Genomic DNA, 143,330 nt, shown 5'->3' on the forward strand with positions numbered 1-143,330 from the left:
TATAAAAAAATGTCAGTATACATTGGCGCATTATGTTCACTAGTTCCAAAAACATCCGGTGATATTGCAGAGAGCCACATCATTTTACAGAAATACTCATTATAAATGTCGATGAAAATACAATTATTAGACATGGAAATATATATACACTTCTCCTTAATGCAACCGCTGTGTCAGAAAAGCTTTACGGAAAAAGCAAACCATGCAATAATCCGAGAACGGCGCTCAGAAAACAAATAGAGATATCCGCCAAGTTCGAGTCAACATTAGTCATAAATAGCATTATAAATATTCACATACCTTTGATCTTCATCAGAATGCACTCCCAGGAATCCCTGTTCCACATTCAATTTGTTCGATAATGTCCATTTTTGTCCGAAGAGCTACTTTTGTTAGCACGTTTGGTAAACAAATCCAAAGTCATGAAGAGCGTTCCCTAGTTGCAGACGAAATGTCAAAAAGTTCCGTTACTGTCCGTAGAAACATGTCAAACGATGTATGGAATCAATCTTTAGGATGTTTTTAACATGAAACTTCAATAATATTCCAACTGGAGAATTCCTTTGTCTTCAGAAAAGCAAAGGAATGCAGCTACCTCTCATGTGAAATGCGTGTGACCAGCGCGTGACTGCTGGCAGACCTCTCACTCATTCCTCTCTCATTCGGTCCCACTTCACAGTAGAATTCTCAAACAAGTTTCTAAAGACGGTTGACATCTAGTGGAGGCCTTAGGAAGTGCAACACAACCAATATCCCACTGTGTATTCAATAGGGGCTGGGTTTAAAATCGACCAACCTCAGATTTCCCACTTCCTGTTTGGATTTCTTCTCAGGTTTTTGCCTGCCATATGAGTTCTGTTATACTCACAGACATCATTCAAACAGTTTTAGAAACTTCTGAGTGTTTTCTATCCAATACTTTTCTATCTAATAATAATAATATGCATATATTAGCAACTGTGACTGAGGAGCAGGTAGTTTACTCTGGGCACCTTTCATCCAAGCTACTCAATACTGCCCCTGCAGCCATAAGAAGTTAATCGATTTTTGCACTCTCTTCTGTTATTCTCTAAGTTGTGTCTGTCTGTGTTCAGGTCTGCTCTTATTGTGAAATGGTTGGCTCAACCCTCGGCTGTTACAGCAAAGGCTGCACACTGAGATATCACTACCCGTGTGCCATGGATGCAGGTAAGAGATGCAAAGCATTTCCTTTAACACCGAATGTTATCTCATTACTCATATGCTGTGTCCTAAACCTTACCTCCCTCTGCCTACTGTAACTATAACAATAGTACCCAATTATATTGAGTGTTATGATTTTCTGAGTTGATGGTTATGTCATTTGTATAACTTTTCCTTCACCTCTCCTCAGACTGCTCTCTGAATGAAGATAACTTTTCACTACGATGTCCAAAGCATAAGGTAAAAAGGGAGAGGTTGGTTATTATATAATTCCTAGGGAAACCAAATATTTGTGACTCTTCATTGTGTTAATATATTTCAAATTCCTTTATCTCATGTGCCACTATAGTTATTAAGAAACTAAATTATGCCACTATAGTTATTAAGAAACTAAATTATGCCACTATAGTTATTAAGTAACTAAATTATGCCACTATAGTTATTAAGTAACTAAATTATGCCACTATAGTTATTAAGTAACTAAATTATGCCACTATAGTTATTAAGTAACTAAATTATGCCACTATAGTTAAGTAACTAAATTCTGCCACTATAGTTAAGTAACTAAATTATGCCACTATAGTTATTAAGAAACTAAATTATACCACTATAGTTATTAAGTAACTAAATTATGCCACTATAGTTAAGAAACGAATTACCACTTGAATGACCTTCTCTCCTTTGCGCCTCCCCCACCCCCTCTTATATTCTGCAGTTTCCCCAGAGCAGCCAGCCAGCTAAATCTGTGTACCTTGAGCAGTCTGAGAGAGGCTGAGAGAGACACTGAGGAGGAGGAGACGCAGGAGTATAGGATCGGTACGTTTTTAAAAGGCAATGGTGCGAGAGGGCACCAAAATGAATGTTACAACTCTGAAGGATTTGAAAAGACTAATTTGTTTGGTATGAGACTGAGCACCCTGTTCTATTTGTTTGTGTTCCCCCAAACTGTCCTCAAATGAGCAAATTGTTAAACCAAAAAAAGTGTCTGTCAGAGATGAAGCCCAGTATTTATTAGCCCAGTGCTGCTTATTATTTTTGTTTATACCATAAGCTTCAAGGTAACATAAAGTAAAACATATTTTTAAAAGTGTTCTGCTCATCATAGATTTGGAAATGCCAACTGTTTCCACCACACACAGGGTTGTGTAATCCCTGGTGTCAAAACACAAATGCTTTTTGTATCCTTTCCTAGGTATGCTTGGACGATGAGGATTGTCAGTGAAGCAAACAGCCCTAAACAGGATGGGACGGGTGCACTATGATAACGGAGAAAAAAAGAGGATTGTAAAATTTCTGAACAGGAATTAACTTTAAAACATTTAAGAAAAAGTCCTTACTTTAAAAAGAAAAACAGATCAAAGCAACGCTGAGGTAGACTTAAAAAGGAAGACCAAGGTGGGACAGAACGAGACATTGCGAGTGACGGAACAGAAAGGAACTTCCTCTTAAAAGAAACAAACAGCCTCTCTAGGCAAACTTTGCATTTCTGGAAATACCCTCAAACTCTTCTTTCCATCATGGCTCTAGTCATTTTATCTATCATGTTTTTTTTGTCCAAATGTTATGAATCAGAGTATTGAGAACAACCCACCTAGAGGACTATAAGAGAGCGTTGGGTTGAAAAGTTGACATTATAGTTGGAAGGGAAGGAGAGGCAATGTATCTACTTCATGTAGTATTTTATCATAATCTTCATAATCATTATTTTAGTTATCATTGTTATTTTGTATCTGCATCAGTATTTACTGAAATGGATTTATCTCCATTTATAATTTGTCAACATTTATCAAACGTGGGATATTTTATCATTCCTGGAGAGGGAGGTGCCAGAATGACATCATTTGGAATGTCAAGGCTGAGTTGCCACAAAGACATTATTGCCTTGGAGAATGGACATTGGTTGCCTTTCAAAGTGCGTATGTATAAGAGTGAATGTGTGTGAAAATGTGGATTTGAGTGTCCATTTTTGGTCCTTTGAAAAGTGTTCTTATTTTTCATCCTTGGGGTTTTTACGGTACAGATAGTAGTCATGAAAATCGAATGGACATGATCTTATTTTTCAAACAAAATATTCATAATGTGCTGAGAGAACAATTGAACCATGACAGAAGGAGACTAATGCATGCCTGCCATCTTTGACCATGTTGATTGGGAGAAGACGTCACTTGACAGGTAAACCAAGTGTTGACGTTGTGGTGGACCTTGTTCAGTATATGGGTGGGGTTTTATGTGAAAAGAAATCCCATTTGGCTGACAAAATTCTAACGAGCATTACCAAAACCTTTTGGAATCTAGAGGGTTTTTGGAATGACTGGGACTGGGAGTCCCCACCTTTACTGTGGAACGAAGAGTCCGTATATCCTGAGTAATAGGTTAATTTCTCAATGACACTTAAGATATGGATCAAGAGATGCTAAATGCATTCAAAAGAAGCGTTGCCATAAACTTAACAAGTGAGTCGTACGTGGTGTTGTCTATCATTTTTTATTATTGTACTTGTAAAAAAAAATTGTTGAACTGAAAGAAAACAAGTATGATATTGAAAACATGCTGTATTAGAAACCTGTCAATATGTATATGAACTACTTACTAAATGCTTCAAAGAATGCTATCCTTTTGAATATTGTACTGTTGTCCTTTTAAGCCATTAATTTTTTAATTCAAAGTTAATTAGTTTTTATTGGAGAGGAAGATCCTTTCTGGGTTCTCTCAGCCCAATAGACTCCTTTCATTCTGTCATATCTTTTCTCCTCAGTCCCTTTCTCTCTCACACGCACACACTCTTCTCACTCCTGCTGTGATTTAAATTGTGTACCGCTGACAGTGAGCCTCAAGTTCACTGTATATTCCAAGTGAGGATTAAATCTGGCCCCACATATCAGACCCAAGTGTGAGTGATGCGTTCAGTCACAAATGTCATTCAGTCACAAATGTCATTCACAAACCAAATGTCATTCACAAACCAAATGTCAGAAATGTGCTGAGAACTGTACACTGCAGCTACATTTTGGTTGAAGCATGGTCGCCATATTGTCTTAGCACTAACACCTTTTTGAGTTATGAGTGTCTGTCCTTCTGAATGTCTCCTTGAAGTTCAGTAGGGATGCTAGTCTGTGTTTTGACATCATCATGGTGTTTTGAGTACTGTATGTTTCATCATGGATGTGTGTTGTGTAAATCTGTTTTTTCCTTAATGTCAATGAAGAGCTCCTTGTGGTTGGAGCCAGCTCACCACTTTTCTGAAAACCCCAAGGGCTCGATTCAATCCGTAGCGCTGAAGATCCGCACTACAGCATGATTGAAATTTAAAGGCAATGTTCCTGTGTTCACGGAGACTGCATTCACGGTGAACACTGCATATGTCAGCTCGGAAATTACCTTTTTTTAAAGGCCCAATGCAGCCAGAAATTGTACATAAGCACAAGAAGCTTATTTCTCTGAAATGTTTGGCACAACATGTTTACGGGGCTCCCGAGTGGTGCAGCAGTCTAAGGCACTGCATCTCAGTGCTAGAGGTGTCACTACAGACTCTGGTTCGATTTCAGGCTGTATCACAAACGGCCTTGATTGGGAGTCCCATAGGGCGGCACGCAATTGGCCCAGCGTGGTCTTGGATAGGATTTGGCCGGGGTAGGCCGTCATTGTAAAAAAGATTTGTTCTTAACTGAATTGCCTAGTTAAATAAAGATAAATATATATAATTTAAATGTATCCCTGTTAGCATTTTCCCCTTTGCCAAGATATTTAACAGCATGATCATTACACAGGTGCACCATGTGCTGGGGACAAAAAAAAACAACTAAAAACTGCACATTTTAATCATACAACACATAGCCAGAGATGTCTTAAGGGAGCGTGCAATTATAATGCAGACTGCAGGAATGTCAACCAGAGCTGTTGCCATGCAATTTTGTGTTCATTTCTCTACCATAAGACGCCTCCAATGTCGTTTTAGAGCATTTGGCAGTACGTCCAACCAACCTCACAACCACAGACCACGTGTAACCACGCCAACCGAGGACCTCCACACCTGGCTTCACCTGTGGGATCGCCTGAGACCAGCCACCAATACAGCTGATGAAAATAATTTCTAACCAAATTGTCAGAAACCGTCTCAGGGAAGCTCATCTGCGTACTCGTCGTTCTTACCAGGGTCTTGACTAGTTCTGCATCGAAACTGACTTCAGTGGGCAAATGCTCACCTTTGGCACGCTAAAGAAGAGTGCTCTTCAAGAATGAATCCTGGTTTAAACTCTATCGGGCAGATGGTGTGTATGGTGTTGTGTGGGTGAGCGGTTTGCTGATGTCAACGTTTTGAACATTGATCCATGGTGGGGTTATGGTATGGGAAGGCATAAGCTATGGACAATGAACACAATTGCATTTTATCAATGGCAATTTGAATGCACAGAGATACCGTGATGAGATCCTGAGGTCCATTGTCATGCCATTCATACACCGCCATCACCTCAAATGCAATAAAATGCAAATTAATTACTTAATCATTAAATGTGATTTTCTTGATTTTTGTTTTAGATTCCGTCTCTCACAGTTGAAGTGTACCCATGTTAAAATTACAGACCTCTGCATGCTTTGTAGAAAAACCTGCAAAATCGGCAGTGTATCAAATACTTGTTCTCCCCACTGTACATCATACGGTGCAATTAATGTTCAAGTGATGTGAAGTCATACATTTGACATTGAAAGTGACTAGATTGGAGTTCAGGCAGTGGTGCTAGTAAACAATATCTGGTACACTATATTCAAACTGGTGCTATTAGGAGAGTGTGGCCAGTTCGAGAGAAAGCGGGAAGACAGGAGGGGTAAAAGAGTAGATGAAATGGATGAAAATGAGAACAGATTGAATGGAGTGTGGATTTAAGAGTTGTATCAATAGATTAAAGAAGAGGGGAGTTTAAGGCTTGGTTGAGCACCCTGACTTACTGACCAAGCGGTATCATGCAGAGTGACAGCCACACACTCCACAGAGGTTACTGTGAGGGTCAACACCCTGAATCACTAACATGCTATCTGATGGAGAGGAAGAGAAGAGAGAGAGGCGATTGGTAAAGGAATAGGAGTCCATTAAATACTACCACAATCCACACTCACTACAGATAAAGAGGAAATAAGGTAAAGAGAAAAACAGGTTGAAGAAGGTGGATCCTTTTTCTCTTTCAAATGATCCTTACTGTCTGACGTCAATGCTTCTGAACATTTTAGCCATTATTTGTTCTATAGGATTCACAGATAAGCTATTTTCTACTGTAATTGCTGACATTTTCTACTGCTGGTCTTCCTACCATTTCGGTTTGTATTCTCCCATTCTTTGTCATCCAGTTATATAATTAGGGATGTAATCCATCTCAAACTGTACCTGCCCTCTTGCACAGACCCTTTACTCAGTACTTTGTTGAAGCACCTTTGCCAGCGATTACAGCCTTGAATCTTCTTGGGTGTGACGCTACAAGTTTGGCACACCTGTATTTGGGGAGTTTCTCCCATTATTCTCTGCAGATCCTCTCAAGCTGTCAGGTTGGATGGGGAGCGTTGCTGCACAGCTATATTCAAGTCTCTCCAGAGATATTAGATCGGGTTCAAGTACGGGCTCTGGCTGGGCCACTCAAGGATATGCCAACCACCATACTTTACCGAAGGGATGGTGCCAGGTTTCCTCCAGACATGACGCTTGGCATTCAGGCCAAAGAGTTCATTTTTGGTTTCATCAGACCAGAGAATCTTGCTTCTCAGGGTCTGAGAGTCCTTTAGGTACCTTTTGGCAAACTCCAAGTATGCTGTCATGTGCCTTTTTACTGAGGAGTGGCTTCCATCTGGCCATTACCATAAAGGCCTGATTGGTGGAGGGCTGCAGAGATGGTTGTCCTTCTGGAAGGTTCTCCCATCTCCACAGAGGAACTCTGGAGCTCTCTGAGTGACCATCGGGTTCTTGGTCACCTCCCTGACCAAGGCCCTTCTCCTCCAATTGCTCAGTTTGGCCGGGCGGCCAGCTCTAGTAAGAGTCTTAGTGGTTCCAAACTTCTTCCGTTTAAGAATGTTGGAGGCCACTTTGTTCTTGGGGACCTTCAATACTGCAGACATTTTTTGGTACCCTTCCCCAGATCTGTGCCTCGAACCAATCCTGTCTCGGCTCACTACGGACAATTCCTTCGACCTCATGGCTTGGTTTCTGCTCATACACTGTCAACTGTGGGACCTTATATACTATATACTGTGTGCCTTTCCAAATCATGTCCAATCAATTGAATTTCCCACAGGTGGACTCCAATCAAGTTGTAGAAACATCTTAAGGATGATAAATTGAAACAGGATGTACCTGAGCTCAATTTCCAGTCTCATAGCAAAGGTTCTGTTTACTTATGTAAATAAGGTATTTATGTTTTTTATGTTTTATAAATTTGCAAACCTGTTGTCGCTTTGTCATTATGGGGTATTTTTTATTTTATTTTTGTCTTTATTTAACTAGGCAAGTCAGTTAAAAACAAATTCTCATTTACAATGATGGCCTGCCGGAAAACAGTGGATTAACTGCCTTGTTCACGGCCAGAACGACAGATTTTTACCTTGTCAGCTTAGGAATTCGATCCAGCAACCTTTCGGTTACTGACCCAACGCTCTAACCATTAGGCTACCTGCATTTTAGAATAAGGCTGTAATGTAACAAAATGTGGGAAAAGTCAAGGGGTTTGAATATTTTCTGAATGCACTGTAAACAGAGTTTATACTGTATTTGGTATTACACTTACTGGAGTCTCTCACAGGCTTTGAAAAAGCACCTACGAATAAGCTACCAGTACGGAAAGTGTTGCTGGCTGCTGGTAAGCTTTCTTGACTTGGACATAAATGTTTGCCAACACATGGCTAACCTTTATTTAACCAGCTGAACAGCTGCTCTTATTGAAAATGTGTTTGGAGTTACCTTTGTAGCTAATAGGCTATGTTAGAGTTTATACTTCCTCTTCCAATTATGTGTGGAGGTCAAAGTAAAGTGGGGTGGGGGGTATCCAGGCAAGGAAAGACATAGGGGGATTAGATTGTTTTCTTTCAGTTGGGTTGGCAATTACTCTGAATACTTTCTTTTCCTTTTCCATATGCTCTCTCTCAACTATCTTAATACTGTTTAAAAGAGAGCTGGAGTCTAGCCTCTCAGTGCAGTCTTTGTCAACGTTCATATCTGATTCCTGTCACATGTTAAGCGCTCTGACAGAATCTCTGTGTCTGAAGTGGCCCCGTCTCCCTTTGTCATTATATAGTATAGACTGAGGGAGTGTTTGACCAGCTGTTAAAAATACAACTTTCTTCTCGCCCTCTCAAACACCTCCCACCCCAGGTTCTCTCTCTCTCCCTTCACCGTGTCGTTTCTGTACAGGGTGCGGTCCTGGGGGCCATGGCCCTTTTGTCTTCCTACTGGTGTGAGGGCAGTCAGAAGGTCCCCAAGCCCCTCTGCTCGGCCAACAAACTGACCAAATGCATACCTGGGCCGGGGTCTCACATAACTCCACCTCTATCCAGTTCTCCTGGGAGATGGGGGACGACCGCTTCGTCTTCCCTGCCTTCCATGCAGGCATGTGGATGAGCTGTGAGGAGAACATCTACACTGACGCCAGGGGTGAGACTTTGGGGGGTGAAAATGGATGGTTGGAACATTAATACCGCTAGGATTGTTCGCAAGAGTTGCATATAGTGGGTTCAAAGTGGGGGAGTTGCATATAGTGGGTTCAAAGTGGTGGAGTTGCATATAGTGGGTTCGAAGTGAGGGAGTTGCATATAGTGGGTTCAAAGTGGGGAGTTGCATATAGTGGGTTCAAAGTGGGGGAGTTGCAGTCACACAGTAATGTAACAATGGGAAGCGAGGGTCAAAATGAAAATCACTGGTGAGATTAAACGCAATGATAGTCTGGGTACGGTGTGTGTGTGTGTGTGTGTGTGTGTGTGTGCGTGCGTGCGTGCGTGCGTGCGTGCGTGTGTGAGTGAGTGAGTGAGTGTGTGTGTGAGAGAGAGAGAGAGCTCTTGCACTCTATAAAGAGGATTATTATCGGTGCTCTGTTCAGGGGGATTTAGATTCTAACAGCATGACTTAATTATGGATTATGACCAGGTAGAGAGAAAGGTTTATATTATACAACCCCCCCACCTTGACTGAACTCAACACCCTAAAGCTGGGCCTGGACAAGACTTGATAGAGCCAATTTGTCTCCAAATTAATAATTTATATGTCTCCAACTAAACCAAAAATCTAAATGAAAGAATAGGACTAAATCTAATTTAATCAAACTTTAAATGCATTTATTTAGTCATGTTCTTTAACTTAGATTTTTGGTTTAGATGGAGATGTGAATCCATGTTAATGATTAACTTACATTACATTTCAAATCAACCAAAGCTTGAAACCCTAAGCCTCTGCTGTATGTGTTGTCTATCTTTTGGTTGAATTGCAGATGCTATACAGGCCTAAATAGTATTAGTGATGATATATGACTTATAAAGTATGGTTACATTTCATTTTCTCTGTTAATAATATGAAATAATAAATATGTATTTTCTTTTTTAGAGGAAAAGTGTCGCAGTTTTCTTTCTTTAACTCCAGGAGGTGAAAAAGGTCAATGATTCTGCAGTGTCAAGATTGTTGTTGATGTTGGTACACATTACACAGTCATGATATAGTTGTACTGTATCATCCTCTCTGTTGTGGTTGTCGGTGTCAATGGAGCTCATGTATGTTGGGCTGCTGTGTATCAGCTGTGTGCTGCTGTCTCTTCAGTTGTGTCTGGATGCCTTTTGGCCCTCACAGATCTGGGGACAGCTCCTCAATGCCTACTCTGCAGTCTTCACTATATTAGGAGGTTCACATTTTAATTTAGAATCTATCTTTTTTATCAATCAGCACAGGGTTTCCCAAACTCGGTTCTGAGTCGTCGTCACTACAGCTGATTCAAGTAACCAACTGGTCATCAAGCTTTGATGATTTGAGTCATCAGTGTAGTGCTAGGGCAAAAACCCAAATGTGTACCCGGGGGATGGCCCCAGAACCGAGTTTGGGAAACCATGATATAGCAGAAGCTCTTATGAAGAGCAACTTACAACCAGTGCGTTCCAACTTAGGTAAGACACCCACACATCACAGTCATTGCAAGTAAAACTTTCCTCAATAAAGCTATTAGCGAAATAAATATGTCTCTCTGATGGAATCCACATATAAGCTTTCAATGTCTGTTTTATTCTCTTAGGGTTACTGGGAATGGTGGCTCACAAGATGTTCATGCAGGTGTTTCAGACTACTGCCTCTATGGGTCCAGAGGACTTCAAACCACACAGCTATGGCTACTCCTGGGGCTTTTAGTAAGTCTGTACACACACACTGTTTACTACTGTACCACTACGTATTCTCTGATCTTTAGTGTGCTCTCCTGGTTATTTGGTCTCCAAGAGCAAGTGTGCTTAAGTTGTTACATGTTCCCCTTTAAATAAGAGAGACACCCAATAATATATCTCAAGGACTCTCATGAGGCCTGGGCTCCTGTTAAAGACCTCTGTCCATCTCAAATAGATTATTGCAGTATTGCATATGCCTTGTCGCAATTGTGTTTTAGTAAGATAAGAGTATGAAATATGTTTGCAACAGTAGGCTTCCACACATGGGTTCAGATTAACACGATCCTCCTTGCTGCTCCTGTCTCTCTACTCTGTTTCTGTCTTAGTGTGGCATGGCTGGTCTTTACCTGCTGCATGTTGTCAGGAGTCTCCACCCTCAACAACTACACCAAGAGGACTGTAACGGAGCAGAGGTGCAAAGCCCGCCTCTACCCCCCTCGAATTCCCTGACATAGAGCCCCTGCTTCCCCCGGCCCCCTACTACTGCCCTCCGCCCCCACATGTCCCCACCATCTCCAGAACTTTCACCCTACTATGACTCCCCTTCGCCACCCCCAACCTCATCACCCCGTCCACTCACCCTCTCACTCCCCCACCCTGAATACTTCCCACCTCCCCAGTCCCACCCGTCCCCATATCACCGCCACTCCCTCCCCGGTACACACTCCCCCACCCCCCTGTTCCCGTCCCCATATCACCGCCACTCCCTCCCGGTACACACTCCCCCACCCCCTCTGTTCCCGTCCCCATATCACCGCCACTCCCTCCCGGTACACACTCCCCCACCCCCCTGTTCCCGCCCCCATATCACCGCCACTCCCTCCCCGGTACACACTCCCCCACCCCCCTGTTCCCGTCCCCATATCACCGCCACTCCCTCCCCGGTACACCCCCCTGTTCCCGTCCCCATATCACCGCCACTCCCTCCCCCACTGGTACACACTCCCCCACCCCCTGTTCCCGTCCCCCTATCACCGCCACTCCCGGTACACCCCCCTTTTCCCGTCCCCATATCACCGCCACTCCCTCCCCGGTACACACTCCCCCTGTTCCCGTCCCCATATCACCGCCACTCCCCGGTACACCCCCTGTTCCCGTCCCCCTATCACCGCCATTCCCGGTACACCCCCTGTTCCCGTCCCCATATCACCGCCACTCCCTCCCTGGTATACACTCCCCCACCCCTGTTCCCGTCCCCCTATCACCCCTGTTCCCGTCCCCATATCACCGCCACTGGTACACACTCCCCCTGTTCCCGTCCCCATATCACCGCCACTCCCTCCCCCACTGGTACACACTCCCTCCCCCCTGTTCCCGTCCCCATATCACCGCCACTCCCTCCCCCACTGGTACACACTCCCTCACCCCCTGTTCCCGTCCCCATATCACCGCCACTCCCTCCCCCACTGGTACACACTCCCTCACCCCCTGTTCCCGTCCCCATATCACCGCCACTCCCTCCCCCACTGGTACACACTCCCTCACCCCCTGTTCCCGTCCCCATATCACCGCCTCCTCCCTCCCCCACTGGTACACACTCCCTCACCCCCCCTGTTCCCGTCCCCATATCACCACCACTCCTTCCCCACATCTCTCTACCCCAGTACTACTAGAGATGGAGGAAGAGGGAGTACAGCCCATTTTGACTGTATGTGTGTGATACTTACCTATGAGCCAACATGCATTTGGATTTTGACAGAGCAAATCAGTGTGAAGTAGTCGGAAGCTCTCTGTGTAAACTTGTATCCATGTTGTCAATAAAACTTGGTGGAAATGTGCTAAATTATTTCATTCACAGACTAGTATGCCTTCTGTCAGTTTCACTGTGGTGCCCCTCTACCAGTGACTAGGTATCATTCATCTTCCTGCAATCTGTCCTCCTTCACCCGATTATGATTCATATAAAATTGTTTAGCATTGACAGGAGAAATGTGATTTAAATCAGGTTTTAATACAAATGATCATTATCAAACTGATAAGAAATAGTAACAAAAATAAAATTGCATTAGACATACAAAGCATAATGTGAAACCAAACATGTTCATATTTACACATCTCAATGTGCAGCGAGCAAATATGCTCTGTCAGATTTCAAGGCACTCAAGATCAATCCGTCTGTCTGTCTGGGGGAAAGGTTGATTCAGACAAACGGAAGTTAACCTACACAATAAGACTAATGGTACAAAGCATAAAATAATGACATAACTAAAAAGAGTGGTGGTCCAGTGAGGTTAGTACGAATGTTCCATTCCATGTATGGACATTGGCAAATACATTATATTCTTTGTCTTATTCAGCACACTATAGTAGGGCTGTAAGTCAAACGGGGTAATGATCGTTGACAGTTTCCGAAATTGGATTCTGTTTGCGACACTAGTCAATTCATCCTTCTATTTGGTTTTGAGTGTTTTGGCCTTGTTTTATTCTGAGCCTAATTGAGAAATAAATCAAATGTAAGCAAGAATAGTTCAGGACTATGATTCTGAAATAATGAGATACTGTCCGTCTATACTCTATACCTTCAACGAATATATGAGGGCTGTAAAAGTTTCATTCACTTTGAAAATGTTGTCCCACTTTATATTAAGAGCCCATGAAAACTAAACATGGACTTGGTAATATGTGGGCAGGACAGGTAGGTTATTACTATGTGGGCAGGACAGGTAGGTTATTACTATGTGGGCAGGACAGGCAGGTTATTACTATGTGGGCAGGACAGGCAAGTTATTACTATGTGGGCAGGACAGGTAGGTTATTACTATGTGGGTAGGACAGGTAAGTTATTACTATGTGGGCAGGACAGGTAGGTTATAACGATGTAAATCCATATGTTTAGACACACTTCAGTGGGAACCAAAGATACATGGATGAAAATCTGTGGATAACAACTCTCCCCTTTTGTATCCCACACTCATATCCATACCTAATTGTACAAAAAACGATCAGATCGTAAGATATTGAGCCTGTCCTTTGGGCTATAGTCTTCTGCTTCTAGTTTGCTGTCTTCTTTCGCAGGACAAAGTAGATTATACTGGAGATGAAGGTGAACGCAAAGGAGATCCAGGCCAGAATGAAGGAGTGGCCATACCAACCATCCGATTCATTCTTGTGAAAGATGTCTGTGTAGATGGAGGCAGCGATCATGATGCACAGGCCTGGAGGGAGGGAGGGAGGGAGGGAGGGACAAACGTCAAGCAAAGACAGAACTAGTTGTTTAACAGGTTGAAGATTGAAAGTGTTTAGGGCAATACGTACAGGCTAGGAGCTGGAAGATGCCAGAGAAGGTGAATCTCTGTCCCTTTGACAGAGTGAAGAGCTGTCCCACAAACACAAACAGGCCAAGGGAAGAGAATATGCAGGCCAGAATGGAGCTAGCCTGCACTGCCTGGAGGTATTCTGTAGAGGGAGACAGAGACAGACACTGAGTAAGGACTATTTACAGAACAGACACACCCAAAAAAAAACACCATATTAACGAAACAGTTTTGTGTCACGCTCTGGAATGCAGAGGTGAAAGGGGCAGTTCTGTTTCTTTAGAAACACAATGAAAGTATTTTAATGTGGAAAATTGTGTGCTAAGGAATATTTATGAGAGGATTTAAGACGAGTTCATTTCGTAGGTTGTAAAAGGGTTTCTCAGCAATCAAATAAAACACTTTGAGAGATACAACATTGCTACATACATACTTTTGACCACACATTCACTAAAGGTCTACACACAAACTCACTGTATTTGTAATGCACTTTCAGTGTACATACTCAAGCAAATCTGAACCTCCCCACCAGCCCCAACCCTGTCTCTGATCCTGCCATACCCTCTGTTCAGTTTCCTCTATGAGAAAATTGCATTGTTCCCCCTCGTTGGGCAATAGAGTTTACTGATCAATCATGCTTCAGTGACAGACACAGGTTAGATGGCAGGCTTAGTCTGACAGTTGTTATGGAGCTCTACCCTGAATTCAACCAAACCTCCAGCGCAGTAAACCCATATCCTGGAGAAACTACACTGTTCCTATTTCTGTGCTGAAAAAAATGTATATCTTGGGGTGACTTGAGACAGAAAAAAAACATTTAATTCACATGTAGGATGATATTTACATATACTGTATATCCAGGAGCAATGCTAATTTCCTGCAGTGCTGTTTTTTTTCCCACAGAGAATGTTTCATGACATTTTAGCTCAGCGGTTCAGTATGGCCCAGGCTTACCTTGAGGGTACTGGCCGGGGAGATCGTTGGAGCTCCAGGTTCCATTGGTCAGTATCCACCTGGCCCACACATCAGTGGACACAGTCTTTGTCATCCACCAGGCCTGGACAGGACAGAGAGGAGAGATAGTCAATGGACATCCACAGGTTCATGTGTTGTGTCGTCACATGCATTTGGAAGTCCAGGCACAGGGATAACAGTCAATGGGTGGAATGTACATCTGTAGAACGCAGCAGCATACCACAGCAGCCAGGTATGCTCCTCTCACTACAACAGGCCTTTTATCACTCACTGGGATCCCACACGCCAACAAGAGCATGTTTATGCAGCCACATTTTTGACGATTACGCACAGGCAAACACACGCCACACAAACACACACTTAGGGTGATGAAACACTGGCCAACCTGTTTGTCACCTATCTTCTTTCAGGGGTGAGAGTGAGCTCAGAAATGTAGTCCAGAATACCAAAGTGGAACACTGACAGAACAGCACCAAAGGCCTGAGCCGATGAGGGCTAACATGGCATGCTTTCATCTTTTGATTCAACACTCCACAGACAGAGTGAAAGAGACACTCATGTGTAGCTCCACAGGGCTATGTCAACATGAAGAGAACTAAGTGGAGGAGCAGTGGGGGATTACTTACATTGTCGATAGTTGCCACTAGGAGGAGGATGATGCTGGTGAGGTGAAGGAGGAAGATTCCAGCTAGAAGAACCAACATGATGACTGAGAGAAAGACAGAACAAGGGAGAAGGAGAAAGTATATATATTTTGTTAAAAGTTGGTCAAACACTTCCTCGTTCTATACCCTATCAAATAAAGCGATACTGGGGGACACAGACACTGTCACGGGGCTTAACATGAGTGACAGGAATAAGATACTCTATTGTTTTTTACTCTTGCTGTACAGTGTCCTTGGGTTTCTTGAAAGTTGCTTTAAATCTCATGTATTTTTTATTCTTAAATACTATTAGATAGATGATGTTGACAAAGGTTGCACTGTGAGGCTTGGCTTCAGCACTTTGAAACAGGCAGTCATTAATGATGGAAGGTCTGAGTCTGCACCCCCCCAGGGCGCGGCTTCAGCACTTTGAAACAGGCAGTCAATGATGGAAGGTCTGAGTCTGCACCCCCCCAGGGCGCAGCTTCAGCACTTTGAAACAGGCAGTCATTAATGATGGAAGGTCTGAGTCCGCACCCCCCCAGGGCGCAGCTTCAGCACTTTGAAACAGGCAGTCATTAATGATGGAAGGTCTGAGTCTGCACCCCCCCAGGGCGCGGCTTCAGCACTTTGAAACAGGCAGTCATTAATGATGGAAGGTCTGAGTCTGCACCCCCCCAGGGCGCAGCTTCAGCACTTTGAAACAGGCAGTCATTAATGATGGAAGGTCTGAGTCTGCACCCCCCCAGGGCGCAGCTTCAGCACTTTGAAACAGGCAGTCATTAATGATGGAAGGTCTGAGTCTGCACCCCCCCAGGGCGCAGCTTCAGCACTTTGAAACAGGCAGTCATTAATGATGGAAGGTCTGAGTCTGCACCCCCCCAGGGCGCAGCTTCAGCACTTTGAAACAGGCAGTCATTAATGATGGAAGGTCTGAGTCTGCACCCCCCCAGGGCGCGGCTTCAGCACTTTGAAACAGGCAGTCATTAATGATGGAAGGTCTGAGTCTGCACCCCCCCAGGGCGCGGCTTCAGCACTTTGAAACAGGCAGTCATTAATGATGGAAGGTCTGAGTCTGCACCCCCCCAGGGCGCAGCTTCAGCACTTTGAAACAGGCAGTCATTAATGATGGAAGGTCTGAGTCTGCACCCCCCCAGGGCGCGGCTTCAGCACTTTGAAACAGGCAGTCATTAATGATGGAAGGTCTGAGTCTGCACCCCCCCAGGGCGCGGCTTCAGCACTCTTGATGGGTTATAGCCACACTAACAGAAATGGAGGGAGGCGTGATAAAAAATGAATCTAAAGGATTCAGAGGAAGAGATTTGAGATAGGACATAGGACATAGCGATTGGTCAAGCCAGGTAGTGAAGCCCTGGGAAACAGAGAGTGAGAAAATCAGAGAGATAAATGGGGAGGCGTTGGCAGGAGATGAGTTGCAGCTTGCAACAAACCGCCACTCCTTAAAATAACTGCACAAAATACCTACTCCCCTGCCTGCCCCACCTCCCCCAAATAAACACACACACACCTTAACCCAGGGGTTCTCAAACATTATGGGGCCGGGGACCCCTTTTGTGATAGTAAATTCATCATGGACCCCCCCCCCATAATCAGAACACAACTCAAGTTGGATAATAATAGCGTACAAAGAGTATTGCCATGACTTCGGCAGTGTGTGGACAGACAAACCAAGTTGAGCCCTAGGTTGGAACATTTTAAAGGCTCACCTAATATCCTGCAAATCTACAGATGTTGTCATGTGGCAGAGATGTTTTGTTGTTGCAGCTTTTAAGCTGATATCCTAATATCCTACAATTCTACATATTTTTCTATGAGGCAGAGAGAAAAACTTTGCCGTTTTAAAGATGAAATTACACTGCATTTATGTCAAATTGTTGTGGATGTGTAATTTTTTTAATATATATTTTGAGGTCTGGCTGTGAACCCACTGCAAGTCATTGTTAGTGGGTTTGTATGACCCCACATTGAGAATGCCTGCCTTAACTAATTCAGATTAACGAGGCAGCTCAACTCAAAATATTGATAAAAGATCTCAATTCACCAATTACAATGGCCATTATTTGATTTATCCATTCTGTAAAGATCATAAATAATAATAAAAAAAGCTGAATGACTGTTTGAATGGGCATTGTCAGTAGAGAGAAGGCGAGATTGTATTTAGGAAGAACAAGCATCAAATCAAATTTTATTTGTCACACACATGGTTAGCAGATGTTAATGCGAGTGTAACGAAATGCTTGTGCTTCTAGTTCCGACAATGCAGTAATAACCAACAAGTAATCTAACTAACAATTCCAAAACTACTGTCTTATACACAGTGTAAGGGGATAAAGAATATGTACATAAAGATATATGAATGAGTGATGGTACAGAGCAGCATAAGCAAGATACAGTAGATGGTATCGCGGACTGTATATACATATGAGATGAGTATGTAAACAAAGTGGCATAGTTAAAGTGGCTAGTGATACATGTATTACATAAGGATGCAGTAGATGATAGAGTACAGTATATACATATGCATATGAGATGAATAATGTAGGGTATGTAACATTATATTAGGTAGCATTGTTTAAAGTGGCTAGTGATATATTTTACATCATTTCCCATTATTAAAGTGGCTGGAGTTGAGTCAGTGTCAGTGTCAGTGTCAGTGTGTTGGCAGCAGCCACTCAATCAATGTTAGTGGTGGCTGTTTAACAGTCTGATGGCCTTGAGATAGAAGCTGTTTTTCAGTCTCTCGGTCCCAGCTTTGATGCACCTGTACTGACCTCGCCTTCTGGATGATAGCGGGGTGAACAGGCAGTGGCTCGGGTGGTTGTTGTCCTTGATGATCTTTATGGCCTTCCTGTAACGTCGGGTGGTGTAGGTGTCCTGGAGGGCAGGTAGTTTGCCCCGGTGATGCATTGTGCAGACCTCACTACCCTCTGGAGAGCCTTACGGTTGTGGGCGGAGCAGTTGCCGTACCAGGCGGTGATACAGCCCGCCAGGATGCTCTCGATTGTGCATCTGTAGAAGTTTGTGAGTGCTTTTGGTGACAAGCCGAATTTCTTCAGCCTCCTGAGGTTGAAGAGGCGCTGCTGCGCCTTCTTCACGATGCGGTCTGTGTGAGTGGACCAATTCAGTTAGTCTGTGATGTGTATGCCGAGGAACTGAAAACTTGCTACCCTCTCCACTACTGTTCCATCGATGTGGATAGGGGGGTGTTCCCTCTGCTGTTTCCTGAAGTCCACAATCATCTCCTTAGTTTTGTTGACGTTGAGTGTGAGGTTTTTTTCCTGACACCACACTCCGAGGGCCCTCACCTCCTCCCTGTAGGCCGTCTCGTCGTTGTTGGTAATCAAGCCTACCAGTGTTGTGTCATCCGCAAACTTGATGATTGAGTTGGAGGCGTGCGTGGCCATGCAGTCGTGGGTGAACAGGGAGTACAGGAGAGGGCTCAGGACGCACCCTTGTGGGGCCCCAGTGTTGAGGATCAGCGGGGTGGAGATGTTGTTGCCTACCCTCACCACCTGGGGGCGGCCCGTCAGGAAGTCCAGTACCCAGTTGCACAGGGCGGGGTCGAGACCCAGGGTCTCGAGCTTGATGACGAGCTTGGAGGGTACTATGGTGTTGAATGCCGAGCTGTAGTCGATGAACAGCATTCTCACATAGGTATTCCTCTTGTCCAGATGGGTTAGGGCAGTGTGGTTGAGATTGCATCGTCTGTGGACCTATTTGGGCGGTAAGCAAATTGGAGTGGGTCTAGGGTGTCAGGTAGGGTGGAGGTGATATGGTCCTTGACTAGTCTCTCAAAGCACTTCATGATGACGTAAGTGAGTGCTATGGGGCGGTATTCATTTAGCTCAGTTACCTTAGCTTTCTTGGGAACAGGAACAATGGTGGCCCTCTTGAAGCATGTGGGAACAGCAGACTGGTATAGGGATTGATTGAATATGTCCGTAAACACACTGGCCAGCTGGTCTGCGCATGCTCTGAGGGCGCGGCTGGGGATGCCGACTGGGCCTGCAGCCTTGCGAGGGTTAACACGTTTAAATGTCTTACTCACCTCGGCTGCAGTGAAGGAGAGTCCACATGTTTTCGTTGCAGGCCGTGTCAGTGGCACTGTATTGTCCTCAAAGCGGGCAAAAAAGTTATTTAGTCTGCCTGGGAGCAAGACATCCTGGTCCGTGACTGGGCTGGTTTTCTTCTTGTAGTCCGTGATTGACTGTAGACCCTGCCACATGCCTCTTGTGTCTGAGCCGTTGAATTGAGATTCTACTTTGTCTCTGTACTGACGCTTAGCTTGTTTGATAGCCTTGCGGAGGGAATAGCTGCACTGTTTGTATTCGGTCATGTTACCAGTCACTTTGCCCTGATTAAAAGCAGCGGTTCGCGCTTTCAGTTTCACGCGAATGCTGCCATCAATCCACGGTTTCTGGTTAGGGAATGTTTTATCGTTGCTATTAGAACGACATCTTCAACGCACGTTCTAATGAACTCGCACACCGAATCAGCGTATTCGTCAATGTTGTTATCTGACGCAATACGAAACATATCCCAGTCCACGTGATGGAAGCAGTCTTGGAGTGTGGAGTCAGATTGGTCGGACCAGCGTTGGACAGACCTCAGCGTGGGAGCTTCTTTTTTTAGTTTCTGTCTGTAGGCAGGGATAAACAAAATGGAGTCGTTGTCAGCTTTTCCGAAAGGAGGGCGGGGCAGGGCCTTATATGCGTCGCGGAAGTTAGAGTAACAATGATCCAAGGTTTTTCCACCCCTGGTTGCGCAATCGATATGCTGATAAAATTTAGGGAGTCTTGTTTTCAGATTAGCCTTGTTAAAATCCCCAGCTACAATGAATGCAGCCTCCGGATAAATGGATTCCAGTTTGCAAAGAGTCAAATAAAGTTTGTTCAGAGCCATCGATGTGTCTGCTTGGGGGGAGGATATATACGGCTGTGATTATTGAAATCATATTCCTTCCCACCCCTACTACTGGCAATAGAGCGGCCTGGGATCTGGTGGGTGTGGACAGAGTGAGGCGAGAGCCCATCTGGAATGCAGGGAACCTCTCTGGGATAAAGGGCTGGTCTGGGTTGGGTCCAGACATGTGATCTACATCAACACTGACCCACCCCAAGTTGTTTCCCTCCCACGTACACTTCAAAATTACTGTAATTGGGAACAAGTACTTCTTAGTTAGCGCAACTATGTGTAAATATTTGAGTACACAAAAGATGGTCTGTGTAATTTCTCATATGAGAGCTTCCCATCTAAGTGCTGAAGGGACAAATGAAGAGGGAACTCGAGCTAGTCTTAGACAATTAAACCTCTGACTGTCTGAGCTGACAGTTGCTGAGGGAAGTTTAGCCCTGTTCTGTTATGTGAAGGAAATACAAAGTACACCCTATCTAACCTCAGCAGTTTGCCAGAGTCACATAGAGTAAACACTGAATTCATGACAAATCGCCCTGCCTTCTAGGATGGAGCATAGTTCCATCATGCACTCAGCTATCGACCAGAAATTACAGGACAGGTTTCATGGGTTAAAGCGTGTGCATTATGAACTTTAATTAAATGTATACTTAAAGTTTCAGAATTGCAGTGCATTTGGATTTCCACCTTGTAATGTTTGTTTTAGAACCAGCTACCTGAACACACCCACACTGAACTTACCTGGCAAAGGAATAAACTACCAGTATCACTTGCACTACAAAAGACATGCTAGCTACAATTCTAATTAATTCACACCCCTACTGACTGTGTGCAATTTTATTAGTCTTGAGAGTGATACAACAGAAGGTATGCATATAGGCTATTATCATTTAAAAAACACATGAAGAGCATGTCAAAGAGTTGAGAGTTCTGAAGGAGAACACAAATGGCCAACTTACTTTTTGATGGTAGCCTTTCTGTTGAAGCCCAATTCCTTCTGCTCCCTATGTTCCAAATGTCAGACTCAGCCCTCTCCGCCAGGGAACAAGCAAACACTTACAACCACACCTCCACCCACTTCCCTCCCTCTTTTCCTCAAGTCCACACCCCCACTCAAATCTCTCGCTCCTTTTTTCTATCTCTCTCCCTCCGTTGCTCTCTCTCTCTGTCTCACATGCATGCAATTACCCAAAAGCCACTATTTCAACAACTTTGTGGTGGAGTATTTGTTTTTCACGTTCTAGCTATGTCTTTGTCACTCTGTCTATTTAGGCCATTATATCCATGAGTAATCAGAGGAAGCTCACTGACTCACCTACAGATGTTTGGGGAACACCCAAAATATTGTCATGAATTCAAATCCCTGCTGCCATGGAGACTCAGTAGTAGCCAGAGCGACCACATTGTTGCTGTTGTATCCCCACACACTGACGTGGTGGGTGTAGTGTTTCTGCCTGATCGCCACCCCCTCTCTCCATTCCCCCTCCGAAGTTCTCTCTCCGGGAGGATAGTCAGGATGAAGGAATGTAGTTGGTTGGGAGGGAGGGAGAGGAGGAGGTAACAAGTGCAAGTCATAGCCTGAGAGAGAGAAAGAGAGAGATTGTGTGTTTGCATGAGAATGACTGAGAGAAACCTGTTTCCCACTAGTTCAATTCATATTCACACTTGATTGATAGATATGGTGCACTATCTAGGACAATAGCCTGACAATATAAGTAGAGGGAAAGAAACCTACTTCTATTGACCTCTACTGAGGTAATGTGCTACATACAGAGTGCTTCAGCAGTCTCAGGTGATGTCACAGGGTAATGATGGTGTTTCAGACATGTTTGGCCAAGTGACTTATCCAATGGGCAAGTCACATACTGGGTTATTGGTGGATACGGTTCCACAAACAGCATACCTCACTTGGGTCAAAGTCAAGGAATGTGGAGTAAACTCTAAAGATGTACTGTGGACTCCCCACACCCAACACTAAGGCTGTGACTGTCACAAATCCAATAGGATACACCCTAGCCCCTAGGGAGACAGGCAACTCAAATACTGGGCCTCAAATATAGAAAAAGGCAGAGAGGGAATTTAGAAATGTTGTCTAGCCTGCCTCTTCCCACGGTGTATCGACAACACCTACCTGACAGGTGAGGTAAGCTAGCTTGGGTACAGTGTGGTCTGCTGTCTCTGCCTGCCTATGGAAGCTGGTCCCGAGCTGGGCGGGGCCCCAGTGAAATTAACAAATAACATGCCTGTGTAGCTTCATCAACAATCAGCCCTTTGTTCATCAAAACTGGAAAAACCAGAGCCCACAAAGCAGGGGTGTCAAACTCATTCCACGGAGGGCTGAATGTCTGCAGGTTTGTTTTTTTTTCTTTTCAATTAAGACCTAGACAACCAGGTGAGGGGAGTTCCTTACAAATCAGTGACCTTAATTAATCAATCAAGTACAAGGGTGGTGGAGTGGAAACCTGCAGCCACTCGGCCCTCTGTGGAATCAGTTTGACACGTGCCCTAAAGGCAGACTGGACTGTTTGTTGTTGTGGAATCAGTTTGACACGTGCCCTAAAGGCAGACTGGACTGTTTGTTGTTGTGGAATCAGTTTGACACGTGCCCTAAAGGCAGACTGGACTGTTTGTTGTTGTGGAATCAGTTTGACACGTGCCCTAAAGGCAGACTGGACTGTTTGTTGTTGTGGAATCAGTTTGACACGTGCCCTAAAGGCAGACTGGACTGTTTGTTGTTGTGGAATCAGTTTGACACGTGCCCTAAAGGCAGACTGGACTGTTTGTTGTTGTGGAATCAGTTTGACACGTGCCCTAAAGGCAGACTGGACTGTTTGTTGTTGTGGAATCAGTTTGACACGTGCCCTAAAGGCAGAATGGACTGTTTGTTGTTGTGGAATCAGTTTGACACGTGCCCTAAAGGCAGACTGGACTGTTTGTTGTTGTGGAATCAGTTTGACACGTGCCCTAAAGGCAGACTGGACTGTTTGTTGTTGTGGAATCAGTTTGACACGTGCCCTAAAGGCAGACTGGACTGTTTGTTGTTGTGGAATCAGTTTGACACGTGCCCTAAAGGCAGACTGGACTGTTTGTTGTTGTGGAATCAGTTTGACACGTGCCCTAAAGGCAGACTGGACTGTTTGTTGTTGTGGAATCAGTTTGACACGTGCCCTAAAGGCAGAATGGACTGTTTGTTGTTGTGGAATCAGTTTGACACGTGCCCTAAAGGCAGACTGGACTGTTTGTTGTTGTGGAATCAGTTTGACACGTGCCCTAAAGGCAGAATGGACTGTTTGTTGTTGTGGAATCAGTTTGACACGTGCCCTAAAGGCAGACTGGACTGTTTGTTGTTGTGGAATCAGTTTGACACGTGCCCTAAAGGCAGACTGGACTGTTTGTTGTTGTGGAATCAGTTTGACACGTGCCCTAAAGGCAGACTGGACTGTTTGTTGTTGTGGAATCAGTTTGACACGTGCCCTAAAGGCAGACTGGACTGTTTGTTGTTGTGGAATCAGTTTGACACGTGCCCTAAAGGCAGACTGGACTGTTTGTTGTTGTGGAATCAGTTTGACACGTGCCCTAAAGGCAGACTGGACTGTTTGTTGTTGTGGAATCAGTTTGACACGTGCCCTAAAGGCAGACTGGACTGTTTGTTGTTGTAGAATCAGTTTGACACGTGCCCTAAAGGCAGACTGGACTGTTTGTTGTTGTGGAATCAGTTTGACACGTGCCCTAAAGGCAGACTGGACTGTTTGTTGTTGTGGAATCAGTTTGACACGTGCCCTAAAGGCAGACTGGACTGTTTGTTGTTGTGGAATCAGTTTGACACGTGCCCTAAAGGCAGACTGGACTGTTTGTTGTTGTGGAACCAGTTTGACACGTGCCCTAAAGGCAGACTGGACTGTTTGTTGTTGTGGAATCAGTTTGACACGTGCCCTAAAGGCAGACTGGACTGTTTGTTGTTGTGGAATCAGTTTGACACGTGCCTAAAGGCAGACTGGACTGTTTGTTGTTGTGGAACCAGTTTGACACGTGCCCTAAAGGCAGACTGGACTGTTTGTTGTTGTGGAATCAGTTTGACACGTGCCCTAAAGGCAGCATGGACTGTTTGTTGTTGTGGAACCAGTTTGACACGTGCCCTAAAGGCAGACTGGACTGTTTGTTGTTGTGGAATCAGTTTGACACGTGCCCTAAAGGCAGACTGGACTGTTTGTTGTTGTGGAATCAGTTTGACACGTGCCCTAAAGGCAGACTGGACTGTTTGTTGTTGTGGAATCAGTTTGACACGTGCCCTAAAGGCAGACTGGACTGTTTGTTGTTGTGGAATCAGTTTGACACGTGCCCTAAAGGCAGACTGGACTGTTTGTTGTTGTGGAATCAGTTTGACACGTGCCCTAAAGGCAGAATGGACTGTTTGTTGTTGTGGAATCAGTTTGACACGTGCCCTAAAGGCAGACTGGACTGTTTGTTGTTGTGGAATCAGTTTGACACGTGCCCTAAAGGCAGACTGGACTGTTTGTTGTTGTGGAATCAGTTTGACACGTGCCCTAAAGGCAGACTGGACTGTTTGTTGTTGTGGAATCAGTTTGACACGTGCCCTAAAGGCAGACTGGACTGTTTGTTGTTGTGGAATCAGTTTGACACGTGCCCTAAAGGCAGACTGGACTGTTTGTTGTTGTGGAATCAGTTTGACACGTGCCCTAAAGGCAGACTGGACTGTTTGTTGTTGTGGAATCAGTTTGACACGTGCCCTAAAGGCAGACTGGACTGTTTGTTGTTGTGGAATCAGTTTGACACGTGCCCTAAAGGCAGACTGGACTGTTTGTTGTTGTGGAATCAGTTTGACACGTGCCCTAAAGGCAGAATGGACTGTTTGTTGTTGTGGAATCAGTTTGACACGTGCCCTAAAGGCAGACTGGACTGTTTGTTGTTGTGGAATCAGTTTGACACGTGCCCTAAAGGCAGACTGGACTGTTTGTTGTTGTGGAATCAGTTTGACACGTGCCCTAAAGGCAGACTGGACTGTTTGTTGTTGTGGAATCAGTTTGACACGTGCCCTAAAGGCAGACTGGACTGTTTGTTGTTGTGGAATCAGTTTGACACGTGCCCTAAAGGCAGACTGGACTGTTTGTTGTTGTGGAATCAGTTTGACACGTGCCCTAAAGGCAGACTGGACTGTTTGTTGTTGTGGAATCAGTTTGACACGTGCCCTAAAGGCAGACTGGACTGTTTGTTGTTGTGGAATCAGTTTGACACGTGCCCTAAAGGCAGACTGGACTGTTTGTTGTTGTGGAATCAGTTTGACACGTGCCCTAAAGGCAGACTGGACTGTTTGTTGTTGTGGAATCAGTTTGACACGTGCCCTAAAGGCAGACTGGACTGTTTGTTGTTGTGGAATCAGTTTGACACGTGCCCTAAAGGCAGACTGGACTGTTTGTTGTTGTGGAATCAGTTTGACACGTGCCCTAAAGGCAGACTGGACTGTTTGTTGTTGTGGAATCAGTTTGACACGTGCCCTAAAGGCAGACTGGACCGTTTGTTGTTGTGGAATCAGTTTGACACGTGCCCTAAAGGCAGACTGGACCGTTTGTTGTTGTGGAATCAGTTTGACACGTGCCCTAAAGGCAGACTGGACCGTTTGTTGTTGTGGAATCAGTTTGACACGTGCCCTAAAGGCAGACTGGACCGTTTGTTGTTGTGGAATCAGTTTGACACGTGCCCTAAAGGCAGACTGGACCGTTTGTTGTTGTGGAACCAGTTTGACACGTGCCCTAAAGGCAGACTGGACCGTTTGTCGTTGTGGAATCAGTTTGACACGTGCCCTAAAGGCAGAATGGACCGTTTGTTGTTGTGGAATCAGTTTGACACGTGCCCTAAAGGCAGACTGGACTGTTTGTTGTTGTGGAATCAGTTTGACACGTGCCCTAAAGGCAGACTGGACTGTTTGTTGTTGTGGAATCAGTTTGACACGTGCCCTAAAGGCAGACTGGACTGTTTGTTGTTGTGGAATCAGTTTGACACGTGCCTAAAGGCAGACTGGACTGTTTGTTGTTGTGGAATCAGTTTGACACGTGCCCTAAAGGCAGACTGGACTGTTTGTTGTTGTGGAATCAGTTTGACACGTGCCCTAAAGGCAGACTGGACTGTTTGTTGTTGTGGAATCAGTTTGACACGTGCCCTAAAGGCAGACTGGACTGTTTGTTGTTGTGGAATCAGTTTGACACGTGCCCTAAAGGCAGACTGGACTGTTTGTTGTTGTGGAATCAGTTTGACACGTGCCCTAAAGGCAGACTGGACTGTTTGTTGTTGTGGAATCAGTTTGACACGTGCCCTAAAGGCAGACTGGACTGTTTGTTGTTGTGGAATCAGTTTGACACGTGCCCTAAAGGCAGACTGGACTGTTTGTTGTTGTGGAATCAGTTTGACACGTGCCCTAAAGGCAGCATGGACTGTTTGTTGTTGTGGAACCAGTTTGACACGTGCCCTAAAGGCAGACTGGACTGTTTGTTGTTGTGGAATCAGTTTGACACGTGCCCTAAAGGCAGACTGGACTGTTTGTTGTTGTGGAATCAGTTTGACACGTGCCCTAAAGGCAGACTGGACTGTTTGTTGTTGTGGAATCAGTTTGACACGTGCCCTAAAGGCAGACTGGACTGTTTGTTGTTGTGGAATCAGTTTGACACGTGCCCTAAAGGCAGACTGGACTGTTTGTTGTTGTGGAATCAGTTTGACACGTGCCCTAAAGGCAGACTGGACTGTTTGTTGTTGTGGAATCAGTTTGACACGTGCCCTAAAGGCAGACTGGACTGTTTGTTGTTGTGGAATCAGTTTGACACGTGCCCTAAAGGCAGACTGGACTGTTTGTTGTTGTGGAATCAGTTTGACACGTGCCCTAAAGGCAGACTGGACTGTTTGTTGTTGTGGAATCAGTTTGACACGTGCCCTAAAGGCAGACTGGACTGTTTGTTGTTGTGGAATCAGTTTGACACGTGCCCTAAAGGCAGACTGGACTGTTTGTTGTTGTGGAATCAGTTTGACACGTGCCCTAAAGGCAGACTGGACTGTTTGTTGTTGTGGAACCAGTTTGACACGTGCCCTAAAGGCAGACTGGACTGTTTGTTGTTGTGGAATCAGTTTGACACGTGCCCTAAAGGCAGCATGGACTGTTTGTTGTTGTGGAACCAGTTTGACACGTGCCCTAAAGGCAGACTGGACTGTTTGTTGTTGTGGAATCAGTTTGACACGTGCCCTAAAGGCAGACTGGACTGTTTGTTGTTGTGGAATCAGTTTGACACGTGCCCTAAAGGCAGAATGGACTGTTTGTTGTTGTGGAATCAGTTTGACACGTGCCCTAAAGGCAGACTGGACTGTTTGTTGTTGTGGAATCAGTTTGACACGTGCCCTAAAGGCAGAATGGACTGTTTGTTGTTGTGGAATCAGTTTGACACGTGCCCTAAAGGCAGACTGGACTGTTTGTTGTTGTGGAATCAGTTTGACACGTGCCCTAAAGGCAGCATGGACTGTTTGTTGTTGTGGAATCAGTTTGACACGTGCCCTAAAGGCAGACTGGACTGTTTGTTGTTGTGGAATCAGTTTGACACGTGCCCTAAAGGCAGACTGGACTGTTTGTTGTTGTGGAATCAGTTTGACACGTGCCCTAAAGGCAGAATGGACTGTTTGTTGTTGTGGAATCAGTTTGACACGTGCCCTAAAGGCAGACTGGACTGTTTGTTGTTGTGGAATCAGTTTGACACGTGCCCTAAAGGCAGACTGGACTGTTTGTTGTTGTGGAATCAGTTTGACACGTGCCCTAAAGGCAGACTGGACTGTTTGTTGTTGTGGAATCAGTTTGACACGTGCCCTAAAGGCAGACTGGACTGTTTGTTGTTGTGGAATCAGTTTGACACGTGCCCTAAAGGCAGACTGGACTGTTTGTTGTTGTGGAATCAGTTTGACACGTGCCCTAAAGGCAGACTGGACCGTTTGTTGTTGTGGAATCAGTTTGACACGTGCCCTAAAGGCAGACTGGACCGTTTGTTGTTGTGGAATCAGTTTGACACGTGCCCTAAAGGCAGACTGGACCGTTTGTTGTTGTGGAATCAGTTTGACACGTGCCCTAAAGGCAGACTGGACCGTTTGTTGTTGTGGAATCAGTTTGACACGTGCCCTAAAGGCAGACTGGACCGTTTGTTGTTGTGGAATCAGTTTGACACGTGCCCTAAAGGCAGACTGGACCGTTTGTTGTTGTGGAACCAGTTTGACACGTGCCCTAAAGGCAGACTGGACCGTTTGTCGTTGTGGAATCAGTTTGACACGTGCCCTAAAGGCAGAATGGACCGTTTGTCGTTGTGGAATCAGTTTGACACGTGCCCTAAAGGCAGACTGGACCGTTTGTCGTTGTGGAATCAGTTTGACACGTGCCCTAAAGGCAGACTGGACAGTTTGTTGTTGTGGAATCAGTTTGACACGTGCCCTAAAGGCAGACTGGACTGTTTGTTGTTGTGGAATCAGTTTGACACGTGCCCTAAAGGCAGACTGGACTGTTTGTTGTTGTGGAATCAGTTTGACACGTGCCCTAAAGGCAGACTGGACTGTTTGTTGTTGTGGAATCAGTTTGACACGTGCCCTAAAGGCAGACTGGACTGTTTGTTGTTGTGGAATCAGTTTGACACGTGCCCTAAAGGCAGACTGGACTGTTTGTTGTTGTGGAATCAGTTTGACACGTGCCCTAAAGGCAGACTGGACTGTTTGTTGTTGTGGAATCAGTTTGACACGTGCCCTAAAGGCAGACTGGACTGTTTGTTGTTGTGGAATCAGTTTGACACGTGCCCTAAAGGCAGACTGGACTGTTTGTTGTTGTGGAATCAGTTTGACACGTGCCCTAAAGGCAGACTGGACTGTTTGTTGTTGTGGAATCAGTTTGACACGTGCCCTAAAGGCAGACTGGACTGTTTGTTGTTGTGGAATCAGTTTGACACGTGCCCTAAAGGCAGACTGGACCGTTTGTTGTTGTGGAATCAGTTTGACACGTGCCCTAAAGGCAGACTGGACCGTTTGTTGTTGTGGAACCAGTTTGACACGTGCCCTAAAGGCAGACTGGACCGTTTGTTGTTGTGGAACCAGTTTGACACGTGCCCTAAAGGCAGACTGGACCGTTTGTTGTTGTTGGAATCAGTTTGACACGTGCCCTAAAGGCAGACTGGACCGTTTGTTGTTGTGGAACCAGTTTGACACGTGCCCTAAAGGCAGACTGGACCGTTTGTTGTTGTGGAATCAGTTTGACACGTGCCCTAAAGGCAGACTGGACCGTTTGTTGTTGTGGAATCAGTTTGACACGTGCCCTAAAGGCAGACTGGACCGTTTGTTGTTGTGGAATCAGTTTGACACGTGCCCTAAAGGCAGACTGGACCGTTTGTTGTTGTGGAATCAGTTTGACACGTGCCCTAAAGGCAGACTGGACTGTTTGTTGTTGTGGAATCAGTTTGACACGTGCCCTAAAGGCAGACTGGACTGTTTGTTGTTGTGGAATCAGTTTGACACGTGCCCTAAAGGCAGACTGGACTGTTTGTTGTTGTGGAATCAGTTTGACACGTGCCCTAAAGGCAGACTGGACTGTTTGTTGTTGTGGAATCAGTTTGACACGTGCCCTAAAGGCAGACTGGACTGTTTGTTGTTGTGGAATCAGTTTGACACGTGCCCTAAAGGCAGACTGGACTGTTTGTTGTTGTGGAATCAGTTTGACACGTGCCCTAAAGGCAGACTGGACTGTTTGTTGTTGTGGAATCAGTTTGACACGTGCCCTAAAGGCAGACTGGACTGTTTGTTGTTGTGGAATCAGTTTGACACGTGCCCTAAAGGCAGACTGGACTGTTTGTTGTTGTGGAATCAGTTTGACACGTGCCCTAAAGGCAGACTGGACTGTTTGTTGTTGTGGAATCAGTTTGACACGTGCCCTAAAGGCAGACTGGACTGTTTGTTGTTGTGGAATCAGTTTGACACGTGCCCTAAAGGCAGACTGGACTGTTTGTTGTTGTGGAATCAGTTTGACACGTGCCCTAAAGGCAGACTGTACTGTTTGTTGTTGTGGAATCAGTTTGACACGTGCCCTAAAGGCAGACTGGACTGTTTGTTGTTGTGGAATCAGTTTGACACGTGCCCTAAAGGCAGACTGGACTGTTTGTTGTTGTGGAATCAGTTTGACACGTGCCCTAAAGGCAGACTGGACTGTTTGTTGTTGTGGAATCAGTTTGACACGTGCCCTAAAGGCAGACTGGACTGTTTGTTGTTGTGGAATCAGTTTGACACGTGCCCTAAAGGCAGACTGGACTGTTTGTTGTTGTGGAATCAGTTTGACACGTGCCCTAAAGGCAGACTGGACTGTTTGTTGTTGTGGAATCAGTTTGACACGTGCCCTAAAGGCAGACTGGACTGTTTGTTGTTGTGGAATCAGTTTGACACGTGCCCTAAAGGCAGACTGGACTGTTTGTTGTTGTGGAATCAGTTTGACACGTGCCCTAAAGGCAGACTGGACTGTTTGTTGTTGTGGAATCAGTTTGACACGTGCCCTAAAGGCAGACTGGACTGTTTGTTGTTGTGGAATCAGTTTGACACGTGCCTAAAGGCAGACTGGACTGTTTGTTGTTGTGGAATCAGTTTGACACGTGCCCTAAAGGCAGACTGGACTGTTTGTTGTTGTGGAATCAGTTTGACACGTGCCCTAAAGGCAGAATGGACTGTTTGTTGTTGTGGAATCAGTTTGACACGTGCCCTAAAGGCAGACTGGACTGTTTGTTGTTGTGGAATCAGTTTGACACGTGCCCTAAAGGCAGACTGGACTGTTTGTTGTTGTGGAATCAGTTTGACACGTGCCCTAAAGGCAGACTGGACTGTTTGTTGTTTGAATTGAAGTGTTGTATGTACAGTATTAATAACGTGTTCACTCCTTCATATTCAAGGTGGGTCTACAGCGTGGCTCGCCTTGCCTTGTGTGGGATGAGAAGTTAGAATGTGTGGGTTACTTCTGTGAGCGTTGAGAAAGACCACGCCGCTTGTGACTCAACGCTGAGGAGCTCCCAGGGCCGCTCACTGACAGAGTATTTCCACACGGCCGTGTGAAACAGTTCCAGTGTCCACGTGCCAAAGGGAGGAAGCGTGACCATAAGCACGTCACTTTACAATGGTCAAATGATCTGCTGTGGTTAACTGTGTCATTCTCCCCGGTCTCTGCCTGTCAGTGTCTGTCTACAGCAACATGACTGTCCTGGAGGTCTGATTGCTAGGTTTACATTTAGAAAGACAGCAAGAGTATGTAGGGTAATTTGAAAGAAAACTGTGTACTGTTTAATGAGTCAGAACAGATAATAGCCTGTATCAAAAACAGTGTGTTGAAACTCTCACCCTACCCAGTGTTGACTAATTGGGATGAGGCTATTGGAATCTCACTTATCCCTTCACTCCCACTTGTCGCTTGACTGGTTTCCTATACAGGTAAGGTACACACTGACGTCATGGTGCCGTTGTAACACACACGATCACACCCTTCTGGCCCTCAAATTAATGTCATAGCCACACACACACGATCATACCCTTCTGGCTCTCAAATTAATGTCATAGCCACACACACACGATCACACCCTTCTGGCCCTCAGATTAATGTCATAGCCACACACACACGATCATACCCTTCTGGCCCTCAGATTAATGTCATAGCCACACACACACACGATCACACCCTTCTGGCCCTCAGATTAATGTCATAGCCACACACACACGATCACACCCTTCTGGCCCTCAGATTAATGTCATAGCCACACACACACGATCACACCCTTCTGGCCCTCAGATTAATGTCATAGCCACACACACACGATCATACCCTTCTGGCCCTCAGATTAATGTCATAGCCACACACACACGATCACACCCTTCTGGCCCTCAGATTAATGTCATAGCCACACACACACGATCACACCCTTCTGGCCCTCAGATTAATGTCATAGCCACACACACACACAGTGGAAGGTGAAAGGAGATCCCTATCCTACAGGGAATACTACATGGAGCAAATGGACTGTCTAATTCTATGACTGCCAGTCAATGTTCCCTCATTTTTTTTAAATCGCTTAACAAGTTTCAGGTCTGCTGAAAGCAAAACTTGAAAATGCTGTGCAACTTCTGGTGTGCGTTTACTGTGAACACCGAGGATGTACCTGCTTTAAGTTAGTTCTAACAGTGGTCAAGTAGGCTACTGTGGCTATTTGATCATAACGTAGGCCTAGCATCAAAAGCAATGGAGAAAATGCATCACATAACATTTTAACAGCTGTTCTATCGTTCAGCCTACAGTAGCAGCCAATGTGTGGTGTTCAATATAGGCCTACATTCCATGAGACTTTTGACAAAAATATACAGGGCTTGACATTAGTCTGTTTATACACTTGTCCTTGTGTTTTTTGATGCAAGAAACCACTTTACAAAATAAAATTCAGTATTATTCTCATCCCATTATTACAGAGAATCAGACAAATTGTTTTACCCTCTGCCTATTGGCTACTTAGCTTATTCAAGCCTGTCTCAAAATACATCACTGCCCATTGAAGACCAAAAAAGCACTTAAACTGACTTGCTTTTCAAAGATGTCTAGAAATGCACACGTTTTGTGCTCTTGTAGGAAGCAATCACTCCCCTATTGCTGACTACAACTGGGGCTATAACAGGGCTAATAACTCCCTAACTAGCAAAGGATATGAACAAATGTACACGTCGCTACATGCAGTTCTCGCTTTGATCTCAAAACAAGGGCATCTGCACACGACCACTCATGCTGTAAATACAGTCTAGTTCAAAGTGAACGGCACAGATCCATATATGGCAATGGTCTATTTGCATATAGGACTACTGCAGCTCTGATTGGTTATGGCACACTGGTCTGTGTCGAGTAGGGGCCTGAGTTATGCATGTCAATGCAATCAAATCCGACTCCGATGCTTTCTGCTCACACCAAAAATCTCTTGCATAGTTTGTTTTGCATAAGTCTTGTATAGTTGATTTTGTTTCGGTATGTTGCATTGGAAGTGGCTAATATTGCGTTGATTTGATCACAATTGCCACAGTAAAGGGAAACAGTGATCGTGTTAACTAAGGGGGAAACTCTAGAAAGTTGAGTGAAAATGTATCTCGTGCTTCTCTGCTCGCTGATATTTCTTCTGCATGGCAGTCCCGGGGAACTGCACGCCCGCACAAGCGCTCACTGCTTAGATGGAACATTGCTGCCAGTTGAAGGATACTACTCCCATGATCTCCATGTTGTGGCATGCTCCTTCCACATACATTATTCTCTGTAATGCACAAGTAATTCACACGCAAGATCAAGCCCCTTGAAACTGCCCAGGTGCAGCTACCACCCATATTAGTGTAGTGAGGGCTGCTAAATCTGGTCACTCCCTCCATTAGAGATCCCAGGGACACAATTTGGGCAGAGAGATTCAAGAGGAAAGTGTAAAGGAGTAGGGGTCTGTGATTATGTGGTAAAACACTGGAAAGCCAGCCAAAGTAAGAGACGTATGAGCCTAATTAAGGTGGAGCAACATTCAGGTCAGCCAGGTGCCATCATAGGTCAGCCAGAAACAGGTAGAGTTGGACTAGGTCCTAGGACATAAACATCAATGTGATTTTATGTAAGCCTCGAAACTAAATGATATCATTATGCAGAGTACATGGACATCCTATGATTTGTGTTACCCTTTACGTGACCAGAATTAGAATGTCATTTTAATTGCTATGTCATTATCATTTTGGTTTCACGAGATTATATCTACTTTTGCATAACACTGATTTCCCTGGGGATGATGGGGACAGGGAGATCAGTTGAGGCCTGTAACGGCAAAACGGTGGCAGTCTGTGGTTCCTTTAGATTCGTCTGGGGTTTCTCAATGCTCCCCATGTTTAAAATATACAACAGTTTCCTATACAATACTACAGTAGTTACTATAGAATGATAAACTGTATTATACTGTAGAATACTATACTGTAACTGTAGTATCCCTCAATAATGTGTAGTACTTACTATAATGTTGAAGTATACTGTAGAATACTATCGTAAATACTCAATATTATCCCCCCCAAAAAACACTGTAGTAAATATTACATTAATGCCCGCAAAATAATAAGTGAGAAACCTACATGCCAAGTACAGACCAACCTGTTCCCTGCAGGTTATAGAAAAGAGTAGAAGCTCTGAGCTATCTGTTCAGACCCCAGTCCTACTATCTAAAGGTTGTGGAAAATGTGATATTTTAGTATTTCTCCAGTATGTTTCCTGAAGGAGAAAGCCTCCACGTCTAAGATAATAAAATAAAAACACTATAGTAAGCTAAATACTACAGTAATGTCTACAAAAACACTACAGTACATACTACAGGCCACAAAAACACTACAGTAAATACTACAGGCCACAAAAACACTACAGTACATACTACAGGCCACAAAAACACTACAGTAAATACTACAGGCCACAAAAACACTACAGTAAATACTACTGTATACTACAATCCGCAAAAGCACTACATAAATAACTATAGTCTATACTACCATTTATTTATACGATAGAATACTATAGTATTCTTTCATGTGGGTCCCTGCAAGGGGAATTCCAACAGGTCTTAAAGCAGTCTGTTGTTTTTCTAAGAAGAAAAAGTAAACTGTCAGGGATAGCTTTAAGGGACATGAAGCCCAATGTACTAACAAAAAACTGATAAGAAATGTAGCCACTAGTTGTTTTGGTTGTTCCAGCAACTGTTTTACATTCAATAAAAAAAAAATCCTGATATTTAGTGGAGTTGCCCGTTTCCATGGTGACTGGTCAGGGTTTTATTCTTGATCCACTCCCTCCCTGTCACTTCCACCCTGTGGCTCTTTTTTTAGATCTCACATTATTGCTACATTTCACTTAGTTTGCACATGATCTACCCTCCTCCTCCTTCTCTGACTGTTTTGTCCCTCCTTTTCCTGCTCAGCCCTTGTTTTACCACCCCTCTCCCTCTTTTCTCTCAATGAAATCCAGACATACATATTTTTTGCTTTGAAAAGTTGAAAAGAAAACAACTCCTGACTGTTGGTAGCTAGGCAACTCACAATGAGTCATCACTCTGCAGCGCCCATCAACCCCCTCTCCTCCCCTGTACACTCTCTTCATGTAGCATATTGAATAGTGTGGTTCAGTTAGACAGTGTACATTACGCTCAGTTTCAATGAATTCCCTGTTACTTACGGGTCCTTGAATATTAGAGTAGTTAGTGTTTTTGTTTTTCAGTCACTCTTAGGCCTACTGCTGTCTGTACAATTCATGCCACTGTACTGTTCGGTTGATAATGATCAACATTGATGTTGTCATGTGGTGACACAGTGTCTCTATGACAATAATAGCAACGGTTATAGTGATGATATTACAAAGGAAACACTCAATAAAATCCCTATGACGCACAAATTTGCTAGATTATTCCAAATTGATTTCAGGGAAATTTCCACACAAAAAATATCCCAATTTGTGCCAGCCATCAGTGAGAAACCTTACATGCCAAGTATAGATCATATGTTGTGTTCCCCACAGGTTACAGAAGAGAGCAGAAGAGCTGAACTATCGGTTCAGGCTCCAGTCCTACCTACATACAGACTATGGACCCCACTTCTATGTCAAAGATACAAAAACAATACAGTGAAGTAAATAATACACTACACTGCTAAACACTATGGTGAATACTATAGTATATAAATATAGCAATACGGTAGTATTTATACCATAGTATACTATAGTATTATGTCATGTGAGTTGGTACAAAAGCAGGTTCCCTAACCCATACCTTCAAAGGTGAAACTTGATTAGGGTCAGGTTCACCTCTTAGCAATTGCTGACGTTCTTATGCTACAGCATATGATGGTTTATTTTCCTACCATATTAACAAAGCAAAGTTCTAGGAACTGCGTAAAGTTACTTGGCCATACCAGGGTAAGGGTGGGGGGAGTGGAGAATTCAATGTGTGCTTTGACTTGTATGACAATACCACCCTCTTGTGGAGAGACGAGAGCCTGTCATCTAACGTATTGTGGTTAAGTTTCAACGAGACTTTTATTATGGTAAATTATATAGCAAACCTGTAATTATATACCCCTGTAGAAATGACAAGCATAATTGGAATCAGCATGCCATTGTTGAGACTAATTACCAATTAAGACTACTTGAGGTTGAATCAGTGAACACATGTGGTGCTTGCGGAAGCATTCAAAATATATCTTTCCCCTCGTCCCAGTGAGTTAAAGCACGTTGAGAAACAATCATATTGGCAATGTATTTTACACATACATGTTACGGTATCCTCCTACTTTACATTCTAACAATCACTCGGTATTTGCGAGGTCAGGCTCACGATTCGACGGGTAAAATAATAATCCACACACCTGTTGAGTTCACAGAATCCACACGAAATCCTCTTTCAAGCGACAGTGTCTCCCGTAATGATAAACTGGCTCATTACACCCGGACGACAAAGACCAACGTCCGTCAAACAAACCAGCCAAGAAAGCGCGTAGAAATGCCAGCGCGAAGACAGATCAACGAGACCAAGCCACGCGAAATTGGTGAATCATACGAAAATGTATATTTTCGCACGTTATCTCAGGACTTTGAAGAATTGAACAGATCACGAGTTTCAGGTAGAAAACGAATGGTGGTATTCAATGATAAGAACGACAATTACCATGCCAAACAACACGAGGAGAAGCATTCGGAAGGTTTACCATTTAAATCCTATAGTAACATCGATTGCAATCAAGGACAATTTCAGAATTTCCATCGTGGAAAGTTTTCCATCACGGGAAACGATGAGAACCACTCACAAATAGCATACCACTCAGATTCAGTAACTCCAGGTAAACTATAGGTGGGCTCTGTCTGTCATGTAGCCTATTCTACCATTTAACTTGTTTAGTTTGACTAAGCCACGTATTTATTTGCTCAATATGCACAATGGGCTAATGTTACGTCTATTTTAGGAGTGCGTGCAGGAAAGATCCGAGTTCGAGGTGAGATGGCGAAAGCAGAGAGCTGGATGAGAATGGAGCCAGACGTAGAATGTGGAGATGAGACTATGACCCTCACTGTCAGAGGGAGACGAGCCCTACATCTGTTAGTAGACAGAGGTAAATCGGACAGTGACCTATCACGACTCAGATCCGTTACACATTAGTCATTGGATGAAGGTGTCTTCTGTACAGGGGAGTGTTTATTTTATTATATATATATTTTTTAAGAGCCCCGATGCTCGGTCTGAACATTAACTCACATCGCTTGGGGTAGGGTTTTGGAAGCATAAAGACCTCATATTTTATATGAGCAAGACATAATTTTATAAAAACAAACATTTACATTGATACACGCCTTTAGAGTTAGGCCCAAACTAGACATAACATAGTATGTGTAAATCTGGGACACTCAAATTAGTTTGCTATGGTTACATAAAACAGAAGGTTCCTTAACCCTTTAACCTTAATCCATAACCTAGTTAACGTTAGCCATTTTTTTTTCTACAAATGAATACATACCATACGAAACGTAGCATATCATACTAAATGGAGTGTCACGGATTTACGTACAGAATAATACGGAAGACAGTGGACTACTGTGCTAATTAGCTATCTGCGTCTCTGAACACCTTAGTGTAAATGGAAGACGGACGCCACAAACTTGACACGTCACCAAAAAATACTATCGGCTGCAACTGTGTTAAAAACAATGTACAGTATTTTCATATATGAAATGATTTTGACGTGATATGAAAGTAGAGGGATTTATGTTTCTAGAGACATACTGCAATTGAAAATGGATTCCTGTTTAAGATGGAGTATTTGACTATTTTGACTTCCAGAGCCAATTCGCCTTTAAACAGAACATGTAAAGTCCTTGGACTATAAGGAGTAAAGTTAGCCCAATAATGGACTAAAAGGAGCCTAAAGTCTGACCACAAGGAGTGTGGGTGTGAATGATGCATAGCTGTAGGCTATTCTATTCATTTGTCCTCTTGCCTTTAGCGAATGCCTCTGCTGTCCCCCTGGCCCAACTACCCTCTCAATGTGGCTACTCCGTCGAGTCGACCTGGCGAGACTTGACGTTTGTGGTACCTTATAATGCCTGTCACGTCAACCAGGAAGTGGTAAAGTAGCACTCACCCCCCTCTGCCCTGCTTAAAAGTAACTTTGATGTCCATAGTCACAATCCATTCTCTGAACTTGTCTGACTGGCAGGTGAAAACTGTTCTGTGACTGTCATTCTGTCAACATAAAAGCTTTTTCTATTGTTCTTAACACACCGTTATTCACTCCTTTCCTTTGGCCTGCTGACAGGATGGTAGTTATGTGTTGCCTCTGATCTGGAGAGGGACCCCTGTGAAGATGTCCTGCCCAATGTCCCAGGCCCTGGCCCCCTCCTCCCTCTGCTGCTCATCTCAGGGAATGACTGTCAGACTGCAAGTTCAAGGAGCCAAAGAGGAGCTCAGAGTCAAGGGTAAGTGTGGAGTTTAATTTATCACAATTGTACTCGGCCTGCACGCTATCGCTGCTGAACAGACCGATTTAGAGACATCATTTGGACTGAATCCAATGTTTCTGTAACTATTTCTACAGCGATGATGAGTTTGTGGGGCTACTGTCAGGTCTGTATGTGAGCTGTGTTGGTTTCTCCCTGCAGTTAGAGGAAAATGGATGCCACTGCTTTCGCTGGCCCTGCAGTGTGGCTACAGTATGGACAGGCAACATGGAGAGCTGCTCATATCTGCACCCTTCACTGGCTGTGGGATCACATCAAAGGTGAGCCGTGGCACTCCTATTGCGCTATGACTTGGGATGGAAATGATGACTCAGGGCTACTTGACTGTTCTTTTTGCTTTTACATGAAATTTGCTGAAACAATTTATTTGCTTAATAATGTTGCATTTTACACTGTGAACAAAACATTAGGAACACCTGCTCTTTCCAGGACTGACCAGGTGAAAGCTTTGACCCCTTATTGATGTCACTTGTTAGAACCACTTCGATCAGTGTAGATGAAGGGGAGGAGATGGGTAAAATATATTTTTTTGAGCCTGGAGACATGAATTGTGTATGTGTGCCATTCAGATGGTTGAATTGGCAAGACAAGAGATTGCAGTGCCTTTGAATGGGGTATGGTAGTAGGTGCCAAGCTCACCGGTTTCTGTCAAGAACTGCAACGCTGCTGGGTTGTTCATGCTCTAAAGTTTCCTGTGTATTTCACTAACTGAAATAATGGACATTTTCTTCCAGGATGGAAAATACACTCTCTCTCTTCAAATAGGAGAGAAAGCCGTCACACTGGCCTGTCCTTCTCTGCCTGTCCAAGTAACACAACCCCTCCGACCTGTAGCAGATTTCACCCATTATGTAACTATGGGCCCAACAAGCTCAGTTTCCTCAACCCTGCTGTCTAACCCTTCTTCCATAACCCTGTCTTACCCAGTGCTTCACCCATCCTTCCCATTCAATCCCCTGCCCACATTGCCCCCTGATCAGTCTCCCAGCCCTGGTATCCATGTTACTTCTCCCTTGACTACAGGCCCCTCTGTCCATCCTCCCCTGGCTCAGCGTCTTCAGGCCTACCCATTCTCTCAGTATTACGACCTCCACACGATGCCCCTCAGTGAGTCATACCAGTCACCCCTCTCCTCTAGTCCCCCCTCTCAACTCCCAACTACAGGCCCCACTGAGTCGAAGCCAGGCCACACTCCTGTCCCAAGCCACCCCAACTACAATAACCCCCATGTTACTCAGTATTCTTCCACTACAGCTGGTCATCCAGTTAACTCTGAAGCCCCCACTCTCCGACCCCCTGAGTATACTCGCCACCTATACTACCACAACTACTATCACCCCAACATCCCTATGCTTGAGCCACCTCAAGGGCCCAGTAATGGTGCCAAGATGGGTACTTCCACCAATGGTCCTCAGGTTGAACCACCTGCCCCTCACAACCTTAACCCGATCTTCCGGGTGTTTCCGCACTACTACCTCTACCACCCCAAAGTGCCTCCCTATAACCCACCCCAACACCCTCGGCCTGTTACCCCTGTTCCTCATGTAACTCATCCTCCACCCTATCCTCACTACTACACCCCACAAACACCCAGTGGTGAAGTCAAGAGATCCCATCACCCTGATAACCCTTTTATTCATCTTCAACCTTTGAAACCTATCACTTCCCCTAACTCATCTCCCACTTTACTAGAGATCCCATTCTACCAATACACTCTTAATTTTCCCTACAAGCCTCCACTGATCCAGAAACATAGACTTGGTCTCCAGACCAACAATCCCTCTAGACCCATGGACGAACATCCTCCAGTTGTCCCATCTCCCCCTGCGTCGTCTCCTGATCAAAGTGGAAAGTCACACCCTCATGGTCACCTGAAATGGCCTCCACAACAACAACCCTCCAATTCACACGCAGCCCAGAGCCTGTCTACTAGTTCTACCTCTGTTACCCGTGCTGCAACCCAATCTCTTCTCTTTCCAAACTTCCCCCCGTTGTACTACCCTCATCTGAAATCACCCATCAGCAACCCTCAACAAGAACAAAACCCTGTTACTGTCCTCCCCACTGCTCCGCCTGCATCCTCTTCAACCTCTACTCCAGCATCTGGCCATCCAGTTTATCCACACTACTACGATCACCCATACTATTACTACTCAATGCCTTATGATCCATACAGATTACCCCAACCTGTTGATCATGCATCTTCTGCCCCATCTAAAGGAGCTCCGACTCCTCTATCTCAGACCCCTGCTCATCACACTATGGAAACCTTTCACCAACCAGCCCTTCCATATGACTATTCCCAGGCCAAAATGCCTATCCAGATTACTACCCAACCTCTGCCTTCTCCTGCCACTAACAGTCCTCAAACCTCCACTCCAACCCCAGAATCTACAACTCCTGAAATCCCACCTTTTCCCTTTGACCCCTACTACTACCATCCTGGAATGTCCATCTACGACCAGGACCAAAGCTTTGATCCCAGTACACACACTGAAAAGACATCAGGGGCTCAAGCTTCCCTAGATTCTGACTATTATAGAAGAGGAAGCTTTGCCCGCACTCCTGTGGCGAGTCCAACGCATGCACCCCATCCTACCACCAACCCCACTCATAACCCCTCACACCATCACATCATTCATCCACAACCTTCAACCATTCCTTCGCCTCATCGTCCCAACCCAGGTCCCCCTGGAGATCTGTCAGACTCCGTGATGAAAGGTGAGTCTTCATCTGGAATATTTCTACTGTATGTGTGAACTGCACCACTATTGAAAGGCTATGTGGTTGTCTCATATCAGTGCAGGCACTATAAAGAGCCACGAGGGCACCTCACCTCTACTAGGTGATCCTGGAGACCACTGTGTAATTGGTTTTTACTTCAGTAACGAATATCCACTTTTTTAAGTAGAAGTTCATAAACCTGGTTTGTCACACCAGTACTGTTTCCTTTCCCTCCATACAGACCCTGGTTTCAAGGCTGATACACACACACCCTGTGGCTTGTCTGACCAGGACTGTGACGGATCCTTAGGTTGCTGCTCTTACCTTGTGAATGGTTAGTCTCTCGATCTCAAGCTACTGGTCTTGGTGTTGCTATGGAGAAGCCATAACAGTTTGGTGTTTCGCCGACATCACAACACTTCTCGGCGGAGTGGTCAATGGTCTTCCATCATGTCCAAGGCCATGTGCACATGCTTGGTATTTCGGGAATGTCAGCTTTCAAACTGCTTTGCTACTCATCAAATCAAATCAAATCTAATTTATTTATATAGCCCTTCGTACATCAGCTGATATCTCAAAGTGCTGTACAGAAACCCAGCCTAAAACCCAAACAGCAAACAATGCAGGTGTAAAAGCACGGTGGCTAGGAAAAACTCCCTAGAAAGGCCAAAACCTAGGAAGAAACCTAGCCCGGTTCCTCTCTATGTGGGGTGGCCAGTCCTCTTCTGGCTGTGCCGGGTAGAGATTATAACAGAACATGACCAAGATGTTCAAATGTTCATAAATGACCAGCATGGTCGAATAATAATAAGGCAGAACAGTTGAAACTGGAGCAGCAGCACAGTCAGGTGGACTGGGGACAGCAAGGAGCCATCATGTCAGGTAGTCCTGGGGCACGGTCCTAGGGCTCAGGTCCTCCGAGAGAGAGAGAAAGAAAGAGAATTAGAGAGAGCATATGTGGGGTGGCCAGTCCTCTTCTGGCTGTGCCGGGTGGAGATTATAACAGAACGTGGCCAAGATGTTCAAATGTTCATAAATGACCAGCATGGTTGAATAATAGTAAGGCAGAACAGTTGAAACTGGAGCAGCAGCATGGCCAGGTGGACTGGGGACAGCAAGGAGTCATCATGTCAGGTAGTCCTGGGGCATGGTCCTGGGGCTCAGGTCCTCCGAGAGAGAGAAAGAAAGAGAGGAGAGAATTAGAGAACGCACACTTAGATTCACACAGGACACCGAGTAGGACAGGAGAAGTACTCCAGATATAACAAACTGACCCTAGCCCCCGACACATAAACTACTGCAGCATAAATACTGGAGGCTGAGACAGGAGGGGTCAGGAGACACTGTGGCCCCATCCGAGGACACCCCGGACAGGGCCAAACAGGAAGGATATAACCCCACCCACTTTGCCAAAGCACAGCCCCCACACCACTAGAGGGATATCTTCAACCACCAACTTACCATCCTGAGACAAGGCCGAGTATAGCCCACAAAGATCTCCGCCACGGTACAACCCAGGGGGGCGCCAACCCAGACAGGCTGACCACAACAGTGAATCAACCCACCCAGGTGACGCACCCCCCCAGGGATGGCATGAGAGAGCCCCAGCAAGCCAGTGACTCAGCCCCCCGTAACAGGGTTAGAGGCAGAGAATCCCAGTGGAAAGAGGGGAACCGGCCAGGCAGAGACAGCAAGGGCGGTTCGTTGCTCCAGAGCCTTTCCGTTCACCTTCCCACTCTGGGCCAGACTACACTCAATCATATGACCCACTGAAGAGACGAGTCTTCAGTAAAGACTTAAAGGTTGAGACCGAGTTTGCGTCTCTGACATGTGTAGGCAGACCGTTCCATAAAAATGGAGCTCTATAGGAGAAAGCCCTGCCTCCAGCTGTTTGCTTAGAAATTCTAGGGACAATTAGGAGGCCTGCGTCTTGTGACCGTAGCGTACGTGTAGGTATGTACGGCAGGACCAAATCAGAGAGGTAGGTAGGAGCATTGCAGTAGTCTAACCTAGAAGTGACAAAAGCATGGATTAATTTTTCTGCATCATTTTTGGACAGAAAGTTTCTGATTTTTGCAATGTTACGTAGATGGAAAAAAGCTGTCCTCGAAATGGTCTTGATATGTTCTTCAAAAGAGAGATCAGGGTCCAGAGTAACGCCGAGGTCCTTCACAGTTTTATTTGAGACGACAGTACAACCATTAAGATTAATTGTCAGATTCAACAGAAGATCTCTTTGTTTCTTGGGACCTAGAACAAGCATCTCTGTTTTGTCCGAGTTTAATAGTAGAAAGTTTGCAGCCATCCACTTCCTTATGTCTGAAACACATGCTTCTAGCGAGGGCAATTTTGGGGCTTCACCATGTTTCATTGAAATGTACAGCTGTGTGTCATCCGCATAGCAGTGAAAGTTTACATTATGTTTTCGAATAACATCCCCAAGAGGTGTAATATATAGTGAAAACAATAGTGGTCCTAAAACAGAACCTTGAGGAACACCGAAATTTACAGTTGATTTGTCAGAGGACAAACCATTCACAGAGACAAACTGGTATCTTTCCGACAGATAAGACCTAAACCAGGCCAGAACATGTCCGTGTAGACCAATTTGGGTTTCCAATCTCTCCAAAAGAATGTGGTGATCGATGGTATCAAAAGCAGCACTAAGGTCTAGGAGCACGAGGACAGATGCAGAGCCTCGGTCCGATGCCATTAAAATGTAATTTACCACCTTCACAAGTGCCGTCTCAGTGCTATGATGGGGTCTAAAACCAGACTGAAGCATTTCGTATACATTGTTTGTCTTCAGGAAGGCAGTGAGTTGCTGCGCAACAGCCTTCTCTAAAATTTTTGAGAGGAATGGAAGATTCAATATAGGCCGATAGTTTTTTATATTTTCTGGGTCAAGGTTTGGCTTTTTCAAGAGAGGCTTTATTACTGCCACTTTTAGTGAGTTTGGTACACATCCAGTGGATAGAGAGCCGTTTATTATGTTCAACATAGGAGGGCCAAGCACAGGAAGCAGCTCTTTCAATAGTTTAGTTGGAATAGGGTCCAGTATACAGCTTGAAGGTTTAGAGGCCATGATTATTTTCATCATTGTGTCAAGAGATATAGTACTAAAACACTTTAGCGTCTCTCTTGATCCTAGGTCCTGGCAGAGTTGTGCAGACTCAGGACAACTGAGGTTTGGAGGAATACGCAGGTTTAAAGAGGAGTCCGTAATTTGCTTTCTAATAATCATAATCTTTTCCTCAAAGAAGTTAATGAATTTATCACTGCTAAAGTGAAAGTCATCCTCTCTTGGGGAATGCTGCTTTTTAGTTAGCTTTGCCACAGTATCAAAAAGGAATTTCGGATTGTTCTTATTTTCCTCAATTAAGTTAGAAAAATAGGATGATCGAGCAGCAGTAAGGGCTCTTCGGTACTGCACGGTACCGTCCTTCCAAGCTAGTCGGAAGACTTCCAGTTTGGTGTGGCGCCATTTCCGTTCCAATTTTCTGGAAGCTTGCTTCAGAGCTCGGGTATTTTCTGTGTACCAGGGAGCTAGTTTCTTATGAGACATTTTTTTTAGTTTTTAGGGGTGCAACTGCATCTAGGGTATTGCGCAAGGTTAAATTGAGATCCTCAGTTAGGTGGTTAACAGATTTTTGTCCTCTGGTGTCCTTGGGTAGGCAGAGGGAGTCTGGAAGGGCATCAAGGAATCTTTGTGTTGTCTGTGAATTTATAGCACGACTTTTGATGTTCCTTGGTTGGGGTCTGAGCAGATTATTTGTTGCAATTGCAAACGTAATAAAATGGTGGTCCGATAGTCCAGGATTATGAGGAAAAACATTAAGATCCACAATATTTATTCCATGGGACAAAACTAGGTCCAGCGTATGACTGTGACAGTGAGTGGGTCCAGAGTCGATGATGGCTCCAAAAGCCTTTTGGAGTGGGTCTGTGGACTTTTCCATGTGAATATTAAAGTCACCAAAGATTAGAATATTATCTGCAATGACTATAAGGTCCGATAGGAATTCAGGGAACTCAGTGAGAAACGCTGTATATGGCCCAGGAGGCCTGTAAACAGTAGCTATAAAAAGTGATTGAGTAGGCTGCATAGATTTCATGACTAGAAGCTCAAAAGACGAAAACGTCTTTTTTTTTTGTAAATTGAAATTTGCTATCGTAAATGTTAGCAACACCTCCGCCTTTGCGGGATGCACAAGGGATATGGTCACTAGTGTAGCCAGGAGGTGAGGCCTCATTTAACACAGTAAATTCATCAGGCTTAAGCCATGTTTCAGTCAGGCCAATCACATCAAGATTATGATCAGGGATTAGTTCATTGACTATAATTGCCTTTGAAGTAAGGGATCTAACATTAAGTAGCCCTATTTTGAGATGTGAGGTATCATGATCTCTTTCAGTAATGACAGGAATGGAGGTGGTCTTTATCCTAGTGAGATTGCTAAGGCGAACACCGCCATGTTTAGTTTTGCCCAACCTAGGTCGAGGCACAGACACGGTCTCAATGGTGATAGCTGAGCTGACTACACTGACTATGCTAGTGGCAGACTCCACTATGCTGGCAGGCTGGCTAACAGCCTGCTGCCTGGCCTGCACCCTATTTCATTGTGGAGCTAGAGGGGTTAGAGCCCTGTCTATGTTACTCATTAGTTTACACAATGTGCTGTGTCTTAGGTCCTCAGGCTGTGTATGTGTGTCAACCCTCAGAGTGTACATCGGGGCGTCAATTTGTCTTTGCGGTCCCTGGCTCTCTGGTGGACCCCACGGTCTCCCTTCCCCCTCTACCTGCGGACAGCCATGTTTCCTGTACCCCCCAGAGGATGACCTCTGACCTGTACAGTGTACCCCTGGATGGCTGTGGAGTGCACAGATATGTAAGTTACTGTACACTTGCTACTCAACATCCTTGTATAACCGTTCAACATATTACCTGTGTGTAATTATTTAGCATGTTATAGTTTGATGCTCCTTCTTTTGCCCTGTTGCTCGTGTCTGTTTGGTTAGGAGGATGGTCAGGCCATGGTCCACTTGTTGGAGTTCAACGCTCTACTTTCCACACAACATAAACACAGCACCACGTCTGAAGACTCACCTGTCCGGTAAAGCCATTTAACTACCTGAACAAATGGTTCAAATCCCCAGCAAATTTATTTCATTATTTTTCCCAGAAGTTACCATTTTGAATGCTAATGCTTTCAAACCATGATGATGAACTTGCAATCCTTTAGTACAGATGGGATGAGATTACAAATCGGTGTAGAGTTAGTGCAACACGAGCTTGTCTTCTGTGTAGGTTGATGGTGGAGTGCAGGTCTTTTCCTGGTTCTCCCGGAAGGGTGAGGTACCAGGTGATGAACACCACCCCTAGCCCCCCTGTCCCCACTCAGGGCTCATTGGCTGTCCAGCTACGAATCGCTACAGGTAGGACTATATAAGTAATGAAACCTTCAGGAGTAACAGCAGAGCTATGTAGGACTCTGAGGAGTGGGTTTTTATCATACTGCATCTGCCAACTAACCACTTACCCTCCCCATATTTTCCTCTGCCTGTAGATGAGCACTACAGCAGCTTCTACTCAGAGAAACATCGACCACTCAGTCTACTTCAGGGGCGACCTTTGCACCTGGAAGTGGGTCTGCTGAGCCCCCCAGACATGGCCCCTGGCCTGGTGCTCCTGGTGCACTACTGTCTGGCCTACCCAGACACACCACGGGCCCGCTGGCTGCTCATCTATGATGGGTAGGTTGTTCCACTATAGTTCCTGTTTGTTTACATGCAACAGCAGAGAAAGCACTTCATAGCTGTGTGAAATATCCATATTTTATAGGTTTTTCCACAGAACCTGCTGCTCAGCTCCACTAAATAACTGTCCATATAGTGAACAGGCAGTTATTTTGTCTGAACCTCTACGCTGTTTTGTCTCATTTTTCAGCTGTCCCAGCCGTGGTGACTCCCAGGCCCCTGCCCAACCCCGTCACACCCGGAGGCTCACAATCACCACCTTCCAGTCTTTACCCACAGGAAGTCCCTCCCCCCTGGAGGTCCGTTTCAGCCAATGGTGTCATATTATAGACAGTTTGATACAGTACTGTCTGATCAGTGCATTTGAATGTGTTGTCCTGTCCTCATCCACAACAGATCTACTTCATGTGCTCCACGGAGGTGTGCTCCCCATCAGACGGGGACTGTATTGAGGGCTGCTTCAGTTTAGTTTAATTAACACTCCTATAACTGTTTGGACAATTGTGAGCACAAGGTAGGAGTATAAACCATCCATTTCTTGAAGTTACTAAAATGTACTGTATTAATACTGTAGTGCTCAAATGTATGTGTTTCTTAGTGTGAAACTTGACACTCGTATTTGTTACATTAACTGTTATTCATTTGTAGGACCAAAGCTGGACAACTGAACAAATTAATAAATACATTTACTCACAATTGGTCATGATTTTTTTTTTCTCTAGCACTTATTCAGTCATGCAGTAAGCACAATGACATAAGACGAGGAAGAAAAAAACAACTTTATTTTAACAAAAAAAGCTCCATTTGGTGCCAAGTTAGTCAGTAGTATTAGCTTATAACAGAACATAAGCATTGCAAATTGTAGTTCAAGACTTCCTACAAGACACTTGACTTGGTAAGGTACACCATTTGGCCCACTCCTGCCTGACACGGCAACACTTTGGCCAGTGTACCAAGCCACTCCATATGAAGTTTATTCTATCACACTCAACAGCCTCCAGTACAACTGCTGCCTGATGGGGCATTCAGGGAGACATAATTCCCAAGCCCGCTGCGATTGGAGTGACTCAAGGAAATGTATCCCAGTTGCAAACATTAGTTTGCTTATTAAAAAAATCAGTTCACATGCTAGAAATTGGCATCAAAGTAATAGAATAAGTCAAGCAAACAATGTTCCAGAGTCATCCCACATCAACATCCAAACATGGAATGAAGAAATCAGTCTATCACCTCAGGGCGTACAAGTGGAGCTGGAGTTGGTATTGTAATTGTGTAGCATGATTAGATATTAAATGTCCTTAATTTGGCATAGAGAACCAAAAACGGATTAATCCAGGTAAGATACTAATTCTGTCAGCAGTACATGGATATTGTAACAAACATTCTAAACTGATGTGATTACAGGGAAAGGTAATGTTGGACAGTGTTTCACTTGTCTGATTACAGCAGTGCCCTCTTAATGCTCCGTATGACTTAATAAAATGGTCCCTTTCATGTAAGCAGCATTAATGTCAGCAAGCGCAGCTATATACATTCAGTAACAGTGATCAAGGTAAAAAAAACAAGATTAAGGACTACAGTGGGAAGAGGGGCAGAGCAACAGTGTCTTGCCCTGTTCATGTCATCTAAAAGCATGTCCAGATGATCGAGAGCCCTGTCCAGCTACGCAAATGAATGAAAGCTAAGTCGGACATTATTTTTATTGGGCACCTCTCCAGAAGTATTACGTGACAGGATGGGGTGATGGTCACTGAATGACAACCATCTGGTTTGGTGTCAGTGGAAATGTTTGAACGTGGTGGTGGTCCTGTCCCCTCAGTACACAGGGTCAGAGAGGCGACTCTTCTTGATCTGTTTCATGAGGATGCTACAGCACACCAGGGCTGTGATCTAGGAGCAACAGTAGATGGTGATGAGGGAGGAAAGGGTTAAGCAGAAGGGGATAATAAAGAGAGCAGGGTGAGTGATCGCCTCCCCATCACCTTCAGAATTAGACCACATGAAGTAACAGGGTGAGCGACAGTCCCCCATCACCTTCAGGATTAGACCACATGAAGTAACAGGGTGAGCGACAGCCCCCCATCACCTTCAGGATTAGACCACATGAAGTAACAGGGTGAGCGACAGCCCCCCATCACCTTCAGGATTAGACCACATGAAGTAACAGGGTGAGCGACAGCCCCCCATCACCTTCAGGATTAGACCACATGAAGTAACAGGGTGAGCGACAGCCCCCCCATCACCTTCAGAATTAGACCACATGAAGTAACAGGGTGAGCGACAGCCCCCCATCACCTTCAGGATTAGACCACATGAAGTAACAGGGTGAGTGATCGCCCCCCATCACCTTCAGAATTAGACCACATGAAGTAACAGGGTGAGTGATCGCCCCCCATCACCTTCAGAATTAGACCACATGAAGTAACAGGGTGAGTGATCGCCCCCATCACCTTCAGAATTAGACCACATGAAGTAACAGGGTGAGTGATCGCCCCCCATCACCTTCAGAATTAGACCACATGAAGTAACAGGGTGAGTGACAGCCCCCCATCACCTTCAGAATTAGACCACATGAAGTAACAGGGTGAGTGACAGCCCCCCATCACCTTCAGAATTAGACCACATGAAGTAACAGGGTGAGTGACAGCCCCCCCATCACCTTCAGGATTAGATCACATGAAGTAACAGGGTGAGTGATCGCCCCCATCACCTTCAGGATTAGACCACATGAAGTAACAGGGTGAGTGATCGCCCCCCATCACCTTCAGGATTAGACCACATGAAGTAACAGGGTGAGCGACAGCCCCCCATCACCTTCAGGATTAGACCACATGAAGTAACAGGGTGAGCGACAGCCCCCATCACCTTCAGGATTAGACCACATGAAAGTAACAGGGTGAGCGACAGCCCCCATCACCTTCAGGATTAGACCACATGAAGTAACAGGGTGAGCGACAGCCCCCATCACCTTCAGGATTAGACCACATGAAGTAACAGGGTGAGTGATCGCCCCCATCACCTTCAGAATTAGACCACATGAAGTAACAGGGTGAGTGATCGCCCCCATCAGTAAATCACTGGCTATCTTCACAAGCTACTCAAGCATAGAATTGCTAACATTCCTCAACATGAGTGCTGATTTTAATGTGAGAGCGATTACATACTGTATGACACGCTCACAGTCATGCATCTAATAATAAACCACACAGAGAAAGCAATCGCTGACGCAAAATGGCAACAGGAAGCTCTGAGCAAGATAAATCATTTACTGTGATTTCTACCTTGAACCTGCAGCAAAAAACACGTTTCAGCTCATCATAGCTGTAAATTAGTAAGCGCATTGCTTTGTCAATTTGAGATACGAAGCAATCATAATTGCATCATCTGTTTCTCTCTGACATCAAAAACTGTAGTGTGTTTCGTAGAGGAATAGCTAATAATAATAATAGTTTGGTTTATTCCATGCTGTGAAAGTGTTTTCCAAATCGAGGGACTTTGTTAGAGCCTTTGATCTCTTCCTTGAACTCACTATCCCTAAGAACTGGAAACCTGTTGCTATACCCATGGTGGTGGGAAACCAGGAAACAGGTCACCCACTGAGTTGGTCATACACAAAAATGTCCTGCAGCAAAGCTTCATATAGGAAGCAAGTATTTCCTATCTCGAGCTCTTGTTAAATGGAAGCTTAAAAGTTACTCTCATGTTTGTGTTTGTGTTTATGTTTGTGCTTCTTCTTCTTCTTCTTCTTGTGCTCGTGGTGGTGGTGGTGATGGTGGTGGTCACCGCTGTGTTTGGAGGAAGAGGTGGACTCTTAAAAGCTTTCTCAGACAGAGGCGAGATTCTCAGTGCTCCTCGATGGTTGCAAAGTGCACCATGGCTCGAGGTAGCGGATCAGTTGAGAGATTGATGACAAGCGCTTGCTAGGCCCTTGAGAGGTCAGAGGTGCGGCAAGGAGAACCTGAGAATTCTGTGGCGGGAAAAAGCAGCAGGATCACTCAACAATCCAAATGCTCCCACGTCACAGATTAGATTTCCACTGGTGCTTTGTGGGTAAGGGCTTTGGGTGACATATTGGGCTGAACAAGTTTAGATACTTTCTAGTGAGGAACTCTTATTAGGAAGTGAAACTAACATGCATGTTCTTATTTGTAACGGTTCTCCTCTTCGTCTGAGGAAGAGTAGTTAAGATCGGACCAACACGCAGCGTGGTAACAGAACACGAAACAAAAATAACAACGAGAATGTAAGAAACGAAACAGTCCTGTCAGGTGAAACACCACAAAACAACTACCCACCAACACAGGTGGAAACAGGCTACCTAAGTATGGTTCTCAATCAGAGACAACGATAGACAGCTACCTCTGATTGGGAACCATACCAGGCCAAACACAGAAATACAAAACATAGAACAAAACAGAATGCCCACCTCAACTCACGCCCTGACCAAACCAAAATAGAGACATAAAAAAGGAACTAAGGTCAGGACGTGACATTATTAGCTAAGGTTACTTACCTCTGCCCACTCAAGCCTCTAAATCAGGGCTGTCAAATACTTTGTGCCCCCACTTCAGTGTAGTGTAACTAATGGAAAATGGATGCTGTTTTTCTTTTCGTTGTAGCTTACCACTGCCAATCCATTCATATTCTCATTGCATGCTCCATAGTCTCCGAAAACAGCCACGAGCAATATCACTGCTCCTAACGCAATCAACACTGACACACCTACAGTATGAGAGAGAGCGAGAGATGCTCATGTCAATGTTCACTGTTCAGCACAAATTATTTTTCAGTAACACTTAAGTTATACTTTATAAATGATTTTCAAATAGTTTATAAGTCATTAATAAACAAAGTTGTATTGTCTGTCTATCCATGGCTTACAGCTGTAAAAAGCTTTCCAAAACATTTGGAGCTGAAATTAGTAGAGTAGAGTTGTGTGAGCTCACAGATGACAAACTGTTGTGTGTTGAGGTCTATGTTGAAAAATCCTCTGGTCTCAGAGCTGAACCTCAGCCACAAGCCCAACCCGAACATCGCCATACCCACCAGCTGTCAGAGGAACAAACAAAAACTGTGCATGAAACAGTTTGTGTAACCACATCTAAAGATCAGTCTCACACAAGATGTTACAAATATAGTGTAAAAGATGTTCTAGTATTAAAGGGATACTTCTGGATTTTGGCAACGAAGCCAGTTATCTACACTGCTCAAAAAAATAAAGGGAACACTTAAACAACACAATGTAACAACACAAGTCAATCACACTTCTGTGAAATCAAACTGTCCACTTAGGAAGCAACACTGATTGACAATAAATTTCACATGCTGTTATGCAAATGGAATAGACAACAGGTGGAAATTATAGGCATTTAGCAAGACACCCCAAATAAAGGAGTGGTTCTGCAGGTGGTGACCACAGACCACTTCTCAGTTCCAGTTGGCTGATCTTTTGGTCACTTTTGAGTGCTGGCGGTGCCTTCACTCTAGTGGTAGCATGAGACGGAGTCTACAACCCACACAAGTGTCTCAGGTAGTGCAGCTCATCCAGGATGGCACATCAATGCGAGCTGTGGCAAGAAGGTTTGCTGTGTCTGTCAGCGTAGTGTCCAGAGCATGGAGGCGCTACTAGGAGACAGACCAGTACATCAGAAGACGTGGAGGAGAGCGGAGGAGGGCAACAACCCAGCAGCAGGACCGCTACCTCCGCCTTTGTGCAAGGAGGAGCAGGAGGAGCACTGCCAGAGCCCTGCAAAATGACTTCCAGCAGGCCACAAATGTGCATGTGTCTGCTCAAACGGTCAGAAACAGACTCCATGAGGGTGGTATGAGGGTCCGACGTCCACAGGTGGGGGTTGTGCTTACAGCCCAACACCGTGCAGGACGTTTGGCATTTGCCAGAGAACACCAAGATTGGCAAATTCGCCACTGGCGCCCTGTGCTCTTCACAGATGAAAGCAGGTTCACACTGAGCACATGTGACAGACGTGACAGTCTGGCGACGCCGTGGAGAACGTTCTGCTGCCTGCAACATCCTCCAGCATGACCGGTTTGGTGGTGGGTCAGTCATGGTGTGGGGTGGCATTTCTTTGGGGGTGGCATTTCTTTGGGGGGCCGCACAGTCCTCCATGTGCTCGCCAGAGGTAGCCTGACTGACATTAGGTACCGAGATGAGATCCTCAGACCCCCTGTGAGACCATATGCTGGTGCGGTTGGCCCTGGGTTCCTCCTAATGAAAGACAATGCTAGACCTCATGTGGCTGGAGTGTGTCAGCAGTTCCTGCAAGAGGAAGGCATTGATGCTATGGACTGGCCCGCCCGTTCCCCAGACCTGAATCCAATTGAGCACATCTGGGACATCATGTCTCGCTCCATCCACCAATGCCATGTTGCACCACAGACTGTCCAGGAGTTGGCGGATGCTTTAGTCCAGGTCTGGGAGGAGATCCCCCAGGAGACCATCCGCCACCTCATCAGGAGCATGCCCAGGCGTTGTAGGGAGGTCATACAGGCACGTGGAGGCCACACACACTACTGAGCCTCATTTTGACTTGTTTTAAGGACATTACATCAAAGCTGGATCAGCCTGTAGTGTAGTTTTCCACTTTAATTTTGAGTGTGACTCCAAATCCAGACCTCCATGGGTTGATACATTTGATTTCCATTGATAATTTGTGTGATTGTTGTCAGCACATTCAACTACGTAAAGAAAAATGTATTTAATAAGAATATTTCATTCAGATCTCTGTGTCATTTTAGTGTTCCCTTTATTTTTTTGAGCAGTGTATATACTTCCCCAGTCAGATGAACTCATGAATACTGTTTTCATGCATTCATTCAGAACAGTGCTTTATATTTAGATGCAACACTTTTGAGCTAATATTCTACAAGAGGAACAGGAGCTCAAGCAGTAAAAATGTGCTGTAAAGCACTGAGTATGAAGGCAGGTAAACTAATGCTTACTAACTAGCATTAGCACAATGGCTGGAAGTCTATGGTACAGTTGAAGTCGGAAGTTTACATTCACCTTAAACTTCTGACCCACTGGAATTGTGATAGTGAATTAGAAGTGAAATAATCTGTCTAAACAATTGTTGAAAAAATTACTTGTCATGCGCAAAGTAGATGTCCTAACCGACTTGCCAAAACTTAGGTTTGTTAACAAGAAATTTGTGGAGTGGTTGAAAAACGAGTTTTAAATGACTCCAACCTAAGTGTGTAAACTTCCGACTTCAACTGTATATACTAGTATGCTATCAGTTACCATATACTTTGTCATTGTGCTAATGCTAGTTAGCAACTTCCTTCAAACTGCATGCAGAGACATAAAAATTGTATCCATGAGTTCATCTGAATTCTGAGGCAGAAGATAATGGGGTTCATCGCCAAAATCCTAAAGTATCCCTTTCAATGTTACTATGAAATCTACAATGTTCAATTAATCAATTAAATTCAGTTGATTGTCAAGCAACACCAACATTGGGTGTGATGAAAACCTTTTTTTTACAGTACCAGTCAAAAGTTTGGACACCTACTAATTCAAGGGTTTGTCTTTATTTTTACTATTTTCTACATTGTAGAATAATAGTGAAGACAAACTATGAAATAACACATGGAATCATGTAGTAACCAATAAAAGTGTTAAACAAATCAAAATATATATGTTATATTCTTCAAAGTAGCCACCTTTAGCCTTGACAGCTTTGCACACTCTTGGCATACTCTCAACCAGCTTCATGAGGTGTGGAGGTGTGGAGGTGTGGAATGCATTATAATTAACAGGTGTGCCTTGTTAAAAGTTAATTTGTGGAATTTCTTTCCTTAATACGTTTGAACCAATCAGTTGTGTTGTGGCAAGGTAGGGATGGTATACAGAAGATAGCCCTATTGTTCAACTGTTCAGAGACTGCATGAATCAGGCCTTCATGGTCAAATTGCTGCAAAGAAACCACTACAAGGACACCAATAAGAATATACTTTTTTTGTGCCAATAAACACGAGCAATGGACATTAGACTGTTGGAAATCTGTCCTTTGATCTGATCTGAATCTCGAATTTGAGATTTTTGGTTACAACTGCCGTGTCTTTGTGAGACGCAGAGTAGGTGATTGGATGATCTCTGCATGTGTGGTTCCCACCGTGAAGCATGGAGGAGGAGCTGTGATGGTGTGCAGGTGCTTTGCTGGTGACACTGTCATTCATTTATTTAGAATTCAAGGCACACTTAACCAGCATGGCTACCACAGCATTTTGCAGCAATACACATTCCCATCTAGTTTGGGCTTAGTGGGACGATCATTTGTTTTTCAACAGGACAACGTCCCAACACACCTCCAGGCGGTGTAAGGGCTATTTGACCAAGAAGGAGAGTGATGGATTGCTGCATCAGATGACCATGCCTCCACAATCATCCGACCTCTACCCAATTGAGATGGTTTGGGATGAGTTGGACCGCAGAATGAAGGAAAAGCAGCCAACAATGCTCAGTATATGTGGTAACTCCTTCAAGACTGTTGGAAAATAATTCCAGGTGAAGCCGGTTGAGAGAATGCCAAGAGTGTGCAAAGCTGTCAAGGCAAAGGGTGGCTACTTTGAAGAATATCAAATGAAAAATATATTTGGATTTGTTTAACACTTTTTGGTTACTACATGATTTCATATGTGTTATTTAATCATTTTGATATCTTCACTATTATTCTACAATGTAGAAATAAAGAAAAACCCTGGAATGAGTAGGTGTTCCCAAACTTTTGACTGGTACTGTATATTGAAAGCAGTAACTCCCCTCAATGTACTGTGAACATTTCGGGACTCTAATACCAATAAATGTATTCAAAATAGCTTCTGAAGTTTCATTATTGTATGTTTGTTAATGGGAAAATATGGCAGTTCTCAATTTCCTTAAAAGTTTGTTTTGGAGATGAGGTTGTCATCTGACAACGATGATTGGTAACATTGGTAACAATAATGTCATCATGTAATGTCAGGTGCAGCACTGTTTTGCAAAAAAGGACTACAAATAAATAGTCTAGTTTGGGAAATCTAGATAAACAAGACATTAATAAAAAATAAAATAAATAAAAAATAGCATTCCTTTCAAAGCACAGAAAGCAACAGAATAAATACTGAACAGAATAGCTTCCTTAACCAGGGGCCAGGACTAAACTAGTTCAACAAATTAAACGGCACGCCTGTGTGTTTCGTTTCCTAGTTTTGATTCATTAATATAGAATTCTCCTGCTTGGAATATCAGTTAGCTGGTAGAGTGAACTAACCACACCCCAATGATGCAGTAGGTCCGTGGTTTTGCATCTGTCGGCTCATATTTCACATACTATTACCTGTTCAATGATTTAGGCCTGCTTTTCAGCAGCAAGGCAACTGTTGTTTTGTTGAGTCTTTTGTATTCTTATTACATTGATTGGATATAAAGGTCTGACCAGAAGGGTCACCCAAGCAGATTATCTGTATGAATGCCAACATTTTGAAACGTAACATGAGAAACAAAAACTTATCATTAATTTCCATTAATGAAGGAGAAGTTCATAAATGGAATGAACTAGTGTGCGAGTACACAACATATGCACACACGCATACCGACAAAACACAAACACACTTTTACACATAATTTGCTGCTGCAACGTTATTTTACTCTTATTGTCTATCCTGATACCTAGTCACTTTACCCTGCCTTCATGTACATATCGACCTCAAATACCTCGTACCTCTGCGCATTGATCTGGTACTCCTTGTCTGTAGCTCCATTCTCCTGTATTTTATTACATTTTTTTGTGTTACTATTTCATTTGTATTGTTCTTTTAAAAATCTGCATCATTGGGAAGGGCTCATAAGCAAGCATTCCATGGTAAAGTTTACAGCAGTTATATTCGGGCATGTGACAAATCCAATTTTATGGACAACTGTGAGCAACATTAATTGGTACTTTGATGGGAAAGTGGTTTAATCAGTCAGACATGTTATTAACAGCGGTGGAAATATACAGAGATGGTAGCAAGGGTCTGGACAAAGATAAATATCATTTAAATTGGACTTTAAGCAAAGCTTATTTCCAAATCAGAAAATGGCAAATGCTGCCTAGGTTGTTCAAAGATAAATAGACCATTGTAAATAACAATGTTCTTAACCCACTTGCCTAGTTAAATAAAAATAAATACATTTGAACTCGTCACCTACCACAATGAATTTACATTTTACACCAGCCCCCTTCTCTTTCTCATACACACCAGATACCAACCAATGTGTTACCAATAGGCCTACAGTTACAGTGAGATTACGGATACTTACGGAAAAAATGATGTTGAACATGATGAGGAAACACTTGCACAACTGGCCACATCCATCTAGTGCCATGGTAAAAGCTTTGCGAACACGCTACACGCAGGAAGTCAAAAATACAGTGTGGTGTCCTGTGAAACGAATTGCATATGTTCAAACATCTAAATGTTTATAATATGTGTGAGAAAAAAAGCGGTATTGGGTAATAGACTGTGTCGAGGGTTGGTGTAAGTATGTAGTTAACTATAGAGTATCATAGCCAGGTTTGAATCACTGCAAGGTGAATCTTTCATTAGAAACATTTTGTAACAGTTTGTGTTTGATATTCTACATCGAGCTACAGTGAGGGAAATGTAACGCAAGCCTGAACAAATATAAACCTACCTGGATTATTTGCGCTCAGATCAGTCTCTTCACACTGAAGGACGCAACTGCGACACCAAACCGGTCTTAAATTTCAGAAGATTTGTGTGAAAAAGACAATTTATTGTTGGATTTGGTCTGGGTTAATTCCAACCCCCGGACCGATTGAATCCTTTGATTGGATTAGGCTGTTGAGTGACGGGGGGGCAGGACACCTCAGAAGACGAGAAGACAGAGGGTAGCAATGATGGAGAAATGAAACTTATCTTTGGCTAGTTCTGGGAAAACATTTTCGTTATGCGACAATCAGTTGTGTTGTGCAATAATGAGATTATAATTATGAGCAAAAAGAAGTAAGCAGATAATTGTACTTACTGTACAATTATAGCCACATACAGTATATAATATAGGCCTTTCATAATCAAAACAAATGTATTTATAAAGCCCTTTTTACGTCAGCCTAAAACCCCAAACAGCAAGCAATTAAGGTCAGGTCGTTCTTCAAGATGTTCAAACGTTCATAGATGACCAACATGGTCAAATAATAATCACAGTGGTTGTAGAGGGTGTAACAAGCCAGCAATTCGGGAGTACGAAAAAAGCAGATCCAGGACAAGGTAGCATGTCCAGTGAACAGCTTATGGTTCCATAGTCGTAGACAGAACAGTTGAAACTGGAGCAGCAGCACGACAAGGTAGCAGGTCTGGTGAACAGGGACAGAGTTTCATAGCCACAGGCAAAACAGCAGAACTGAATCAGCAGTACAACCGGGTGGACTGGGGACAGCCAGGAGTCATCAGGCCAGGTAGTCCTGAGGCATGGTCCTGGGGGGGGTTTCTTTATTTTTTACTATTTTCTACATTGTAGAATAATAGTGATGACATCAAACTATGAAATAACACATGGAATCATGTAGTAATCCAAAAAGTGTTAAACAAATCAAAATATATTTTATATTCTTCAAAGTAGCCACCTTTTGCCTTGACAGCTTTGCACACTCTTGGCATACTTTCAACCAGCTTCATGAGGTAGTCACCTGGAATGCGTTTCAATTAACAGGTGTGCCTTGTTAACTATTTACATTGACACCCCCCTCCATTTGTTTTGTACACTGCTGGTACTTGCTGTTTATTATCTATTCATAGTCACTTCAATCCTACCTACATGTACAAATTACCTCGACTAACCTGTACCCCAGCACATTGACTCGGTACCAGTACCCCCTGTATATAACCTTGTCTGCTTCCAACTCAACCTCTCAAACACGTAGATCCCCTGAACGCAGCTCACTCTCCAGATCCCAATCACCTGAATTCTGATCACCTGTTCACACACCTGTATGTCATTATCACAGACTATTTAGTTCAGTTCTTTGCATCCCATCATTGTGAGGCATTGTTTGATTCGTGACACACTTGTATTCGGAGCGCTGGTTTGAATGTAATTTAATCCTCCTGTGTATGATAGTTTTTCCCCAGCCTCACTAACGACGCCTGTACCTTAGCCTATTGGATTTCCTGTTATCAACCTATTGCCTGATCTCCCTGACAACGTTACTAGCCTTTTCCCTGCCTGTACTGTTGCCTTGTTGGACCCCCTGTGTATGACCTTGCCCTGGACCCAGCTACCTGCCTCCTGTGGTCCTTTACAATAAACACCTGCTGCTCCCTGCGCTTGAAACCAGCTCTCATCGTGTTCATTACAGTTAGTTATTTTGTGTTACTTTTTATTATCTTTTACTTTAGTAGTATGTTTTGGTAAATATTTTCTTAACTGTTCTTGAACTGCACTGTTGGTTAATTAAGGGCTTGTAAGTAAGCATTTCACAGTAAGGTCTACACTTGTTGCGTTTGGCACGTGACAAAGTTTAATTTGATTTGGTCAGTCCGGAAAATGTCCAGAAATGTGAAAGTTTCTTCAAGTGTAGTCGCAAAATCCATCAAGCGCAATGATGAAACTGGCTCTCATGAGGACCGCCACAGGAAAGGAAGACCTAGAGTTACCTCTGCTGCAGATAAGATCATTAGTTACCAGCCTCAGAAATTGCATCCCAAATAAATGCTTCACAGAGTTCAAGTAACAGACACATCTCAACATCAACTGTTCAGAGGAGACTGTGAATCAGGCCTTCATGGTTGAATTGCTGCAAAGAAACCACTAAAGGAAGTAACTGGAAGTTATTTTTCGTAGCATGTTAGGAGAGCATTTTAGCTAACCCTAACCCTTTTTCTGACCTTAAACTAATTCTCCTAACCTGCTATGAATAAGTTACTTCTGGTCGTAGCTGTATACACTCACGCCATAATTTGCTCACACACATAATATGCACATACATTTATACTGACTCTACACACACGCACACCCACTCACATACAATCATCATATATGCTGCTGATTCTCTGTTTATCATATATCCTGGTGCCTAGTCACCTTACCCCAGTTTGGGGGGAAATATGGTACTGGAGCTGACTGACCCTGTATATAGTATTCTTACTTACCTTCTCATGTTCTTCATATCTACCAAAGGAGGTTGGTGTCACCTTAATTGGCGAGGACGGGCTTGTGGTAATGGCTGGAGCGGAATAAGTGGAATGGAATCAAACACATGTTTTTGTGTTTTTGATGCCATTCCATTTTCACCATTCCAGGCATTATTATGAGCTGTCCTCCCTTCAGCAGCTTCCACTGATTTATATTTGATTTAATATTTTATTTAACTAGGCAATTCTTATTTACAATGACGGCCTACCCCGGCCAAACCATAATCTGGACGACGCTGGGCCAATTGTGCGCCGCCCTATGGAACTCCCAATCACTGCCAGTTGTGATACAGCTTGGAATTGTACTAGGGTCTGTAGTGACGCCTCTAGCACTGAGATGCAGTGCCTCAGACTGCTGCGCCACTGAGCACAAAGATCTACCTCTATCACTCCAGTATCATTGCACATTGTAAATATGGTACTGGAGCTGACTGACCCTGTATATAGTATTCTTACTTACTTTCTCATGTTCTTCTTATTTCTTATTTTTTTATTTCTCGTGTGTTTTTGTTCTATCTTATGTCTTGTTATTACATTGTTATTCATTACAGTTTTTGGGGGGTTTAGAGCTTTGCAAGAAATCCATTTGTCCAGATTTGTGCATGTGACATTAAAAACTTGAAACTTGCATGGCCATTGATTAAGTTGTTTGATATCCACCAGGCGTCGCACTATCATTAAAAAAACATGCTTTCATATCAGTCCTGTAAGATAATTCGCCTTTGAAGTTTCCTAGGTTTGAGTGGTTTAATTAAAATATATCACCTTTAACATGTGTTTAGCCAGGCCTATACTATCCTGCGTCTTTTCTCACACGTACGTACTCTACATTGTTAAATTGCTAGTTGTGTGTTATTTTAGGCCTACCCCATCTATTCCTTCTTTATTTATAACCCCTCCCCATCTGCTTCATTAGCTATATCACCGCCAACTGACTAGTGAAAGTCAATTAAAGCGTCGGGGGAAACTGTTTATACTCGATTCCTTGTTCTATTCCTTGACTTGAGACACTCGCTCAAGCGTGGAAGCTGCATGCAGAGGGGTGTGTGCGCGCAGTCGTAAAATAAAAGGAGGATAAATACCTCGCCATAAATCGTGGCAAGCAGTCTCATATTTACACGCGAACAATCCCCTAAAAATAAACATACCAATTTACACGTTTACGAAATTCAATTATTTAAATGTAATATATCGGTAATGACAAAAATCGTAAAAATACATTTGAGGTAGGCTACTCTAAATGAAATGCCATGGTGTATGTTATGGTAAAAAAAAGAGAGAGAAGGGGGGTGGGTGCAGGAGGGAATACGACAGAGGAAAAGGAGGGGAATATAGAGAGGGCAGATCTAGGACCCGTCTAAATGGTTTACCCCTATAGTAATCTTAGCACATGGAAAATAAAAAAACTGACACCAAATCAGTGTACTCTTTGCGGCCCGTTCCATACCACACCAATCGGGACATACACGATAGAGAGGAAATCGTGTTCCTCGCCAGTCTGTACACGCCACTAGAATTCACTGAACATACTGCGAGAAAAAGGAGGCTGATAAAAAGAAGGCCAGGATAAAGAGAAGGTGAAAGAAAAGAAGGGCTTAAAAATATATTTGGTTGGGAGCGGAGGACGCATTTGCTTCGCAAGGAGAGGATTAGCGATTCAAATCATTTCCTAAAATTTTCTATATTCGGCAGATAAAAAAGTATTGTTAGCTAGCTAGCTACTGTTACGAGGTAGCGGAATGTGTAGCTAGCTAATTAGCAAGGAATTAGTGTTTTGTATTTACTTGGTTTACGTGTTCTATTGTGACTATTTTTCTAACGCTAGTAATCGTGTGAAATGTGCACGAGCCACACATGGTCATGGTGTTCTGTGTTGATTAGACAATAACAATCTAGCTAGCGGTACAATACATTTGGCCAAGAAGACCAGCTACAATCAGCTATTTGCACATTCAAGGAATAGCGTTCCTTGTCCCAGAATAGGGAATAAGTCAAAGGTAGCGTAGACTAGCTGCCGTCCAATGTTAATGTCGACCGAGGTCGCATCCATAATGTTACCCGTTACTCGGGGAATGATGGACAGGGAAAAGGACATTGATACAGAAACCGGACCCCACGCGAACACGACCGGGGGTCCAGCAGCAGTAGTCCGGGGAATGAAACGAGGGGATCCTGAGCAAACAGCTGCAGCTTTGACCGAATTAGCAGGAGCAGAGTGCAAACGGCCAAGGATAGACGGGACGGTGGGTGTTGGTGACATTGGACAGGTAAGGAGTAGAACATTAACAAATCAAGCCAAATTGTTGTTTGTTTCCGTTCGATGAGCTGTTTTCATTGAATGCGTGCAACATTGTAACCCCTGCATTAAACGATTTCATTTTAATAGCACGGTTACGTCTATTGTTTCAAGAACATCAGTGGGTCATGGTTCTGCTGACAGGCAGGCCCACCTATCAATAGCATGCCTCGTCGCATCAACTGCAGTAACGAACGTGCGGTAGAATTACAATCTAGGTACTAAACGTGTCTTGCACATTGTTCGGTGCTCATGGCAGCTAGACTAACACCATGATTATGGCCGAAACAAAGGTAATATGATAGCCCACAGCTTATTGGAAATGACAGTTAAACTACAGCATAGATCCGACATTTACGTGCACTGCACTTATGTACACACTGATATTCCCGCCTTTACCATGATGGTCTGTCTTTTTGGCGTTGGACATCACATCAAAGCCTCCGACACAGGAGGGTACTCGCATTGGGAACAGTAATTTGTGCCAGTCCCCCTGGTCTGTGATTGGAGCTAGGTGCTAGAAAGGAGAGAGACAGGGGGTTGGGGGAGGGGTCACTATGGGAGAAACAAAGAACAGACCCCTATTCGTGATAAGGGAGTAGGAAGGAAAGGGGCTTTAGGATACCTTGCCTCTAGCTATGGGCCTCTCCATGACTTGACTGCTGATACAGCATAGCAACAGTGCTCTGCTCTTCGGCTAACCAGGGATATTACACGCACATACAGTATCTGTAAGCATAATTGAAAATAGCTGACATAGTGTTTTTGTTTGAGGCAGCAGTCAAACATGGTTCTGGGTCAGCTGTGGGTAATTGAATCCTGGGAATTGGGAAAATGCTTTCATTGTTACTGCTGCATATCTATTGCAATGACAAATGGGCAGGCCATGTTCCTCACACCATATAATGAATGATGGTGATGACAAAAGGTTACGTGTAGATGGTGTGACAATGAGAGGTGCAACAGGATCTCGCTGCCAATCACTGATATTGATCTCCTGCCGTTGTGGGTCAGGCTGGAAATACGCCCACAGGAGAGAGGGAGGAAACAGGAGGATAGAAGGCAGGATTTACAGTATGAGAGAGAACACTTTAACACGAGAGAAGGAGAAAGATGTAGAAAAATCCTCTATGCAGCTTAGGTTTGACGATAACTAAAGGTAAACATTAAGAAATGACAATGGTGGTGCTTAATGTAATTAGACTGGATTACATCATCCAGTCCTGTAGGTGACATCATGTTCAGTGCTGAGAAGATGAGTTCACTAAATATTTTTGGTGCGGCGATGGATAGCTATTTGATATTCATACCTGCCCAGAGGACAGGATGGGTAACAGCCTAAATCATGGCTGACATATTAAATGAGAGAGGAGTGTCCTCATCTCCATCCTCTTCTTTTGTTTCCGTCATCCTCCCCCTAAGGCATATTTCCAGATTGCTAATTGACTCCTGGTCCATAGAATTTGAGTGTGCACTGCCTGTGAGACAAACCTCCCCACCCCTGCTCACTGTCTCTACTGTCCAATCTCTGTCTCTGTCTCTCTCTGATTCCCACTATGCAGTATTGATGTGCCCTAGCCTAGTCCAGCATGGTAGTGTACAGTGTGCTGTATATGCCTCCCTCCGGCTCCCAGAGAGCAGATTTTTCGTATCGTTGGCAGTAAAGCGGCTTTGTGTCGCGCTAAACGAGATCAAAGCTCATTTAGGAGAGAACATTAACCAGACTGATCGCTTCAAGGGGAGGAGAGTACAGGGGGGAGAGGGTGGGCGAGTGTTGAAGGGGAAACTACGATATAAACAAACCATTAAGATTATACAGTTTTGCACAGATAAGCTCAGAAGGTGCAGTATTCTTTGAAACTATCAAGCTACCAGGGAATGTCGACTAGTAATAGCGGGAACATTGGCTGTCATTAAAACCCCAAAGAAAAAAGTAGGAGTTATAATGTGCAGCACACTAGTGGAGACTCGCTAATGGTTGTCACTGAACTTTGAGCACAATGCTGCAGTGTCACCTTTGACCTTTCACCCCTTGAGATAAGCTCAAAATTCTCTTCAAGATGTTTCTCAACACAACATTGCTCAACCCCCCCCCCCCTTAAAAAAAAATGTTTTTTTTATAGTCCGCCACTCGTTTAATCAGATGCAGGGCCTACCACTTACACTCACATGTTAACCCTGGACACTGGTTGTTGTTGTCACCTCCCCTTCTACACCGCTGCCCCCAAACTGTCATATGTACTTCCATCTCCGCCCGCGAATGTCTCCCTGTCGGTAACGTTGATTCAGCCTGTCTTCTAAACTCCTTATTTTTGTCCCCTCTGCTCCTCAGCGTATCACCCTCTGTCCACCCCTCCATCCCTTCTTCCCCATCCCCCTCTCCATCCCTTCTTCCCCATCCCCCTCCTCCCTCACCATCTGTTGACCTCATGCCATTTTGCCCTCCTCCCTCCACTGCTCTCTTTTTCTGCCCATTTGCTCCAACTCTCAACTTTTTCACTTTTCCTAAAATAGAAAGTGGGGGAGAGAGAAACCCAGCAGAGCGACGCCCTTTAGTTGAGCATACAGAGAGAAAGTCACTGTATGAGGTGTGTCTGTACATTTGTGATCCGTATAGTCTGGAGCCCCTGGCCCTCAGAGCAGCCACACCTCATAACTACCCCTCTACTGTAAATGAGTGTAATTAATACCAAAGTGGATGGTACCCTGTTAAATTACTGTCTGCATGGAAGAGGGTCTCATGACTTTCGTTGAGTGTAATAAAAGCTTGAAAAACTTCAGACTCAAAGCAGACCTGATATGCATACTTGGCCAAAGCGCCATATGCCCTGCAACATAAAGTGTGTGTGTTTTAACAATGAGTATCAAGTTCAGACCCCCCTCTCCCACCATTTTAAGGAAATATAAGTCACATGACATTCTTGGGGTATGAGTCATTGTCTCCATTTCTTTTTGCTGTATTTTCCACTTCTTGTCTTTCTTTCTTAATCCCCACATTCTTCCACCCCTGTCTTTCTCTCCTAATTTCCATCTCACTCTCTTGTTCTTTCTTTTCCCTCCATCCCCCATTCGTCTCCCTCCCCCTTTCCTCCAGACAGATTGATTCCAGATGTTACCAAATTCTTCTCCTCTCCCTCCCCCTGTTCTAACCTAAACTCCTCCCTCTTCATCCTGCCTTTCTACTGGAACAAATCGTTTTTTTACTGCCACCTTGTTATGTATTGAATCGTATGGGGTAGTTCTGGTTTCCAAGTGATGTGCTACATTGTTTTTCCACTGATGGTGCCTTGTCAGACTTAAACTCACTCGGGTATACATTGCCAGAGGCATTGGAGATCTGCGTCCTTTCAAATGTTCAGTGTGTCGCATCTTCATCAGTCCTACCACTGTCCGTTCAGCGGCTCTCCCACTTGAATGCGGCGCACTGAGGAGTGTGTTCCCCCAGGGGATGAGGCACGAGGGGGAAATTGGTTCCAGATGAAACAGGAAGTGGATAGGGGGAGACAAAGAGATGGCTGTTTTATGCAGGAGAGGGAGCCTGGACACTGCTGGGCTGAATAGCATACATCTCACTCCTCTGGCATGGGTCATGCATGCTATAGTCTGTACTGTCCAGACAGCATCACACATCAATCTGTCACTCACTTCTGCTGCTCACGACTTAAACGCTCTCTGTGCCCCGTCAAGTGTTGTCCCTCTCTACTTGTTTGGTTGACCTCATTCCCCTTTCCTTCCTCTTTCCCCTCCCTGTATTTGCTCTGCCACTCCCTCCCTCTACCACCACCATGTCTCATTGTGGTGTGGCTGTGGAGCCCCATCCAGGGTTAGTGTAGTAAGCACAGCCAGCACAGCTAGCTTTCTGAGAGGGCATCTCTCCCGTGCTGTCGCCATGGCATCCTGAGTCAGGCCTTTCCAACGATTGGTTGAAAAAATTATAGTAGGGAGGGACCAATTCCCCCAGGAAGCAGGTTGTCTGTTTACAATGAAGAGGCCACAACCACCTTTTTACTACATTACACCAGCACTGGCTGCTCACTGAATGGAAGCTAATGGAGATAATGTATGAATTTATAATGAGTTTCTGACTCTCGTCTTTTAGCACAAGCACAATGGAAACATATTGACCCTTTTTAACACGTGTAGGCTGTTCCACCCTCCTTCCCCTTATTGAAAAGGCCGGAGACTTGTTACTCTGCCTCTTTTCCCTGCACAGTGTATCAGACGGGATCGCTGGAATCCTCTCTCCTTACTGTTGTCAATGTCACTGTTTGGTTTAACTTTCCCCTATTGCCCTATCCCGCCCCCTCTCCCCCGTTCCTTTCCCTCCTCTTACATTGCCATGAACAATGGGTCTTCTGCCAGAGGGAGAGGGAGGGGTGACAGAAATAATCTAATTAGAAGTAATTACAGATCAATTAACCACAACACTAGATTCTGGGGCACGGACAGGGGAAGGGTCCGTTCTTGTTGTTGTTGCGGAGTGCAATTTGTTTTGTCGGCTGAATAAGGACCTGGCCTGGCTGCAGAATGATTCACCAGCTGTTCTAAATGGGTGAGGCAGCGCTCAGGGTCTAAACCAAAAGAGTCATCATGTTAACTTGCATAATCCTTTGTGAAATGTTCCCCCTTAATTTCCCCGCTTCTTTCCTGCAACATACGTATTTTCATAAATGTATTGGTCTGTAGGGTATACAGCTAGGGCTGGGAACTGCCAGGGACCTCACCATACAATATTATCACGATACTTAGGTGCCGATACGATATGTATTGCGATTCTCGCGATTCTATGTGTTGCGATTCCAAACATATTGCTCACCATACGTCTGCTGCAGAGGGACTAGAGAGAGTTTTGATAAAACTGCTGAAAAGAAGCTGGAAAACAAGCTTTGAAGGAAAAATACTGGAGTATTGGTGCAGGTACAGCACACTAGTACAAAAATAATATTGCGAAATTGTCAAAATTATGCAATCAGCAAAAATGATATCCTGATATTTTACTGTATACATTGTTCCCCCATCACAAGTAACAGCTAGGCTGTTTCTCCTCTGGAGCATATTACTTTGTTGAATCACATCACATTTTCCAAACCCTTAACTCTCTTTTTATTTTTGTAATATTTTTTTTATAGAACAACGACCCTTTAACCCCAGGTTTCCTTGGATACCCACCTCACAGCCAGGTAAGAGTACCATCTTACTGATGTCTCCTTTAATTTAGGTATAATGATTTAGGTATATATGGAGTTTCATGAAACACGTTATAGTACTATTATAGTACTTCAGAAGGCCCAACACGAACAGCCTACAGAAGCTGTGACAACATTTTCTCTGAATCAATTTGATCTGCCTGTCTGCTGTGCACACTTTTCCAAAATCCACATTCCCCTGCTCTCTTTCCCCTTCTTTCTCTTAGTTTCTTGTGCTCTCCCTCCATATCGAGTGGCGCAGCAGTCTAAGGCATTGCTTCTCAGTGCAAGAGGTCCCTGGTTCGAATCCAGGCTGTGTCACATCTGTCTGTGATTGGGAGTCCCATAGGGCGGCGCACAATTGGCCCAGTGTTGTCCGGGTTTGGACTGGGTTTTAAATATCGGTTCCAGTAATGAGTACCTTATGTGCGCCAGACAGGGCTGTTTCTGACAGTCTCTTATCTTCCTGGGAGCAGCAGCACAGTGATGTGTCTTCTGTCTGTTGTCATTGGTGAGATGTGAGTGCAGGTCTCTGGCAGAGCCACAGGAGGGGGGTGTTGGTCTGCCTGCCTGCCCTCCCACTCCTCTCAACATGATGGATCTCCACAGCTTTATCTCCATTATGTGTTTTTTCCTCCAACGTGCGTTCCTCTACCCCTGCCATCTCCTTTCTTGGGAATGCAGTTCGCTCGCTGCTTGTGCTGGAGAGAAGGGGAGGAGGGGTGGATGGAAAGTAGAATAGGCAGGAGAGAGGGAAAGCGAGAGGAGGGGAGGATGGAGACTGAAGCAAGTGAGCAACCATATTGAAGTTAACCATTCTGTGGGGAGGTAATATAGACCAGTGGTATTCAAAGTTGGGTCGGGACCCAAAGTGAGGTCACGGGGGAACTGCAGTAGGGGTTGAAGAAGTTAGTGTAGCTTACCTACACTCTAGCTGGAGTTCCTATGGGCTATTGTGTGTTAGTTGATTTGGCTGTAGGTTTGGCTGTGTCAATAGGGACAATGTTTATGCATGGTGGCTTAGCCGAAACCCTACGTATTTTGGTTTGTCTGGGAGTTGGTAGGGTCCTGTAGTATGAGTCTAGTGCCCCTCCTCATCACGTTTAGGCTACAGAAGCCATGATGATCCTAGTCAGTACACAGTGCTGTATCTGCCTCTGATGATATAGAACATTTACTGCAGCAAATTCACATCCATACCACAATGGCTTTATTGTGTTTTCATCCTTTCATTTATATGTATGTATTTTTGTCTCAAATCAAGTTGTATTCGTCACAGGCTTCGTAAACAACAGGTGTGGACTAACAGTGAAATGCTTACTTTGGGGGCCCTTAATCATTTTATTATTTTTTAATTGAACCTTTATTTAACTAGGCAAGTCAGTTAAGAACAAATTCTTATTTACAATGATGGCCTAGGAACAGTGGGTTAACTGCCTTGTTTAGGGGCAGAACGACAGATTTTTACTTTGTCTGCTCGGGGATTCGATCTAGCAAACTTTCGGTTACTGGCCCAACATTCTAACCACTAGGCTACCTGCCACCCAAGATAACATCAACGTTGGCAGAAGTGGGATTGGAACCCACACCTCCAGAGAGCCTGGAGCCTAAATCCAGCACCTTAGACCACTCGGCCACGCTACCCAGTTTAATAACAATACAGAGAAAGACAATTGAGAAATAAAAGAAAAAGAAAACACGTAATAATAGATACAACATGAGTAACAATAACTTGGTTCTATACAACGGGTGCCAGTATTGAGACGGGTGCCAGTATTGAGTCGATGTGCAGGGGTACGAGGTAATTGAGGTAGATGCGTACATATAGGGCTGATTTCAAGTTTTCATAACGGTCGGAAATCGGTACTTTTGGACGCCGAAGTGAAATGGCTAGCGCGCTAATAGCGTTTCAAACGTCACTCGCTCTGAGCCTTCTAGTAGTTGTTCCCCTTGCTCTGCATGGTTAACGCTGCTTCAATGGTGGCTGCTGTCGTTGTTCAATTTGGTTTACATAATGCAAAAACAAACACGTTTCATTATTTACTTGAGGCTAAATAGATTTTATGGATGTATTATATTAAGTTAAAATAAGTGTTCATTCAGTATTGTTGTAATTGTCATTATTACAAATAAAAAAATTTCAGATTAATCGGTATCGGCTTTTTTGTCCTCCGTTAATCAGTATCGGCGTTGAAAAATCATAATGGGTCGACATCTAATATGGACCATGATAGATCCTTAGTGATGTGGACACCAAGGAACTGAAAGCTTTCGACCCGCTCCACTACAGCCCAGTAGATGTGAATGGGGGCGTGCTCGACCCTCCGTATCCTGTAGTCCACAATCAGCTCCTTTGTGTTACTGACTTTAAGGGAGAGGTTGTTGTCCAGGCATCACACTCATTATAGGCTGTTTCATCGTCGTCGGTGATCAGGCCTACCACCATCGTGTCGTCGGGAAACTTATTGATTGTCTTGGAGTCGTGCGCAGCCACACATTTGTGGGTGAATGGGGAATACAGGAGGGGACTAAGCACGCACCCCTGATGGGCCCCCATGTTAATGGTAAGCGTGGTGGATGTGTTGTTGCCAACCCTCATCAACTGGCGTGGTCCGTCAGGATATCCAGGGTCCTTAGCTTAGTGATGAGCTTGGAGGGTACTACGGTGTTGAACGCTGAGCTATAGTCAATGAACCGCATTCTCACGTAGATGTGTATTTTGTCCAAGTGGGAAAAGATCTGTGGATCTCGTCAGGGTGGTATGTGAGTTGGAGTGGATTCAGGATGTCTGGGATCATGGTCTTGACGTGAGCCATGACCAGCCTTTCAAACCATTTCATGGCTACAGATGTGAGTGCTACGAGACGATAGTCATTTAGACAGGTTACCTTGGCATTCTTGGACACAGGGACTCTGGAGGTCTGCTTGAAACAGGTTGGTATTACAGACCAGGTCAGGGATAGGTTGAAAATGTAAGTGAAGACACTTGCCAGCTGGTCAGCGCATGCATGCGTCCTGGTAATCCGTTTAGACCTCGCAGCATTGTGAATGTTAACCTGTTTAAAGGGCTTACTCACATTGGCTACGGAGAGCGTGATCACAGTTGTCCGGATCAGCTGGTGCCCTCACGCATTGTTCAGTGCATAGAAGGCATTTATAGCTCGTCTGGTAGGCTCACGTCACTGGGTAGCTCGTGGCTGGGTTTCCCTTTGTAGTCCGTGATAGTTTGCAAGCTCTGCCACATCCGACGAGCATCAGAGCCGGTGTAGTAGGATTCGATCTTAGTCCTGTTTTGATGCTTTTGCCTGTTTGATGGTTTATCAGAGGGTGTAGTGGGATTTCTTATGTGTCTGTGTTAGTGTTCCGCTCCTTGACAGCGTCAGCTGTAGCCTTTAGCTCAGTGTGGATGTTGCCTATAATCCATTGCTTCTGGTTGGGATATGTACGTACGGTCACTGTGGAGACGTCATCGATGCATTTATTAATGAAGCCAGTGACTGATGTGGTATACTCCTCAATACTATCGGATGAATTCCGGAATATATTGCTATTTGAGTTTTTGCTTGTGAGCAGGAGTCCGGGGGATAGAGTTATGGTCAAATTTGCCAAATGAAGGGGGAGGGAGAGCTTTGTTATGTGTCTCTGTGTGTCGAGTAAAGGTGATATAGAGGTTTTTTCACCTCTAGTTGCACAGGTTAAATGCTGGTACAAATTGTGGAAGACTGATTTCAGTGTTCCTGCATTAAAATCACCGGCGGCTAGGAGCGCTGCCTCTGGATGAGTATTATTTGCTTATGGCTTTATACAGTTTGTTGAGTGCAGTCTTAGTGCCAGCATCGGTTTGTGGTGGTAAATAGACAAGCCTGCTACTTTTAATAGTCGAATAAATTCAATCTACTTAATTAGTAGATCTATGTATTGTTTGTTGGTATGTAGGAATGCATGCATTGGCCTTCAGATTAATATTGCCATATCGATATATAATCCATCATGGACAAGAAAATATTGATTAGGACTATTGCATCAGCCCAGAATGCCCATATCAGTGCATCCCTATATGCATGGCCTTATGATGATCTGTGTTTGTGGGGGAGGGGCATTGTTTGAATGTATGTGTGTGAGAGAGTGTGATGGAAATAGCCCTTTGTTTGAAAGCGTGTTTGTGTGCCTGCCAGGGTGCACAATAAATATGGCTGTGCATCTGTGTGTTTATCAGTGTGTTCAGTCTGTGTAGTTAATCCTTAGATCATCCCCCATTCATCCTCTCATCCTCCTCACTTACACCCTAATCCCGTCATCCCTCGCTCTTTCCCCATCCCTTTATCCTTTTATCTCTATCCTGTTATCTCTCACTCACATCCACTGCCTCTCTCAGCCTCTCTCAGCCTCTCGCTTACCCTTTTCCCACCACCTCCCATCACCTCTTTTGGTCCCTCTCTCCCTCCCGCCCTCCCTCTCTCCCTCCCTCTCTCTCTCCCTCCCTCTCTCCCTCCCTCTCTCCTCCTCCCCTTCCTCTCTCCCTCTCTCTCTCTCTCTCTCTCTCTCTCTCTCTCTCTCTCTCTCCCTCCCTCTCTCTCCCTCTCTCCCTCCCTCTCTCTCTCCCTCCCTCTCTCCCTCCCTCTCTCCCTCCCTCCCGCCCTCCCTCTCTCTCTCCCTCCCTCTCTCCCTCCCTCTCTCCCTCCCTCCCGCCCTTCCTCTCTCCATCTCTCTCTCTCTCTCTCTCTCTCTCTCTCCCTCCCTCTCTCCCTCTCTCCCTCTCTCTCTCTCTCCCTCCCTCTCTCCCTCCCTCTCTCCCTCCCTCTCTCTCTCCCTCCCTCTCTCCCTCCCTCTCTCCCTCTCCCGCCCTTCCTCTCTCCATCTCTCTCTCTCTCTCTCTCTCTCTCTCTCTCTCTCTCTCTCCCTCCCTCTCTCCCTCTCTCCCTCTCTCTCTCCCTCTCTCTCTCTCTCCCTCCCTCTCTCCCTCCCTCTCTCCCTCCCTCTCTCTCTCCCTCCCTCTCTCCCTCCCTCTCTCCCTCCCTCCCGCCCTTCCTCTCTCCATCCTCTCTCTCTCTCTCCCTCCCTCTCTCTCCCTCTCTCTCCCTCCCTCTCTCCCTCCCTCTCTCTCTCCCTCCCTCTCTCCCTCCCTCTCTCCCTCCCTCCCGCCCTTCCTCTCTCCCTCTCTCATCTCTCTCTCTCTCTCTCTCTCTCTCTCGCCCTCCCTCTCTCCATCTCTCTCTCGCCCTCCCTCTCTCCCTCTCTCTCTCCATCTCTCTCTCGCCCTCCCTCTCTCCATCTCTCTCTCCATCTCTCTCTCGCCCTCCCTCTCTCCATCTCTCTCTCCCCTCTGTAGTAGCCAACCTCAGCAGATGTCTGCATACTGGCATAGATGTTTTGCAGGCAGGGCAGAAAAAGGGAGAGAAAAAACAAGAAGTGCAGGGGAACTGCACTCCTCTCTCCCATCGAACCCCAACAGTACTGTAGTGTAGGAAATGAAAAAGCGCAATGCAGAGTAATAAATATACATGTTGTGAAGGTGTAGAATTGGGCTGTAGCAGTTTGAAGCTGTTTCCTCTCTGGGTAATGAACATGGGGAGGTGAGGGGGAGCTGCCTGCCTGCCAGCCTAACATGGGGTTGACAAGCTGCCATCCAATAAATAAATGATTAAAAAAACCTGCAATGCAGTGGGTAGCGTTACAGTGTGAAACGGAGCGTCTTCTTCTCAGGGCTGCCAAACAGCAGCTCCTTCCTTCCTAACCTGTCAGTACCTAGCCTGAGAGGGGAGGGGATGGAGAGACTGATGGATAGGAGGGACCCAGCCAGGCTCACAGAGAGGGAAAGTTTGAAGGGGGATGGAACATGCAGAAGCCATGACCGAGCAGAGCAGGAGCGGTAGTGTGAGTGAGAAGTGACACACGTCAGAGGAAGAAGAGAAGAGACACGAGCTGTAAGAGGAGAAAACTGACAAGGGGCAAACAGAGAAGAGGCAGAGAGTGACAAGGACACAAGACCTGCGTGGTGCTAAGGCAAGGGGGAACACTGGCGGAGAGCGAGGGAGAATTTGAATCTGTGAGAGACGTGGACAGAAGGTGCTTCCCGGCGGATGGTAACAGATCACATTCAGAGCGGAATAGAGAGAGAGAGACTCTTCCTTCCCGTGCAGACAATGATGGGGCTGTACTATCCTGCGGTGTTGCCGGTGAGTTCGTTCATGTCATAGCCAGTTTTCTGTACGTTCCTATCCAGCAGGTTTAGACCTGGAACATCGAAAGAACAAAATGCTTTGCTCTTTTCTACATGTTTTGAAATAATATGCAGTTGATTCGACTGATGTTTACCTAGCTAGTTTTGATACGTTGCATAAGATAAGGCCTCAGATTACTACGTGGAGTTATACTGTTGTTTCTCTTTTACCACAAACACATAGCCTACACATTGAGGAACGCTCCGTGTTTTGTGACTAGTATTGTGTAACGACTTATGTAACGTAACTTGTTTTTTATCATTTAAATATGTAGATGTGTTACTGGCAGCAAGAGGGGTTAACTGTGTACATGTTCTAATGAGCCTGCTGCCCCAACATATTCTGTGGACCTGGCTGTGCTTCAGGGCCCTCAAGGAGGTCCAGGCTTCTGCAAATGTCTCTGTAAATTAGCAGTGTTGAGCTGTGTGTATGTCGCACGTTGCGGCCATGCTGACTGTACAGAACATCATGTTAGTCCAGGGGGTGCGGTGGGGGGCTGTTGGAATGAGAAGGGGGTGCTACAGCAATTCTTTGTTGTCTTCCCAGCTGTCTTGCTGTTTAACCCCCCCCCCCCTTTCTGAGTGAAAGAGACAGGTGCCAAGAAACAGTTGTGACTCCTTCCCCTCAATCCTTCTCTGTTGGTACGACCCAGCCTCCCCTTTCCTCCCGCCACAATACTGGATGGGATGCTGTGAGGTTCTGTGCTCTGGGTGCTGATTGGACAGTTAGCACCAGGAATCTCCCCAAGTGCTTTTAACTCCAGCACATGCATTTCTAGGGCTGTGTGACTTGGAGCTCGACCCTCCCATCTCTGCCGTTTCTCTGCTGTTTCTCTTCCCTCGGGCATCAGCAGCTGTTACCTAAACATGTTTTTCTCCTCAAAGGGCACGGGCAGCCAAATGGGGGGGTTCAAGTGTGAATGGATTTTAAAGGTGTCACCAATGTCCCATGCGATCGGTGAGAAGTGAGGTTAAGAAAATACCTTCTCTTAGTTGACCGATTTAAAGTGTAAGCGTGTGAGTGCATTGGGGTTATAAATGCTGTTTGCTACCCCATCAATTTAACTTACAGCTTTGCTATTAAGCAACCAAGCAAAGTGCAAACACAGCAACCAACCGTATGAATGCCGGGTTCTGAGAAATGGCGTGATGGTGGTGTATTTTACTGCCTCACCTCCATTACTGCAACTGCAGATTGAAAGTATTTTGCGGAGCCCCACCCAAGTGTTGGCCCCCAGGGGTATGAGACTTACCTGCTGCTTCACATTTGCACCAACCAAACTGCTGCAGAACTGGCAGACAGTATTAGAGCACTAATGCACTCTGAGACATCTGTCTCCACTACAGGCTTACTGCTGCTCCTCACTCTGCCCATCTAAACCTGCAGTACTGACAATCCAGCTGGCTCAAGGGACGTGCAGAAAAGCATTGAGCTTTGAATAGACAGCACAGCAAGTATGTTAATTTGCACACATGCACTATTGTGACTGACAGAAACAATGGCCAGTTCTGCTGCAGTGCAGTGTTGAGTCTCAGAGCCTCCTTAAGCCCCTTCCCCCACTATCGGCTGACGGAGCTGGTTCAGTTCAATGGACACATGGCGCAGCAACGTTTATTCTCTTGTCTTCTTCTCTGGGCTGAAAGAGAAGAAATCCTCACTAGTGTTGGTGGCTGACTCAATCAAATATTGTGTGGAAACTTTAACAGCGATTGGGCATGGATGTTAATCCTCCCAAATACACTGATTCGTCCCCCTACAGCAGGCTAGGTCTTAGGGTGCTGGGTTGTTTCCCCCTGCAATTATCTGCATAGAGCAGCGTTTCATAGAGAGACCGAAGGATTAGGAGGGTCATGTCAGTGAACTTGGCAAAGGTTAAGTGTCAGGGAGGAGGTTTGCTCCTCCACCATACCAGACGTCTTTCAGAGTTTTGGGACCGTGTATGGCCACCATGGTGTTGGTGCCGTAGTGGACGTGGCTCACGTTGGGCCGTCTGTAGGAGTATATAATAGGGAGGCTGCCTGCTGAGGGAAGTCTTTTTAAAGATGTCCTGTGAGACGGGTCCAGCCAGGCTTTCAGAATCAGTGTGGTACGGCTGAAGCTTCAACTGCCCTTGCATGGTTCCATGGCTGAACCTCCAACTGCCCTTGCATGGTTCCATGGCTGAACCTCCAACTGCCCTTGCATGGTTCCATGGCTGAACCTCCAACTGCCCTTGCATGGTTCCATGGCTGAACCTCCAACTGCCCTTGCATGGTTCCATGGCTGAACCTCCAACTGCCCTTGCATGGTTCCATGGCTGAACCTCCAACTGCCCTTGCATGGTTCCATGGCTGAACCTCCAACTGCCCTTGCATGGTTCCATGGCTGAAGCTCCAACTGCCCTTGCATGGTTCCATGGCTGAACCTCCAACTGCCCTTGCATGGTTCCATGGCTGAAGCTCCAACTGCCCTTGCATGGTTCCATGGCTGAAGCTCCAACTGCCCTTGCATGGTTCCATGGCTGAAGCTCCAACTGCCCTTGCATGGTTCCATGGCTGAACCTCCAACTGCCCTTGCATGGTTCCATGGCTGAAGCTCCAACTGCCCTTGTATGGTTCCATCCTTCATGGCCAACAACAACCTCTGATCTCTTTGGTGTGTTTATGTCATGTTGACTGAGTCAGTGAATACAATAGCCTGTACTACCACCGGACCTTTAGAAACTGACCAAATCTTTTGTTAAGAGTCTAATGCTCTGTTACCCTTAAATGCAATACCATGTGTTATTTTGCTTGTGGTGCCTGTAGGGTTTAAGCCAATTAGCTGTTAATGTACCGTGGAGGGATAGGCTGTATATCATGTGTCGTGATTTTCATTGGTTGACAACCCTGAAGGAGTGACAGGGTTTCAGTACATAGGCTCCCTTACATGGAGATGGGAGGCGGCTACAGCGTTATGCTTGACTGGCTCTTGGGATCCGTGGGTCACGTTTCATAGCGGCGGTGGCTTTGACTGACTTGGGGGAGGCGGGGCGGAGGTAGAAACCCTCGTCTGGATTTCATCAAGCGAGGAGGGAGAAAGAAGGAGAGGAAAAAGGAAAGGGAAAGCATATCTATTTCTCCAGCTGCAGAAAAAGGAAGAGGAGCGTACTACTGCATTGGAGAGAGAGGGGGGAAGAGGAGCGTACTACTGCATTGGAGAGAGAGGGGGGAAGAGGAGCGTACTACTGCATTGGAGAGAGAGGGGGGAAGAGGCGGCATATTTAATGCAAAGCAATGCGTCACAGTGGGCTGTAGATTAGTTTAATAGTGGTTATTCATTCATGATACACGGATTGGGATTAGAGTAACTAGCAAGTTAAAGAGATTACTGTAGTCTACTAACACTCTTCACTGACTGTCTACTGTACTGTGCAACTGAATTCAAATTATTTCATTATGCTGCAGTCACTGCACACATTTTAACACATGCACTCTCGCAACGTTCGCTGAATATTTTGACCCACATTTGCAAGCCCTCTCTCTCTCTCTCTCCCCCGGTCCTCTTGGTGTATGGAAAAACCTATGGTGTCTCAGGTAACACTTCTGTACTACCGCTGTCGAGTGTGTAGAGAAAGAGGGATGCAGAGTTTAGCCTATCGTAATTCAGATGGTGCATTTAATATTGTGTTATACGTTCATGCAGAACAGTAAATCTGAAGTTATTTTGAAAGGGTACCTTGTGGTCAAATGAGATTTGTTATGCTTAGACTATTTTATATTCATTCCTGCATTGCCTTTGAACATCACCTAGTGGCTTACTAGTGAGTTATGATATATATGATATTGTATACAAATATACATGTACAGTCATATGGTATAATATTTCACAACCCCCTCTGTCTCTTGAAATTTGTAAACAATTTGATCATTCCGTTTCCGTTTGTAATACAATGTTTTTACACATGAGTTCATTCTTTCCTTTTTGCAACACAGAATTACTCCCTTTTTATAATAGCCTCTCTCTCTTCTCCCTCTCCTCCCTCTCCTCTCTCTCCATCTCTCTCTTCTCCCTCTCCTCTCTCTCTCCATCTCTCTCTTCTCCCTCTCCATCTCTCTCTTCTCCCTCTCCATCTCTCTCTTCTCTCTCTCTCCTCTCTCTCTTCTCCCTCTCCTCTCTCTCTTCTCTCCATCTCTCTCTTCTCTTCTCTCCATCTCTCTCTTCTCTCCATCTCTCTCTTCTCTTTCTCTCCATCCTTCTCTTCTCTCCATCTCTCTCTTCTCCCTCTCCTCTCTCTCTCCATCTCTCTCTTCTCTCCCTCTGCTCTCTCTTCTCTCCCTCTCCTCTCTCTCTTCTCTTTCTCTCCATCCTTCTCTTCTCTCCATCTCTCTCTTCTCCCTCTCCTCTCTCTCTTCTCTTTCTCTCCATCCTTCTCTTCTCTCCATCTCTCTCTTCTCCCTCTCCTCTCTCTCTTCTCTTTCTCTCCATCCTTCTCTTCTCTCCATCTCTCTCTTCTCCCTCTCCTCTCTCTCTTCTCTTTCTCTCCATCCTTCTCTTCTCTCCATCTCTCTCTTCTCCCTCTCCTCTCTCTCTTCTCTTTCTCCATCCTTCTCTTCTCTCCATCTCTCTCTTCTCCCTCTCCTCTCTCCTCTTTCTCTCCATCCTTCTCTTCTCTCCATCTCTCTCTTCTCCCTCTCCTCTCTCTTCTCTTTCTCTCCATCCTTCTCTTCTCTCCATCTCTCTCTTCTCCCTCTCCTCTCTCTCTTCTCTTTCTCTCCATCCTTCTCTTCTCTCCATCTCTCTCTTCTCCCTCTCCTCTCTCTCTTCTCTTTCTCTCCATCCTTCTCTTCTCTCCTCTCTCTTTTCTCCCTCTCCTCTCTCTCTTCTCTTTCTCTCCATCCTTCTCTTCTCTCCATCTCTCTCTTCTCCCTCTCCTCTCTCTCTTCTCTTTCTCTCCATCCTTCTCTTCTCTCCATCTCTCTCTTCTCCCTCTCCTCTCTCTCTTCTCTTTCTCTCCATCCTTCTCTTCTCTCCCTCTCCTCTCCCTCTCCTCTCTCTCTCTTCTCTCCCTCTCCTCTCTCTTTTCTCCCTCTCCTCTCTCTCTTTTCTCCCTCTCCTCTCTCTCTTTTCTCCCTCTCCTCTCTCTCTTTTCTCCCTCTCCTCTCTCTCTTTTCTCCCTCTCCTCTCTCTCTTTTCTCCCTCTCCTCTCTCTCTTCTCTCCCTCTCCTCTCTCTCTTCTCTTCTCTCCCTCTCCTCTCTCTCTTCTCTCCCTCTCCTCTTTCTCTTCTCTCTCTCCATCCCTCTCCTTTCTCTCTTCTCTCCCTCATCTCTCTCTTCTCTCCCGTACATCTCTCTCTTCTCTTCCTCTCTCTCTCTTCTCAATCTCTTCTCTCGCTCTCTCTCGCTCTCTGCTCTGTGGGTGAAATACTGCCATTTAGGGCAGTGTTACTGTTGCCTCTCAGTGAGTGTGGCAGGAATGTCCCATTGACAAGTGGGTTGAGTACTACCAGCCCTCAGCCAGTACCTTCTCTCTACTATTTAGCTTTGTCCACCCATCAATGGATACCAGTGAGTAGCCAAAATATCCATTCCAGTACTCACATGATGGAGATACTGTACTGTTAGAAACACCCACTTCGCTTCCACCCCACCCCCATCCTCTGAGCCTCCAACACAGATTTGGATTTGGTCACTGTGACTCAGATGATGAGAAGCACCCTTTACTGCCTGGTTCCAGACTTCTACATGTTTATGGATGACATGTCTTTACAGGAGGGAGTCCATTTAACCTATTTGGAATCCTCCTTCATTTAATCATCCTCCTTCATTTAATCATCCTCCCCGTTTTATGCAGGACTTATGTGCTATTGGTATTATTAAGTTAATGACATTGCAATGAATGCAGTTTGCAGTCAGCCTCATAAGAGATTCATCTGGACCAGAATACGTAAGGAGAGGCTGGTGGAATATAGCAGTAGAACACTTTTCCACCCTGTTCTGAATTAAACCTACCTTTGTTGCACTCGTTATCTTGGAGGCACAGAACCGAGAGCTCAGTCCTCCTTATCAAGTAGAGGGGATTTAACAGTAGCCGGGACGGTTCTTTCCACTGTCGTTCCAAGATGAGAAGTCTGCAGTCTCTGGGATTAGTGAATCCTCATTTGCTTTACTGCCCCGCAACTTAGTTTCCCTGGTAATTAAAAAGGCTGTCTGGAGCCTGGGTGTCGCCTCGCCCAGGCCTGGCTGGCCGGCTCACTGACTGAATGGTATTGGATGCTGTCATCACGCCTGGAAGGCCACGAAGCAGTTTCATGGCCCGAAACAAAATGGCGCCCCCCCCATTCCTCCCTCCCTACAAGCTTTGTGCTTTCTGAACACAGTTGGGGTGTTTTTGAAGTTATTACAGGATGTCCTTGAGTGTGTGACTGAGGAGTGCTATATCACAGCGTCACCATACCACAACACATAACTGACACCTTTTTTTAAATCGTGACCGGCCGGCGCTACAGTCCATTACCGGGTTTATCATGAAGACAGTATAGTAACAATGCTGTGGCAATGGCCTGGAGCCGTCTCCCTACTCAACTGGTTCTGATATCAGTTCATATCAAGTGTAACTAAAAAGGATAAATATTCTCTGGATATCTGTGTACATGGATAGTGAGCAGGCTTGTGTAGCAATGTGTGTATCAGATTTTGTGATTTGTCAATAATAGATGTGGTTGCAGTGAATATTTCATGGTAGGCTGACTGAAACGCTTTGCTGTCAGAGATATGGAGAGAGAGAGAGAGAGAGAGAGAGAGTAGGAGGGAGGGTGAAATTGAAGCTGTGTTTTTAACCCTCGTTCTAGTCTCCCCCTGCCCTCCATCTGCACGGTACAGTACAGTAATGCCTACTAGTATTAACCCTGTCTTCTCCTCTGTCAGGGTTCTCAAGATTCAACTGGGGGCCAGGAGGGGCTGGTGCCCCCGCCCTTCTCAGCGTTCCCTCCACCACCCCCTCCGCAGAACGGCCTGGGGACAGAGTTTGGTGGTGCTTTGTTTGGTGCTGGTGGGCAGGGGCCTTCGGATTCAGGGGCTGGAACAAATGGCTCAGCCACCACATCCAACATCTTACCCACCCCGGTGAGTGTTGTGGTTGGTTTTGTTGTTAGGCTCACTCTGCATTTGTCCCGACAATGATCAAGATTACTTGGATCATTCCATTTATCAGCCTTTCCCTCTCTCTCTCCCTCCTCTCTCTCCTGTCCCCCAGCAGACAGAAGTGTCCCCAGGTCAGGTAGATGGAGTGGGGCAGTGCGTGGCAGTAGAATTAGCAGGAGTATCCGGGGCTGACTCCACAGAGGCCAAAGGAACCCCAAAACGACTTCACGTCTCCAACATCCCCTTCCGCTTCCGAGACCCTGACCTCAGGCAGATGTTTGGGGTAAGAATCTGTGAACTTCCTTGCTGCTCTTTGAGATGAGGAGTAAATCAGTTTAACCCTCCTGTTGTTTAATTGATGGTTGGTGTCAGACTGGGTGTTGAGAAGAACAAAGGGCCAGACAGTCACAAAGGGAGGAACACTCATGTCCTTTGATGTACTCTATCACAGGGCCATGAGAGACACAGAGAGGTAGTCAGTAGTTAGTCAACGAGTGAGGATAGGAAGGCGTGTACTTACAAAGGGATAGAAAAATAGACAATAGAAGGTAGTTTGATTAAATTTATTTTGGTACAATACTGCCTCCTAGTGTGCTGCAGGTGTAGTTCACCCCTGATTGTCAATTAATTACACTGAGTACATAATGCAAGTTGACTTTTTGTTTGTATCCTAATTTCTTGTGTTTTGTTTATTTTCAGCAATTTGGGAAGATTATTGATGTTGAGATCATTTTCAATGAGAGAGGCTCAAAGGTGAGTGAGATGGTAAACATGTCCTCAGTCCCACCGCTGTGGACACTATGATGAAAAAGTAAAGTGTTGACTGTGACTCAATGCTACATTTTCCACACACACTGTGCCCTATTTACCTGCACTGATAGTATAAACAATAGGGTATTATGGTTTTAAAGAACTACAGACCACTATTGAACGTCTGAAACTAGATTGAAAGTAAGTCAAAATTATAATGGACTTATATATTTTCTAATTTTTCCATTCAAGAAATTTAGAACCAGGAACAGATATAGCCCTTGGTTCTCCCCAAACCTGACTGCCCTTAACCAACACAAAAACATCCTATGGCGTTCTGCATTAGCATCGAACAGCCCCCGTGATATGCAGCTGTTCAGGGAAGCTAGAAACCGTTATACACAGGCAGTTAGAAAAGCCAAGGCTAGCTTTTTCAAGCAGAAATTTGCTTCCTGCAACACTAACTCAAAAAAGTTCTGGGACATTGTAAAGTCCATGGAGAATAAGAACACCTCCTCCCAGCTGCCCACTGCAATGAAGATAGGAAACACTGTCACCACTGATAAATCCACCATAATTGAGAATTTCAATAAGCATTTTTCTACGGCTGGCCATGCTTTCCACCTGGCTACTCCTACCCCGGTCAACAGCACTGCACCCCCAACAGGAACTCGCCCAAGCCTTCCCCATTTCTCCTTCTCCCAAATCCATTCAGCTGATGTTCTGAAAGAGCTGAAAAATCTGGACCCCTACAAATCAGCCGGGCTAGACAATCTGGACCCTTTCTTTCTAAAATGATCTGCCGAAATTGTTGCCACACCTATTACTAGCCTGTTCAACCTCTCTTTCGTGTCGTCTGAGATTCCCAAAGATTGGAAAGCAGCTGCGGTCATCCCCCTCTTCAAAGGGGGGGACACTCTTGACCCAAACTGCTACAGACCTATATCTATCCTACCATGCCTTTCTAAGGTCTTCGAAAGCCAAGTCAACAAACAGATTACCGACCATTTTGAATCTCACCATACCTTCTCTGCTATGCAATCTGGTTTCAGAGCTGGTCATGGGTGCACCTCAGCCACGCTCAAGGTCCTAAACGATATCTTAACCGCCATCGATAAGAAACATTACTGTGCAGCCGTATTTATTGATCTGGCCAAGGCTTTCGACTCTGTCAACCACCACATCCTCATCGGCAGACTCGACAACCTTGGTTTCTCAAATGATTGCCTCGCCTGGTTCACCAACTACTTCTCTGATAGAGTTCAGTGTGTCAAATCGGATGGTCTGCTGTCCGGACCTCTGGCAGTCTCTATGGGGGTGCCACAGGGTTCAATTCTTGGACCGACTCTCTTCTCTGTATACATCAATGAGGTCGCTCTTGCTGCTGGTGAGTCCCTGATCCACCTCTACGCAGACGACACAATTCTGTATACTTCCGGCCCTTCTTTGGACACTGTGTTAACAACCCTCCAGGCAAGCTTCAATGCCATACAACTCTCCTTCCGTGGCCTCCAATTGCTCTTAAATACAAGTAAAACTAAATGCATGCTCTTCAACCGATCGCTACCTGCACCTACCCGCCTGTCCAACATCACTACTCTGGACGGCTCTGACTTAGAATATGTGGACAACTACAAATACTTAGGTGACTGGTTAGACTGTAAACTCTCCTTCCAGACCCATATCAAACATCTCCAATCCGAAGTTAAATCTAGAATTGGCTTCCTATTTCGCAACAAAGCATCCTTCACTCATGCTGCCAAACATACCCTTGTAAAACTGACCATCATACCAATCCTCGACTTTGGCGATGTCATTTACAAAATAGCCTCCAATACCCTACTCAACAAATTGGAAGCAGTCTATCACAGTGCAATCCGTTTTGTCACCAAAGCTCCATATACTACCCACCATTGCGACCTGTACGCTCTCGTTGGCTGGCCCTCGCTTCATACTCGTCGCCAAACCCACTGGCTCCATGTCATCTACAAGACCCTGCTAGGTAAAGTCCCCCCTTATCTCAGCTCGCTGGTCACCATAGCATCTCCCACCTGTAGCACACGCTCCAGCAGGTATATCTCTCTAGTCACCCCCAAAACCAATTCTTTCTTTGGCCGCCTCTCCTTCCAGTTCTCTGCTGCCAATGACTGGAACCAACTACAAAAATCTCTGAAACTGGAAACGCTTATCTCCCTCACTAGCTTTAAGCACCAACTGTCAGAGCATCTTACAGATTACTGCACCTGTACATAGCCCACCTATAATTTAGCCCAAACAACTACCTCTTTCCCAACTGTATTTAATTAATTTATTTATTTTGCTCCTTTGCACCCCATTATTTTTATTTCTACTTTTCACATTCTTCCATTGCAAAACTACCATTCCAGTGTTTTACTTGCTATATTGTATTTACTTTGCCACCATGGCCTTTTTTGCCTTTACCTCCCTTCTCACCTAATTTGCTCACATTGTATATAGACTTGTTTATACTGTATTATTGACTGTATGTTTGTTTTACTCCATGTGTAACTCTGTGTCGTTGTATCTGTCGAACTGCTTTGCTTTATCTTGGCCAGGTCGCAATTGTAAATGAGAACTTGTTCTCAACTTGCCTACCTGGTTAAATAAAGGTGAAATAAATAAATAAAAATAATAACTGCGAATAGATTTTGAAAAGCAAATCGGTCCCAGTAAAATCTGTGTGGCCCTCTGTTGAATTTCGACATTCCGTTTGCCCAATGCCCAACCCTTCCCTAATCAGTAACCACCGTATCAGTTCTAGAACAAACAGCATGAACCAGTGATTACAACTGTGTACCTGTTCAGTAAATGTTTAATGAAATGAGTAAAACTAGCTCAATAAAATGTTTTTGATTTTCTATAGAACTGGTATGTTTCTTCCCTCTCCTTACTCTGTCTTTGGTGCTCCTCGTTCCCCTCTGTCTGTCTACCCCAGGGCTTTGGCTTTGTCACGTTTGAGACCAGCGCCGACGCAGAGAAAGCCCGGGAAAGGCTTCACGGCACACTAGTGGAAGGTCGCAAGATAGAGGTAATTTAACCCATCCTCTCCTTCTACCATCGTTCCTCTGCCTGTACACTGATTCCGCTAGCTGCCATCCTTTTCCACTGACGTGCTCTGATGTGGTCTCTGCTGGTACCCCCAGATGGTTTGCTGCCTTTTTTCAGAGCGTTTGTCTTGTTTCCTGGTTCATTTGGGGTGGGGGGAGAGTTGAAACCTCAAGGCATGCTGGGAAGTATTCACTCTCTAAATCGTTTAGGTCTCAGTTCTGTCTTGCACCATTTCTTATTTCTTATTACAGCTTCCACTGCTTTGATTTCAAAATACAATCTAAAACGTCTTTCTCTGTTGCTGGAACCGCGGGACTTTAGGAGAACGTGATGAGACGATGTTGCATGGCCGATTGTAGCCAGGTTGATCATATCTTTAGTTCCTAGTCTAGAATGCCCCCCCTCCCCCCCTGTGCTGCAAAGTGGTAGTAACAAGCTTATGTCTCCTGGCCTCCAGCATGCAGCACAGTGCTCTCCTTTCCATCTGTAAAATAACTACGCCATATCCTTGATATTAAGCTCCCTCCTTTCACTATCATTTTTTTAATGAAGCTTTGGCTCGTATGTGACTGTTTCAGAGTTGGGGAGAAGCTGAGAAGATGCATGTTTTTCTTTGAAATATTGTCTGTTTGCGTGCCAGTGATATCCTACCCATCTCTGGAGCAGATTTATTTAAGCCAGGTTCTTAGCCAATCACGATTCTGCATGGGCTTCTGCCTCCTTGCTGTGGTTAACTGTGGTAGTTGTGTCCTGCATGATGGTGATGGCTGGACCCGCTTGGGTTTCATCTCAGCTCTCCAACGTCTGGTTCTGAATGACCCCTGCATCCAATGGTCTGTAAAACCCCACATTTCACCTTCAGTCAATCAGCAAGTTGAATGGATACTGATGGAGCCCAATGAAAACCCACATCAGTTAAACTTCTATAAATCAACAACCTATTTGTTTGGCCCTGGTGGTTCTGTAACCTCTGTGTCTGTAGTCTCTGGAGTATCTTCTTGTTTCATGCATGATCGTTATCACTTTAATTGTAAGGAAGTTTCTCTCTCTCTCTTCGCCTTTTGTCATTGCTGCATGTGTGACAGTAGTTGCACTCTCTGAAGCTGTGGCCAGTCCTTTGTAATCTGCATGGGGTCAACAGGAGTGTCTGTCATCAGGTTTGTCTGTGTTTGACTAGTGCATGGGATAGAACAGCCGTACAGACTAAGGGCAAATAAAGGTTGTTCTGTATTTATACACTCATTCAACACCGAAGGAAAAGCCCAGTATTCCTTTGAGGCACTGCTATGTGACGATTCTTCTCTCTCCTAGAAGTTGTTTGCAACCCTAGCTTAGTCATTGGTCATATAATTTCATTTTTTTAAAAACTGGCTGTTATTCTAACAAATGTGAAGATACTAATTAAAAACTGGCTAAGCTTAGAATGCTCTGACATGAGGAATGTTTAGATGTTTTAATGGTCCCGTACTAGGCTAGGCTTAGATTACACATTGTTTTGCTTAAAATACTACCGTAGTATGTCTTTCAGTTTCCTAACACATTGTTTTGCTTAGGAAACTCTGAAAGATATACCATGGTAGTATTTTACCCGATTGTTTTTGAAATCAGAAGTGTGAATATTCAGTTTGCTGTCCTTTTGCATGGGATTTCTTGGAAGTATGTGTGCATGATAATACTATGGTGTTGTAACATGGCTGTCACTGCAGCGCTGGTGCAGACAGTCTGGGATTTCTTGCATGTCTTTTATATCGGCTATTTTGTTAAGACTAGATGATTTTGGTGATAGTGATGTGGACTATTGGTTGTTTAGCATGACATCTTCTCAAAGTTAAAAATGCCTTACTACTTTTATGAAGGTCTGTTTATCCATAAAACAGAAAAAGGCAATCGTTGTTGATTGGATTCAATATTTTATTTCATGTTGTTGACTAAAGTCTGTCAGTGCATGGGAATCTGTAGCGAATGTTCTCCTAGCTAGTCCATTTGGAACCCTAAGTGTGCATGGCTGTTGGTTCTACACAGAGTGCAGTATTGATCTCTGCAGTGGCCTATTCTATTACATCGAAGTGTACTTCTTTTTGTCTGGAATAAAACTCTGCGCTTTGAAGAAGTCAGTTTCCCGTGCGCGTCCAATGTACCCATGTAAGTGGTCCGATTCACTTGTCTTCCTGCTGTTTGTGTCTCCACTCCACACTACTGTGTGTGTCTAAGTCTGCACACACACCATGCATCTCTTCTATCAGTCTGTGTTTGTTTGTGTCCTCTTCATGTCAAAGGGTATTCCACAAAAAGCACTCAAACTAAAGACATTGACATCACACCACATAGACCAGGGCGCTCCTACCCTGCTCCTGGAGAGCTACCCTCCTGTAGGTTTTCACTCCAACCCTGCTCCTGGAGAGCTACCCTCCTGTAGGTTTTCACTCCAACCCTGCTCCTGGAGAGCTACCCTCCTGTAGGTTTTCACTCCAACCCTGCTCCTGGAGAGCTACCCTCCTGTAGGTTTTCACTCCAACCCTGCTCCTGGAGAGCTACCCTCCTGTAGGTTTTCACTCCAACCCTGCTCCTGGAGAGCTACCCTCCTGTAGGTTTTCACTCCAACCCTGCTCCTGGAGAGCTACCCTCCTGTAGGTTTTCACTCCAACCCTGCTCCTGGAGAGCTACCCTCCTGTAGGTTTTCACTCCAACCCTGCTCCTGGAGAGCTACCCTCCTGTAGGTTTTCACTCCAACCCTGCTCCTGGAGAGCTACCCTCCTGTAGGTTTTCACTCCAACCCTGCTCCTGGAGAGCTACCCTCCTGTAGGTTTTCACTCCAACCCCAGTTGCGATATACCTGATTCAGCCTTTCAACCAGGTAATTATTAGAATTGAGTGTGCTAGATAACCTACAGGTCGGTAGCTCTCCGGGAACAGGGTTGGAGTGATAACCTACAGGACGGTAGCTCTCCAGGAACAGGGTTGGAGTGAAAACCTACAGGACGGTAGCTCTCCAGGAACAGGGTTGGAGTGATAACCTACAGGACGGTAGCTCTCCAGGAACAGGGTTGGAGTGATAACCTACAGGACGGTAGCTCTCCGGGAACAGGGTTGGAGTGATAACCTACAGGACGGTAGCTCTCCGGGAACAGGGTTGGAGTGATAACCTACAGGACGGTAGCTCTCCGGGAACAGGGTTGGAGTGATAACCTACAGGACGGTAGCTCTCCGGGAACAGGGTTGGAGTGAAACCTACAGGACGGTAGCTCTCCAGGAACAGGGTTGGAGTGAAAACCTACAGGACGGTAGCTCTCCAGGAACAGGGTTGGAGTGATAACCTACAGGACGGTAGCTCTCCGGGAACAGGGTTGGAGTGATAACCTACAGGACGGTAGCTCTCCGGGAACAGGGTTGGAGTGATAACCTACAGGACGGTAGCTCTCCGGGAACAGGGTTGGAGTGATAACCTACAGGACGGTAGCTCTCCGGGAACAGGGTTGGAGTGATAACCTACAGGACGGTAGCTCTCCGGGAACAGGGTTGGAGTGATAACCTACAGGACGGTAGCTCTCCGGGAACAGGGTTGGAGTGATAACCTACAGGACGGTAGCTCTCCGGGAACAGGGTTGGAGTGATAACCTACAGGACGGTAGCTCTCCGGGAACAGGGTTGGAGTGATAACCTACAGGACGGTAGCTCTCCGGGAACAGGGTTGGAGTGATAACCTACAGGACGGTAGCTCTCCGGGAACAGGGTTGGAGTGATAACCTACAGGACGGTAGCTCTCCGGGAACAGGGTTGGAGTGATAACCTACAGGACGGTAGCTCTCCGGGAACAGGGTTGGAGTGATAACCTACAGGACGGTAGCTCTCCAGGAACAGGGTTGGAGTGATAACCTACAGGACGGTAGCTCTCCAGGAACAGGGTTGGAGTGATAACCTACAGGACGGTAGCTCTCCAGGAACAGGGTTGGAGTGATAACCTACAGGACGGTAGCTCTCCGGGAACAGGGTTGGAGTGATAACCTACAGGACGGTAGCTCTCCGGGAACAGGGTTGGAGTGATAACCTACAGGACGGTAGCTCTCCAGGAACAGGGTTGGAGTGATAACCTACAGGACGGTAGCTCTCCGGGAACAGGGTTGGAGAGCCCTCCCATTGACGCTTAATCAATTTCCAGGCAGTGACAATTATATGCCATCAAGCAACTCATCACACTGATGTATTGAAAGTGACATTTAAGACATTTGACTGTGGGATACCCCGACATTGGACGGATACAGCCCTGTAAGTCTTGTCACCGTGCTGTCACACCACAGTTCCCACCCTGAAGTACTGTAGTAGTAACAGCATATTGAATGTGTAGGTGTGTCTCTCTCTCCGCATGCCGCTCTTGTTGATGTGTTGGTGTGATGGGAAGTGATTGCTCCGTGGCGCAGAGTTTTAGACAGACATTAGATGCAGTAGAATATGAAGGTGCAGTCTATCACCTCAGTAGTGATGGTAATGAGAACGAGCAACGTCTCATCTCCTGGTGCTCTTGAGTCTGCATGCATCTCATCAGACACAGGGTCGCAGGGAGGAGAGCTCCTCACTCAGAGACCAACCATGTCACCACTGCATGAGCCTGAGTCTCTGACTCAAGAGAGAGCTGGGTGTGATAAGGACTAACTTACTGGGACTGTTCATCTGATCCTGCATGGCTGATCCGTTCTCATTCAGTGATAGATGTACGCTACACTACTGCAGGTGGCAAACCACTCACAGCCTCCATTTGAAACAGTTCTGTCAGTCTTTTAAAGAAAAGGGTCATGTTCTTCAAGAAAGCCAATCAGACTGGATGTTTAATCCTGACATTTCACCTCGGCATCAACCTAATTGAAAAGGCATTGATTTGAATCCTTTTTCAACACCAGCTCTTTCACTTGAGCTTTAGATGTGAATTGGCTCAAATCAAAAGAAGGCTGTGATCACTCTGCTCCCCAGAACTGTATTACTGCTCTAAATGGGCTGTTTGTGATAAACTGGGCTTAGCTTTGGATTTAGTCATGGTTGTTGCTTGTTTCAGATACTTTGCATGATTGAAAGAGAAAAAGAGGTGAACTTGTGAATGGATTGGTGTGGTTGTGTGTGTTTATGTGAGAGGAGGGCAAAAGAAAAGGGGACAGGGAGTATGAACTGTTCCTTTACCACTCCTCTCTTTCTCCCAGACCACAGGCTGCTCCCTCTCTCTCTCTCCTTCACTCTCTCTCTCTCTCTCTCTCTCTCTCTCTCTCTCTCTCTCTCTCTCTCTCTCTCTCTCTCTCCTTCACTCTCCCTCTCTCTCTCCTTCACTCTCTCTCTCTCTCCTTCACTCTCCCTCTCTCTCTCCTTCACTCTCTCTCTCTCTCCTTCACTCTCCCTCTCTCTCTCCTTCACTCTCTCTCTCTCTCTCCTTCACTCTCCCTCTCTCTCTCCTTCACTCTCTCTCTCTCTCCTTCACTCTCCCTCTCTCTCTCCTTCACTCTCTCTCTCTCTCCTTCACTCTCCCTCTCTCTCTCCTTCACTCTCTCTCTCTCTCTCCTTCACTCTCTCTCTCTCTCTCCTTCACTCTCCCTCTCTCTCTCCTTCACTCTCCCTCTCTCTCTCCTTCACTCTCTCTCTCTCCTTCACTCTCCCTCTCTCTCTCCTTCACTCTCTCTCTCTCTCTCCTTCAAGCTCCCATTCTCTCCAAGCCAGTCATGTTTGTCTTCCTTTGTTTCTCCACTGTTATGTCTGTCCCTGTGTGACACTCCCCAGTCCTCTGTCCCTGTGTGACACTCCCCAGTCCTCTGTCCCTGTGTGACACTCCCCAGTCCTCTGTCCCTGTGTGACACTCCCCAGTCCTCTGTCCCTGTGTGACACTCCCCAGTCCTCTGTCCCTGTGTGACACTCCCCAGTCCTCTGTCCCTGTGTGACACTCCCCAGTCCTCTGTCCCTGTGTGACACTCCCCAGTCCTCTGTCCCTGTGTGACACTCCCCAGTCCTCTGTCCCTGTGTGACACTCCCCAGTCCTCTGTCCCTGTGTGACACTCCCCAGTCCTCTGTCCCTGTGTGACACTCCCCAGTCCTCTGTCCCTGTGTGACACTCCCCAGTCCTCTGTCCCTGTGTGACACTCCCCAGTCCTCTGTCCCTGTGTGACACTCCCCAGTCCTCTGTCCCTGTGTGACACTCCCCAGTCCTCTGTCCCTGTGTGACACTCCCCAGTCCTCTGTCCCTGTGTGACACTCCCCAGTCCTCTGTCCCTGTGTGACACTCCCCAGTCCTCTGTCCCTGTGTGACACTCCCCAGTCCTCTGTCCCTGTGTGACACTCCCCAGTCCTCTGTCCCTGTGTGACACTCCCCAGTCCTCTGTCCCTGTGTGACACTCCCCAGTCCTCTGTCCCTGTGTGACACTCCCCAGTCCTCTGTCCCTGTGTGACACTCCCCAGTCCTCTTTCCCTGTGTGACACTCCCCAGTCCTCTGTCCCTGTGTGACACTCCCCAGTCCTCTGTCCCTGTGTGACACTCCCCAGTCCTCTGTCCCTGTGTGACACTCCCCAGTCCTCTTTCCCTGTGTGACACTCCCCAGTCCTCTGTCCCTGTGTGACACTCCCCAGTCCTCTGTCCCTGTGTGACACTCCCCAGTCCTCTGTCCCTGTGTGACACTCCCCAGTCCTCTGTCCCTGTGTGACACTCCCCAGTCCTCTTTCCCTGTGTGACACTCCCCAGTCCTCTGTCCCTGTGTGACACTCCCCAGTCCTCTGTCCCTGTGTGACACTCCCCAGTCCTCTGTCCCTGTGTGACACTCCCCAGTCCTCTGTCCCTGTGTGACACTCCCCAGTCCTCTGTCCCTGTGTGACACTCCCCAGTCCTCTGTCCCTGTGTGACACTCCCCAGTCCTCTGTCCCTGTGTGACACTCCCCAGTCCTCTGTCCCTGTGTGACACTCCCCAGTCCTCTGTCCCTGTGTGACACTCCCCAGTCCTCTGTCCCTGTGTGACACTCCCCAGTCCTCTGTCCCTGTGTGACACTCCCCAGTCCTCTGTCCCTGTGTGACACTCCCCAGTCCTCTGTCCCTGTGTGACACTCCCCAGTCCTCTGTCCCTGTGTGACACTCCCCAGTCCTCTGTCCCTGTGTGACACTCCCCAGTCCTCTGTCCCTGTGTGACACTCCCCAGTCCTCTGTCCCTGTGTGACACTCCCCAGTCCTCTGTCCCTGTGTGACACTCCCCAGTCCTCTGTCCCTGTGTGACACTCCCCAGTCCTCTGTCCCTGTGTGACACTCCCCAGTCCTCTGTCCCTGTGTGACACTCCCCAGTCCTCACCCTCTTGTCTTGTATATGTGCCCTGTGTGTAATACGTCTCGTTGTATTTCCTTTCACATGTTATATTTTCGTCTTTAGTCCTTTAACTCATCGTTCTCTCTTTTTATCTCTTTTTTTTCCTAAAGTTATTTTGTTGTGATTCATAGCGGAACTAAATGTTCCAAAGTAATTTCTTTATACAATTACCCCCCTCTGCAGATCAAAATATGAATCCTGCCAACGTCGCTTTTAGTAAGAATCATTTTACGCTACAATTCACTTAAGTATTTTTACTGCCACTCTTGACTGTGGGAGACATATTTTCAGACGCAATTAAGCCAATCTCTTAATATAAAAGTGGTCGACCTGGTTTTTGTGTCCCTTACTCCTCTCCTATGACCACTATAATTTGCATACGTTGAAAGAAGCACCCCTCCAGTCCGTGTGTCTCTCTAGAAATGGAAAGATGCTCATGCATTGAGCAGAAACTCATTTTGGATGATTTTTCTCTCTCAAAAACTGTATCACTGCTTTCAACTATTATCCCCATTTTATTTCACATTGGGGGAATTTTAATTTATTGGGTTGTTTGTTGGTTTATTTATTTGTTATTATATTTTTTTCTGTTTCCCTGATGACTTCTATGTGTGTTGTCAGTCTCCACGGTAACCACTCGCGTGTCCTCACGCTGTTTCTTCGGCAACGGTAAGTTGTGTATAAATGACATAATCGCTGATCTGACCCCAACCCCTCCCTTGAAAAAGGCACTAGATGCAAAATCACACATTGTTTTGAATATTCCTAAAGGAACCGTTAATTTGGTAGTTCCAATCTGTCAATTAACTTATTGGCAGTAGATGCTGGGAGCAAGACGTACAGTAGTTGCATGCTTTAGTTATGTCCACAGCATCTTTGTATATTACAAATAAATTTGAAGTATGGTAGCCTAGCATTGTTCTGATCTCCCAGCTATCCAGAGTATAAGTCCCTTTTTTGATGGGGCCTGTATTGATAGGGAAGGTAGCAGTGACGAGGCGCACACACACACACACACACACATAGACAGACACAGACACACAGCCCATTGACAGCCTGGTCCAACTAGTAATAATAATGGATCCACCCCCCTCCCCTCCTCTCATTAACACCTCCCCGGAATGTCCAAGTTTAATCATCCTCCTCTTTGCTTACCAGAACCCATTTGATTAATACTTCATTGTATGTATATTTTTCCTAATGAATTGTTATCCCCAGTAATGACAATAACCCATGGCTCTCTGGGAAGCTCCTGTTCAATTGTGTTATCATCCTTTCAGCTGCTTCAGTCAGTGTTAGTTAAGGGGAAAATAAATCTGTCATAACTTTTGGGAATAACTTTTCTTTGTCTCCAGTGTTGGATGGGTTTCAGATTCATGGGTGGGCCTGTGTAAAGGTGCAATATGCAGAAATCGCTTTGCCATTTCCTGGTTGCTAAAATTCTAATAGTTAGCCTAATTTCTGTTTATGTGACAAACAAGTGACCTATAGTGTAGAGAGTCATTGTACCATTTAAACCGCTGTGAAATATATTTTCAATAACAGAAAAATACTGTATTTTCAGCTGTTTGAAATAGAGGTCGACCGATTATGATTTTTCAACGCCAATACCGATTATTGGAGGCCCCCCCCAAAAAAGTTGATACTGATTAATCGGGCGGTTTTATTTATTTATTTATTTATATATACATATATTTATTTATTTGTAATAATGATAATTACAACAATACTGAATGAATACTTATTTTAACTTAATACAATACATCTATTTAGTCTCAAATAAATAATGAAACATGTTCAATTTGGTTTAAATAATGCAAAAACACAGTTTTGGAGAAGAAAGTATAAGTGCAAAATGTGCCATATAACAAAGCTAACGTTTAAGTTCCTTGCTCAGAACATAAGAACATGTAAAAGCTGGTGGTTCAGTATTCCCAGTTAAGATGTTTTAGGTTGTAGTTATTATAGGAATTATGACGCGTCAACTTGCTTTCATTGAGAATGACAGATCTATAACTCGCATTTCTATGTGAATTTGGTCCGGTCGTCCAAAAAGTTACATATTGCGGTTTTAAATCCTAATGCACAACATGTGGATTGCAGTTTTAAATCCTAATGCACAACATTCAAGCACACAGAATGTAGTACAGAAATTACAGTTACCATTTTCAAACACGACCCATCAGTTATGCTGATTAGAAAGTACACTCATCGCTGCAAGTTGCACTTGCACATAGAATGGTAATTCTCACTCGCATGGTGGAGGACATGATTAGAACACAGCATTGCTTCCTACAACATGGTGTGTTTTTTCATAGAGATCCTATTCAATTACTAGAGGGGCTATTTCATAAGCCCTCTGAAGTTCCAGAATGGGGCTAAATGGCGCCCATGGTTGTCAGGGAGAAATCCAAACCAGTCTAATTGTCATAAGGTGAATGCACCAATTTGTAAGTCGCTCTGGATAAGAGCGTCTGCTAAATGACTTAAATGTAAATGTTAAATGTAATTGGAATTAATGGCTAAGGCATAATCCAGATTTTACTTATGCAGGAAAATTAAAGTAATGCATGTGATATATCAGAAATTGTGTAATCAAATTATTGTCAACCTAAAATATTGTGATATAAATATAGTTTAAAGGTTTACACCAATTTTCCGTATAAATAGCCTCTAAAATATGTTTGTAAACCATAATGTTAAAAATGTTTGTTTTGAGTGCCATTAAATGATGTAATAGCATTACTTGTTGTATTTCCAACTTGTCTAAGTCCTATCATCATCTGATTTCAGCCAGTGTATGGCTGTGGATTGACTGCATTGTTCGAATGGAATGTTGGCATAATGGCAGTTAATAAAAATGTAAAAAATCTACGGAAACATTCCTCTAAAACTGGCTGGCTTGCTAGCTAACAAACATACAGGGCAGAAAATGAATTTGAAGGATTTATTTTATATCAGGGATGGGCACCATGGGGCGTAGATAAAATGTTGCTGTTTTAAAGCTAGTTTACTGCAATTCCAAGAAATGTGCCGTGGGGTGGAGAGAATATTTTCCAGTTTTAGAACTAATTCCATGCAATTGTTTTTGTTTTAGAGTTAATTACATGCCATTCTACACATTTTGCCATAAGGTGGAGAGCGACGCTTCCAGTTTTTAATATAATATCTGTGAGACTGACTAACACAATCAATGGGGGCCCCGGGCTCTAATTCGACCTTGATTACTAGAAGTTTGGATAACTGGCTGCTAGACTAACTTACCAATCTAAAGAATGTTAGCTGACATGGGCTAATTTGACTGACATAAAATGAAAACGCAACAACATTTTGAAATTGCACCTTCTGTATTCTGCTTCGCAATAGTAAATTGTGACCCCGACTGAGCCCCCCCCCCCCAAAAAAATATCCTTGGGCTGCAGCCACCAGTTTCTCAGCCCTGTTTTATAATATCTTATCACAGCACTGGCAAACCATAGTTGACCAACTCCTTTACCAAAATGGCTGACCTTTATCCAATCATAAAAATATTAATGTCAATTCTAGTATTCTAAATCCTAATTGTATGTGTTTTTCTGTGTTCTAAATGTGAAAGTATACTGAGCTAAAGTGTATATGCTTATGTATATCACATTTTGAAACTTCAGGGACAATCACTCATGGAAACCGATAGATTAACACAGGGGCATAGGCATTTGTGGGTTGGACACAGGCCCACCCACTGGGGAACCAGGCCCTGCCAGACCCACCCAATCAGATTGGATTGGTCCTGCAGGCCCTCCCACCAATTTTTGTCCATTCAGCAGTAATCCTAAGTATATCTGTTACAGGAGTTAGTGAAATTGTAATTGTTTAGAAAAGATAGCTCATCCATCTGTCCATATTTTCTCTTCACAATGATAAGCAGCGTTAATCGTGTAGCTCTTAAAGTTTGAGGATTTTTTCAAGTTCACATTGCGAGCAGCAAAATAACTCACCTCTGTCGTGACTCTAGTAATGGGATTAACAACCAGGAGTTAAAAGAACAGAGATTCATTCTGTTCTGTGAATTCCTCTGTAGAGTAGCCTGAAAAGATAAGGGGTTTAACCAACTGTATATAAACACATTGAGTTTAACTGGGTGATCCTTTGGTCTGTCTTTTGCTGTCCTTTTAACCTCCCTTTGGTTTGGTTTTCCTTTATTGAATGGTGTGTGTATTAGTTTGTGTACTGGTCTTAGTTTGTGACACACAGTAATAATGCCTGGCAGTGTCTCATGTATTATTTGATTTCTCTCTTTTTTGGGGTATGAGGATTGCTCTTCTCTTCTCTCTTCCCTCCATCCTTTGGTGCTCTGTCTCTCTATTCCTCCACATATAACTTAGTGAGATTTTTGGGAGAATGGTCACAGAATCTAATTGCTTTTTTTGAATGACGCACCTTGGTATTTGTTATTTTTGTTTTTGAAAAATAATTGTTGATTTTTGTTGTTGCTTATGTAGACGACGTCTCTCTCTTTCTTACACCATCTTTGTGTTTCCCTGTTTCTGTATGTGGACTGGCTCTGTATCTCTCTCTCTCTTTCTCACCTGCATCCCTCTCCTGAACTCCTTACCTGTCCCATCTGTCTCTGTATGTGTTTGATATGGGAGTGCTGCGATTGTTTTGATTGGTCTCTATGCTGCATCCGACGCTTGCTGATTGGCTGAATTACATTTTTTGGTTCTTTATTCTCACTCTTGGTCATGTGATGCGCCCATATTTGGCTGCGTATAATTTCTGTTTTATAAAATTATTAATTTTGTCCAACAAATGTTTTTTGCACCCCTCTTTCTCTCCCCCTTTTGTATGTATTGATGTTGATTTCTTTTTAGGTTAACCCCAACAAGTTTGGTTTCATTTGGGGGCGATTTGTGTTACTTTGGCCCAGTTCTATTGGTACTGCTGTGGGCTTTAAGTTGAGGGGTGGGATGGGGTTGAATGTTTATTATTAACCCATGCAGATGTGTTTCTCACTGGTCTCTGTTTGATTTGCATGTCTACCTCTCGGTGAGATTGATCAAATTGCATTACCTCCCCTGGCATTGACACACCACTAACTATACATAAAGAAATGGTTCATTGCCAAGTTATCACACCAAAAATAGAGGCTTATAAATGACCCGGATATGAATGCTGTGATATGAAAAGATTATCAGCATTAATCTGATTCATTAGGCTGATTTATTCGTTTTATTTTAGTGTCTTCACTCACAGGGACAATTATGTCAGCTAATTGAATCACTCAAGGCTGACCATCTCATTTGCAATGAAGGAAAATTAGGTAATTGTAATTTCCATTTGAATGAGGGCTGCAGTGATAGAGTATGATTAGTGGGGTGTTGAAGGTGGCTGAATCCATAATGGCCTTCTAAGTGGAACTTTGTCACATAGAAGTCTCAAAGCTCTCCAATTGGCCAATATGTCATTAGTAGCTCACAACAAAGTTTGACATGGCGCAACGGCACACTCAAACTGTGAAATTGCACAACACAACAGTCATTCTCATAAACCCCATCAAAGGAGATGGATAAAGATTAAGGAAGGGAGCCTAATATGGCCCTTTGAAGTTCAGTGAGGGATTAGCCTAGCTAGCAGCCATCTTGATTCAACAGCCGTCTCTGTTCACACACCTGCAAACACATATTATTATTCTCCTGCAGTGCCACGTATCTCAGCTCTTCTCCTCCACCTTATCTCTTCCTTTCTTCTTTTACCTATAAATCTCTCTTCCTCTCACCGCTGGGCTCAACCACTGGCCCTCAGTGTAGCTAGTTGTCTCCACAATGAGTCATCGATTACACTCCTCTTGGGCAGAACACTTTAATTGCATGACTAAGATTCCCCCCTAACAATCCTCCACCCACTCATGTACACACGCGCACACAAACACCGCCAGGGAGAGCAGAGACTACTTCATCATAAGCGATGTTGTCAGCTGTCGTATAACTGGCTGAGGAGGAGGCAGCCTGGCAGGGAGGAGTTAACGATGTGATGCATCAAACCCACCAGTCCGTATTGATGTGAATGATCCAGCGATGGTGAATGGGGAGCAGACTGTAACTGTGGCCTCCCTGTATGTGTACACACAATCACCATCTCCTTGGCAAATGGTCTGTTGACCTGAGACAGCAGGAGTGTTATTACCATTGCATTATTCACACAGTCAGAGTTAGATATGCTTTATTTTATCAATTGCTATCACGTGTAAATGTCTAATATTGGTCCACTTGTGTGATTGTCTTTTGTGTCAGTGTTTGTGTGTGTTTCCTCAATTGAATAGAACGGGCCAAACGTTGTGCTCACTGTCCCTCCTCCCACTCCCCAGGTTAACAATGCCACGGCCAGGGTGATGACCAATAAGAAGATGGTCAGCCCCTACCCCAACGGAGAGGCCCTTAGCACCCTGCCATATGGTAACCATATGCAAACTACTCCATTAGCCTCATTATGATCCCTAACTGTTAGTCAGCTGCCCATCTCCCCGTGGAACCCCTATCTATATGAAACCCTCCTGTTTCTGCCTCCTCTCTGCTTCTCAGCAGGATGGAAGCTAAGCCCAATGGTGCAGGCCATGTACGGACCAGAGCTCTATGCAGGTAAACCTCGTCTTCCTCTTAGATTTCATGCCCTTCATTTCACCCAAATCTGACTTCATTTAAGCATCCCTAATTCATAGTGCCCCCAGGCATTGGATGTTCATACCCTCTCTCTCCTTCCCTCTCCCTCAGTTCCGGGGTTCCCCTACCCGTCTGCGGCAGCGGCAGCCTCCACGGCAGCTGCGTTCCGTGGTGCCCACCTTAGGGGCCGGGGAAGGCCAGTGTACGGCGCTGTGCGTGCGGCGGTGCCGCAGCCTGCCCTCCCTGCCTACCCCGGGTAAGGGATTCAACTACACAATCCATCCTCTGAACAGACACACTTAACATGACATTTATATACGTTCCTTCAGTAAATTCAGTAGTTTACTATAAATACCAATAAGCGTAATATCATTAGTTTGGTAGTATACTCCCTCTGAGCAGAACAATAATTTGACCCTCTGCGTCACACTGCACACAAAGACCAGACACATTTTCTTTCTATTTTTCTATGTTCCAGTAATTCCACTAGAAACTGTACTGCATGTTGCTGGGCTGTGCCAATTGGTTAATGCGGATGCAACTGCTGTGATATTCTGGATTTTTTTTTTTACTAGTGCTGCAGGAAATTGCTCTTCCATATTTAATCCACTACTGCCTGACTTCAAACAAACGACTGGCTGACTTGTTCTCAGTCTGTCCAGGACCTTGTCCTCGTCAATGTAAATGGGCCTCCGTTCCCTCTCCCCGGGGGATGCTGATAGAGGATGGTACCCTATAATACAGTCATGTTGATAATACCACTTGGTTCAGCAGTAATGGAAGAAATAAATGGTAGTGTATTTCCTCTGCATGCTGCATGTGTGTGAAATAACTGTTCTATCTCTCTCCTTGTGCGTTCACTTTTCCCCTCAATCATCTCCCTGTTTACTTTCCTCCACACTGGCTTTCATTCCTGACACTCTGGTCTTTGACCATCTCACTGTACACACCGACCCCTCCATCTCCACTGCTCCTGTTCCTCCCTATCTCCTCCCTCCACCCCTCTCTTCACCTGCCATCTCCTCTGTCTGCCATCTCCCCTGTCTGCCATCTCCCCTGTCTGCCATCTCCACGGTCTGCCATCTCCACGGTCTGCCATCTCCACGGTCTGCCATCTCCTCTGTCTGCCATCTCCTCTGTCTGCCATCTCCTCTGTCTGCCATCTCCTCTGTCTGCCATCTCCCCTGTCTGCCATCTTCCCTGTCTGCCATCTCCTCTGTCTGCCATCTCCTCTGTCTGCCATCTCCTCTGTCTGCCATCTCCTCTGTCTGCCATCTCCCCTGTCTGCCATCTCCCCTGTCTGCCATCTCCCCTGTCTGCCATCTCCTCTGTCTGCCATCTCCCCTGTCTGCCATCTCCTCTGTCTGCCATCTCTTCTGTCTGCCATCTCCCCTGTCTGCCATCTCCTCTGTCTACCTTTCTCTCTTAGCGTGGTGTATCAGGATGGTGGGTTTTATGGAGCTGCAGACTTATACGTAAGTAGATTCCCACTCCTCACACTCCCTCACGACTCTCTCTCCTTTCTCTCTGTGCGTTTCTGCATGTGCATAATTGAATGTGCTGCACAGAGCTGCCCAAATATTGAATTATGCTAAGGGGTACACTCTGTACTTTACCATTCCACCGCTGCCTGGGGTCACACCTGTGGGTCTGAGTTTTCCCAGAAGACAGACTGTAACAGAGGGTGTTGTAGTCTGGTGTTGTAACACGGGGTTCCAACATGGGTAGCCGGGCCGCTCTGTGCGCGCTTGTGTCCGGGCGCGTGTCTGTCAGTGTGTGTGCGTGTGTCCAGGTTGACAATGGCTGTTTCTGTTCTCTCTATAGAATAGTGTTTCAGGACTCTGTCATTAGTAGCAGATGGCCTCAGGTAGGGTCATTACCAAACACAGTGTCTATTTTTATTATCCCTCTGGTGATTTCTGATCTTTTGATGTTGTTTTGAAACGGTAACTTGCTTTTCATTTTCCTACTAACTCACTGACATCTGCACAGGTGGATTGTGGGGAAGGGGTTTGTTACTAAGCTACTAAACAGCGTGTGTTTTTGCCAGTTTGTTCAAAGAGAACCTGGTCCCTGAAAGGTAGACTGCTGGCAGAGATCACATGAAAGGCAGCAGTTGTATTTGTCTTGAAGTCACTGGCAGAGAGCCTCTTATTTCATACGAACACCAATGTTCCCAGCACCATTTCTTATGATTTTACGTTACCACATCCGTTATGCTGAGTAACATCCATAGCTGGAACAGGTACAGAGATGAGCTGGAAGATACTCTATCTGTGTAGCAGCAGTGCCCTGTGGGGCTGAAAATAAAGACGAGGAGAGCACGGTTTCTTATTACTAAAGCCTGTCCCCAACCCCTTCCCGGTCTGGACTCTTCTCTGAAGCATGCTGATCCACGTCTGCATGCTCTACAGGCATAGGTCTACCTTTTCTCTCTCCCCTTACCTTCTCTCACAGCCCCCCTCCCTCTGTCCTGTCACTAGTTGTACTGCAGGTTTCCAGGGGAATGCTCGGGGTTGTGTTCTGTATGATTAGGTCCAAATGCAGTGGTGTGTTCAAATAGATTTGCATTGAATCGGGGAAAGCATGCTGTCTCAATGCCAGGAGGTGACACTGTGAGTGTGTTTGAGTGTGGCATCTCTATTTTCCCCCTCTCTCTCTGTCTTATATGCATATGAGAGATCACAACGATAATATGGATGGTTTGTGTAAATGTTACTTATCTTTCTCTATAATTCTTAATCTTTGATATGCTGCATTATTGACGATTGTCAACAACTTCCACTGTAATAATTATTATTATAATATTTTTTTTACATGTGTTAATATATTAATCTTTAACCACAAATGTTCTAAACTTGGTTGTTGTACTGTGTGATTCTTTAACTCACCCTGCACTTACACAACTCTGCCTCGGTAATGATCCTGTCTACCTCAGCTGTACCATGGTAATAACCTCCATTTGTCCCTCTGTCTCCCAGGGAGGCTATCCTGCCGCTGCCTATCGCTTTGCTCAGCCTACTGCTGTAACCGGGGCAACTGCTGCCGCGGCAGCTGCTGCTTACAGTGACAGGTAAGAATGAGGAGGAACGTCTGAGGACTCAAAAAGCAGCAGCCTCGAAATGCAATAATGTGGCCAGACTTTTACACAATAACATGCTAGGCTATGACTCACAGTAGATATTATTTAGTTTTGGTGGGTATTTATGATACACTTGATCTTTACAAGTCTTTTGTTTTGTGATTTGTAGTATCTATGAGTCAGTGCAAGGTGTGTGTTATATTCTCACTGTAACTATGTGCAGCTGAAATACATATGTGTTGGTATTCCTCTGGGACAGTTATGGGCGAGTGTACACTACAGATCCCTACCACGCTCTAGGTCCTGCTGCAGCTGCCTATGGAGTCGGTGCCATGGTAAGAGCCCCCCAGCCGCAACACTACAACAACAGGCTGGAAACTGAGTTATCTTCACTTTATGTAAATGTAGTTATTTACTTCTCGCACATCTTTTTCACTGCTGTCTGTTGTTTAAAAACAGATACATCCTCCTTTCCTTATTTCTAATTTCTCTTTATCTCTCTCCCTTTCTCTCTCCTCCAGGCTAGTTTATATCGGGCTGGATACAGTAGGTTTGCGCCGTACTAAACAGCACTCGCACCATGGAATTCCACATTTCTGAACCTCTTCATTTGGGAAGAGCTCCCCTCCATTTTCTACAGGTGGTAGTATTAACCCATGTGTTTTCTACGGGTGGTAGTATTAACCCATGTGTTTTGGAAAAAGGTCATCCACTCAAGATAAACTCAAGATAAACTCAACTGTAACTCGGCTTGCTTCAACGGTCACACTCAGTGACAGTAATGAACGAATGAAAACTGCCTGTGAATTTCAAGACTGGCAACAATAACTGAAGACAACTGTGGGAAGAACAAGAATAGTTCCATAAAAAAACACTATTGGACATGAATGGAGAAATTGCTGCCCACCAGTAACCTTTTACACTACATCACTACAAACCGTTGCTCCTAATAGTCTGTGGTAATAATACTCAAATGTAAAATGCACACATATGTACACAGCTCAATGTGTTAATACGACCTAAAAGTAGGCCATCACTAGCCTAAAATCTTAGGTCCTTTATATGAAACACTACATTGACAACCTGCCCAGTGGAGGAATCCCATCAGTTAAACAATGAACACATCCAAGTTGTTTTTCTAAAGAACCTGTTCAACTAAAAGGTGAATGGCACGAAGAAAAGCAAAAGTAGCAAAAAGTCAATAATCTGAACTACAAAAGCTGAGCGACAACGCAGTTAAATCTAGGTAACAGCTGTTGCTCTGAAAATGATTAGAGAAACCCAAACAGTCTACCATTACATTACACCACCAACCCAACTGTAAAGGACAAAAAAAGATAAACGGTGTGAAATGACAAGGAAAAAGAAACAAAATGACTTGTTTTTGTTCTGCATTACCTCAGTTTTTCTTTTCTATAATTGTCTATGAAAAAGCATTGCTTAAAATGATTATTGTTATATAATGTGGATGCAATGAAATTACATCCACTATCATCATCATTTTCCAGTTGATTAATACTGCTATTGCTGGTCTAAGTATTATGATTCTGATTCTTACTGTAGTTGAAACTATAATGACACGTCTTTTGATCTGTATCATGTATCCTTACTATCATATACCTACATTATCTTCATTTTTCCTTTTGAGAATATTGTACAACACAACTCCTTATACATGTTCTCTTTACTAGACTATGACATTCCAGGTGTAGCATCAGAATGGTGACTGAACGGGGTAAAAACATTGAAAGTGTCTGGGCATAGCTAACATGCTGTAGAAACCAGTCATGCAAGCTGGACCCAGCTATTTACAGATAAGAATGGAATTCTTAGGGGTTTGAGGGAACAAACCAGATGGTAGGAAACATATGAGAGTTACAAACACTACAAGTTGATGTTACTTTTGGTTTCACCATTTTTAATATACATTTTCTGTCAAATTGACACAAATACAGACACGCGGGAAGTGAAACAACGTAATGTTCACCCAATGCAATCTTCCTCCCTCCTAAGTCTTTGGGAATGTTCTAGTCCAGTATGTATTAAAGTCACTGCCTCAATGCTACTTTAAGGTACAGGAAGTGGCCAACAAAAATATATAAATAGTCTTTGACCTATTATGTATCTCCATATACTCTGAATATGTTATTGCTATTGTTTGTCTTTTGGTTCCAAAGATTCTCTAAAAGCACATTTGTTGGTCAAGTGTACACATTTATTATACTTTTTCTGATTGTTCTTGCTGTTATTTTAGCTGTTTTTCTATTTTATGGTGGGTTCAAAGTGCTCCCTTTCAGTTTGCTGATGGTGGTGTTTTAAAAGCACCGTGTCCTAGAACATGTTATCTGAGAAGTGGAGAGGGAAGATGGGGGCAAACATGAATTTATTTACATCATTTTATAGCAACAGATTAATAAACTTAAAATCCCCAAAATACATTTGGGAACTGGCAAAGTTGGTCTTTTAAAACAGGGCTGCTGAATGTGCCAAGGGCTTTTGATGAAGTGGTCCCAGGCAGATGATAACCCAACATTTTACACTGCCTTAAATATAACATTTAGGAGTCCACAGTAGACTTGAGAGGGGAATTTGGCATTTTGATACAGCATAAATGTCAGACTAGAGTGAGTGTGATGGTGAAACAAAGTGTTCTATTCCACACCATTATAAAGAGCCCCACATTCCTCCTTTTTCCAGTTGGGAGTCAGTGTGTAGTTCAGGAACAGTTGTAGGGTGGAGGACCCAGGTAAAGAGCTGAGCCACAAACCACCTGCTGACATGATGATTATCATGTTACTAGCTGTTTTATCAGGCCGGCAGGGATGCAGACAGCCACATGAGTTATTCTGTGGAGTATTTATGCCATGATATCATGACAATAAGAATTTTGAACTTCTCTTAAAAAGTATTAAAAGTATCAGTATGCATGTTTCTGTGAGAAGGACAGGGTCAAATGTCATTTCATTTGTTGCATGACTCAAAACAATTTCTATGGAAAGCAGGCTATGTGAAATATGAAGGCAGGATCGAGAGGGGTTTCAACATAGTCCACTTGAGTTTGTTTCTAGTTGGGGGGGGGTAATGATATGTAAAATACTGCCTGTTTTAAGTTTATACCTGTGTTATCTATGTTCTTCTGTGGTCATGGTATCATTTGAATTACCAGTTTATATCTCTTAGTTCAATTTTAACCCCTGCAGTTTTTTCCTTTGAAGTATTTTAAGTAACCAATGATGTTGTCCCACCATGCACACAGCAGTTCAGCACAGACTGAACTGTTGTCCCACCATGCACACAGCAGTTCAGCACAGACTGAACTGTTGTCCCACCATGCACACAGCAGTTCAGCACAGACTGAACTGTTGTCCCACCATGCACACAGCAGTTCAGCACAGACTGCTCTAGGGCACAGCAACTGACCATCCCTCCATAACATTCCACTTGTTACCCAGCAGTGGAGACTCCCATGTGCCCTCTCACGGCTGCTGTGATCACCTTAGACCCAGATGTGTGTCTGACTTACCCCTGCACTGTGCTGAAGTCAACCTAGTGGGAGTTGTTGGACAGGGATTTCATGAGTTGGAATTGCATGTGACTTTTTTGTTTTCACATGTGCATTGCTAAGCTCATTGATCCAAGTGATATTTTTTTTATTTTCTTCAAGTGGCTTGTGTATTTCTCTTCATTTTTTTCCATCTTCATGTTTGCCTTCTATTTCCTGTCATTGTTATTGAATGTACATAATAAACGGTTTGGTTTTTACTCTTTTCTCAACTCCTTATTTGGGTCAAATGCTTGATAGATTTAGTTGCCTTTGATTATTTGTATGTAATCATAGGGTATGGAATGGCCACACAGGCCATACCTATTGTTCACTAGTAGTAGAGCTGGTGGCAACTATGCCAACTTAAACTCTAAAGTAGCTCATTTTCTCTAACCAATCTCGCATTGCATCTAAAGTTAATGTGAATGTCTGGGTTGAGTTTGGAGGAAATCTCATATCCCTGTTAATTGCTCTAATGCACAAGAGGCTAATTGCCAATTTGATGACATACACTTCCAGATGATTGAAGTAGGACTAATTGAAAGGATTACATTGAGGGCTGTTTGATCAGTGACACAATAAAGCACATGGATCCACTGAATTATTGAGGTATTGACCCGACTGACTCACCCACTATGAGATGACCATGATGGCTATAGGCAGGCAGATTAGAACGTTATATTGCTCTCATGTTATTCCTAGAGCGCTACAGATCTATCATTAATATCAGTAAACTGCTATTTGCATGGGGAAATGACATGATGGAATGCATTTGGTGGCTCAATAATGGTATGAACATTGAGGTAAATTGAATCCCACCAACAATAATTCACATCTTGTACAGTGTCACCTAGTGGTGAAAATAGTAGTACCACTCAGTCTAGCTTGTGCTTCTTTTTGTGAGAATGAATCAGCCCTCTGCTGTTAGATATGGCTAACAAATATACCTTTTAACATTCCATTTTAATAACACTTTTTCAAACGGCACAATATGCATAGCATAACATTGATTTAAACATGTATTTCTAAAGTGGGATGTAAAAAAAAAAAAAAAAATGGCATCCACCTTTACGTAAGATGTTAAGACATGATGACAAGGGTCTATTTTATCGCTGCCAGGACCTTTCTCTCCTCTCCTTCACACATGCCTGGCGCTGCCCCTGCCCATCCCTGCAGTTTGGCACCCTGATACAGACAGATTCACGCCTCCTGCCTGAGACTATTAGAGACTGTCTCTGGTGTTTTCAAGCAGCATGTTCCAAAAAGACTCTTGTCACATTAGGTCAGATTCAGTAAGTTCATTCTATCTGGATCTAGCCTGAGTAAAGAAACATTAAATTAATCAATTGGGGCCTTAGTCATGTAATTATGGGAATCATGTTGCAATGCAGGTTCTATTCAAGAAATATACATTTGTAGCCGAACTTCCAAAACATTTCTGGGCCATGTGAGAGTGCGTGTATAAATCAAATTGTATTAGTCACATACACCAGCAATAGCATCTGCTGATATGTGTAATGTTTTTTTTTTTTTTTCTGTCTTTGTCTTTGTGTGTGGGTGTGTGTGTGGGTGTGTGTACATGAAAAGCAATGTGATCTTAATCAGACAGGCTGTGTCCATAGTATACATCATAGGGCTCGCTGATGTTGGTAGTCTGAGGACGAGGGATGGAGTAATCTTTGTCAGGATCTATTTCCTGAAACACAAACATAGTGAAACATTAAAACATTAGTGTAGTAAATAATGTCAATTAGTTGTTCAGCATTACATATACATGGCTTGTAATGGCAAGGTTCATATTCTTTTGTAAGATGTTATTTATCTTTTATGAACAATATACAACATAAACATACGAATGACAACATCATATAAACATGAACAACATTACACCTGCCCAGACCCACGAGCACACAACCCCATCTCCAGCGCCCGCATCACTTTCTTCCACATGGCCTGAAACTGCACCATTTTCTTTCTCTCCGTAGCCCACGTGTTTTTAATGTTGAAATAATAGATTTTTCCATTGTGATAATGATGGTGAATTGTTTGACTTCCACATTTTTAGTAAACGTTTTTTCAAGATGAGTGATGAGAAGATAATTGTCCATGGAAAACAGAAAGGAAAATGCCGCACACTGCTGCTCACGCTCCCAGGAGATATTTATTTATAACGTTTCGACAAGTTTTCATCAGGCATCCATGTAAAGTACCTGGATGTGCGTATGTTGTTCAGTTTTTGTAAGAGAATCATCCAAACCACCGTGTATCTCACTACACCCCCATGTGCCATGTCTTGAAATATGCAGACAGACGGATTAAAAGTACATTTACATTGTAATACTTCAGACCGCCAACTTTCTAGCTCCACCCACAACTTCTGGATTTAATAGCATTCCCAGAAGGCATCGAATATTGATTGTTAGTTTTACACTTAATTAAGACACGACTCTACACTGCACGACTCTACGCTGTAGAATTTGTGAATTTTGTCTCTTGTATAATACAATTCTATACATTATCTTATACTGGATTAAGCGTGCATTTTTGTTAGTTATTCTTTATTACAACATGCTGATTCTCAATTCCTATAATCACCCAGTACGCCCAGAGCCATTTTGAGACCTACTCACTGTCATTGAGAATCCAGACTCATATGGTGATTGGAAAACGGGGTCTTGTTTTCTGCCTGGGGAAGAGAACACAATACAATGACTCAATTATCTGCAGATTCCATACAGTGAGTATTAAAGTGACAGATTGTGTAATTAACCTCATATGTCATATTTTATTCATTGGAGTGAGTCCATATACTGTATAATGTAGCTTCCATGCTAACTTATTAGTACTGTACCACCAGTCCATTTTCTGTGTTTCTAATGTTATGTTGCTGATTAACTAAACGTAGACATGCAGTACAGTACATTTCCCTGCTTTACTCCTTTCCAGTGCTACTGTTTCTCACTTATCAGTTCCTCACCGTCGTTCTCAAAGCTTCTGTTCTCCCTCCCTTCTTTCGGGCTCCCCAGCCCTGGCAGGTTGGCATTGGGACTGGTCCATCCGCCAAAGTCTAGGGGGCCCTCCTTTGAGCTGGCCTCCCACCTACAGAGGAGAACCACTTGGGCTAGTCCGTGACCCAGCAGTAGGACCCAGCCGTTGGCCACCAGGGCTATACTCAGCACCGGGTCATCCCACTGCGGCCGCCGGCCCATCTCCATGTTACCCCGGGTCAGCAGGGTGATCCACACCACCCAGATGGCAGCAGACAGCAGCATGGTGAGGCAGAGCAGCGTGGCCTGGACCTGGCTCTGTCGGCGGCTGCCTCCGCTGTAGCTGTAGCTGTAGGTAAGACAAGAGCGGCAGAGGCACCACAGGGAGAGGACCAGGCCGACGGCCAGCAGAACCAGCACGTAGATGAGCAACATGACATACTCCCCCTGGGAGTACTGGCAGGGATGGCCGTCCCGCAGCAGCACGATTATCAGCCACTCTGTAGCGATGACCACCTGGAGGGTGGAGAGGGCCAGGGCCACCCCAGCCTCCCCCCAGCCTCGGGCCACAGAGAAGCCCAGCAGGGCCAGGCAGCGAGCCAGCAGGCAGGAGAAAGCCAGGGAGAACAGCACCCCGAACAGGAAGAGGCGCGTGGGGCATGTCTGGGTGGTGAGGCGGATGACGAAGGCAAAGGTCAGGGCGAAGACCCCCGCCGTGCTGAGCAGGAACAGAGCCATAGAAGCTACGCTCCCCCCGATGCCCCTGCGCTGGCGGGACGACACACACATCCACAGGGTCCAGAACAGCAGCCCCACCAGCAGCCCTGAACTGACCACAAAACCCAGTGAGGCCAGGCTCTCCACTACGATACCCCACGCCGCCTGACGGTCACACAGGTAGGAGTACACGGGGTCCAGATCCGCCCCACACCCCAGGATTGTATCCTGGGAAGTGAAGTTTGAAGAAGAGTTGCGCTGGAGGAAGGAAGTGGTGCCTTGGTTGATAGTGGATTTTACAGTGGGATTGTTAGTGTTGGTATTGGGGATAGCATTAGAGCTAGTGGCAGCACTGGGATGGATGGTTTGGTTGAGGGTGCCAACATTCAGTGTGGTCTGACATGTGCTGGGAAGTGGGATATTGAATAGTAGGATGAGAAAAAGAGATTTGTGTGTCTGGAATGGAAAGACCATCCTTTTGTTTTGTTTTGTCTGCATGTTGTTGTGTCCTTCCTCTCTGGTTTTCTGTTTTGATGGTATACTCCCTGCTCAGATGGGCCTTTGCTACCTGGAAAAAGTAGCATCCATGAGAGCATGTATTTTTAACTCTGAATATCTTTATTTATAGAGCATAGCGGTATTTAGGACAATGAAATCAATTAAGGTGCTTTTTAATAAAGTGAGTGAGTGAGAGAGTGCTAAGGGATTGTAACACCCAGGAGAGAGAGAGAGAGAGAGAGAGAGAGAGGAGAGAGAGAGAGAGAGAGAGAGAGAGAGAGAGAGAGAGAGAGAGAGAGAGAGAGAGAGACAGAGGGACAGAGGGACAGAGGGACAGAGAGAGAGAGAGAGAGAGAGAGAGAGAGAGAGAGAGAGAAGCCAGACATGCCAGGACAGGGAAATAACTTTGTGTACACGGTAAGAACAGAGGAATTAGGAGTTATTTCATTGGGAATTAGTTCTAGATACTCTACATCAGAGCTGGGCTTGGAGGGAGTCGGGGCCACAGAAAATCTGAACTCATCATGAGGTGCTGCAGTTGCTCGCGGGCCTGCGTACCCACATTGTTTTACAGATAATTTCCTGCAATTCTACACATTTTGCCGTAGGGTGGAGAGAAATTATTATATCTGAGTGACTAACATAATCATATCATAGTATTATACTCTGCTAAATGACTTAAATGTAAATGTAAATGATACTGTACTTTATACAGGACAGTTTAGATAGCTGGCTGCAAAACTAACTTAGGGATCAAAAAAATGTTATCTGACATGGGCTAATTGACTGACTATCAGTGCTTTACATGACAAGAAAATAACTGCTGATGCACAACCACATTTCGAAATTGCACCTTGTATATTCCACTATTTTAACTCGCAGCAGTAAGTTGAAACCCCAACTGATTTCGTAATAAATAAATACAAATTGGGACGTCCCATTGCCCATCCCTGCTCTACACAGAGTAAATATATAGACTACATGAACTCAAAGCCGTGTGAAACCAGGAAAGAGGGAAATAGGGAGTGAGCGTGACAGCGAAATACAAATGCAAGGGGGGTTGACAGAGAGAAGCCAGAGATATACCCTCCTGATAGTTGATTGTCACTTCCTCTAGTTCATAACAGAGCCCTTGTTTCAGTGTCAGAGATTCAAATATGACATTTAATATGCTTATCGCTGGGTAAATATGGCCCTGGCCCCTTTATTTAACCCTTAAGGATAACTCTGTTTTCTACAGAGGGCAGGAGATGAAACCTCTAAAAGTCACTAAAACATCTCTTTTGAATTGTTTTGAATGTTTTTCCATTGATTGGGTCGTTGAAATGGTTGACAGTAACAACAGTCTAAAGAATAAAGATTAATTGTCATCCAACAACAGGAGACTTGACGGAATCGCTGCTTCAACTGTTTACTTTCAATCTTGTGGGCAACATTTTTACTTTAAAACAACAAACTCTTCCTGTGGCAAAACAGGTGGCAAACAAATGGTAGGATATACCTCCATTCAAGCTACTTTCAAACTAGCAAAGAATAGTAACATGAATGATTTACCCTTTATCCCGAGGCTTCAGTGCATCCACCTCTGTGGTCGGGGGTTATTTCTGATCCTACTTGTAGTTCCACTTGAGATTTGCAATAAACTCTCAGCTGATGCATCAGTAGACAGTCATCTATGTATGAACGTGCCTCCTAACTCAAGGATGTTCCCATATAATTTACAGGCAGTGCAAGAGGGAGGGAGGGAAAGCAGGAAGAGAGGAATGAGAGAGGGAGTAAATTCTGTTGGAAACGAAAGATGATGATTTTATTCACCTCAACCACATTTACATCTACTGGTGAAGCGATTGGAGAGAAGTTTGGACTGACCCACCCCTGACTTCCCCTCCTCTCACTCTCTTTTTCTTAGTGTATCTCACAAAACAGCAAAGTATAGGTGGGGCTCGAATCCCTGGACGCCATGGAACAGGCACTGATACACATTGACACACACACGCACGCAAGCACGCACATGCACACACATACAGTATCAAGGACATGCTAACGTTGAACATCTAGCTATGAGAGTTGACCACGTGATTGGAAATTATATGCATAGGCCCAGATTTGAATGCCAGGTCATCATAAATAATCACACTGCTGGTTGCTATGTTACAGAGAGAGGTCAGAGGTTAGGGGGAGGGTTTCCACTAGTTACTACAACCACAAACTAGAAATGGGATCATTTGCTCTTTGGTTTTAATTTAAGGTTAGGGTTAGACATAAGTGTGGTTAGGATTAAGGTTAGGTTTAAAATCTAATTTTTGTAGAAATAGATATGGTTTATTCTTTTGTGGCTGTAGTAAATAGTGATGACCGAGGAGGAGACTGAATAACACAACTGACTCATTTAACTGTCCCTGAGACTAACAGTAACCACTTAGACATAACCTCACAACACTGATACCCCTCAGGGAGGGAGAATGCCTTCCAATGGGTCTCTGTATGAACAAGCCCGTGCTGAGCTCCTGGGATCAAGTCTGTACAGGCAAGGACGTTCTGTAAGGTGTATGTAAATGGAGCAGAGTGGATCAACACTGAAGCTTTCATAGAGACAGACACAAAGGCCGGGATAGTTTGTCTGTTCACAGTATAGGATTTCCATAAGCTTCAGGGACCTAGGAAAATAATATACAGTATCAGCAGACTATCAAGAGTTACTAAATACATATTAAAGCACAGGGAGGGCTTGGCCGGTAGGGATATCCTTGTCTCATCGCGCACCAGCGACTCCTGTGGCGGGCCGGGCGCAATGCTCACCAACCAAGGTTGCCAGGTGCATGGTGTTTCCGCGGCTGACTTACTGGTTGGATGTGTGCTGTGTTAAGAAGCAGTGCAGATACACAACCTGGGTTGGATTGTGTATCGGAGGACGCATGACCTTCAACCTTTGTCTCTCCCGAGCCCGTACGGGAGTTGTAGCGATGAGACAAGATAGTAGCTACTAAAAACAATTGGATACCATGAAAAAGGGGTAAAAAAAATAAAAAAAATAAATTATAGTCCCACTAAGCGCAAACCAGATGGGATGGCGTATCGCTGCTGAAACGCTGTGGTAGCCATGCTGGTTAAGTGTGCCTTGAATTCAAAATAAATCACAGTCACCAGCAAAGCACCATCACACCACCTCCTCCATGCTTCACGGTGGGAACCACACACGCGGAAATCATCCGTTCACCTAATTTGCGTCTCACAACCAGAAATCTCAAATTTGGAGTCATCAGAAAAAGCACAGATTTCCACCCCTTTTTCGTGGTATCCAATTGCTCGTGTTTCTTGGCCCAAGCAAGTCTCTTCTTATTATTGGTGTCCTTTAGTAGTGGCTTCTTTGCAGCAATTTGACCATGAAGGCGTGATTCACACAGTATCCTCTGAACAGTTGATGTTGAGATGTGTCTGTTACTTGAACTCTGTAAAGCATTTTTGGGGCTGCAATCTGAGGTGCAGTTAACTGTAATGAATTTACCCTCTGCTGCAGAGGTAACTCTAGGTCTACCTTTCCTGTGGCGGTCCTCATGAGAGCCAGTTTCATCATTGCGCTTGGTTTTTGCGACTGCACTTGTAACGGCAGATTTCCTCTTCGTACTCTTCGTCTGAAGAGGAGTAAGGATCGGACCAAGATGCAGCGTGGTAAGTGTTCATGACGATTTATTAAAAACTAACTGAACACTGAAATACAAAACAATAAACGATGTGTTGAAAACGAAAACCGAAACAGTACTGTGTGGCGACAAACACTCACATGGAAACAAACACCCATCACAAAGGGACCAAGCGGCATGGTAACGGGTAGCAGCAGCGGCCAAAATTTCAGGACTCCTGGACATGGGAAGGGATTTTAAACGGAGAAGGACCCTGGGCACAGACTGGGGAATATCGCCGTCCCAAAGCAGAGCTGGAGGCAGCGAAAGCTGAGCGGCGGCGATATGAGGAGGCAGCACGGCAGCGCGACAGGTACGAGAGGCAGCCCCAAAAATGTTTTGGGGGGGTTGCACACGGGAAGTGTGGCTAAGCCAGGTAGCAGACCTGAGCTCACTCCTCGTGCTTATTATAAGCAGTGCGTTACTGGTCAGGCACTGTGTTATGCGGTTAAGCGCACGGTGTCGCCAGTATGTGCCCATAGCCCGGTGTGCTATAGGTCAGCCCCCCGAAAGTGTCATGTGAGTGTGGGCATCCAGCCAGGGCGTATGGTGCCTGCTCAGCGTGTCTGGTCGCCAGTACGCCGTTTCGGTCCAGGGTATCCTGCGCCGGCTCTGCGTGCTGTGTCTCCGGGGCGCTGGGAGGGTGCAGTGCGTCCTATGCCTGCGCTCCGCTCATGCCGGCCAAATGTGGGAGTGGAGCCTAAGGGAGACGTAGATCGCCAGTGCTTACCCACAGCCCTGTTCAACCTGTGCCTGCACTTTGGAGGGTCCGGGCTAGAGTAGTTATCCAGACTGGGGGAGTGGTGCCAAGGCTGCGCACCAGAGCTCCAGTGCTCCCCCACAGCCTGGTCGTTCAGGTGCCTCCTCCTTACACCAAGCCTCCAGACGGACGGCTCAGGCGGTGCTGGACAGATGGGCGGCTCAGGCGGCGCTGAACAGGGAGCACCTGTAGGGAGGAGACAGCCTGGTGCATGGGGCTGCCACAGGGCCCACCAGGCTGTCTCCTCCCTACAGGTGCTCCCTGTTCAGCGCCGCCTGAGCCGCCCATCTGTCCAGCACCGCCTGAGCCGTCCGTCTGTCCAGCACCGCCTGAGCCGCCCGTCTGTCCTGAGCCGCCCACCTGTCCAAAGCCGCCAGTCAGCCAGGAGCCGCCTGACACGCCAGTCAGTCAGGAGCCGCCAGAGCCGCCAGCCAGGAGCCGCCAAAGCCGCCAGCAAAGCCAGGAGCCAACAGATCCTCCAGCCAGCCAGGAGCCGCCAGAGCCGTCAGCCAGCCAGGAGCCGCTAGAGCCGTCAGCCAGCCAGGAGCCGCCAGAGGCGTCAGCCAGTCCGGAGCTGCCCTTCAGTCCGGAGCTGCCATTTAGTCCTGAGCTACCCTTCAGTCCTGAGCTACCCTTTAGTACTGAGGTACCCCTCAGTCCTGAGCTGCCCCTCAGTCCTGAGCTGCCCCTCAGTCCTGAGCTGCCCCTCTGTCCAGAGCTGCCCCTCAGTCCAATGGGGCCCTTTAGTAGGGTTGCCAGTCCTAGGTTGGCGGCGAGGGTCGTCGTTCCTAGGAGGCCATAGAAGCGGACTAAGACTATGGTGGAGGAGGGTCCACGTTCAGCGCCAGAGCTGCCACCACGGACAGATGCCCACCCAGACCCTCCCCTATAGGTTCAGGTTTTGCGGCCGGAGTCCGCACCTTGTGGGGGGGGGGGGTACTGTCACGCCCTGACCATAGTTTGCTTTGCATGTTTATATGTTTTGTTTGGTCAGGGTGAGATCTGAGTGGGCATTCTATGTTGTATGTCTAGTTTGTCTGTTTCTGTGTTTGGCCTGATATGGTTCTAAATCAGAGGCAGGTGTTAGTCATTGTCTCTGATTGGGAACCATATTTAGGTAGCCTGTTTTGTCATTGTGGGTTGTGGGTGATTGTCTATGTTATGTTGCTTGTTAGCACAGTGTTTCTTTAGCGTCACGGTTGTCACTTTGTTGTTTTGTAGTGTTAAGTTTTTCCATTAGACAAGCACTTACCACGCCGCATCTTGGTCCTCCTCTCTATCTCCAGACGACATCTGTGACTGTGAGCACTTGAAGAAACTTTTAAAGTTCTTGACATTTCCCGTATTGACTGACCTTCATGCCTTAAAGTAATGATGGATTGTCGTTTCTCTTTGCTCATTTGAGCTGTTCTTGCCATAATATGGACTTGGTCTTTTACCAAATAGGGCTATCTTTTGTATACCACCCCTACCTTGTCACAACACAACTGATTGGCTCAAACACATTAAGAAGGAAAGAAATTCCACAAATTAGGCACACCTGTTAAATTAAATGCATTCCAGGTGACTACCTCATGAAGCTGGTTGCAAGAATGCCAACAGTGTGCCAAGCTGTCATCAAGGCAAAGGGTGGCTACTTTGAAGAATCTCAAATATAAAATAGATTTTGATTTGTTTAACACTTTTTGGGTTACTACATTATTCCATATGTGTTATTTCATTGTTTTTATGTCTTCACTATTTTTCTACAATGTAGAAAATAGTAAAAAAATAAAGGAAAATCCTTGAATGAGTGGGTGTCTCCAAACTTTTGATTGGTACTGTACATTTGTTAAAGTTTCAAACTACAGTATGTTATGGTGGAGCAATGTAGAAAAAATATGGTTGAATTATATGCTTATGAATGTTCATTGCTGTTCTTAATGAATGTTCTTTAAAAGAATGTCAGATGTTAGTGAAAATTATAACACACTCAGATTTTCATTTTATACCCCATCATGGAAGGGGTTGTATTTTCTCGTATTTTCTCAGAGATGTCAGAAGAGCAAAGGACATCATGAGTATTGAAAATAAAAACTTTAATGGATCTATCAGGACATACAATCACACATACACATTCCGTCATATAAATGTGTTTGTAACACATCAACATATTTATATGATGTTTGGTGGCATACCGTACACTAAGAAGGGGGCGGTGTTGTAGCACCACAGGGATAACAGGGAATGCATTCACCATAATGGTCTATGACAAAGCATCGCACACCCTCCTCCCCTGGTCTCATCCCTTTCGTTTCCTGTGTGTTCACAGTAGCATGCCTTATCAACAACAAGTAAAAAACACAACGCAAAAAAAAGAGATTGGGGTAAAAAGGGAGGGTAATGAAGGTAAAAGTTGCATTGGAAACAGAGACATATTTACAGTTCTGTAGTAGACTATAAGAAAGTACAAGCTAGTCATAGCTAGTCTTTGCTTGCTTCCATTGCTGTGGTTGATGGTTAACAGAGGAATTGGGGGACTAACGGGATCTGAGTGATTACAAAAGGATAGAGGGAAGGGGGAGCCGAGGTAGGCTAATGTAGAGAGGGGTGGGGGTGGTCTTGTTGTATCACATCAAGTATCTCTTATGTCCTGTATAAAATACAGTATAATACTATTATATGATAATAATAAAAATAAACAGTTCAGTGTTCCATCTGCCTACCGTACGTGGTCTTTCAGGCCGCAATGCCTGACCACAACAGACTTAAGAACAGCGTGGAGTGACGAGACGACTTTAGGGGGATGGCCAGTCGCCTTATGGTGGCGCGCCAGACTAACACAGAAGGAAAGGGTCAAGAGTGTAGAGGTTAAGGGAAGGCAGGAGACAGCAGTCTTAGATGATTCCATATTTGGCCAGATCACTGAGCTCCATGTCGCCATAGGCCTCCCATGGGCAGACCACTGCTATGTCTAGAGAAAATGAGAGAGGGAGAAATAATTACTATTGATTGTCCAGTTGATTAAAAACGGCAAGGAACACTTGTTGGTTGTCTTGGTTGTCGATATACAGTGCCATCAGAAGGAATTCCACATTTTGTTGTGTTACAGCCTGAATTGAAAATGGATTAAAACACACAATACCCCATAATGTCAAAGTGGCATTATGTTTTTCAAATTTTTTACTAATGAATTAAAAATTAAAATCTGAAATGTCTTGAGTCAGAGTGACTACCTCATCTCTGTACCCCACACATAAAATGATCTGTATGGTCCCTCAGTCGAACAGTGAATTTCAAACTCAGATTCAACTTCAAAGACCAGGGAGGTTTTTCTATTCCTCATCACAAAGAAGGCACCTATAAAATAATAAAAGCAGACATTGAGTATCCCTTTGAGCATGGGGAAGTTATTAATTTCACTTTGGATGGTGTGTCAATACACCCAGTCTTTACAAAGATACAGGCGTCCTTCCTCACTCAGCTGCCGGAGAAGAAGGAAACCGCTCAGGGATTTCACCATAAGGCCAATTGTGACTTTAAAAACTGAGGATGGATCAACAACATTGTACTTACTCCACAATACTAACCTAATTGACGGAGTGAAAATAACGACCTCTGTACAGAATAAAAAATATTCCAAAACATGCATCCTGTCTGCAACAAGGCGCTAAAGTAAAACTGAAAAAAATGTGGCAAAGCAGTTCACTTTTTGTCCTGAATACAAAGTGTTATGTTTGGGGCAAAACCAAGACAACAATTACTGAGTACCACTCTCCATATTTTCAAGTATAGTCGTTGTTGCATCATGTTATGGGTATGCTTGTAATCGTTAAGGACTGGGGAGTTTACAGGGTAAAAAGGAAACGGAATGGAGAACAGGAAAAATACTAGGGGAAAACCTGGTTCAGTCTGCTTCCACCAGACACTGGGAGATGAATTCACATTTCATCAGGACAATAACTTACACTGGAGTTGCTTACCAAGAAGACAGTGTATGTTCCTAAGTGTCCGAGTTACAGTTTTGACTTAAATCTGCTTGAAAATGGTGGTCTAGCAATGATCAACAACCAATTTGACAGAGCTTAATTTTGAAAATAATAATTGGAAAATATTGTGCAAAACTCTGAGACTTACCAAGAAAAACTCACAGCTGTTATTGCTGCCAAAGGTGATTGGAACATGTAATTGACTCAGGGGAGTGAAAACGTATGTACTTATACTTATTTTCATTACATTTGCAAAAATGTCTCGAAAGATGTTTTCACTTTGTCATTGTGGGGTATTTGTATGTAGATGTGTGAGAATTTTTATTTTATTTAATCCATTTTGAATTCAGGCTGTAACAACTAAATGTGGGATAATTCAAGGGCTATGAAGACTCTGAAGGCGCTGTATACTGAAAGTAGAAATACAAATATATAGATGAACAAACATGACTACTGATGATTGCAGATGGAATATCAAAGTTACCTGTGCCAAGACCCTCCATGCCTGGGATGTCATCACCAAATCTGCAATTGACAAGGAAACATGTTAGTATCTTACAGATTCTAGAATTTGTCTGTCTGCATTTATAAAAGTTGGAGAATGCGAGAAAATTGAGTGCTTGTTCGTGTGAATATGTGGAACGGTTGAGTGTGGAGTTTGTGTGTATCTGTGAATGTGTGATGACAGAGAGAGATTCTCACCCTTTCTGGCCAGGCTTGGGGGCCTTGCTCTTGAATGTACGGGTTTGCCTCTGCTTGAACTTGGGGGTCCCTTCTTGGGGGTGGTGGGGCCAGCTGTTCCGGCGGGCGTTGCCAGGGCGCTTCCTGCAGGGGGAGCTGTGTTCATTTCTGCTGAGGTCTGACATAGAGAGAGACAGAGATTGTTACAAGACTGTACATAATATAACATTTGAAATGTCTCTATTCTTTTGACATTTTTGTGAGTATAATGATTACTCTTAATTTCTGATTGTTTATTTAATTTTTGTTTATTTCACTTGCTTTGGTAATGTAAACGAGCTTCAATGCCATACAGCACTCCTTCCGTGGCCTCCAACTGCTCTTAAACGCGAGTAAAACCAAATGCATGCTTTTCAACCGATCGCTGCCTGCACCCGCATGCCCGACTAGCATCACCACCCTGGATGGTTCCAACCTTGAATATGTGGACATCTATAAGTACCTAGGTGTCTGGCTAGACTGCAAACTCTCCTTCCAGACTCACATCAAACATCTCCAATCAAAAATCAAATCCAGAGTCGGCTTTCTATTCCGCAACAAAGCCTCCTTCACTCACGCTGCCAAGCTTACCCTAGTAAAACTGACTATCCTACCGATCCTCGACTTCGGCGATGTCATCTACAAAATGGCTTCCAACACTCTACTCAGCAAACTGGATGCAGTCTATCACAGTGCCATCCGTTTTGTCACTAAAGCACCTTATACCACCCACCACTGCGACTTGTATGCTCTAGTCGGCTGGCCCTCACTACATATTCGTCGCCAGACCCACTGGCTCCAGGTCATTTACAAGTCCATGCTAGGTAAAGCTCCGCCTTATCTCAGTTCACTGGTCACGATGGCAACACCCATCCGTAGCACGCGCTCCAGCAGGTGTATCTCACTGATCATCCCTAAAGCCAACACCTCATTTGGCCGCCTTTCGTTCCAGTACTCTGCTGCCTGTGACTGGAACGAATTGCAAAAATCGCTGAAGTTGGAGACTTTTATCTCCCTCACCAACTTCAAACATCAGCTATCCGAGCAGCTAACCGATCGCTGCAGCTGTACATAGTCTATAGGTAAATAGCTCACCCTTTTTCACCTACCTCATTCCCATACTGTTTTTATACTGTTTTTATTTATTTACTTTTCTGCTCTTTTGCACACCAATATCTCTACCTGTACATGCCCATCTGATCATTTATCACTCCAGTGTTAATCTGCAAAATTGTATTATTCGCCTACCTCCTCATGCCTTTTGCACACATTGTATATAGACTGCCCATTTTTTTCTACTGTGTTATTGACTTGCTAATTGTTTACTCCATGTGTAACTCTGTGTTGTCTGTTCACACTGCTATGCTTTATCTTGGCCAGGTCGCAGTTGCAAATGAGAACTTGTTCTCAACTAGCCTACCTGGTTAAATAAAGGTGAAATAAAAAAAAATAAAAAAAACATGTTTCCCAAGCCAATAAATCCCATTAGAAAGAGAGAGAGTGCGCTGTTATAGTGTTGGCCAGAAAATATATAATTTCCCACAATTTTGTATTATCCTCACTCCCATTTTCTACGTCTATCCCGGCTAGTTTAACTTCACTTCAGGTCTGTCCAACCCCCCCTCTCTTCTTCTCTACTGCTGTCTTTCTGCTAATCTCTATCTCTCTGCCAGGCTCCCTCCAGCCACCTTACTGGTAATCAGGATAGATTAGGGGGATTTGGCTAAACAGCCAGATTATCTCTGATTCCATATAAAACCCAATTTGATGAATTGCCCTTCTTAAATCCCAGGAATGTCCTCTGTGTCACACGCAATTGCTTAGATCACGAAGGGGGGGGGAAATCAACTCCTTCATTTCTCAGTCCCATAATATATTTTTCAAAACATATTTCCCATTTGGGTTGGTACATTGTCTTGACCCTGGATACACTCCTTTCGTAGCATGGACATCTTCTTTTTGGATGTCTGATTTTACATGATCAATTATTTTGACCTGACTAAAGTATTGAATTTAGCCCCCACTAAATGTATATACATGCATATAGCATTGTAACACTAATGTAAATTAAATCTTCACTACTGTGCATCTGATTTAAGATCCCATTGGCCTTTGATGTCGTCAGGGAAAAAAAGGTTGATCCTTATGACTTAGTAAGGATGTCGGGACGGGCGTCAGTAAATTATGGTATTGAGATCGGCAGTGGCTGGCCTGCCAATCTCTTTAGTGGCTCAGACACTATACTGGACAACAGGTGAGGCCACCCTCTGTCCTTGTTCCTGTTCCTCTTCATCCGTTTAAGCAGTATCCTCCTAATCTGTCTCCTGAGTACCCCCTTCCCTGAACCTGGGAGCTCCATAATCCTGTTAACATAATGACGTGGATGGAGCTCACTTTACCAGGACACGGTATGTAACTCAACAGATGCTGCACCTTCATGAGATCACAGATCTGGCTCTCCCTATGTGACTGCCTAATGCCCATCCAGAGTGGATAGAGATCTGTAAAGCTGTGCAAAAGCATCTGTTGTTGTGATTTCAGTCTCTGATTCTAACAGGTAAGTCTAGCCTCTCTCTCTATGAATGTGGTGTCTACTCTCTCTCAGATATCTGCCTTCCACTGGACGTTTTGGATGCACATTGAAAATCCTGTCATTGTTTTACAACTTTTTAGATGTTGCACTGCAGTTTTCAAATTTCCCCCTAAATGAGCAGAATTTGATTTCTGCAGGTCAACTGTTTCTACAGTCACATCATTTATCAATGGATTGGAACAAATGTTTCCCCACCTAGTTCCCACTGCGCTATTATAAAACACATCTTAGCTGTTCCAATATCAACACTAGCATACCACTGAGTGTGAAGCAATGCATTTGGGCATGCCTTAATGGTACTCTAGTATGGACATTGGAACTTGCTTCTTCTCATGTGCCAATGATTTTAGAGTCAAGATGCACACGTTTGTAGCTATGTGGACTTCTGTCTACCACACACATGGATTCCACATTTCACTTCCCAATCTGAAAGCACACTCATTGCTATCATGCTAGAATTCTCAATTGAGCAGGTGAGCTACAATTACATATGCATGTACATTCTGCATCATGGCTACAGGTGTTAGATTTGCATGAGTCAATCAATCACAATCTTAAAATCTTAAAATTTGATTTGATTTGATGTTCCTGCTTGATACTCTTGGAAATCTTCCTATATACTTATTTTACAAGTTATGTGTACTCATACTGTAGCACTAATGTATTCATCTATATTAGCAATAAGTAATTAAGTAGTAATAATGTATTATTTCTAAGGAATAATAAAGAAAAGTAGCACCCCGTAACTATTCCCCAGGTCGTTGTGGTAAATGAGAATATGTTCTCAGTCAACTTACCTGGAAAATAAGGGTTAAATAAATAAATGCATTAAAAGTCTCTGCCTCACCTAATTTCACAAATGTTCCAAGGAGCTTCTGTCTCGAAATGAGAGCTACTGCTGCATGTCAGTCCAAGAGCAAAATGAACACAAGGAACCGGCCTTCGTTTAAATAACCCTGATTCTTAATCCTGCAGTCTCCTGGTTTCCAGTCACATGGTCTCCAAAAAGGTCAGCCAGCTCTTTCACCACCCTCCCCCCACCCCACCTCCATTCCTGGACATCAGAGGGGGTGGGGACATCAGTGAGACAGGTCAATATGGTGTTTTTAACTAACTTATCCAATTAAGCCTTGGCACACCTGTGTCAAGCTTGTCAAAGGAGTCAACATATGTGGTTGTGTTCCAGTCTTTAAAGACTGTGTCATAGTTCTGAAATGTGTTTTAGATCAAATACAACAAACTGTAACAGTAGATCATTCCCAAATCCCTATAGTTTATACTCTAGACAGTACAATTTAAGCACTACTGAAGATCATTATACAACATCAAACTCTTTTTACCCCATTCATTTCTCCAGTGCTATTTGTATTAGTAATGAAGTGCAGCATGAATCAAAACCTCTGTATGGGGGGAGGGTGTAGTGTTGTATTTTACTTTTCCTTGTTGAATATGTGGTAAAAATGTTAATGTCCATGGGGAATAATTAGATGGGAAGGTGCCCATTTAATGGGGAAATGTACTTACTACGACTTTGATATGTGTTTCCCACCTAGCTATCTTCAGATGAATGCACTAACTGTAAGTCACTCTGGATAAGAGCATTTACTAAATGCATGAAATGTCAATGTAAATTAACCGTGACTGTCTAAGCACAGAGCTCTGACGTGCAAGGATATTGACCTTGACCTTGGCATGGTGAAGTGGACAAATATGGACCTGCAGTTAATGGGGACATTCTGGATTAGAGATTTAGGACCCTTTGGTACAGGACAGACCAAGAGCCCTTAAAGGAAGCTGAAGCTATTTCATATACAGTACTTCATCACGTACCTGATAATAGAGGTCTGGGGATGAGTACTTAAATAATTGGTGAATTGGTAGCAAAGTTGACAATATGCCCTTGTCTCATAAGAGATATTTCATATAATTTGGATATTTTTTGACATGAATGATTTTACTGAGGAAAAAAGTAGTCATACGTATTGCTCCTCAAGTTGAGTCTTGGATATGTTAACCCAGACCCCTGGTCTGGTCTGGGTTTGAGCGCAGGCCAGTTATAGAAACCCTTATTTGAAAGACTCAGAAGCATGGATATGGATCAGCCTCTCAGACAGTACCTGGGTTGATGAGGGTCATTTCTTGACCCCTTTAGGGAGATCTGGATTCTATGTTCAATTATTGACCTGTGACAAAAACAGCTAATATCCTGTAACTACATACAGAACATTGGATAAACAGAATATTGCATTTTCTGTTGATACATTGTGAAGACGCCACTTGGTCTTTCACTTTGTTGTCTGTGCACAGATGAAATCAATGTCGACGAAATGTCTAGAATAGAAATTGCATTAGTCTACGTCAGGAAGCTATAGTTCAAGAGGTTCTTTAAGTACAGTTGATGTGATTAGGGATCTCCGAGTGATAACCTGTCTGACAGACAGTTAAAAGACAATTAACTGTTGACAACCATTTTTCCATAAACAACACGGACATTTAACTTTAAAAGCAACAGAAAGTCGAAGCATGGTGTTAGTATTAGTAGGTCAATATGTAAATCTTTTAAGAGTCACAGGCCCAGCCTTTTCTGTATGTGTGCTCACAGTAATACTTGGATAATTGGATTACACAGGGGTTAAGAAATTACCACTGATTTACCTCGATTGGGTTTGACTTTACTATAGGCAGTACATAGACAGACAAACACACAGTATGCATTCTACATGAACTGTCTGTATATGTGAACTGTATATGTATACATATACATGAACTGTCTTGTTGTGTATATGTATACAGATTGTGTGTTATGTTAAAGCCCTCTGTGCTGTGCTGCATTGAGTACATTGCATGCATTCGTTCAATATGTTTATCCTCCCTCATAGTTTTTGATGGACGTCTGGAGAGTGTCTCCCAGACACTGAGAAGAACACACCGTTTGTTAATAAAAAATAAGCGCATAGAAACGCAATGGACTCATTTTGGACAGATTATGGAGAGAGTGAAACCTCTCGCTTCGCCTCTTTCTCTCACTCAAAGCAACGAATATGAGAGATCACTTCTTACTCTGACAAACAGGTTCAACTCGCTATTTGCATTTGAGGTTTGGTCCAATCATATGGACACCGAAACACGTGGCATTATTATTTTACTGTAATAATTGAGAAGTTAACCTTTCGAACTACACACTGTTAATGTTTCAACTCCTCAAATGTCGACAGAGCACGGAGGTACCAATGGACATTTATTCTGGAAAATGAATATTCAGTTTGTCGCGCGCGCATTACGGTACCACGTATCGCGAGCAGCATTTTAATCAAATAAAGATTGTTATGTTAGTTGTTTAGTCTGTGTTTTATAAATGTACAATACGCATAAAACAATTATATTATGAATTGGCAACTCGTTCTCATTCTGAGAAATATGGTAGGCCACTTGATTTCAACATCTGAACAAACTGGACAGGCAAGCATGTTGTTGAAACAGTTGGAGACGGACTGAAGGTTGTGTTCATAACAATTCAACTGTTTTGCCTTGTTTAGCTGAATTCAAATCTTGTGATTATACCTAGATGTGATTTGGTTAAACTAGAAATAAAAATATTACCGCGTGGGCTTTTGCTTGAGAGATTGTTTATGAGATCGGTGTTAATGATCTATAATGCCTGCTACATTAGTGAATGTAACAAAAATACACTTTTTATAGACAGACCTGAAAACCAGATCAGTGATTATTGCACAAAAAAAGCAGGTACAAATATTTTGATAAAATTATAAAATTATTAGTGGGTCTTATGGCTGTCGAAGGCATATATTCAGCCTATGTATACTTTTACAAGCTCTGAATTTAAACATTATTGCTTAAGTGTACAACAAAGCTTATTTAGAGAAAACCTTTTTTTTAATGTAGATATACAGTACCAGTCAAAAGTTTGGACACCTACTCATTCAAGGGTTTTTGTAGAATAATAGTGAAGACACCAAAACAATGGAATAACACATATGGAATTATGTAGTAAGCAAAAAAGTGTTAAACAAATCAAAATATATTTTAGATCTTTCAACGTAGCCACCCTTTGCCTTGATGACAGCTGTGCACACGCTTGGCATTCTCTCAACCAACTTCACCTGGAATGCTATTCCAACAGTCTTGAAGGAGTTCCCACATTTGCTGAGCACTTGTTGGCCGCTTTTCCTTCATTCTAGAGTCCAACTCATCCCAAACCATCTCAATTGGGTTGAGGTCGGGTGATTGTGGAGGCCAGGTAATTAGATACAGAACTCCATCACTCTCCTCCTTGGTCAAATAGCCCTTACACAGCCTGGAGGTGTGTAGGGTCATTGTCCTGTCGAAAAAAAACAAATGATAGCCTCACTAAGCACAAACCAGATGGGATGGCCTATCGCTGCAGAATGCTGTGGTAGCCATGCTGGTTAAGTGTGCATTGAATTCAAAATAAATCACAGACAGTGTCACCAGCAAAGCACCATCACACTTCCTCCTCCATGCTTCACGGTGGGAACCACACATGCGGAGATCATCCGTTCATCTACTCTGCGTTTCACAAAGACATAATGGTTGGAACCAAATAAACTCAGCAAAAAAAGAAACGTCTTCTCACTGTCAACTGTGTTTATTTTCAGCAATTTAACATGTGTAAATATTTGTATGAACATAACAATATTCAACAACTGAGACATAAACTGAACAAGTTCCACAGACATGTGACAAACAGAAATGGAATAATGTGTCCCTGAGCAAAGGTGGGTCAAAATCAAAAGTAACAGTCAGTATCTGGTGTGGCCACCAGCTGTATTAAGTACTGCAGTGCATCTCCTCCTCATGGACTGCACCAGATTTGCCAGTTCTTGCTGTGAGATGTTCCCCCACTCTTCCACCAAGGCACCTGCAAGTTCCGGGACATTTCTTGGGGGAATGGCCCTAGCCCTCACCCTCTGATCCAGGGTCCCAGACTGGTCCCAGACGTGCTCAATAGGATTGAGATCTGGGCTCGTCGCTGGCCATGGCAGAACACTCACATTCCTGTCTTGCAGGAAATCATGCACAGGACGAGCAGTATGGCTGGTGGAATTGTCAGAATGAGCCTGGAGGAAGGGTACCACATGAGGGAGAAAGATGTCTTCCCTGTAACGCACAGCGTTGAGATTGCCTGCAATGACAACAAGCTATGTCCGATGATGCTGTGACACACAGCCCCAGACCATGACGGACCCTCCACCTCCAAATCGATCCCGCTCCAGAGTACAGGCCTCGGTGTAAAGCTCATTCCTTCAATGATAAGTGTGAATACGACCATCACCCCTGGTGAGACAAAACTGCGACTCGTCAGTGAAGAGCAATTTTTGCCAGTCCTGTCTGGTCCAGCGATGGTGGGTTTGTGCCCATATGCGACGTTGTTGCCGGTGATGTCTGGTGAGGACATGCCTTACAACAGACCTACAAGGCCTCAGTCCATCCTCTCTCAGTCAATTGCGGAGAGTCTGAGCACGGATGGAGGGATTGTGCGTTCCTGGTTTAACTCGGGCAGTTGTTGTTGCCGTCCTGTACTTGTCCCGCAAGTGTGATGTTTGGATGTACCGATCCTGTGCAGGTGTTGTTACACGTGGTCTGCCACTGCGAGGATGATCAACTATCCGTCATGTCTCCCTGTAGCGCTGTCTTAGGTGTCTCAGTGTAACGCAGATGAGCAGGGACCCTGGACATCTTTCTTTTGGTGTTTTTCAGTCAGTAGAAAGGCCTCTTTAGTGTCATAAGTTTTCATAACTGTGACCTTAATTGCCTACCGTCTGTAAGCTGTTAGTGTTTTAATGACTGTTCCACAGGTGCATGTTCATTAATTGTTTATGGTTCATTGAACAAGCATGGGACACAGTGTTTACAACCCTTTACAATGAAGATCTGCCAAGTTATTTAGATTTTTTCCAATTATCTTTTTTTGAGTTTATCTCAAATTTGGACTCATCAGACCAAAGGACAGATTTTCACCGGTCTAATGTCCATTGCTTGTGTTTCTTGGCTCAAGATAGTCTCTTCCTCTTTGCTGTCCTTTAGTAGTGGTTTCTTTGCCGCAATTTGACCATGAAGGCCTGATTCATGCAGTCTTATCTGAGCAGTTGATGTTGAGATGTGTTTGTTACTTAAACCTTTCTGAAGCATTTTTTGGGCTGCAATCTGAGGTGCAGTTAAATCTAATGAACTTATCCTCTGCAGCAGAGGTAACTCTGGGTCTTCCTTTCCTGTGGCGGTCCTCATGAGAGCCAGTTTTATCATAGCGCTTGATGGTGGTTTTTGCGACTGTACTTGAAGAAACTTTCAAAGTTTTCTGGATTGACTAACCTTCATGTCTAAGAATAATGATGAACTGTCATTTCTCTTTGCTTATTTGAGCTGTTCTTGCCATAATATGGACTTGGTCTTTTACCAAATATGGCTATCTTCTGTATACCACCCCTACATTGTCATAACAAAACTGATTGACTCAAACGTATTAAGAAGGAAAGAAATTCCATAAATGAACTTTTAACAAGTCACACCTGTTAACTGAAATGCATTTCAAGTGACTACCTCATGAATCTGGTTGAGAGAATGCAGAGAGTGTGCAAAGCTGTCATCAAGGCAAAGGGTGGCTATTTGAAGAATCTCAAATATAACATATTTTGAATTGTTTAACACTTTTTTGGTTACTACATGACTCCATATGTGTTACTTCATAGTTTTGATGTCTTCACTATTATTCTACAATGTAGAAAATAATACAAATGAAGAAAAACCATAGAATGAGTAGGTGTGTCCAAACTTCTGACTGTTATTGTATATCGTTAATCGCCCATAAGTTTGAAAACACAGAGATATTAGTTTTTAAGCGATATTGCCCAGCCCTAACCTGAACACAAGCTAACATTTAAAAGCAGTCACAGGTGTCTCTAATTCATCTGCCGACATAGATCTAGTGTAGTCAACCAATTTATACTCTTGATATCCATTATCCTATACACCAATTTAAATGGCACTAGTTAATTATAAGACTGGAATCTTATGCCACTGTTCCTCTTTAGTGGAATCTTTTTTATGGAAGACAGTGTTGGTGCTACCTGCCGCACAAAACAAATGAAGAAGAGGAACTGGGTGCACTGGTTTGTTTTGATTTAGTCTCAGGTTCATTATGTGTGTAGTTTATAACATTGCCAAATGGGACAGAGAACCGACATGGATTATGCCTTTTAAGTAAGTCTTGTATTCAATAGGTACAGTTGAAGTGGGAAGTTTACATACACCTTAGCCAAATACATTTAAACACACTTTTTCACAATTCCTGACATTTAATCCTAGTAAAAATGCCCTGTTTTGGGTCAGTTAGGATCACCACTTTATTTCAATGTGAAATTGCAGAATAATATTTGAGAGAATGATTTATTTCAGCTTTTATTTCTTTCATCACATTCCCAGTGGGTCAGAAGTTTACATACACTTAACAAGTCACATAATACATTGCATATGGACTCACGCTATGTGCAATATGTGTTTAACATGATTTTTGATTTACAACCTTATCTCTGTACCCCACACATACATTTATCTAGAAGGTCCCTCAGTCGAGCAGTTTTCCAATACCTCGCAAAGAAGGGCACCTATTGGTAGATGATGAAGTTATTCATTACACTTTGGATGGCGTATCAATACACCCAGTCACTACAAAGATACAGGTGTCGTTCCTAACTCAGTCGCCGGAGAGGAAGGAAACCGCTCAGGGATTTCACAATGAGTTCAATGCTGACTTTAAAACAATTACAGAGTTAGGAGAAAACTGAGGATGGATCAATAACATTGTAGTTACTCCACAATACTAAAATAATTGACAGTCAACAGAAGGAAGCCTGTACAAAATAATCCTGTTTGCAACAATGCCCAAGACCTGAAAATGGTGGTCTAGCAATGATCAACAACCAATTTGACAGAGCTTGAAGAATTTGAAAAGAATAATGGGCAAATGCTGCACAATCTAGGTGTGGAAAGCTCTTAGAGACTTACCCAGAAAGAGTCACGGCTGTAAATGCTTCGACAAAGTATTGACTCAGGGGTGTGAATACTTATGTAAATGCAATATTTATGTATTTCATTATTTGCTAACATTTCTAAAAACATGTTTTTTACTTTGTAATTATGGCGTGTAGATGGGTGAGAAAAAAAATATTTAATCCATTTTGAATTTAGGCTGTAATACAACAAAATGTGGAATAAGTCAAGGTGTATAAATACTTTCTGAAGGCACTGTATTAAATCCCTTTTTATATGAGAAGAAAATTCAGAATTATTAAAGGCAATTCTCTCTTTCTCTCTCTCGGAAGTGTGCCAGTTACTAAATGTGTCTATAAGGTGACAGGTCAGTGTTGGAATTCTATTTCAGGGTTGCTTGGCGATGGCAATTAAGGGGGATACGAAGGACTGTATGCAGTGTCACACATCTCACATGGTCTATCTGTCCAGACACCTTTGGTCTAGAACTGGGTGAACTGAAACAAAGCTCCTCTCTTCCAGTCCCATATGTTGATATTGGTTGATACAGTTGAAGTTGGAAGTTTGCATACACTTAGGTTGGTGTCATTAAAACTAGTTTTTTAACCACTCCACACATTTCTTGTTAACAAACTATAGTTTGGAAAGTCGATTAGGACATCTACTTTGTGCATGACACAAGTCATTTTTCAACAATTGCTAACAGACAGATTATTTAACTTATAATTCAATATATCCCAATTCCAGTGGGTCAGAAGTTTACATTCACTAAGTTGACTGTGCGTTTAAATAGCTTGGAAAATTCCAGAAAATGATGTCATGGCTTTAGAAGCTTCTGATAGGCTAATTGACATCATTTGAGTCAATTGGAGGTGTACCTGTAGATGTATTTCAAGGCCTACATTCAAACTCAGTGCCTCTTTGCTTGACATCATGGGAAAATCAAAAGAAATCAGCCAGGACCTCGGAAACAGAATTGTAGACCTCCACAAGTCTGGTTCATCCTTGGGAGAAATTTCCAAACACCTGAAGGTACCACGTTCATCTGTACAAACAATAGTACGCAAGTATAAACACCATGGGACCACGCAGCCGTCATACCGATCAGGAAGGAGACGCGTTCTGTCTCCTAGAGATGAACGTACTTTGGTGCGAAAAGTGCAAATCAATCCCAGAACAACTCAATAGACCTTGTGAAGATGCTGGAGGAAACCGGTACAAAAGTATCTATATCCACAGTAAAACGAGTCCTATATCGACATAACCTGAAAGGCCGCTCAGCAAGGAAGAAGCAACTGCTCCAAAACTGGCATAAAAAAGCCAGACTACGGTTTGCAACTGCACATGAGGACAAAGATCGTACTTTTTGGAGAAAAGTCCTTTGGTCTGATGAAACTAAAATAGAACTGTTTGGCCATAATGACCATCGTTATGTTTGGAGGAAAAATGGTAAGCTGAAGGACACCATCCCAACCGTGATGCACGGGGGTGGCAGCATCATGTTGTGGGGATGCTTTGCTGCAGGGGGTACTGGTGCACTTTACAAAATAGATGGCATCATGAGGAGGGAAATTATGTGGATTATTGAAGCAACATCTCAAGACATTAGTCAGGAAGTTAAAGCTTGGTCGTAAATGGGTCTTCCAAATGGACAATGACCACAAGAATACTTCCAAAGTTGTGTCGAAATGGCTTAAGGACAGCAAAGTCAAGGTATTGGAGTGGCCATCACAAAGTCCTGACCTCAATCCTATAGCAAATGTGTGGACAGAACTGAAAAAGCGTGCGCGAGCAAGGATCCTACAAACGTGACTCAGTTACACCAGCTCTGTCGGGAGGAATGGGCCAAAATTCACCCAAACTTATTGTGGGAAGCTTGGGGCAGGCTATCCGAAATGTTTGACCCAAGTTAAACAATTTAAAGGCAATGCTACCAAATACTAATTAAGCAAACGTTTACTACTGAATTTATTAAGGCTTGACATAACAACGGAGTTGAATATTTATTGACTCAAGACATTTTAGCTTTTCATTTTTTATTAATTTATAAACATTTCCAAAAATATAATTCCACTTTGAGATTATGGGTTATTGTGTGTAGATAAGTGACACAGCATCTCAATTGAATCCATTTCAAATTCAGGCTGTAACACAACAAATGTGGAAAAAGGTAAGGGGTGTGAACACTTTCTAAAGGTATATGTCCCTAGAGTTGGAAAAATGTGCAGCAGTGCAGCAACGAGAGCTCTTTCTTTCATTCCTCAATCCCATACATTTGTCCAATGGGGATTTGAACCTATGACAAACTATGTCCGTATAGAACAAGTTATTCCTCACATAAACCCTTAAATCATATGTCATTTGAAAGAATTCCATCTAGTGAGGCAGATATAAGCTAATGTTTCAACATCCTAATGTCAATGGCACAAAACAATGTGTCTGATGGATAACTGTGGATCTAAACTTTCCAATGATACATGATTAAAGGGTATACGTGAGCAAGAACTTGTTGTGTACTGACATTGTCATAGGTTCAAATCCCTATGGGAGAAATGAATGTGATGAAGGGATGAAAGAAAGAGGGATAACACAGAGAAAGCTGCACTGCTATCACACATTTTACAACTCAAAGGACATTTCAAGAAAATCACTATGAGATATCGTCAACCCAAGGGAGCCTGACCGACCCCCCTGGCTCATGGATTATTTGTAATTTGTTTGCATTAGAATTTGAAACACTGCAGTGCACCACAGCTCCGGAATTATACAAATTGTTGTTAAAAATCATTTGTCGTACAGACAGCGTCTTCACATCTTTTTCAGTCTTTTCACAATATCGGACTGATTTGTATGTGGATGTGTGGATCAGATATTGTGTTGCCTATAGTTTGTCAGTAGTAGGCTAATCAACATAATTGTATCCAATTTAAAATCACTACAAACATGCTAGATACAAGTCACCAATGCTTTAACCCCATTGGGCTGTATTTAAAAAATATATATAATTGAAAAATTAAAGCTGCACTATGCAGAAATCACTCCGGCATTTCCTGGTTGCTAAAATTGTAATAGTCCGCCTAATTTCAGTTTGTGACAAAACAAGCAAATATAGTGTAGAGAATCATTGTACCATCTAAACCGCTGTAAAATATATTTTCCATAACCAAAAATATTGTATTTTCAGCTGTTTGAAGCTGGTGTACAAACCCAAAGTAAAAGAAGTGAAAACAAAATTTAAGACTGGGAAGCAAAGAAATAGTGCACATAGAACAGCAAAAAGATGTGCTGCTACCAACATTTTGAATTACAAACAGGTAAATCACTTCTTAGTCTTGCTTTCAAAGAGAATGACAGCTCTATAACTTACAGGTCTATGTGAATTTGGTCGGGTTGCCAAAAGTATTGCAGCTTTAAAAGCCACTGTTAGAGTTATCATTGAGCTTACGTTGATTATGAAGCTGTAGTATCAATATAAGTTATCACTATAGTGTCAATAATCCCCCCAAATGTATGCGTCTTGTCGTTACGTAATTCTTAATTGTGTCATTGAACCAGTTCAGACACCAGTGTAACAAGTTGACGCTATGGGAGAATCACAATAATTAATTAATGACAAGATCACTAATTATTTAATGAATGGTCATTCAAAAATGTTTGATTAGACTAAAACTGTATTTGGCAAAATTCGGAACTTAAATTGTTAGGTGCCAGTTGTGTTAATGTCCATGTTAGGCTGTGTGAATGATAACTACAATATTGAATTCATTCATTTGTCAGGGAGCATGTGACTGTTTTCACAAAGGTGCACAAATTTCATACATTACACCGGATTTAGCGCAAGCTCATTTTGATCTGCAGCCCCTGTTGCTCATATTACAGAATGACAAAGACATAGATCTACTGTGAATAATACAATATACACTGGATCAATAGAAATAGCCCTACTGTGAATGATACAAGATACACTGGATCAATAGAAATAGCCCTACTGTGAATGATACAAGATACACTGGAACAATAGAAATAGCCCTACTGTGAATGATACAAGATACACTGGAACAATAGAAATAGCCCTACTGTGAACGATACAAGATAAACTGTAACAATAGAAATAGCCCTACTGTGAATGATACAAGATACACTGGAACAATAGAAATAGCCCTACTGTGAATGATACAAGATACACTGGAACAATAGAAATAGCCCTACTGTGAATGATACAAGATACACTGGAACAATAGAAATATCCCTACTGTGAATGATACAAGATACACTGGAACAATAGAAATAGCCCTACTGTGAATGATACAAGATACACTGGAACAATAGAAATAGCCCTACTGTCACGTTCTGACCTAAGTTCTTTTGTTATATCTTTGTTTTAGTATGGTCAGGGCGTGAGTTGGGTGGGTTGTCTATGTTAGTTTTTCTATGATTTGCTATTTCTGTGTTTGGCCTGGTATGGTTCTCAATCAGAGGCAGCTGTCAATCGTTGTCCCTGATTGAGAACCATATTTAGGGAGCCTGTTTTCTATTGTGTTTCGTGGGTGATTATTTTCTGTTTTATGTTGTGTGTCTGTACCAGCCAGAACTGTTTTCGGTCGTTTCTCTTTGTTATTTTTGTTATTTCCGTGTTCACATAATAAATATGGACACACAGCACACTGCACCTTGGTCCTCCTCTTCTTCCACCATTGACGACCGTTACACCTACTGTGAATGATACAAGATACCCTGGAACAATATAAATAACCCTACTGTGAATGATACAAGATACCCTGGAACAATAGAAATAGCCCTACTGTGAATGATACAAGATACCCTGGAACAATAGAAATAGCCCTACTGTGAATGATACAAGATACCCTGGAACAATAGAAATATCCCTACTGTGAATGATACAAGATACCCTGGAACAATAGAAATAGCCCTACTGTGAATGATACAAGATACCCTGGAACAATAGAAATATCCCTACTGTGAATGATACAAGATACCCTGGAACAATAGAAATAGCCCTACTGTGAATGATACAAGATACCCTGGAACAATAGAAATATCCCTACTGTGAATGATACAAGATACCCTGGAACAATAGAAATATCCCTACTGTGAATGATACAAGATACCCTGGAACAATAGAAATATCCCTACTGTGAATGATACAAGATACCCTGGAACAATAGAAATAGCCCTACTGTGAATGATACAAGATACACTGGATCAATAGAAATAGCCCTACTGTGAATGATACAAGATACCCTGGAACAATAGAAATAGCCCTACTGTGAATGATACAAGATACACTGGAACGATAGAAATAGCCCTACTGTGAATGATACAAGATACACTGGAACAATAGAAATATCCCTACTGTGAATGATACAAGATACCCTGGAACAATAGAAATAGCCCTACTGTGAATGATACAAGATACACTGGATCAATAGAAATAGCCCTACTGTGAATGATACAAGATACACTGGAACAATAGAAATAGCCCTACTGTCACGTTCTGACCTTGGTTCTTTTGTTATATCTTTGTTTTAGTATGGTCAGGGCGTGAGTTGGGTGGGTTGTCTATGTTCGTTTTTCTATGATTTGCTATTTCTGTGTTTGGCCTGGTATGGTTCTCAATCAGAGGCAGCTGTCAATCGTTGTCCCTGATTGAGAACCATATTTAGGGAGCCTGTTTTCTATTGTGTTTCGTGGGTGATTATTTTCTGTTTTATGTTGTGTGTCTGTACCAGCCAGAACTGTTTTCGGTCGTTTCTCTTTGTTATTTTTGTTATTTCCGTGTTCACATAATAAATATGGACACACAGCACACTGCACCTTGGTCCTCCTCTTCTTCCACCATTGACGACCGTTACACCTACTGTGAATGATACAAGATACCCTGGAACAATATAAATAACCCTACTGTGAATGATACAAGATACCCTGGAACAATAGAAATAGCCCTACTGTGAATGATACAAGATACCCTGGAACAATAGAAATAGCCCTACTGTGAATGATACAAGATACCCTGGAACAATAGAAATAGCCCTACTGTGAATGATACAAGATACCCTGGAACAATAGAAATAGCCCTACTGTGAATGATACAAGATACCCTGGAACAATAGAAATATCCCTACTGTGAATGATACAAGATACCCTGGAACAATAGAAATAGCCCTACTGTGAATGATACAAGATACACTGGATCAATAGAAATAGCCCTACTGTGAATGATACAAGATACCCTGGAACAATAGAAATATCCCTACTGTGAATGATACAAGATACCCTGGAACAATAGAAATAGCCCTACTGTGAATGATACAAGATACCCTGGAACAATAGAAATATCCCTACTGTGAATGATACAAGATAGACTGGAACAATAGAAATATCCCTACTGTGAATGATACAAGATACCCTGGAATGATAGAAATACCTCAACACAACCTTTAAAAGGAATATATGCAAATAGATTGTTTCACATACAATGTTTTATATCATCAATTTAGATTGAAATTGGAAACGGTTTCTGGCTGTGATTTTAAGGTATTGTATAGCCTTGCAGCTGCCATTGTGATTCACATGCTGTCTTCAGATCCTACTTTGTCTCCTTCTTACCACATTGAAGGCCTGGCAGAAGACATTCACCTGATGTATAAATACCACCTTTCTCTGACCAATTATAGCTAGTAGGTACTTGGAGTCACAGAATCCTGTTGGGTTTTTAACTCTCCAGTGAGAGTGGACGTGTGTGACATGTTCATTTGTGTGCACCAACGTGAGGGTTGGCAAATAGCTGTGCTGCTACCAACATTCTGAAGTACAAACAGGGAAATCTACATTGAGATTCAGGATGTCATACACAGTGAGATTTCCTGAACGTGACCTTGACTTTGAAGTTAGAAATCAACCACAAATTGTGAAAAACAATGAGAGAGGGAAGAAGCGGGAGATTAAAGATACAGAGGGAGAAGATGAGAAATAGATAGGAGTGAGTCACTGCAGTATGCCGTTTGGATCAGCTTGGGATCTGATAGCATGCTTGTTTTAAAGGGCACTTCACAAGGGGACTGTCTTATCATTCAACGCCCAATCCATCTCCTACACTACCACAATAACAAGAACCACTTCTTAGCAACATGGTAACCATGACTGGTTGAACAGATTGGGGTGCACAATACTTAGGAAATCAGTGTGACCCTAATCTCAAGGGAAGTCACACAGTGCATGGATGAGGCAGCACAGAAACGTGTCGATTCTAGAAACATGGACAAGGGGACAGAAAGAGAGAGAAAGGAAGAGAATTGAAGAGAAAGCGTGAGGGAGGGTTGAAGTTGGAAAAGGTCAAGTTGAAGAGATGAGATAGAGAAAAATAGATAGAGAGCAGTAGTTGTAATCTGGGCTTTAAGGCTTTCTATGGGTATTAAAGCCAGGACACTTATTAGATTGGACTGAGTGTTTCCCCTCAGCACAGGCACTAATTGGATATGACAAAATCAGGGCCCTGAAGTCAGAGCAACGGTGGAAAAAGTACCCAATTGTAAAATAAATACATTAAAAAAGACTCAAGTAAAAGTGAAAGTCACCCAGTAAAATACTACTTGAGTAAAGGTCTAAAAGTATGTTGTTTGAAATATACTTAAATATCAAAAGTAAATGTAATTGTTAAATTATACTTAACTATCAAAAGTAAAAGTAAAAGTATAAATAATTTCAAATTATTTTAATTAAGAATACCAGATGCCTTGATTTTATTATTATTATTTTTAAATTTACGGATAGCCAGAGGCACACTCCAACACAGACATAATTTACAAACAAAGGTTTAGTGTCTAGTCAGTCCACCAGATCAGATGCAGTAGGGATGACCAGGGATTTTCTCTTTAAATGCACAAATTTGACAATTTTCCTGTCCTGCTAAGCATTAAAAATGTAGTGAGTACTTTTGCATGTCAGGGCAAATGTATGGAGTAAAAAGTACATTATTTTCTTTAGGAATATAGTGAAGTAAAAGTAAAAGTTGTCAAAAAAAAACCAAAACGACTTAAGTAATACTTTCAAGTATTTTTACTTTACACCCCTGTGTCTGAGAGCCTGGACCTGTGACAGAGGGATGGCGTACACACCATATGGCAACAATGCCAAGCCATGTATACACGGTGAGCTAATGATGCTTTCTAGACACAAATAGGCTCTGAATCCAAGCTTTGAGAAGAATATGAGGGAAAAGGTGTCTCTGTGTGTATGTGTGTGTGTGTGTTCGCTTGTGCGTGCATGGGTGAAGGTATGCATGCGTGTTAATTCAATTAACGGCTCTCTGCAGAGCAAAGACCATTCAAGGTGAACAACACTAACACTGCATGTGCCTTGTAAATTGGTTCATTGGCTGTAACAAATATAGTAGGTATTTATGAGAGGAGAAAGAGAGAATAGAGAGAGAAAGAATGAAACAGAGTGAGACAGAGAGAGACCTCCTGCCCAATGTATGACCATATTAGAGAGACATATTTCCCTCAGATTACACAGATCCACAAAGAATTTGAAAGCAAACCCAATTTGGATAAACTCCCATATCTACTGGGTGAAATACCACAGTGTCTCATCACAGCAGCAAGATTTGTGACCTGTTGCCACAAGAAAAGGTCAACTAGTGAAGAACAAACACCATTGTAAATACAACCCATATTTATGCTTATTTATTTCCCCTTGTGTACTTTAACCATTTGTACATTGTTACAACACGGTATATATACATAATATGATATTTATAATGTCTTTATTGTTTTGAAACTTCTGTATGTGTAATGTTTACTATTAATTTTTATTGTTTATTTCACTATTTGTATATTAACTACCTCACTTGCTTTGGCAATGTTACAGTTTTTCTCAATTGCTAAAACACTAAAACCCATTGGCTGAACAAAGTTCTCAGTTGCCTGGACTCATTTGGCTAATTATGCAGTCTGTTGTCAATACCAAACCATTTCACATGATAAAACACAATTTGCAGATCTCTCTTAGACTTTCAGCAAAACTCTAAACACATTCTCATTCTCAAAACACATTCTGCACTCTAGTGCACATGTCATCCATACTGGTAAACACAAGTGGCAACAATCAAATACAAATAGAGAACACATGTCATTGATTGAACAAATGATGAGACACAACCAATATAAGCCAGTTCAGAGAGCAAACAGGTTGTTGAAGGTGGGAAGGAGAAAGTCTGAGAATGGATACTGTAGTACAGTGCATTGTAGGCTGTATACTGTACAATGGATGAATTGTATGGCCCTGAACATTGTGCTTTCCATTTATTAACAGTACTGACTGCTCAGTAGATTTTGACTGGTTGCAGGTTCATATCAACAAAGAACAAGAATTACAGTATCACAGAGACAAAGGACAAGTGTGTGAGATGCAGGGTACAGTACTGTAAAAATAGGGGTACAAGGAGGAGGAAGAACAAAAAACATAATTTCTGATCAATTTTGAGCTACTATGATAGAACATGTTTTCGTTCATCAAAAGACAATGACAGAAAAATATGAATATATTTTTTGATTAAAAATGTACTTCTCCCTGAGAATTGTATGTTTTGAACAATGTGATTTCTATTTTTCGGTGTATTGTCTACTGACTGCTTGAGAGTGTATATCATTTTGATCACTTTAAAAATATATATATTTTTAATTTGAACCCTTTTTCTCCCCAATTTCGTGGTATCCAATTGTTTTAGTAGCTACTATCGATACACAACCTAACCAAGCCGCACTGCTTCTTAACACAGCGCGCATCCAACCTGGAAGCCAGCTGCACCAATGTGTCGGGGGAAACACCGTGCACCTGGCAACCTTGGTTAGCGTGCACTGTGCCCGGCCAGCCACAGGAGTCGCTGGTGTGCGATGAGACAAAGATATCCCTACCGGCCAAACCCTCCCTAACCTGGACGACGCTAGGCCAATTGTGCGTCAGACAGACAGACAGACAGACAGACAGACAGACAGACAGACAGACAGACAGACAGACAGACAGACAGACAGACAGACAGACAGAGAGTGTACATTGTTAAAACACTGTATATATATATGACATTTTAATGTCTATTATTTTGAAACTTCCGTATGTGTAATGTTTTTATTGTTATTTTCACTTTTGTATATTATCTACCTCACTTGCTTTGGCAATGTTAACACATGTTTCACATGCCAATAAAGCCCCTTGAATTGAATTGAAAGAGAGAGAGAGAGAGAGAGAGAGAGAGAGAGAGAGAGAGAGAGAGAGAGAGAGAGAGAGAGAGAGAGAGAGAGAGAGAGAGAGAGAGAGAGAGAGACAGAGAGAGAGAGACAGACAGACAGACAGACAGACAGACAGACAGACAGACAGACAGACAGACAGACAGACAGACAGACAGACAGAGAGACAGACAGAGAGACAGACAGAGAGAGACAGACAGACAGACAGACAGACAGACAGACAGACAGACAGACAGACAGAGAGAGAGAGAGAGAGAGAGAGAGAGAGAGAGAGAGAGAGAGTATATAAGGGGATAACTTGAGATGAGAACCAGAGAAATAAATAGCATGAAAGACGTTGTTCAGTGTGGCCAAAGTTCAAAGTCAGCGCCGAGAGGCATTCACAGTAACATACCCCAACATGAAGAAGCAGAACACTGAGGGGGAAATTATGCCTTTGATTTGATCTGATGTGACTTCTCATATTGCAGTCTCATTTAATGTTATACACTTGAGGTTCCCCATCGTCCCCTTACATTCTGCTTTTAAAACTCTGAGGTTTTCTCATGGAGTCTAAGACTTTGGCTACCCTTTAAATGTGGTAAAAAATGCATTAATTTGGATTGAAATTAGAGATTTATACTAAAATCCTATTTCAGAGCCATATTTAGTTTAAACAGACCAACCTAACCCACCAATAAAATATAACTTTAATGAGAAATAACAGTTCATTTTAGTTTCATTTCTGATCATTGAACATTACAGCAAATAGTCAATGTACTTACTTGCCATATGTAGACTTTTACTATTCATTCTAATTGGTTACAGATTGTGTTATTTTTCATTGTACACATCCTCGGTGTTGGGTTCAAAATATCATGACTGGAACTGAATTGAACCCGATATAATATAAACACTGAGTATACAAAACATATTTTTCCATGACAGACTGACCAGGTGAAATCTGTGATCCCTTATTGATGTCACCTGTTAAATCCACTTCAATCAGTTTAGATGAAGAGGAGGAGACAGGTTAAAGAAGGATTTTTAAGCCTTGAGACAATTGAGACATGGATTGTGTGTGTACCATTCAGAGGGTGATTGGACAAGACAAAAAATGTAAGTGCCTTTGAATGGGGTATGGTAGTAGGTGCCAGATGCACTGGTTGGTATCAAGAAGTTTTACAGTACCCGAGACCATTATGTCATTTCATTTGATCATGGGAAAAGATAGCTTTCACAAAGTGGGTTCAGTTGAATTGTGAGAGCGTTAATGCATGCTCCTCCCTCAAACACAGACACACAGGTCATTGGATGACTATTCAAGCCCAAATCTATGCAAAACAATTACACATACAATGTGCCATATGTCTTAATACTGTACATCAACAAAATATTCCTCAAAAGTCCACCTTACGTTCTCCAGCTCAATGTCGTTTAGATGAGTCTGTCTCTTTAAAATCAGGGGGAAATGGTTGACAGGACTTGTCAAGTGTCATTATGAAATCCTGTATCCAAGGTATTTGTTGGCTCGCCATTCACTCTTTCCCAGTAGTGTTGTCTGCTACAGCACAGGTTCTTTCTAAGCCAAACAAAGAAGCTAGAACGACACAACAACTTCCACATTTAAGCTTCAATGTAATAAAAAATGCTATGTTTACTTTTAATCTGTGTCAGACAATACCTGCAGTAAACAAATCAGGAGAAAACAAACTCCGCAAACCTACAGCAAAGGTTTTCTAAAGACCTTTGTAGGCACAGTAAGTCTTGCGTAATGTTTGCGAAGTCTGCCCACGAGAGATTATAGACACAGTCACAGCTAAGCATACACTTAGCATACCCTTATTACACATGTGTATCTCTTACTGAATAGAACACACCAATGAACTAATCATATATCCAGATAATATTATGCTATTCTACTTACTTACTGCATATGTCATTTTTTATAAGCATGTCAGACAACACTGGGTATATTTATCCCCCTGTCATTCAAGCTTTTGGTGTGTTAAGTGCAGGGTTGGGTAGGTTACTTTCTAAATGTAATCCGTTACAGTTACTAGTTACCTGTCCAAAATTGTAATCGGTAACGTAACTTTTGGAATACCAAAACTCAGTAATGTAATCTGATTACATTCAGTTACTTTCAGATTACTTTCCCCCTAAGAGGCATTAGAAGAAGACAAAAAATGTATGTTCCCAATTGAACCACATCTATTGCAGGATAAATCAATGTTAAAGTTTACATAGCTGGCCATATATGGATGTTACATTTGACTTTATAGGTTGGTTATGTAGGCTTCTTCTAACCCATCGCTTTCTACTACATATAATAATACGATTCAATTATATCTTTACATTAAAAAACAAAGTTTATCAGAATTCCAGTTATTCTAATAAATGTTATACCCCTTGATCTTCAAGAATAGGACTTGGAAATATGGAAGTATAGATTAGACATAATGTTTTACCTGAGCACCAAAACAATGAACTTATTAGCCAGCCCTACTCTGTTGTTTATGATTTTGTTGTCATGGTGAACTGATTGGGCTCATTGATTTGAGTTGAAAAATGAATGCTGTGCTCATGGAATGGCATGCTTTGATCAATAATAAATTATATCTGTGTCGCCGTAGACCACACCACTGCTGTCATCCTTACCTCCGTGTTTATTCAAATTGGATCACCTTTGGATGCTGACAGCAGTCGCAACATTGGAAGACATAGCTTGGACGGTATCCTACAAAAGCCTATTCCTGCTCTTTTCACTTTCACTCTCAGTGTCACACCCACACTGTTGAAAATGTACAGATAGATGGAGCAAGAGAGCGAGATAGAGGGTGTGTGTGTGTGTGTGTGAGAGAGAGAGAGAGAGAGAGAGAGAGAGAGAGAGAGAGAGAGAGAGAGAGAGAGAGAGAGAGAGAGAGAGAGAGAGAGAGAGAGAGAAATGTTGCTGAGAGATGCGATGAGGATAGAGGGAGAGAAAGGAAAACCTTGAAACGTGACAGGGAGTGATGGGAGGCAAAGCATCAGATGGTGAAAAGAGAGGAAAACCTTTAAGCCACTCTCAGATTGTCACTGACAGCTGTTAACTGAGAGGAGGATATACAGGCAATGAGGGAAAGGTCGGGAAACACTCATAGTGGAAGAGAGAGACCGGCATGGAAATACTCATAGTGGAAGAGAGAGACCGGCATGGAAATATTCATAGGGAAACAGTGATATGCAGTTCATTATTCCTAGTTTCTGTCATTATTATGTTGCTGTACCATTAATCTAGGT

The 143,330-nt window shown here is 43.9% G+C and overlaps 6 protein-coding genes, 1 long non-coding RNA gene and 1 pseudogene across 17 annotated transcripts in view; 4 read left to right on the top strand and 4 right to left on the bottom strand.

Annotated features, from left to right (window-relative positions):
- The window catches only part of LOC118384603 (transcription factor 20), a 21,393-nt gene extending 17,155 nt beyond the window's left edge, over nt 1–4,238 (top strand). The window contains exons 3-6 of one of the 2 annotated variants that reach the window (XM_035771273.2): nt 1,095–1,188; nt 1,373–1,436; nt 1,898–1,998; nt 2,375–4,238. In XM_035771273.2, the coding sequence (XP_035627166.2) occupies nt 1,095–1,188; nt 1,373–1,436; nt 1,898–1,998; nt 2,375–2,391 (276 nt within the window). In that variant the 3' untranslated portion in view covers nt 2,392–4,238. The remainder of the gene's footprint in view (nt 1–1,094; nt 1,189–1,372; nt 1,437–1,897; nt 1,999–2,374) is intronic. The other variant, XM_035771274.2, reaches the window with a different exon arrangement.
- Nucleotides 4,239–12,502: 8,264 nt separating this feature from the next.
- Nucleotides 12,503–21,837, bottom strand: LOC118384608 (epithelial membrane protein 2-like). Of its 2 annotated transcripts, none has more exons than XM_035771283.2 (5): nt 21,696–21,837; nt 15,428–15,510; nt 14,781–14,883; nt 13,828–13,968; nt 12,503–13,727 (listed from the first exon to the last, which is right to left on the bottom strand). In XM_035771283.2, the coding sequence occupies exons 2-5, from the start codon at nt 15,503–15,505 to the stop codon at nt 13,564–13,566; spliced, it is 486 nt and encodes a 161-aa protein (XP_035627176.1). In that variant the 5' UTR covers nt 15,506–15,510; nt 21,696–21,837; the 3' UTR covers nt 12,503–13,563. The 2 variants fall into 2 exon arrangements, with proteins under 2 accessions (XP_035627176.1, XP_035627175.1); XM_035771282.2 differs by lacking the exon at nt 21,696–21,837 and adding an exon at nt 21,340–21,451.
- Nucleotides 15,517–18,026, top strand: LOC127930034 (uncharacterized). Of its 2 annotated transcripts, none has more exons than XR_008136579.1 (3): nt 15,517–15,835; nt 15,901–16,036; nt 16,105–18,026. It is a non-coding gene; the product is annotated as an uncharacterized LOC127930034 (long non-coding RNA). The 2 variants fall into 2 exon arrangements; XR_008136578.1 differs by having other exon boundaries at nt 15,901–15,968; nt 16,037–18,026.
- A 14,807-nt stretch (nt 21,838–36,644) lies between the features above and the next one.
- On the top strand, nt 36,645–48,148 carry LOC118377306 (uncharacterized). 2 transcript variants are annotated; one of them, XM_035764195.1, is made up of 14 exons: nt 36,645–37,300; nt 37,424–37,570; nt 38,459–38,580; nt 38,771–38,930; nt 39,114–39,232; nt 39,707–41,693; nt 41,938–42,030; nt 46,419–46,585; nt 46,716–46,810; nt 47,005–47,132; nt 47,264–47,450; nt 47,644–47,752; nt 47,850–47,967; nt 48,102–48,148. In XM_035764195.1, the coding sequence occupies exons 1-13, from the start codon at nt 36,718–36,720 to the stop codon at nt 47,925–47,927; spliced, it is 3,975 nt and encodes a 1,324-aa protein (XP_035620088.1). In that variant the 5' UTR covers nt 36,645–36,717; the 3' UTR covers nt 47,928–47,967; nt 48,102–48,148. The 2 variants fall into 2 exon arrangements, with proteins under 2 accessions (XP_035620088.1, XP_035620087.1); XM_035764194.2 differs by having other exon boundaries at nt 47,850–48,120.
- A 70-nt stretch (nt 48,149–48,218) lies between these two features.
- LOC118377307 (CD9 antigen-like) lies at nt 48,219–58,300 on the bottom strand. The gene is made up of 6 exons (XM_052518313.1): nt 58,132–58,300; nt 57,757–57,878; nt 52,400–52,502; nt 52,078–52,175; nt 51,283–51,420; nt 48,219–49,343 (listed from the first exon to the last, which is right to left on the bottom strand). Exons 2-6 carry the CDS (start codon nt 57,820–57,822, stop codon nt 49,269–49,271), a joined length of 480 nt encoding a protein of 159 aa, XP_052374273.1. The 5' UTR covers nt 57,823–57,878; nt 58,132–58,300; the 3' UTR covers nt 48,219–49,268.
- A 3,703-nt stretch (nt 58,301–62,003) lies between these two features.
- LOC118377305 (RNA binding protein fox-1 homolog 2-like) lies at nt 62,004–106,071 on the top strand. 7 transcript variants are annotated; one of them, XM_052518909.1, is made up of 13 exons: nt 62,004–62,917; nt 68,076–68,126; nt 81,239–81,436; nt 81,567–81,737; nt 82,154–82,207; nt 85,161–85,253; nt 98,936–99,023; nt 99,153–99,206; nt 99,339–99,483; nt 101,052–101,094; nt 102,209–102,300; nt 102,569–102,707; nt 102,831–106,071. In XM_052518909.1, exons 1-13 carry the CDS (start codon nt 62,672–62,674, stop codon nt 102,873–102,875), a joined length of 1,419 nt encoding a protein of 472 aa, XP_052374869.1. In that variant the 5' UTR covers nt 62,004–62,671; the 3' UTR covers nt 102,876–106,071. The 7 variants fall into 7 exon arrangements, with proteins under 7 accessions (XP_052374869.1, XP_052374872.1, XP_052374868.1 ...); XM_052518912.1 differs by having other exon boundaries at nt 62,005–62,917; nt 99,150–99,206; nt 102,569–102,644; XM_052518908.1 differs by having other exon boundaries at nt 62,007–62,917; nt 99,150–99,206.
- A 726-nt stretch (nt 106,072–106,797) lies between these two features.
- Nucleotides 106,798–111,884, bottom strand: LOC118384605 (G-protein coupled receptor family C group 5 member D-like). Its single transcript, XM_035771280.2, has 4 exons — nt 111,610–111,884; nt 108,831–110,125; nt 108,484–108,539; nt 106,798–107,549 (listed from the first exon to the last, which is right to left on the bottom strand). The coding sequence occupies exons 2-4, from the start codon at nt 110,053–110,055 to the stop codon at nt 107,451–107,453; spliced, it is 1,380 nt and encodes a 459-aa protein (XP_035627173.1). The 5' UTR covers nt 110,056–110,125; nt 111,610–111,884; the 3' UTR covers nt 106,798–107,450.
- Nucleotides 111,885–116,556: 4,672 nt separating this feature from the next.
- LOC118384794 (retinal cone rhodopsin-sensitive cGMP 3',5'-cyclic phosphodiesterase subunit gamma-like) lies at nt 116,557–119,321 on the bottom strand (annotated as a pseudogene).
- Nucleotides 119,322–143,330: the final 24,009 nt, after the last annotated feature.

This window comes from Oncorhynchus keta, chromosome 5 (assembly GCF_023373465.1).
Source record: "Oncorhynchus keta strain PuntledgeMale-10-30-2019 chromosome 5, Oket_V2, whole genome shotgun sequence".
Taxonomy (NCBI): Eukaryota; Metazoa; Chordata; class Actinopteri; order Salmoniformes; family Salmonidae; genus Oncorhynchus; species Oncorhynchus keta.

Excerpts from the sequence above, each read along its gene's own strand:
- LOC118377306 (XM_035764195.1), top strand. The coding sequence starts at position 36,718 with ATGTATTTTACACATACATGTTACGGTATCCTCCTACTTTACATTCTA. Across the intron at positions 37,301-37,423 it reads CTCAGATTCAGTAACTCCAG|GAGTGCGTGCAGGAAAGATC; the intron begins GTAAACTATAGG and ends CGTCTATTTTAG. Across the intron at positions 38,581-38,770 it reads GTCACGTCAACCAGGAAGTG|GATGGTAGTTATGTGTTGCC; the intron begins GTAAAGTAGCAC and ends GCCTGCTGACAG.
- LOC118384608 (XM_035771283.2), bottom strand. The coding sequence starts at position 15,505 with ATGTTGGTTCTTCTAGCTGGAATCTTCCTCCTTCACCTCACCAGCATC. Across the intron at positions 13,969-14,780 it reads CCCCGGCCAGTACCCTCAAG|AATACCTCCAGGCAGTGCAG; the intron begins GTAAGCCTGGGC and ends CTCCCTCTACAG. Across the intron at positions 13,728-13,827 it reads CATCTTCCAGCTCCTAGCCT|GCCTGTGCATCATGATCGCT; the intron begins GTACGTATTGCC and ends CCCTCCCTCCAG.
- LOC118384605 (XM_035771280.2), bottom strand. The coding sequence starts at position 110,055 with ATGCAGACAAAACAAAACAAAAGGATGGTCTTTCCATTCCAGACACAC. Across the intron at positions 108,540-108,830 it reads CAGAAGCTTTGAGAACGACG|GCAGAAAACAAGACCCCGTT; the intron begins GTGAGGAACTGA and ends TCTCTTCCCCAG. Across the intron at positions 107,550-108,483 it reads AGTCTGGATTCTCAATGACA|GAAATAGATCCTGACAAAGA; the intron begins GTGAGTAGGTCT and ends TTTGTGTTTCAG.
- LOC118377307 (XM_052518313.1), bottom strand. The coding sequence starts at position 57,822 with ATGGCACTAGATGGATGTGGCCAGTTGTGCAAGTGTTTCCTCATCATG. Across the intron at positions 52,176-52,399 it reads CACACAACAGTTTGTCATCT|GTGTGTCAGTGTTGATTGCG; the intron begins GTGAGCTCACAC and ends CTCATACTGTAG. Across the intron at positions 49,344-51,282 it reads GCACTGAGAATCTCGCCTCT|ATCACAGCCCTGGTGTGCTG; the intron begins GTCTGAGAAAGC and ends TGTTGCTCCTAG.
- LOC118377305 (XM_052518906.1), top strand. The coding sequence starts at position 62,672 with ATGTTAATGTCGACCGAGGTCGCATCCATAATGTTACCCGTTACTCGG. Across the intron at positions 85,254-98,935 it reads TGGAAGGTCGCAAGATAGAG|GTTAACAATGCCACGGCCAG; the intron begins GTAATTTAACCC and ends CCCACTCCCCAG. Across the intron at positions 99,484-100,656 it reads GCCCTCCCTGCCTACCCCGG|CGTGGTGTATCAGGATGGTG; the intron begins GTAAGGGATTCA and ends TTTCTCTCTTAG.